The following is a 128,398-nucleotide window of genomic DNA, read 5'->3' on the forward strand; positions in this document are numbered from 1 at the left end:
TAATTACACGAAAGAAATATGAGACAATTAGGTCATTTTTCTGTATGGAAAGTACCAATACATACAAAAGTACTAACATACCTCTACTGTGAGATACTATCAATCTAAAGGCACAGTATAAAAAGCCAATCATGAATGCCTTCTTTTCTCCTTTAAGATCTGAGTTATGCTTGCTATCTTTAAAAGCTGTATAGGAATTTTCTGACCACTTTTGGTTTGTAAGACATTCTTCTTCATATATAGGTTCATCCACATTCACATGTGGTTGGTTTTCAGCTTACTTCTGTTACTATTCCCATTATCATGAGACTTCAGCATATAAATAATTTTTCTGAGCAAATGTTACAGCTAGGACAAATATGTTTTCAGCATCTGTAATTAATAATATTGTATAATTTATATATGACATTCATATTCATATCAAAAAAGGAAAACAGTAGTTAGTTTTTTAAGAATTTGAATGTCACTTTAAAAGACAAGATGTTCACTTAAAGACGGCCATTTATCACAAATAATTGTTGCAAAGGACTTGACACACTACATATACATGTAGCTACATGAAGACCAGCAGCACTAGCATAAAGCAATTCTTCTGGGTGCTTCCTATCACAGAGAACCCCACCATGAAAGACCATACAAATTCACCTTAGCAGCCACTTCTGCAACTCCTGTGTCAAGAACATTGAGTTTTTATGGTACAATGGCATTTTAATCAGGTGCTCACAGGTGCATAATAAACCCCTGATCATTTTGTTGAATATGATTGCAATATTAGATCAGAAACAAATATTACTCTACTGTTCAGGCAAGATTACAATCAGTTAATACAATCAAATATAAACTGAAAACCTGCCCACATTTTCCAAATTTCAAAAACAGCTCTGTGCAGTATATTACTGACAATTGTATGAAAACAACCCCTCAGGAGAAAGAACATCTACATTAAATATTATTTTATCAGTATGAGATGAGATTAGATATGTTCCTCAAGAGATTAAAGCAAATTCAGTACAGCCAGTACAAGTAACAGGCCAGAAACTCTGTGAGTTTCTGCAGTGAGTATGCAAGGACTGAGGTTTTTCAGGCTTCATCTGAATTTGCTTGACTTGCCCTGGAGATTCTACTTGCTTTATCTGTTACAACAGTTCTTTCAAGGACCAGGTGGCTATGTCTAATTTTTTCTCCTTAACTTTATATAGGATAAACATAAATTTACACAGGCAGTAGTAACAAGAATTTCTTCTAGGTAAAATTATACATTTATGTAGAGAAATACAGGCTTGGCATGACAGCAGATGTAAAGACATGGCAAAAGGAGTAGCAAAGGCATGGGATGTTAAGATACAGGGCACAGGCTAACACTGGAAGACCAAGACTAAAAACTCACTTATGGTCAGTTAAAGGCAGACACAGCAACTGGACAAAATTATTTTTATAGGTGACAGAGCAAAGAATAAATATCTGAAATATACATCTGCCATATATTGGAAATTAGGATGCAACGTGGGCTCAGAGACCTCAGAAGAAAGAGTAATATGTAAACTGGGTGGGAAAACATATTTAAATAACCCGAAGTAGATGCTAGAGAGAGAAGAAGGCATGAATATTATACTCCTTGTGAAGAAGTTGGTATAATGGAAACTCACTCTACCATGCTGGTGCTGAAGCTGTCTGCTTGAGGACTGAGAGGGACAGTGGATGATAGAGAGCAACTACAGAGAAAGGGATAGGTAGTAGGAGGTACATAACATAATTAACTGCATTGAGGCATTTTGCTGCATAGTATTTTTTTATCCTTTTCTTCAATTATTAAATATGTACAAAAAATAATTATTCTATTAGATTCCTAAGATTTTAATGTAAAGATAAATATTGGCTTTAAGTATCAGGTGGGGATCCTTTGTAGCCATATAAAGACTGTGAACATAACAGCTCTTTACAGGTAGGTTAGAAGAATAATCCAGAATAAGCCATTATTCTTTCATGCTATATTATATTGAACATTTAAAGAATTTTTCTTATATTAATATTGCATATTAATAATGCATATATATGAATGATAAATAAAAGGATTCCATTCTCAAGTGTAAAGTTTATTAAAATTAGTTCAACATGTGTGGACACCCTTATTATGAGCATTTTGCATACCTACAAATCAAGTCTACTTTCTCTGAAAGCTAAATTACTCTGGTGAGACCCTTCACTCCTCATGCAAATCAACTACTGGTATTATTCCTTCCTTGTGTTCTGCACAGCTTGAATACACTTGTTTCCAATTTTACATCTCAGAATATGTTGAGAATTACACTCCATAGCAGAAAATTCCCTGCTCTGTATGTTAAGTAGACATGTTAAGTATTATGAATGCGCCTTTAACTTTTATTCTACTTCACTTCCATTCCTGCCTTTGTGGCACTAGCCACAGACTTTGCTTATTCTGCAATATTTTGCTTAATTTAAAGTGCAAGAAAGTAATGCACGCAACAATGCATTCCAAATTAAAGGAACCAGTAGCTGACAAGGTTTGAAGACAATTTCCAGCAAAAAGAAAATTTTATAAATTAATATAAAAAACCCTTTTCATTTAGCAATATCAGACCTCTGAAATATAGAAATTAAGATGTCTCCTCTTGTCTCAATAGTTACCTATGTTTTACTTTAGACTTGGAATGCTTTTTAAAGTAGAATTTCCCAGTCCTTATCACTGACTGTACCATGGGGAGCATCACAGTGCTCACAGTATACAAACTGTATTTATTCCAGATGAAATGAAACTGAAGGATATGCTCCTGGCATGTACCCAAAGGACTCCTCCTTCTAGGGATCATTCAGTCAGTTGACCAGACTAGAATTCAGCCAAGTGACCCCCTCAATACAGATGTTGGGTCCCCATCATAAATTTCTTGCTCTACGGACCTGATCCCTGTGTGCTCTATTAATTGCTAATACACAGATGATTTTAGAACTCATATGTGATCAGTTATCACATTTAAAAACCCTAAGATCTAAGTATTGTACATTATTTTAATTAACATAAAATAAATATTTTAAAATTATTTTCAGTCTCAAAATTTAATTTTGATCTCTGTGGTAAAAAAGAGGGAACAATAAGAAACGTGTCTACAAATACAAAAATACTTATACTTCATCTGTTACAACAATCTAATGTAATATAGATTCTGTGTCACAAATATATGAAACTTCTGACAAATACCTGTGTCCAAAATATTTCTAATGGCTTTATTTTCATACATTCTTAATCCAAGTGTACAGATCAATTTAGGACAAAAGTCTTAGCTCTGTTTCCCTAAATAAAGTTCAACATCCATACTTATAAGCCAATCTCACCTTGCAAGAAATCTCACCACTATTACCTTGCAATATGCACACCTGTTCAACTAAATTTTTTTGAGACAGCTCTTCAACAGGGATTTCCTTATTAGAGGAGGAAAATGTAAAAGCAAGCAGTTTTAAGCTTCTTAATAAACAGTACAATAAATTACCTTCTGCACCTGTTAATATTTATTATTTAGTTATTATTTTTAAAATACTATTTATAAAATTTATATTAATCATTACATTATTTACACATTAATTTGTGAATAATCTTTATTAATAAAGTCACTGAAACAGTAATGGTGCTGAAGCTTTTATCTCCAGCTGCATTATAGAATCTAATAATTTCAATTAAATGAAACAACAAAAAGACTGATATCCATGAATAAGGATCAATTTGTTAATCTTACCTGGTGGCTTCAAATATGATTTTTTCAGATAACTTAGAGAAATGGAATTGAAAGCTCTCTTGAAGTCTTCAAAAGCCAAAAATCCTCTCTCTTTTAGATCAAGAAAAGGCAAGAAAAAAATAATGTAAGTTATGATGTTTTCTAAAACTACTTAATGCAATGTTTGCATGTAAGCTAATCAATTCCCAGTTCTGAAATGATGATACATTCGAAGTTACTGCATTAGCAAAATGTTTTAAAAAGGCTATAATATAAAGATGAACCATCTGAAACAGATTTTATACTGACTATTCCTTTCTCCCACTGTGAACTCTGTTCAAAAGTAATGTGCCTACATCTACAAATCTCTTGTTTTTATTTTAAAAGTAGACATTTTGAAAAATTGAACAAACAAATTGAAAAATTTTAAATTTGAAAACCTTTGAAAAATTAGACTATAAGATATTCAAAACTACATTTCAAATCTGTCCTTTTCATTAACAACTTAGGTATTTTGAACATTGCATTTCAAATATTTTGTTTTCTCACAAATGTTACAATCCACTTATTCAAATTATTAGTTCAATTTAATCCTGATGAATGCATTATATCAGAGCAATATCAGCTGATCAATCACTTAGGTTGCGAATTCACTTCCAGAGTCATCTGGAAAATCAAGCATTTCAAACAAGGCTACTGTAGACTGTGTGCAGCAGACAGCAAGGCAAACAAAAGCACAGTACTTGAAACAGTTAAGTCCTTTGAAATAACTCACTAAAAATAACACTTGAAAAGCTACTTTTAGTTCATGGCAAAAACCTGAATGCATGCTTATCTGATCATCCCAACATCTGATCTGCCATATGCTTCACTTTCCCTCTTTTCAAGGACCATAGTCCTGTCTGAGATCAAAAAGAAAAAGGCAGAGGATCTGAAAATCCATCAGCTCAGAGGTTCCTGATGAAGTTTACTCTTTTTCAGTTTGGTTATGGAGCATCCTCTGCTTTTTAACAGGAATAAGAATCTCCACGTCTACTTCCCAACGAGAATGAGAGAAAAAAAACCCTTGTTGCTTTGGTTTCCCTTCCTTAGTCTGTTATAAGAAGCAAAAATGATATACAGCCACAATCAAGGAAATTGGTAAAACCTGTGGCATAAACGAGTGGGAAAAGATGAGTCAGAGACATAATGGGAGGCAGAAACAGCAAATAGGTGGGGTGAATGGCTAGAGATTTCCTCTAACAGCTGGAGGAGCTCCTACTACCACAGACAGAGCTACAGCCTAGAACTATGGCTGTAGTAGCTGCAGTCCAATGACCCTGACTTTATTTTATAGTCACATCAACACCATCTTGATTGGTGTCATACTCCTTTATTTAACTTTTTGGCATCCAGGACATCTCATTTCCTTCAGGTATTTTGTTTTGCTTAATTGTTTCAGAATTAAATTACAGTTTCAAACATTAAGAAGAAAAAATCCTCACTTTGCATATCAAGAGCTGTAAATACTTACTTGTTTCATTACTGTATAACTGTGGAGCCTTCTTTGCGTTCAACAGACTTTTCAAATAATAGAACTAGAAAAATGTAAAATTAAATAAATCTCCCTGCCGAAAAAACCCAAACTACAATTCCATTTTTCTCCTTAAAAATGTGCACAACTAAGGTCTACTGATTATTAATAGTTTCAATTATATAAATAAAAATAAAATTAAATAATAACCTTCAAAATTAGAGCATAATCATGAAAACATTTCAATGTAGTTTAATTTTTCTCAAATATTTTCTACACTTGAGTATAATGATTCTGTTTACTTTTTTCTTGTTACCTGCCATCTCATGTTTCTTTGCACAGGAGAGAAACCTGGACTTTTCTAAGCCAATAGCATTTGCATGCCATGGATAAAGATCCATGCTGCATAAACAATCTATCTGGCATCATTCCCAGAAGTAAAGTCTGAAATAATGTATAAACCCAGCCACAGATTCCTGTGAAATTCATAATAAAATGGAGTGCAAAACTGAATTGATTATTCTTTCTGTGTGCTATATGAAAGTCTTTACTTGCATATTTTTCTTACCATTCTAATGAACAGAAAATTAAAGAAATTAAAACATAAATCTAGTTTGTATGCTCTTAATTGACCACTTTTACTAAAATCAAAGTAAAACATAAAAGTTAAGAAACAAAAATCTGACCCCCAAAAGTCAAGTCCTCTCCATAAAACATGCAAAAATCCTGATACAAAAATTCAGCAGATGAATGTTTTTTTGGCAAAGGTGTCCCACTTCAGTCCAATATGTAAACACAGATGAATACACTTTTCTCATAATTTCTGATATATTACTTGTGTTCATTTTAAACAAATTTGTTTTCTTGAGAAGGCAAGATGACTGTATCCTACTGGAATTTTTCCTTTATCTAATAACATAACAAAAGCTCTGAGCTTCTTTTTCTTTTGATTCATTCATATTCTCTTCTTTCTGCAGTGGTTCAAAAGCACAGCTCCTTCAGCTCCACCTGCTGTCTCAATTAAAATCTATCTACCAGTGTAGAGACCTCCAGTGCCTCTTTGCTTACTTCGTGGAAAATCATGTATTAAGAACTATTACCATCTCAGTTTCCAGGATTACACAGTCTTGCTGCTTTCAACTGCTAGGTTCTGTACATGCACCGTTTCTATAATAACAGAGGTTGCCCAAACATGCTGAACTTGCCTGCATGAGCAGCTTTCCATTCAATTGGATAACTGTGGAAGTGAAATGATAAAAAGCAGTATAAGCTTTCCATCCATTTATTCCTTCTCTTTCAGAGTAACATAAGAGCCCAGAAAATTATAGTATACAATTTTCCTTTTATAGAATGACTCCTATAATAGAGTCCTGCCTATTCATTGATTTGGAGAGCTGCCGATTCATGTGCTACTAGAACAGGCTGTAAAGCTATGACAACACACAAAAAGGACATCTCAAAAATTATAAAAGCCATTAGGTATTAACAAATCCATGGCCTATCTTTGTTCACTACCTCTGGTTCAGACATTCATGTGGTTTTTCTCTTGGAAAAAAACCAACCAAACAAACCAAACAATAGCTATTTTGCATTTATTGCCTAAATTAAAGATTTACAAGTAAGGGTGTGGCTTAATAAGCATGTGTTTTAGCATCAACTCTAGAATAAACAGAAGCAGCTTCCATAATGCCTTTCAAATATATTGATACAAGTACTTGTAGAGCCATGTGTCAAAAGGGAAGATGGAATTTATCAATAAAAGCAATCTCAGTTTTTTGCCACTTAATTTTTTACACGAATAATTTATCCAGTAAGACTTGCCACATGAGCCCACAAACAGAAGTTTGAGTGTAATTGGTAAAGTCAAGAAAAACAAAACCCAAACAGGACTATATAAATGAAAAGCTTATTTATTGAATTATGGTGTAGGACTCCAGTATTTTCCCAAATTAATAGCGTATCATTACCATAGAAATTTTCATCACTTACCAGCTTGAACACTAAAAATTACTAAATGCTTTTCTCTGTCATTAATCGATATGATGTTGCTATTAAGAAATGCCACTTTGAGTGACAAGAATAAGTTCATGCTAAAGGTACCACAGAAGCACTGAAAGTATTACAAAACTATATGAAATATTTTTAATAGCCATGGTCAGCTCATTTATAGAATCAAAGATTAGAATCGTAGCACTATTTAGGTTGGAAAAGACCCTTAAGATCTTTTAGGCCAACTGTTAACCCAGCACTGTGTCGATCACCACTAAACCATATCCCTAAGTACCACATCTACATGTATGTTAAACATCTCCAGAATCTCCACCCCTTCCCCAGCAGCCTGTCCCAGTGCTTCCTTCTTTTGGTGAAGGAACATTTCCTAATATCCAGTCTAAACCTTCTCTGGTGCAACTTGAGGCCATTTCCTCCTGGACTCCTGCTGGCTGTTGGGAGAAGAGACCCCCACCTGGCTAGGTGGTTGTAGAGAATGATAAGGTCTTCTCTGAGCTTCCTTTTCTCCAGGGTAAACAATCTCAGTTCCCTCAGATGTTCCTCCTATGACTTACTCTCCAGACCCTTCACCAGCTTTGTGATTCACACATATTATACAACAGTAGCAACTATAGCATTTAAGTAAGAAAATATTTTATTCTAATGAAAATAAAACCACCTTTTTATCTGAAAGTGAAGCATGTATGTCATCCTAATAGAGTTGTAATCAATATCAAAATCTCAAACTCAGTATGTTTAAACAAAGATGCTTAACTTTATAGAAATTTGAGTTCTTTATACACAAAGGAACCATAATATTGAAATCTAACTTCTGGAACATTAGCACCCACACATGTTATTTCCTCTAAACAATGAAAGAAAATTCTGTTTTAATATTCAGATCAGAAACCATATTTAATAAAGACTAGCTGGATCAAAATTAATTTGGTAAATCTGTCTGAAATAAAAACTTGAATAAAAATATAGAAAAATGAGAAGGAAATGCAAAAAATATTTGCACCATTTATGCTTCTGCAGCTTTTCTGAAACACACCTTATATTATGTACTATATATTTCCTTTAGTGTCTTTTGGCAGGTTCTTACCTCAGAACTTTATCTGACAGGAACACTGGAGTGACACTTACATGTTGATTAGCAAATTTCCAAGATTCACTAATACTCACTAATATGAGCGTGTAACCAGGATTCATTAATAGCACATAAGCAATAAGCTAAATTACATGACAAAAACAATTTTTCAAAAAGATGTTTCAGAACTGATTTAGGAGGTGACCAAGTGAGCCCTGCAAAACATCTTTGAACAACCTAAGGAACAGAAAGGGAGTATATAGCCAAGCAGAGGTCCACTTTGAGCTATATTTATATCACTTTTTGACACAACTGAGTGCTCACGAATCTTACATCTGTGTTGTCAGAGTACAAGACTGCACATAGCTGCAGCACTGAGACAGCCACCTGAAGGGAGACCACATGTGAGCAGATTCCAGAGCAACCTAAGCTTATTCCACTCTAGAGAAAGGACAAGCCAAACATGATGAGACCACCTTAGCTAAGGCTGTATGTTCCACCTGGCCTGCAACACTTCCCCCGAGACCCAGTCAGGTATAAAAATAGACCAGGGAGTCCTGTGTAGAAAGCTCTGATGTGCCAGGAGAGCAGCTGGAAGCAGCCTCGAGCTCAGACTGCCATTCTCTACTCTGGATGCCAGGGTATTCTGCTGCTGGCATCTTGTTCAGCAGCAGCTGTTGACCTGCTGGTGTCCTCCTGTGAAGGTATAGCGTTGGGTCAAGGAAAACACTGAACACTGGGGGGCTGGCCTCCCAGGAACAGTGAAGAGACTGCTTTTACATAGATCAAAATGTAACAGTACCAGGAAGGAAAATTCAGCTTGGGAAATGACATATTTTAATGACTACATTTCCTGCAGTTCCCTTTTCATTTGGAAGATTAAATGCTAGCAGCTAGTTTGCTGAATGGTTGCTGAAATATAAGAACATTTTAGATGACTAAATAATTTTGGGGAAAAGAAGATCACTGAACCAAACTGCTAGAGAAAGAAAGAAAGAAAAAAAAAAAAAAGTCACACAGATATGACTCCTATATTATAGCTAGCTCCCAGAAGGACAGTATTTGTATGCAAATATACATAGAGTATCAGTTCAACTATGAGTTTAATTTCTGTTTACATTTTTCCCAATTACTTGCCTCGGAAGGTTTAATTTTAAACATTAAAATTACATAAATTTCAAAATTTCTATTAATAACCACATTAAAACAACATTTTATGAACAATACAGCATTTTTATAACAAGTTATTTAGAAAAATCAGGTGGAGTAGGAATGTGATTCAAATTCTTAGAGCTCACCTTTTCCAATGAAGAGTTCATTCATGACATCTAGTGGGTAAAACTAGTATTACTTTTCACAGAATAAATGCAAATGTGACCAAAAAAATGCAGCAACAATTTAATAAAAATTCAGTTGCTTGATTGCAGTTGATAATGCTAAGAAATTGCCATTTCCACTGAAAAATTTGTTAGTATGTAGTGCAATTGAAAAACAGTTCCACCTTATGAAATAATGTGTGCACACTCCCCCATGTTTTGCAAAAACAATTGAAAGGACTCTCTTTGCAAAGGCTGTTCTTAATGGTTAAAAAAAAAATAGAAGGGCTGTTCCTATAGCCTAGGATTTCGTGAATTTTGCCAATAAAGCCATATGCACAATAACATGCTCAAGAACTGAACCCTAACAAACAACTTTTAGGATTGCAACATCTGCATTTGGCTCCTCTCTGGTACATAGAGAAAGTTTTGTTTCTTAGAACCAGATTAAAAACCACACACACGTTGAAAGGAACACACACAGGACCTAGTCATCAGCAAAAGAAGAACATGTGGCAGTGCTACAAACTTTATCTAATGCACCCTAGCAGAAGCCACAAAAAAAAAAAAAAAAATCTGCCTCCCCAGGGACCTTTTAGGGATCTTCACAATAAGCAGTAACTGAGTAAAGGGCAACAGTTGCTGGAATTGGGCCCACTTAAGGAGCTAGCAAAACCACTAGATGACAGAACAGCCCTAGAACAAAGGTTTCTTAATTTTTGTGCAGCTGCACAGACAAAATGGTCTAACAGGTGGTTACAGTAGTGCCTAAAGCCACAGCAGGTGTGACTTGGCATATTTTCAGGAAGAAATAACTAAACCTGCATCTTCTGCCTTCCCAGGAGTGCTCTACTTCTATTCTCTTTCCAAGGAGATGCCATCAGTGACTCACGAACAGAGCCTGCTCTTGTTTAAATGCCTTAAGCATGTTTTGAGTACTCCTGCTGGAAGAAACATCCAGGGAATTTGACAGAACACTTAATTTTTATATGGTAAAAATAGCTAGGAGAAGATAGCTAAGGAAGAAGTTGAGCATTTTTTGATTCATAATTCAGCAGTTAAGACTCATGTTAGAAGCCTTAAGCATTTTTAGATCTGGCCATAGTTCATTTAGAAAATGTTTACTCACAACTGAAACACACCAGAAATTACTACTTTCATAGCTTACTAAAACATTTTGGGGGTTTTGCTCTAAATTATTGTAGGCACAATTTTGTTTACAACCTCATCAAGACAGTTTTTGTCAAGTTTAAAAAACACTAATTATTAGTTGCAAGTGGTCATTGGGAAAGAAGATTGCTCAAGTTGGAGAAGAAAGATTGTTCATCCTTTCTTTATTTTATATATATAATACACTTTATAGTAGATTGGTCTCATTTATTGACATGTCATGAGAAAGACAAACAGACACACTGTGCATTCTGAAATCTTTGTGTTCTTCATATTCTTTTTAAATTCACTTGTACTTACTTGAGTAAAAATATGACTTCCAAAACTACATCAAACCATACAATTTATCCTGTATGTATGGAAACACTCTTTCTCTCAATTAATCTTTCTTAAGATTTCTGTAGAGCTGTAGATTTACATTTGAGAAATCACGTCTAAAAATGTCCAACTATTACTTGAAACTAAAACCAGACATATTTTTGAGAATACACGTTTATCACTGGGACATGCAGCAGTTTCACATTTACTGAAACCACTGAATAAAGAAATTGAATGTACCACTAATAAAAACCAATAACAAGCTCAGTAAGTTATTTACTTATATGAAATACAATACAGCCTTCTGCTCATCACAGCCTTCAGCAGAAAAGCCAGGGGTTTGACTATTTTCTTTTGAAATAAATAGCTGCAAATTAGAAAATTACTTTTAGGATTTGTAGGATTTTTCTGTTTACCACACCTACAGCAAGCCACTCCAATTAGTTTAAACCAGTCAGTACACTGTGCTCTCAATAGTGAGACATCTATAAACTGGATCTTCAGAACATAAATGAAAAAGTATATACCTTTGATGGTTTCCAGCAAAAAAAAACATTACTAGATTAACTGTAGAGTCATCTCTGCTTAAGTTGCCTTTGCTATCTTCATTGCATGCTTCAAAAACCTACAGAAAGAGATCTGCATTGCAAACCAATAAACCTAACCTAGGATCTTTTGCTTTGCATAACTGTTATAGGAAAAATAAAAGAGGCAGTTGGTGAATCACCTCTACTCATCTACTCTGTTTCATTAAAATTGAAAATGGGCTGAATCCATTCAGTTTGTGATTTTTAGGTTAAAATAAAATTTTTCAAGCTGCTACACTCTACATGCTTAGGAAGAAAAGCTTTTTGCAAACTTAGAATACATAGTACAGGAATTGTACAGGATTTGTTTCTAAGAAACAAATCACATGAAATTTGCTTGTACCAGACCATAATTTTTTTCTTGAAAAACACCAGATAGCTTTAATTCTCAGTTAAGTCACTACACAGACAGGAACTATGAGGAGAGAGTATGATGAAAGTGTAGTCAGAAGCCATCAAATTTTCTGAGGTACTTGTAGAAAACAAAAAAAAAGCATTTCCAGAGCCTATACTTAGAGAGGAGATTACACACATAACATACAAAACCATCCAAGAGCTTTTCCTACAGCACACCTGCAGCAAGGGTTGATAATACAGTACCGTATCTACAATACCATATCTAACAGCAGCAAAGGGTTTATCAACAAGCGTTTCAGGAAAAAGCCGTGTACACAACTCTAGGGACAAGCACTAAGAAAATAACACAAAGCAGCTGAATTTTCAGGAAAGCTTTTCCAAGACTAGCCTGCCAGTTTCACCCGTGCTGGCACTTCCAGAAATTGTTAAGCGCAGCCACAAGCTTACGAAAAACTAAGAATAACAAGAACCGAGCGCTCAGTTCAGCGCATCATCAAAGCGCGCTTTGATGTGGGCCGCGCTGCTCCCTCGATTAACTTTACACTGCTTTCCTCCCGCTCCTCACGCAGGTATCTCATTAGCGGGGCACTTCAGACACAGTAATTAGCACCGCGCCGAACGAACCGCAAATTCCGCCCGTGCCCATAACCAACGTCAAGGTCAAAGGAAGGCTCGTTAGAACGAACCAGCTCACTGAGACGGGCCGGCTTTGCCAGCGCAGCCCCCGGGAGCCGCCGGACACCTCACGGCGGGGCGGGGCCGGAGGGGGCGGGCCCGGGCCCGGGCCTGCTCTCGCTCCACATCGCGGGTGCTGCCGGGCGGCTGGCGGGCTGGTGAGTGGCGGTGCTGGTGCTGGCACCGCTGTCCCGGAGCGCGGGGGGCCCGCCGGGCTGCAGGGCCGGAGCGGCTGCCGGAGCTCTTTGGTGCCGAGGCCTGCGCCGCGCCTCCCCCGGCCGCGGGCGCTGCCTTCACTGTGGGGCGGCGGCGGGAGTCGCGGCCTGGGGCGGCGGCTGCCGGGTTCTGCCGCTGCGCTTTACGGGGGAGGCGCGGCGGAGGGGCTCGCCGGGGACACGGGGGTTACGGAGGGAGGCCGCGGTCCCGGAGTGTTCCCGCGGAGGCGGCCGGAAAGCGCCGCTCCGGGCTCCTGAATCCGCTCGGCAGAGCCCGCTGGATCGCTCGGCCAAGGGGGAAATGGCTGTATCGTGCAAATCACACCTCTGATGTTTTGAATGCTTTCCCATAGGTGCCTCTATCTTAGCCCGTTTTCCACGTTCAGGTTTTCACATTTCCTGCTTCCCGTTTGATGGTTGCCCTCGTTGCACGTGTTTCTTTGTTTCCCGGACATAGAAACAAGCCTTGTACACCATGAAGTTTCCCGGAGATTCTGCCAAATACCAAAGCACAGTTTCTTAGTAATAAACAAATGGAAACTAGGAAGGGAGACAGACTTGAGAATAACAAAAACGTATAGTTTTTGTTTGGTGTTTTTTCATCCATAGGAACATGCTTCAGGAAGGCGCGCACGGTAAATGGACAGTATCTAGCAGCGACGAAAGTGCCGAGGAAAATTCTGACAGTGAAAAACCATGTACATCTTCACTACTGGATGCTGCATGTGGTAGAACAAGTGGACCACAATATCCCTGCTCTGAAGCTAGGAAGGCTGCTCACAAGAGAAAAGCTTCTCCCCTTAAGCTCACTGATAAAAGTCTTTCTACGGAAACACCTCCAGCAGTAAAACAGAGACCAGGCCAAGAAGGCTTAGGCTGGTGTCTTTCTAGTAGTGATGAAGAGCCTGAAGATCAGCAAAAGCATGCCCAGGAAGAAACAGTGAAAGAAGAAAAATACGATGTGCCCAAAAAGCATCCTTTGAAATTTTGCCAAGATGATAAACTCTCAGAGAATCTGAAAGAAGAGGAGTATAGCGTAACATCCAGTGAAGCCCAAGATACCTGGGATTTGGTGACTGGAGGCAATCCTTTCAGGTTTTTTCTCACTAAAGTCAGTGGAATTGAACAGAGCTATAATTCTGGAGCCCTGCACATAAAAGGTGAACGTGTGTTTTCTACTAGAAGAGGGCTTTTGGGAGAAAGCAAGAGAATGCTTGTTTTTCCTTTGTGGGTATTTTTAAATGCATGTATTTCTTGGTGTCGTTGAGGTTTCATATTCTAAATGTGCAGGTTTGTAGAAATTGGTTCTCTTATATGGACCTTTCTCTTTTAGAAGTATAGTGCCTTTGCTGATACTTTGTTGTAACTCGAGTTAGACTGCAGAAAGCTAATGTGTATTTAGCCAAGGCAAGTCGTACTGCTTATTGCTATTTTCCCTGTGAGCTGATCTGGGGAAAACCACTTCCCTTTGGGGTACTTAAAGGGGTGCTTTTCTTCGGTACATAACTCCCTGAGTAGTTTGCACTTGCCTTCGTGCTGCTGAGTGGCTTGGAGCTAGTATACTTCTGAATTTCTGTGTCTGGGGTTCATGGATCCGTTTAAATTTGGCTGGGAGAGAGCTCTCCATCAGTCAAGATGGCGTGGAGTCTTTGGTGTTCAGTACTGATGCTTCAGGAATGCTCTGTTAGTTGTTGTTTGATGTAAGGGGGAAGAGCTTTGTGCATCTGTCAACATCCCTGTAGTTAGAAGACACAAGACAGAATCAGAAACTAGTATTAATAAGAGGGCTGTGTACAGAAGTACAATAAAATAAGGTAGGAAAAAAGGTAGCTCTCTGAGGGAGAAAAAATTGCTCAAGACCTATACAATTAGATTGTAACTTTTCCTCAGCCTCGTGCTTGTTAGCACAAGCAGGTGTCAGAGACTTCAGTTGCTTTACTGCAGGATGTTTTTATATGCTTTGTGAATTTGTGGCTTTTGGCTTGTCCTCTCTTGGGAGTCCTGCTAGGTGATTAGTTGAGTTGGTGGACAATCAGTATTCTTTGTTTAACTTGATTAACCAGATTTCTGTGGAGCTAGGGCATTAAATAATTTGTGCATCCTGAAAATTACTTTTAGGGTATGTTTTCAAGTTGGTGCTGTGCTTCAGTTGTTGAGGTTATAAATCCCCACTTGGATTTGTTTCCTGTGTTACTGTGATTGAACAATGGATACACATATCCCACAATCAGTCTGCAGCAGGTAAATAAGCATTAACTATGCCCTTATTGCTGCTACTCTACCACAGTGCCTCTGTTCTTCAAGCCTGCTCAAAGGGGAGAGAGTGGTTCAATGTCCTTTTCTTAATATGATATTGAGCTTTTTCCTAATGAGCTAATATTAAAACTTTTTTTCTGCTTTGAGAGGATTATTAATTTTTAAAATCATATGATCCTAAGTGATTCAAGCACAGTCAATGACTTGAGTACTTGGAACAGTAAACTTGTGAATGCCTCTGTTACACCAGATCTATGAACAATCTGGCCCTTGTGCTGGGGTAATTATTAAGCTGTTGAAGATGCAAGATGTTTGCTTGAAGTCTTATTTATTTATGCTTTAATATTTTTAATAGATATTTTGTCTCCTCTTTTTGGAACTCTCATATCTTCTGCCCAGGTGAGTTTCCTGTTTGCCAAACTGATTTCACTTGCTTGTTTCTCTTCATTAATCTTAAACTTGATAATCCATGCTTGTGCCATGTAACTGATATAAACAGGGAACCTAGTTAAAATACAGAGGGAATTCTAAATGTTTTCAACTGTTGAACAGTTTATTGAAATATAAACACCATCCTATGTTCTGCTGTGTATTTCAGGCAGTTATAAGACTGTATTCTCCTGGTTTTGAGGAATGTGCAACTGAGAAGTGTGTATTTATGTTCATATGAGTTTTTTTGAAAGAAAGAACACCTTGCAGTCTAGGGAGGATGTCTTTGTTATTGCCTAGAAATTCTTGCTATCATTCATTGTATAAACACACGGGAAAGAGATGATCCTTGAACCTGAGCTTTTACATTATGTGCATGTGATTCTTCTTTTCCCTGGATGGTACATTTTGTGAGCACTAATGCACACTTTTGAGAAACTTAAAATCATTCTTGAATTGTTAAAGAGAAATGGAAGAAAGGATGTGAAAGTCAAAAATCCACCTGTTTTTAGAATATGCTATATATGATGTAAGTAGTAATGTGTGATGATTGCGTAGAAAGCTTTTTTGCTGTAGTTTACTGATCTAGCTGGTTTTTTTCTTTTTAATGAATCTGTTTTCTTTTTCTTACATGCAAGTTTAACTACTGTATAGATGTGGGATGGCTTGTAAAACAGTACCCGCAGGAATTCAGGTATGTTTATTTTACAAAGGTGAAATGATGAGATTTCCAGATAATTTCGGTTCATACAGGGTCCTGTTAAAAGTGAACCATAAACACTTCTTTGCAGTGCAGATGATTGTTACAAACTGGATATGCATACTCTTAGTTTTCTTTCTACTCTTATTCCACAGTTACAGTTCTCTGACTTCTTGACTCTTTTCAAGACTACTAAATGGTCAGAGTTCAGGATAGCTGGTTTCTGATTATTATTGGTTAACACTAAGGAGTGGGCCACACTGACATGTGGCCACATTGACATTTGGGCCACAATGACATGGCAGTAGATGACCTGTAAAGATGGAACAAGAAGCTTTTTGCCGTACAGCTTACTGAGTCAAGAGCCAGATGGTGCAAGAGAAAGGAAAGAATGTAGGAAGGGCACAAGAAATCTGAAAAGGGTCAGGATGATTTAATGGATATGATAGGAAGTTAATGGGTATTGTCATAAAAGCAGTTCTTACATGGTTGAAATTCTTTTCTGATAATTGCAAACTTCTGCAGATGAAGTGATTGTATAATGTGCCTTTTGGGTTTGGGTTTTTTTTTTTTCATTTTGCTGGAAGTGCAGTAGAACCAGAGTTCACAGAATCAGAGTGGGTAAGGTTGGAAAGACCACATTGGGTTAAGCAGCACACCATTCCTTGTGGGATCCTTCACTACATGGGTCAGAAAGCTGCCATCAATGCTTTCGAGGAACTTCCTGTACTGTTTATGCTTTGCTGTGTTGACTTTCCAGCACATGTCAAGGTAGTTAGACCCCCTGCAGAACCAGGGTGTGAGGCTGCTTGTACTGTAGAAGGCCTCATCCACTTAATCCTGCTGATCAGATGGCAGCCAGCAAACACCCACAACAGTGTCACTCTTATTCATCTGCTCTTTTATTCTAACCCATAACATCTTGATTGATATGTTCCACGTGTTGCCTCATGTAGACAGCAACTCCACTACTGTACCTTCCTGTCTTTCCTAAACAGCATGTAGCCCTTCATGACAATATTCCAGTTGTGTGAGCTATCCCTCCATGTCTCTGTAATTGCAATGAGTTAAAGCCCTGTGAATGCACACAGATCTCCAGTTCCTCCTGTTTGTTCCCTGTACTGTGATATACAGGTGTTTTATAGAGGTATTTGAATGTGCCAGTATCCCAGTGGGGGTGCAAAGGGATGCCCCATAGTCCTGTCTTGTGGTTATGTATTTGGCTGCTTGTATTCTCTGCAGTTATCTCCATCCTGTCCCATCATTCCCTGTAACTGGCAGGAGAGAAAAGAACACAACTTGTGCTCCAAATGTCTTTACCAATTGTCACAAGGCCCTTATGTCCCTCTCACTTGTCTGCAGTCTTGTTGGGACATTGTTGATACTCATGTGAAAAACCCGTAATAATCAGTGGGCTGAGCCAGGCTGAAAATTTTCTTGGTGGTATCTCTTACCTGGACTCCAGGGAGGCAACACATCTCCCTACAGATTAGATCTGGTTGGCAGGACCAGAAGTTTAGTTTTAGGAAGTGAGCACCAAATTACTGCCAGAATAGACCCTCTTATTTTTCCTATGAATCTTCCATTTTCTCTGTAAGATAATAATTACTAAATTGTCTTAGATCCACATTGTGTATATTGGTGCCTTTTGGCAGCTTACATTTGTCTGTTTCCAGCTATGGGGACAAGACTTTATTTCATGATCTTGTATTAGAAATTTTAATTTTGATATCTGCTTTACTCCACACTTCCTGTTTCCCTTAGTTTTTTTCCGTTGCAATTTTCCAGTGTCTTTTCTTTAGAGGTTCTATTGTAGTAACTGCTATTTTGAATTAGTTAATAAGGCATATTGATTTCAGTGCTATCTTTCTGCTGGGCTGTTAGATATAGGGGCCATATGTCATAGCTACGTGAAGGAATGGTTTAGGCTAATTGCTGATTCACTTGGTGTTTTAATGGTAATCTCCTTTTGTTTAAGGAAGAAGCCATTGCTGATAGTTCATGGTGAGAAGAGAGAATCCAAAGCTGAACTAATTGCACAAGCACGGCCTTATGAGAATATTAGCTTTTGTCAGGTAATTAACATTTGTATCATTCTTTGGTTGAAGTTAAGCCATCTCTTACACTCAAAGTCTTACTACTGATGAAAAGGCACACCTTATATGCAAAGTTTTTTGTTACACTTTGAGGAATATCCATACCAGGACCATAGGAGCTTGGAAACAATGGTCCTGGACGGATGTGATTATGGTAGGCTTCACCCACAAATGTTTGTACAGGACAGCTGCCCACAGAAGTGTCACAGGGCTCACAGAAGAGCTGCTCACCTTCTCCACTAACATATTACACTCAAGTTCTTACAATGGCTCAAAAGGAAGCATTATTTTTGTGTAAAGCACAGAACTTAGTCCTAGTGTCACTATAATCTTAAATCTCCTCAGAGAGTTACTATTTTTCAAATATGTTTTACACAAAAAAATGCTGATACAAATAATCTATGTAATACTGTTAAAATTGCTGTGAACACGCTTCCTGCTGTGTGCCATTTTATCTCTGCTGTTATGTTCATTGTTTTGCTGTCCCTAAGTGGTGAAGCCATTGGCTTCATTCTGAGGAAGGGTGTGGCTATGGCAACTTGCCAGTGTTTCAAGATTTTTGCCAGGTGAAGTATATTAATGATCATGGGGACACTGCTCTCTGTTAGGAGAATGATCTTGGAATTTTGTTCTCTCTGAAACAGTTGGTAATCCTGAGTTTCCTGTTGCATGTGAACCCAGTACTGCAGGTGTGTCCTCACTGGTGTTCAGCAGTGGGGAAGCATCCCTTCCCTTGACCTGCTGGCAGCACTCCTTCTAATGCAGGCCAAGACCCTGCTAGCCATCTTTCATGCAAGGGCACATTGCTGGTTTCTGTTCAGCGTGGTGTCCAGCAGGAGCCTTGAGTTCTTTTCTGCTGACTGTATCTGAAAATGCTGCTAGTAGGAGAGGCACAAATACTGGAACAGTTCCAACAAGAATGTCATTACCATTTAAAATCTAGCTTGTAGAAAGTGGAGAGTGCATTAGAACTATTAAGGAAGATGATGTATTTTGTGATCTGTCCACTAGAGAGCAGTGAAATTAAACAAAATAAGAAGCAATGCACAATTTTGCATTTTGATTAATTAATTGCGTTAATTCTGCACAATTAAAAACTGCACAGCAATTTTCAACTTTTAGCAATTATCAACTTTTAATTTTGTAGGCTAAACTGGACATTGCGTTTGGAACTCACCATACGTAAGTAATACTATGAAGCAGAAAGGTCTGTAGCAAAACTGGGTTTAGAAATTGTTGAGTCTTAAAGCTTCCATAAACAGCTTCTATTTAGAGATGACAGGATTGTTCTAGTTTAATGAGACAAATTAGCTGTTGAGTAGATATGAGATGTGCAAGTTAAACAGTTGAAGTTGAACTGGTGTAAGACAGGTGGACTGCAGGTCCTGGCTCTTAACTCATGCCTTAATACCAAAACTGTGAAGCAAACTTAATCAGTCACAGACATAGGACTGACACAACACTGATTTACTGATTGTGTTTTTCAGTTCATATGTGGGATCTGGAAATTACTAGTAAATCTGGGGGTCTTCTCAAAGAAAAAAAACTTGAATTGGATGTAATAAATGTGTCACAAAATGAATTTTGTAGATAGAAATCTACAGACAAGAACAAACCTTATATTTTAGCAAAGATGTTTGGGGCTCAGTTTGGGTTTCAGATCTCACGCTTTGGGATCACATGGATATGCCATCTTTACCCAGCTAATGAAAATTTGGATATGAGAATTTGAGCCATTTTTAACAAAAAAAATACAGGTGTCTTTGTTTATCTCAGTTACTAGTTTTAAATTTCCTTTGTGCTGTAGCTTGAGTTAAGAAGAATAAATAAATAGCTTTTTTGCCATCACAATGGTTAGCTATATACATACCTTCTTTCAAAGTAAAAGTCAGTTGAAGGGGAAGTAACTAGGTTTTAATGAATTTGGCTATAAGTAAAGGCCTTTCAGTGTTCTGTAGCTGTTTTTCTGACTGTCAGCAAAGAGATAAGATTATCTGAAGAACTGTGCAGATACAGGAAGCGTTCTGCAAGTATTCACTTTGTTGTGGGTGATTAGTTGCATGAGATGTTAAGCTGTACTCCAGAACAAAATGTATGGGCATAGTCTAATGACTACCATGTGAGCTTGGCATATGCATGGATTGAAGTCTTAAGTGCTTGCATGATGCAGAACAAATTTTTGAAAATAATTACCTTGGAGCTTTTAAATAAATTGCTAATTTATCTCCAACTCTCAGTGTACTTGAAATAGATGAAGAGTTATATATATCTTTTTCTAAAGGAAGATGATGTTGTTGCTATATGAAGAAGGTCTTCGAGTTGTGATACATACGTCCAATCTTATTGCTGAAGATTGGCACCAGAAAACTCAGGGGTAAGCAGCAATCCCTAGCAGGTGAATGTTTAGTACTTGCCATAGGTATTTGCTACTGCTGGAGATGTGATACTATGTGATCTAGTGTTGCAAACCTGGCACTCTTAAGATAGAGCTATTCTAAAACAAGAATTTTAGAAATTGGACTTAGGATGCTGGTAGTTGTCTAAGTCTGAACTCTACTCGCTTTCTTCTGTAAACAAAACTATGTTCCCAGTTGGTTGATAGCTTAAGATCAGTCTGACTGATACAAAATTTTATTATGTTGTGCTGTCTCTTCATGAAAAACTTTCATACCTATAAAGTACACCATTTATATAGATCTGAAACAGCTTTTTAAAAATTACCCTAATACTGCAAGAGTAATGTGGATGTGCAAATGTTCTGGTTTTGTTTTGACTGTATCTAGAATGTGGTCTGATAAATGTTGGGCATTACTGGTTCTGTAATACAGTAGATGAGCTAGTATTTGCCCAGTATCATTTCCTGAGAAAGAATTTTTTTGCTGTTTTATTTTTTTGGTAGAAGTTCTTAAACTTAATGACCAGCTTAGGACATAGTTTTGTTGAGTGCACAAAAACTAGAATTAAGTGACGTGTTAATATAAGGGTCCTCAGCCTCTTCAGTTTTTTGGCTATTTCTATGGGAGCATTTTTTTAGTTAGCTGATCACAATAAATCAGGGTATAAAATTTCTTCAAACTAATGAAAAGTTGCTTTTCAGAAGTTACTGTCACTTTGACATCCATTTTGCTGCCATTAAATATGGCAGGGTTTTGAGACTACTTGTCTGAGACAAGCTCTTTGAGTGGCAAAAATAGCCATTGATTTTTTTGCCTTTAAATCTTAGGGGTAGCTTTAGTATGTTATGGCAGCTAGCTTTTCTGAAAGCTCAGAAGGCATGAAAATACCTATTGGAATACTTAACAAGTTCCCCTACTTGTCAAATATGAGAAATAGTTTACTTTTTTAGCTTTTGCGTACTGCGCTGTTATGCGGTATCACAGTATGGTGGTTCTGCATTTCAAAGGATAGTATCAACACATTGTAAAGTTGATAATGCAGAATCTTTGGTTCCCATGGATGCAATAATGTGTTACTGGAAAGAAATGCTAAATGTTTTCCCTGCGTGGTGCCCATCCTGTTTTACTCTGAGGGAGGTTCTTGAGAGGCAGCCTATTATTGTGGGCTACTCTTCAAACTGTATAAACCTTTCAGATGCTTTAATTGGTGGCTTTCTATGCAGTTGCACAAACCACTCGTTTAGCAGAACAGATTGCAGCATTCTATTCCTATAGAAAATGTTGAAAGTATGAGCTGGTTTTGTAGATGTAATGACAAGGCATTTATCGTTAGTATAACAGTGAATCTGTCAAGTATTTGTTTAAGACCTTCAGATGTGCTTTACTCATGTACTAAACCCATGTGTTTACATTTGTGGTGTGCTTGTTTATATGGCTGATTTTTTTTTTTCATTTTTTTTCTTTTAAGAATATGGCTAAGCCCTTTATATCCAAGGCTGCCTAAAGGAGAATCTGGTTCTACTGGTGAATCTGCAACTCATTTTAAATCTGACCTAATAAGTTACTTGACAGCTTACAGTTCTCCTGCACTCAAGGAATGGATAGATCTGATTCAAGAACATGATTTATCAGAAACAAGGTATAGATAATGTTAAGATTTTTGTAACTTGCAGAAATGGGCTCTTTTTTTTTTCTAAAAATTAAATATCGGTGTTAAGATCTGGTAGACTTTGTGCTTATTTTTTAAGGTAATCTTGTTTCAGGCTTGAGTGCTCAAACATGACTCTCTGCAATTTTAAAAAATTTGTCTTAATGTAAATTATGTCAAATTGACCAACTGCTAGTTTTATAAGCATGCATTTTAAAGGAAGAAAGAAAGGTGAGCTAGCAGCAACTTTACAGAAGGTAGCTATAAAATAATAAGGACTTGGTTTCATTCGAACTAGTCTGGCTCACGTGTTTACTCCAGTAATATTACCAGTGGGAAAAAACTGTGCTGTATAGGGTTTGTCATGCAAGAGTGATCATATAAGAAAAGGTTACTGGAATGGGGGTTTTATTCAAAATAGGCTTCTGTTTGTAAGGCAGAGTTTAATCCACATACATATCTGAAGAATTTTGCCTATAACGGGCATGGATTGGTTTTGGTGGGCAATGTTGTGTCTAACTGGTCTTGGAATAGTCTTCTCTATTATCACATTGCTGATAATACTTAAGAATTATTCAGGATGCTTAATTTATTTCTAATAAGTAGTTCTACTTAAATATGAGCATTTATTTCAGAAAGTGTAAATCTCCCTGGAGACTTAATTGCTGTTTTATAACCTGAACAAAAATTGTTGAAAAGAAAAGCTAAAAACAGTCATATACTATGGTGGAAATAGAGACTGAAACCTTGTCTAGTTTATACAATAAAAAGTGCTTTTATCTTTACATGCAATCTTAAAAGATTGGGGAGGGTAAAAAAAAGATAACCTACTTTATAATCAGGTGAGCTAACAGCTGCTCTGATTGCACTGATCATCAGCATGAGTTTAAACAGATGAGTTGGGTCCTAGCCAATAGGATTTTATGCATGAGCTAGGAAAGAGTCACTTGTTAGGATAAGGATTGCAATTTGATATGCTGTAGGGGGCATTCAGTCATGGGTAAAGTTAGGCATGACATGTATGCTGTAGGGAATAGCTTCTTAAAGCATCTGTTTGTTGTGACTTTAGGCAGGTCTCTTCCCTGTTTTCAGGGCAAAGTCAAATAGGTTACTAAACCCATTATTAGGAAGTGTTGAAAAAGCTGTACTTTGCTTCTGAGCTATTAGGTGCCCAAATGAAAACTCATACCTGAATCTGCTGATTTGGATGTAGCAGTAGATTGGCTTTATTCAAAATTACATGCCCAGTTATGTGCTACATGAGCTATTTGTGTGTTTTGCTAATATTATCTATCTTCTGCATTTTTGTACACTGAAGAATATGTAGTTCTTGTCTCTGCTGTAGAACAGCCTGGTGATGACAGCCATATATAGGATGCTGATAATAAATTTTACAGCTGAACATACACTTTTCTTTGTATTATAAATCACATTTATAATGGGAGAGACATTAAATATTTCTGATTGCATTTGAGTGCAATCTTGCTGGTAAGTTTGACTTAAATACCTTGCTGCTTTACAAGCCAAAGCACTTCAGATTTACAAATATGTGTTGTTTTTTTCTTTTTTTAGAGTGTATCTGCTTGGTTCTACCCCTGGACGATACCAAGGCAGTGATAAAGAAAAGTGGGGTCATCTTAGGCTCAGAAAGGTACCAAAACTGTAACCTTTTTTGTTAATACCCTTTAAAATGTAAATAGAATTTTGGAGAGAATTCTTCAGTTCCTTCCAATTTTTCCAGCTGTCATCATCAGTCTTTTACTACATTGTTACAGTTAAAGTTAGCAGTAACATATGTAAGCTTGCATCTTAGAACTTAACTTAATCTGTCTGCTGATGAAAAAGACAATAAAAATGTTTTTGTAAGTACATTAGCAATTAAAAGGAGACTAACAAGAATCTCCATCATTTATCAGATGCGGTGGGAGACCATAGGACCAAATGGGATCCACTGAGGGAGCTCGCAGAAGTGCTCATTAAGCACTTTCAATCATTTATCAGCTGTTCTGGCTAACTGGGGAGGTCCCAGTTGAGTGGATATCCAGGTCATTAGGCCCAATCAGCATGAGTATGAAAGGCAGGTCGTCCTGCTTGGCTAACCTGATCTCCTTCTGTCACAGCCTAGTGGGTGAGGGAAAGGCTGTGGATGTTGTCTTCCTGAACATTAGTAAAACCTTGAATACTGTTTCATACGGAATTCTCCTGGAGAAACTGGCTGCTCCTGGTCTAGATGAGTGTATTCATTGCTAGGTAGAAAATTGATTGGATGCTGATCTCAGAGAATGGTGAATGGAGTTACATCCAGCTGGCAGACAGTCACAGGTGGTGTTCTCCAGGGCTCTGGTTGAGCCCACCAAGTTGCAGGGGAATGCTGATCTGCTGGAGGGTAGGATGGTTCTACAGCGGGATCTGGACAGGCTGGATCAATGAGTGGAGACCAGGTGTGTGAGGTTCAACAAGACCATGTGCTGGGTGCTGCATTTGGGTCACAGCAACCCCACACATGGGCTGGGGGAGAGCAGCTGGAAAACTGCCTGGTGGAAGAGGACCTGGGGTGCTGGTTGACAACAGCTGGATATGAGCCAGTGTGTGACCAAGAAGGACAATGGCTTCCTGGCCAGTGTCAGCAGTAGTGTGGCCAGCAGGACCAGGACAGTGATTTTCCCCCTGTACTCAGCACTGGTGAGGCCACACTTTGAGTGTTATGTCCAGTTTTGGGCCCCTTATGACAAGAAAGACATTGAGGGGCTGGAGTGTCCAGAGAAGGGCAGCAGAGCTGGCAATGGGTCTGGAGCATGGTTCTGATGAGAAGCAGCTCAGGGATTTGGAAGTGTTCAGCCTGGAGAAAAATGGGCTCAAGAGGACCTTATTGCTCTCTGCAGCTACTTAAAAGGAGGTTGTAGCTAAGTGGGGGTTCATTTCCTCTCCCCAGTAACAAGTGATAGGACAAGAGGAAATGGCCTCAAGTTGTGCCGGGGGAGGTATGGTTTGGATATTAAGAAAAATTACCTTAAAATCTGTCAAGTATTGGAACAGGCTGCCCAGGGAAGTGGTAGAGTCACCATCCTTGAAGATATTTAACAGATGTGTAGGGTTTTAGGGGTATGGTTGGGGTGAATATGATAGTGTTACATTAATAGTTGAACTTTTTGTCTTTAGAGGTCTTATGTTTGTTTAGGTAAGCTGTAATAGTAAATCTTCAACATTGCATATATCAAGTTTGTATTTGTAGACTCTTCTTGTTTGGTTTGGACCCTTTTTTTTTTTTTTCTTTAGGATTTGATGATGTATTTCATGGCATCTATTAAATGCTTCTCATAGTTGGAGAATTTTTAACCTGCACCTCCCTGCTGAAGTGACATTTCAAATACTCATGATTTTTGTATGAAATTCTAATGCTGTCTATGGCAAAATTCTGTGTCATACAGAATATTTATATATCACATTGCTTTTCAACATGAGATTACTCTTATAGACATACCTTTGCTCATTAAGAGCTTGCCCTTTCTGCTCCATGTTGTCTGGTGTTTTTTGCCTAGTTAGACATAGAACGAAGAAAAAATAAAACAGGAAAAGCTTGTAAGGGAGAAAGATAATCTTGTGGCAAATGTTTCTGTGATTTAAAAGGAGTTTTTGTGACAATGCAGATAGACATGATGATACTATGTTGATGACTGAAGCCATTAGATTGTGTTTGCTCTAGAGCTTGGTAAAGGTAGCAACTACATACAGTTTAATATCTGTCTATATCCATCTGTTTTTAATATGACTTTAAATTCCATTCACAGATGAAGAACTCCTCTAAAAGGAACATTTCAGTTTTCTCTTTAATTGTTCTTTTTTCCCCTCTTATTGTATGCTTCTCTTGTAGCTGGGTATCATGGCTTTAGGATACAAGAGGAATTTTATGGCCAACAACCACCAAATAGATAAAATATTTAGTTGTTTTATTTATTGTAACTTCTGAAGCTAATGTTTCATGTTTTTAGAAAGAACTGCTAACATTCTTTTCACCCATTATTTAATGGTTGGCTTTGGTGCTTATGGGTAAAACATATGATGCTTAATCTTGAAGTGAGTTTATTTGGAAAGCCTGGTGATTTTTTTTTTTTTAATTGCAAAGTTAAATATGCAGTATATATGTTAATCTCCTGCATTATCAGAAGTGAGGATTTATTATATCAAAAGTGATATCAAGCTGATTAAGGTATTCTTTGCATATTGAAGTCTAACAGGGTTTTAATTCCCCTCACCAGCTTTTAAAGGAGCATGCTTTGTCAATACCAGCACAGGAATCCTGGCCTCTTGTTGGACAATTCTCAAGCATTGGTTCAATGGGAGCTGATGGGTCCAAATGGTTGTGCTCAGAGTTCCAGGAGAGCCTGGTGGCTGCAGGCAGCAGTGTGACAACTTTCCGTAAATGTGATGTCCCAATCCATTTGGTATGTTTTTTTAAGATGCTGGTGGCCTTTATTTAACACTTACTATTTTGTTTTGGAAATCTTAGTCATTGGTTTGCTTTTAACTTTTGGACGAGAGTAACAGTGTTTTCATCATGAAATTATATATAAGCCACTTAATGCCGTTTAGTTGTGTGTGGTTTGCTATAAAAATGTAACATAATTTCCATGTGCATGACACTAGATTATATATCTCATCAAAATTATCTTCTCATTCTATAGCTTGTCTTGCATTAGGTTTTATAGATGCAGCTGTTTTTCCCTAGTGATGTATAACTGAATCCTTAGTCATTAATACCTTTGGTCATTAGCACAATTAAGGGGAGGAGCAGAAAAGTTTGTGGCAGGAGGTTGTTAAATCAAGGAAAAATGACAGTCAAACTATGCCTTTACCATGTGCTAATTGCCCCTGCCTACTCATATCTCGTATTTGAAGTGTGAGACTAAAATCTCATAAAATGATGTTAAGAGCTAACTCTGGCAACTCTTAAAGTGGCTAAAGCAGTATTACTTGAGACTTGATAGCTAATTTTGGTTAGCTCTGTAAGAGTGGTAAAATATTAGACTTTCTGTGTTACTGGCACAATTATAGTTTTAAGTAGCAGTGTAAATTTATTAGTTCTGGAAAATGAAGCTTAATATTTTGCTCAAGTTTTCTTTAAGGTGTTTGCATGAAAATTGACAGCTTGTCTATTTAGAGCCGTGTTATTAAAGTTACTTTTTGTTTTACCTCCATGAAGGTTTATCCTACTGTGAACAATGTGAGGCAGAGTCTAGAAGGCTATCCTGGTAAGCAGATGAATCCCCATTTATTTGCTTTTTGTGGTCCTAGTGTCCTGCAAAATCACTTCAGTGATTATTGTTAAATTAACATGCAGTTCTCATCTTGCTGAGAATATGATAGAATAGGTGGCAGTAGAATCTTACTGCTTTTGCTGGAGCTCTGACTCCAGGTCTCCTGTTGTGACTGAATGGAAAAGGTTTTGTGAGCATTGATATGTAATGTTTGTCTGTCCTAGCTACGTTCATATGTCACTGTGTAGGAAAACAACAGCCCTTGCCCACTGCTCTTACTCCAGTCATAATTTAATTTGAGTGTGTCAAGTTCTCCTTCTGTTTTGATTGTAATGTCATTCTGCACAATAGGTACAATGGAGGCTAAGGTGTTATTGGTCTTTTTTTAAAATACTGTAATATACAACTGTTCTGTTCGCTATTCCCATGTTTATTTTCATTAAGTCATATTTGTAAAAGCATAGCCCCATATCTCCAGCCAACCTGAGACAGGAATGGGTACTGTAGTACCCTGATACAGGGAAGCTTCTGTTACTCAAAAACAAGTCTTCAAAAGGTTGAAGCAATTAGAAGAGATTAATGAGGACTGAAAGAAAATAATTCTTTTCTGTCTGGAAGCAGGGGAGGCTCTGAGGACCCATAGGCCTGCCAGCCTCACCTTGATCCCTAGGAAGGTGATGGAACGAGGAGTCCTGGAACTATTTCCAAATATATGATGGAAAAAGGTGGTGACTCGGAGTAGTCAGCATAGATTTGTAAAGGAAAAATAATGCCTAAGATTCAGTACAGGCTGGATAAGTGGAAAGTGCGGCAGGTTGGAAACTGGCTGAGCTGGCAGGCCTTAGAGGCTGTGAGTGTTGGCACAGAGACCAGCAGGAGGTCAGCCACTAGTGGTGGCATTGCCAAGCACTGGTCCTAGGGTCATGCTTTAATGTCTCCATCAGTGACCTGAATGGTGGGGCAGAGTACACCTGTAGGCAGTTCTTAAACATTGCAGCCTGGGGAGGAGTTGTTGATGTATTGGATGATCTTGCAGTCACTCAGAAGAACTGTGCAGAGCTGAAACTGGAGAAATGGGCAGACAGCAACCTCTTGTAATGCAACCTCGGGCAGTGCAAAGTGCTGAGCTGGGGCAAGAGTAACCCAGGCACGAGTGAAAACTGGGGGTTAACCAGAGATGAACAGCTTTGCAGAAAAACACCAGGAAGTGCTGGTGATGGCTAAGCTGAAGATGAAACAGCAATGCACCCTTGTAGCAAGAAGGCCAGCAGAATCCTGGGCTGTGTTAGAAAGTACATTGCCAGGAATGTCCTGTCCACTCTATTTGGCACTTCTGGAGTGCAGTGTCCAGCTGTTGACTTTGCAATACAATACAGATATGGGCATACTGAACCCAAGTACTGAAGAAAGCCACAAAGATGAATAAGGGACTGGAGCATCTATCATAGGAGAGGCTGAGAGAGCTGGATGATTCTTGGAGAAGAATGCTTTCCTGATAAATCTTATCAGAGTATATAAATTATGCGAAGATGCAAAGTAGAGGCAGATGCTTTATGTAGTGACTAGGGAAAGAACAAAAGGCAATTTATGTACATGGGAATCTCCTGTATCTCAATTTATCCTTACAGCAAGATGGTTTTCTGATGTTTACATGGACCAGGTTGCTCATAGAGGCTGTAGAGTCTGTTTTTGAACATACTCAAAACCTGACAGGATGCTGTACTGAACAGTGTGCTCTGTTCAACCCTGCTTTGAGCATGGAGTTGTTCTAGATGATCTCCAGAGGGTGCTTTCAACTTCAATGATTTAGTGCTTCTTTGGCTTTGCTCAGTCATTGTGTTCCTGTTCCAAGCTGGATACCTGTATTCATGCACGAGAGAAGCTTTTGAATTTTAGCAGCTGGTGGATTTTGTGCATGGAACTAGCATGAATGTTTTCAGTTTTTGTCTTTCCTCTGGTTAGTGCTTGGACATACAAAGAAATTGCAGCCAGAGAATTTATAGCTATCTGTGGTTCCCAGAATTAAGTTACAGTGTCTTCAAAGCATTCTGGTTATCTACAGCCCAGTGACTTCTTACTGTAATTTCTTTCTATTGTCAAATGACTTCATGAATTACACAACTGTGTGTGTGCAGATGAACAGTTCTGTGGGCTTCTGCAGTTTGTGCATTCCTGAGAGTAGTAAAGCTTTTGTGTCTTCTAGGACATGTTGAATATGGTAGGCTTTGCATCAAACTTTTACTACACAACACTAATATATTCAGTATGGCTGGCTGATTCTTTTTAAATCCATTTCAAGAAATCACAATGTGCATTAGCCAAAGGTCAAGTCAATACAAATATAATTTCATCATGGAAATTTGCTTTTTTAAATAACATTGCTTGGGGTTTGGAAGGCTTATTCTTTCTTCTGAGAGCTGCAGTTTGTAGGGTATAGGTTTATTTCCTCTAGTTTGCATGGGTGATTCCAGTGTGTTGATATCAAGTAGTATCATATAAAAAAACTACCCACAGTTCTCACTATATACAGTTTCTGTTTTTCCTAGTGTAAATGTGCTGTGTAGTGTTTAGGAACTCTAAATTATAAGAATGGAAAAATCCTCAGCAAGTATATACCGTTTTATACTACTGGAGCATTTAACAATTTCCTGAAAGTAACTCATGAATGTAGAACAGATAACTTATTCCCCAAGATGCTTGCTGTTTTTAGAATATCTTTCAAAAAATAAATGTACATGTTCTATTTTTTTTTTCCTTAAGCTGGTGGCTCACTTCCATACAGTATACAGACAGCACAGAAACAGCTGTGGTTGCATTCCTATTTTCAGTAAGTAGAACACAATTATTTTTTTTTTTTTAATTGGTTTTCTTTTATCCAGACTCCATGTTTAAAGTTACAGTGCTGTAATGTTTGAATGTTAAAAGCAAATAAGTGCAAGTGCTTACAAGGACAGTGTTCCTCAACTCCTTAAAATAAAGGTCTCTAGTTCCTTATCTGCTGGGTCTTCTATCCAAGAGTTAATAGAAAACATGCTGTTTACCTATAAAGATTATATGGGATAATGTTGCTACTAGATTTATGTTTCTGTAAACTTTTATATAATGTTTCCTTTTCTGAGCAGGAATAATGTTACTCCCTCTCTTTTTCACTTCCAGTTGTATTTCAGTTTCCCCACTTGTGCCTCTGTATTAATGGGATTTCAACTGAGCCACAACAAGACTAGGAAGGCTTTTTTTTGGTGGTTGCTTTATTTTTTTTCTTCTAAGTACAGCAGTCTTGCTGCAAAAATTCTCAGTCCCTTATGGCAATATCTTTTGTTAAAGATGCCTGACATTTTCTATTAAGAATTTCTATTTCCATGTGCTACTAGTTGTGCCAAATTCTAACAGTCTGACACATTCCATGCCAGATGTCTCCCACAGGCTGAATTGTTAAAAACTTACGCATGTTTAGAGAACAATGGGAAAAGTTGTTTTGCAAAGATCAAAAAACATTAATAGAACTTGTAACCTCTTACAAGACCACTTCCCGTTCCTTTCATCAGAAACATTTAACTCCTCTGGGCAGAAGTTGCTCTGGTAAGAAAATTCATTAAGTAAGATTGTGTTCAGTTGGGGTATATATTCAGGGGGCTGAAATAGAATTGCTAGTGGCAGAGAGCATCCTCCATTCTAGAAGGTGATTGTGAACCTTGCTGGTCAATGTCTAAGGAATGGAACTCAGGCAGAAAGCATGTGAGGCTTTTTTTCCTGCCTTTAAACTATGTCCTCTGAACACATTCAGCAAAGGAAGAAAGCTGCAATCAACGTGAAGCTTTCAAGATTGTTCAGTTGTGATACTAAAAGTAAAAAAAATCGTAAATCTGGGGGTGTTTGTGCAGTCTTAATTCAGTTTCTGTAGTCATACCTCATGAGAATCTCATTAGAAAAAAGATGTAATCTTTTTTTCAGTTAGTCTCTTATTTAGTACATGTTTGTGCTGTCCTACTAGGGAAAACATGGCCAAAATATATGTTCCCCTTTCTGATTTTAACTTTCTAAAATAGGACTTTCAGTCACTTTTGATGAAATTAAACTGCAGTTAGAGTCCTGTAGGTAATAGATAAAATAGAAGTGGTATAGCTCTTGCTAAGGCACACTACCTGTATCTGTCTTAAGATAAGGAGACAAAAAGGCAGTAGACTGAGATCGTATCTTGGAATAACTGCAGTTAGTGGTGAGGGGAGAAGTTTGTCCTGGTGTAAAGCAGTGAGGTAAATCTAAAGAAAATCAATTTTAAATTCCCAGTTCTACTATTCTTCCTGTTTTTCATTTTTACAATTTTATTGGAGTTACCTAATTATTTTTGTCTCATTAACTTAAAGATGCTTGCCTAAACTGTCAGTTGTGAGAGAGAGGCTGTTAACCAGGGTGTTTGAGTCATGATTCAGCCTTACAATCTTTATGTATGGAAAGTGTGGAGTTTGTAGGGGAAGACAAGTTTAGTCAGCTAATTCTGTATCATATATATCATAATCTGTCCTATAGAAACAGACTTAGATGTGGCTTGCATCAAAATATAACGAAATGTAGTTTGCATCAAACATGCAGAATTTTTCAGCTCTTTCCCTTTAAGAATACAGGACCAGTTCTCATTGTTTTTTCATTCATCACGGGAGATAGGGCTGTTAAAGTAACTAGGTCCTCACCCATTAAATACAAAGCCTCTTAATTTTAACTGTACTGTATGTGTTAGTCCTGAAAGTCAACATAGGTAAATAATTCCAGCACTTCCAAGTCAGTCTGCTCAGGCTTTTAGAGGAACACAGTGCAATTAAGTTTTTCAGAATTAATCGATTCTTTTTGATTTGCCTATTAAAGGAGAATGTTAGGTTAGGGAAACAGGATTATGACAACTGCAACCAGAGTCTTCCTTCAAATTTGGGGAAGAAAATGTCTCTGGGTGAAGGAAGGTGTGTTAAGAAGCTCTGCCTGAATTTGGGTGAGGACTAACAGCTGTGAACACGAAGTGCTTCTTAATGCTATGACTACATATCTTCAGTTATGTACATATATTTACTGCTTGCTTACCATTTAGTTCTGTAACATCAATGCTGAATTAATCCAGCAATGGCTTGTTATTTTAAACTAGTTTTTTTATATATGCATATTCTCTTAAACCCTCACATTTCTCAGTGGCTTAGAGGCACAGAAGGGGGAAGAGGAAGAGTAACAGCAGCAATCTACCAGTTGCTCCCTGCCTTTGTCATGGATAATAAGTTGTAATAAACTTGGAAAATTCTGTGAGGCTTAGTTTGGCACCAAACTCAGTTGCTTAAAGTCTCAATCATTGGTAGTCTTTGAAGAAGATACATTGGCCAGAAGTTTAGTTCCTTGAGTGTGATCTGGAATGGAAAAAACTTGTTAGGGGAACCTGACACACTGAAGAGAATATCTCCCTGGGTTGGTTGTAAGGACAAAAAGCCCTGCCCTTCTGACTACTAGCAGAATTTTTAGCAGTTCAGCTGAATGTAGTATTTTAAGATTTTCTCTAGGAGAAATAAGTATTGAGTATGACAAGTACAAGTAGTGTTCCTGAAATCATAGCGCTGTAGTATGGTGAGTATTTTTTAGACCTCCAAATAAAACCATATATGAAAATAATTCCCTTTGCTTTTCTAGCAAATGGTCAGCAGAAGTCACAGGTCGAACTCATGCTATACCTCACATTAAGACGTACATGAGACTCTCTCCTGACTTCCAGAAGATTGCATGGTTCTTGGTAACAAGGTAAACTTCTAACCAGTACAGCTCTCACTTAAGAACTTCATGTATGGGGGGTTTTTGTCAGCTGCAGGCCCGGGTGGGTCACTTCCATAACCCTCATAATATTTTAATTACTGATATGAATTTTTGTCCATATTTAATGTTTCTTCATTGCATTGCCCCATTTGAGGCTGCAGATTGAAATGATTGTCAGGAACTGATGGTAATCACGCTAAAATCTTGTCTTGAGTTGTGACTGGCAGTTTTGGACTTCAACACCAACTAAAAAATATTTTTAAATTGTGGGTTAAGTTTCTTTAAGATATGCTGTGGTGTGGTATGGTATGAATATGCTGGTTTCTACAAAACAGGTACAGTTTGGGTTAGCTGAGGCTGTCATTGGGCTGCCCTACTGATATAAAACGTACAGATATCTAGAATTTGGAATATGGTCTTTCATCAGGTTGAGTTGTTTAGCAGTCTGCCTTGATGTATAAGCTTTATATTTCTGTGGTTTAATTGTTAAAGAAGCCAAAAGAGGAAGCAAGAAATTTCTTGACTTGGAGGAAGAATGTCTCATTGTGAAGGAAAAATACAGATATGTTTCAGTTTTGCCAAAACTGATCTTTATGTAACCCTATATTCTACAGATTATGATCTGTCCTTACTCTTAAATGCTCAGCTACTTTAATATTTTTTCTCTTTGTTTTAATATTTTTTCTCTTTGTTTCATCACTCATTGATACTGTTGCCTGCAGTAGTGGTAGTGATTAATGTGCTTTTTAAAAGGTTCTAAGTAATTGAAATGTGATGCTCACTCCACCTAATACAGAAATTCATGGTTGCTTTATTTTCTTCTCATGTTTCTTCTGTTCCATTTACTGTTACCAAACAGTATCCACTATTTCCATCAGTTGAAACATAGTGTGTAAATTTTGTATTGTGATGTAGAAGTAGGTTTTGACAACAGAATTGCATATATTTTTGACTCCCAAATTGATCTACTATGTACTAGATACTGATGAAAGGTTAACTACAGCATGGTGCTGAATAGCAAATTGAAACAACCTCTTTGATAAGTGTTTGTTTTCATAAATATATCAGATAACAAAATGCCAAGAGCAAAAGATTCTGTAACGTTCTGTACTAAAATGCAAACCCACTCAGTACTAAATGTATTGTAACTAGTCATAATTGAGCTAGCCTTTAATCATCTTAAGTCATCAAATTTAAGCTATTTACCAGTACCCAATTCCTTTCTGAGATGTGCAGAGAAGATTCAAAAGGCTGAATTTGTCTTGTAGATCTGTATGACGGAAATAGGCTTGTATAATTATCCACATGTGTTGTATGAAAGCCTTTCTACATATTGTCTCTGTTGCTCCCACTGTGCTGTAAAAATAGCAATAAGGAATAACAACCAAGTCAATTTTTTTGAGAAGACTATTCTGATTGAATTTAAGTTCTTCTGCTAGAAGGACGTTGCTACACTGTTATTTAAACATTTTCTGCCCTGAAGGTTGTGCCTCACTAATACGCTTTCTTTCTCTTCACAGTGCCAATCTATCTAAAGCAGCTTGGGGAGCTCTGGAGAAAAATGGCAGCCAACTGATGATTCGTTCTTATGAACTTGGTGTTCTTTTCTTGCCTTCAGCATTTGTAAGTTCATAGTTCAAGCACAAATCTTGGGCTATGATGAAATGCTGCAAATATTTATGAATACAAGCATAGTTGAATAATCCGATCAGTAAATTCTGTATTTTCAGATTAGACAGTTAATAGGAAATGGAATTTGTGAGGTATACATAAAGTCTTGTTTTCTACACAGCAGGTATGGATTTAGTTCTGCTGTGACTTTTTTCCTCTTAGTGACAGGCAATAATATTTTAAAATTGCAACATATACTCTAAATGTTACTGGAAAGGATGACCAAATCTCTTCTTTTGTGCTTTTTAAAACTAGGCTGTGAGTGCATATTCTCATTGAGGTAAGGGGGGTGTGTGTGTGTGTGTGTGTTGTAACTTGAGAAACAATTCCTACTGTTGTACCAGTCACTGTTCTTGCTCATTCTCTGAAATGCATTTGCAGTCATGTGGCTGTCCCTTAATATCAAGTTCCTTATTGAATTACACTTGCTGGTTTTTAGCCCTCCAAAAAGTCCTGTGGTAGAATGTCATTAATTGTATGTTGTATTTAAGAAAAATGCTTCTCTTCATTGTTTAGTTGTTTTTTGTCTATTACCTGATGGGGGAAATGCAAGTTTTTTATTACATGGCTGATTGCTCCTTCCCTTTGGTGAGCTGATAGTATCAAAATGTTCTCAACAGTTAGTCTATGATCACAAACCATTCAAACTTCTTCCTGAGTGATTTTTTTTCTTTCCAGGGAAGAAACTGCAAGTTTCTCTGAAAAAGTATTTGTATGCTAAAAGTCTTTAGAAATATTTTGCTGATGAAGAGTATTTATTTCCTAGATAGTTCACAGATGATCACAAAATTTCTGTCATTTCTGCTGATTAGTAATGTAGTCCCAAGTGAATATTTACTAATATTATGACATTTGTAAAAATGTTTTCCTACCGTAACTGGATAGTTGTAGTCTCCTGAGAGTGCATATTAAGACTGATAGTTTCTGACTGCAGCTAAAGAACTCCTATATCTCACTCTTGACATTTATAATGAGTTTGCATAGTAGTAAGGTCTCTGATATCGTGAACCTTAGATTTTTCTCTCCAGCATGATTTATGTAGAAGTAAATGTGTTTACCAGGGAGTGAGAGAAGAAAAATGCTACAGCTTCTTGTATTAGGAAGCTTTTTTTTTTCCTATCAATGAGCTCTAAAACAAGAAAAAACTATTTGTATAAACAACTATTAATGAAGCATTGGGCAAACAAAGTTGTGCAAAAATTTGACTAGCTTTTCTGTGCGTACTTCAAGTGGGTAGAAAATCAGGAATATTTGAGTTAGTCTTTTTGCCAAGAATGACCATACCTGTTTTAGATCTTTCCAATCTGCAAACTTTTCACAGAAAAAAAACCCACTGAAACAACAAAAACCCTTCCCACTGCTACCCTGTCCTCCAAACCCCCATGAGAAACATTTGGCTTGCATTCTATCCTGAATCTTGCCTTTTACACAGGATTCTCTCTGTCTGCTTTTTAATAAACTTCTTTTAAGTACTGGAAGGATGAAGTGAGGAGCCTTCTCTTTTCTAGGCTGAACAATCCCAATTTTTTCAGTGTGTTTTTGTAGGAGAGGTGCTCCAGCCCCCTGATGATCTTTGTGGCCCTTCTGTGGGCTTGCTCTAACAGGTCCATGCTGGGGATCCCAGAGCTGGATGCTGCACTGCAGGTGAGGTCTTGGCAGAGCAGAGGGGTAGAATCCCCTCCCTTTCCCTGCTGGCCACACTGCTTTGGATGCAACCCAGGACACAATTGGCTTTCTGGGCTGTGAGTACACATTTCCAGGTCATGCATTGCCATTACCTGTACCCCAAGTCGTCCTCCACAGGGCTGCTGTCAGTGACTTCTCTCAGTCTATGCTCCTGTCTGGGATTGCCCTGACCCAGATACAGCACTTTGCTTTTGATTTTGTTGAAGCTAATGAGGTTCTTGTGGGTCCATTTCTTGAGCTTGTTCAGCTGCCTGTGGATGGCATTCCATCCTTCAGGTGTGTCAAATGCACCACTCAGCAGTGTGTGTCATAGACAAGCTTGCTGAGGGAGCACTCAGTCCTGCTGCCTGTGTTATTATTGAAGGTGTGAAGAGCACCGGTCCCAAGACAGCACTGAGGGACATCACTTGTTATCAGCCTCCATCTAGATATAGAACCACTGACTACGATTTTCTGCCTGTCTTCACTCCCTTAATTGTACTGGCATCAGTGCTCGGTGGATTCCTTTTCCCTTAAACCAGCTCACACTGGCCAAAACAAAACAGGACAGATTTCCAAAGGCATTCCATATAAAAGTATAATGGCCAGGCATTTATGTAGTTGTTTGTCCCTGCATATTTCATGACTTAGAGGCCTATTCTGTGAGTGTCTCTTGTCTTCTCTTAAATGTCTGTAGGCTTTTGGCAGTCACAGTCTTCTCTGGCTGAGTTCTACAACATAATAATGTCACATGAAACTGTGTTCTGAAAGTTGCTAATTTTAAGGATTTTCTTCTTGCATTGAAGGATGCAAGAAGCCTGTGATGCCTAATCATCCTTTTCATACCTCTTTCTAGACACCTTTATCTTTGTCTAGACTGAAGTTCTTATCCTGCTGAGTTGTTCCTAGAGGGGAGATTTTTTTGATCACTTTTACTTCTTCCCTCATTTTTTTTCCTCTGTATCATTTGGGCTGGGAGGGAGGTTTAAATTTGTACTTAAAATGCAGATATGATTATAGAGAAACAGATCCAGGTGTAAAACTGTTGCACAATGATGTTCTCAAGGTTCTCCTCGCTGGGTCTGTCTGTGTGGCCTGCTGTATTTTTACAAAGTGGTGTGTAACAGGTTAGCTGACCATGGTGTGAATACAATGCTTTCACTCTACAGCCCTCAATTCTCATCTTTGTGAATTATAGAAAGCTCCTATGCTTTCTCTAGGAATGCTTTCTATAAGAAATTATAGAAATACAATTTCTACAGCTTTTAGATGGCTGTAGTAAAACATGTCAGTGTGCACAAGATGGTGTTGTATTTGAGTTTCAGACCTCTCAGAGCACAACTTAATTGAAACTCATTTAAAACTTGCAAGAATGTGTAACAGTACTGTATTTTGGAAGAGAAGTTTCTCCCAGTTTCCTACATACTGATAATTAATTGTGAAGACTGGCAACTAGAAGAGAGCAAGTCACTAGATTAGTCAATATGGAGTATGTGGGAGCAAAGCAGGGAGAGACACTGAAGCTGCAGTAAGGGCCTGCAGAGACTCTTGGTAACAAGGAGGTAGTCAGACAAATACTGATATTTGGCTTATGTACATGCAGTCATCTGATATTCAAGTTGCACTGCTTAGCTTATGAATTTCTTATGCATATGCCCTGCAGTTAACGCTGCATAAAAAGTGCTTCTTTGATAACTTAAGTTTGCTTGTCAAAATGGTTTTAGAATGCTATGTGGCAGAGTAGTTTTAAGTGAAGATAACAGAACTGGGAATAAACTAAATTTTTTAGAAACAGAATTTTGTTTACAACTAAAGTTATGCAAAGTATAAACTACATGAAGTCCTTTGAAACATAACTGAGCTTTCCTAGGCCTTGAGGGACTCATCATGCTGTAGCTATTGGAATGCTGATTTAATACTGCCAGTTTCTGATAGTTCTGTTTCTTTAGTTTTTTTCATGCAGTTTTGTCACAAAGTTCATGACACGTATTCTGGTAGAAGTTAAGACTTATTATCATAGAATCATAGAATCATTTAGGCTGAAAAAAGACCTTTAAGATCATATAATCTACCTGTTAAAATATCCCTGGCAGTGGTGGAAGTTGAACCTGTGTGCCAGAGGAGATTGGAGCCTTAATCCAGCACCTGGGACTACTTGGCTATTCTGGTGTATTTGCATAGCACGCACTTAATGTCACTTATCTTAAGAACTCCTCTAGCTCTGCAGTTGGTGTCTTCTATTTTCTGCTGAATACTAATTTGGAAGTGTATCGTTCCTCACTTGCTATCAGCTGACTGTCAGTTTTTTGTTTTTAAAAAAGCACTTTGAGAATTATGCTTTGAGGTTGGGTTCTGGCCTGGTGTGCTAATACAGATTCTCAGAAATATGTTGAATGGTTATTCTTAATATAGCAGCAGCTGTTAACATTTACAGTTTTAGTGTTTAAGGAGAAAATCAGCTGATGCTGGCATTAGATCACAAGCTTCTATTGAGTAAAAAATAGTGTTTATAAGAAAGATTGTCCTGTGTTTGAACTACATTTCCCTTTCCATCTCTATTTCTCACCTCCTACATCTACACTCTCTTTTTCAACTTGCTCTTTCAGCTGCTGGGGATTCCTTTCCAGAGGCTGAGATAAAGTACATCTTTAACAGGTAAAACATGTAGTGAGAACAGAATGACCAAAAAGCATGGAGTTCTGGGAAGCATGTTCCAGTTATTAGTTTGTTTGAAAAGTCTTGAAAGTGACTATTGGAAGCCTTTGAAGTAAATGGTTTTTCCTCACAGCTTCTGTGTCTGATAAGATGCTAAAATAAATTGAGCTTGACCTGTAAAATAGTATAAAAATTCGTGAAGTACTTAAATCTTCTTAGAGATTTGTTGAGTATGGTATTGGCTCAGTCAACTTTTAGAAATACAAGCTCAGATAAATATAACAGATGCTGTTAAACTGAAAACTTAGTCATAATTGCCTACCTAGTGCTATCAAATCCTACAATTATATCTAGATAACCAAACTCAGACAACTAACAACAGTATTTCAAATTCTGAAGTGGTGTATTTGATGGTGAATACTCACTGGAGTGAAGTACTGTTTTATAGTTGACTCTGGGGCTCTGTGTATGAACTGAATCTGGATTTGGGAGCAGCCAGGCATTATGCATGTGATTTTCAGAACTGAACTGTTTAAATTTTTGCTGCATTCACATAACTGAGCCAGGCGCCTTCAGTCACAGCTCACCTTAGAGCAGAACCAAAATCAAGTCGGTTAAGCTCTTTGACTGTAGCATCAACCTCCAAGGCAATGTAGTACCACTTTCTTCTTTGGTTTCTCTAGTTTTAGATTAAGTCTTTCATCCCCTGTAAAATAGAGTGGGTGTGGGAAAACTAATGCAACGTAAGTAAACAAAGATTTTGTATCTACACTTCAGGATGTTAAGCCTTGCTTTAAGTGCTCACAGAACTGCCACAAAGTTTTCGAATTCCAGTGTTAAAGACACCCAGACACACGCTTTCCAAACCAAGAAACTTTGGGTTAAGATAACCTGAATTTGTCACTGTGGGCTTCTTAATATCTTCTGGTACAGTCGAATAAAGTTGTCTTTTGAATAATCGTGCCCATTGTTGAGGAAGGATTTTGCTGTGTATTCTGCTGGCCAGATGAGCATGGCCCCTGTAAAGTTTGTGTGCATCCTTAATTCTTTGCTGCCCAAAATAGTAAGTTTGTGTATAGTTTTGCCAAAGAGGACTGATTTTTCTGTTTAGTGGCATTGGAAACAATAGTCCTGTAATCATCCAGTGGGATAATCAGTTGTCTCCTGTTAAAAGTTAGTTTGGTAGGATCAAAATGCTGTAATAGTATCAGTCTTAATTCCTACTTCAGTAGGGCTAGCAATTCTTACCTTTATCTTGTATGATCTCTTTTTTTAGAACCTGCATTCTGCTTTGTGTATGGGGCAAAAAACCCTCAAAAACTGGAAGGCACTATTTTAAAAGCTGTTAAACTTCCTTTTCCCATTCTTCCCAATGATTGCTTTTTCAATGTATGATGCTAAGGTGCTAATAGAAGCCAGATCAGCACCTAAAGTTTTATAAGTACAAAAAAATTCTTTCCCAGTTGAGATACGTGTTTGTTAACATTTCAAAATGTATTGCTATAAGCGGCAGTCAAAGAGCAAAATAAAGCTGTGGAGGGGAAACATCTGAAAGAATAAAATATGGCTGAGGAAAATTTACAAGTCAGACAAAATTATTTTAGGCAAGATCCTGCTGGTTTGTTTTTTGGAAACAGCAATGAGAGCTGTCAACATTCAGGAAATGCTCAAAACAGACAAAGTGTGTGACTTACTTCAATTTCTATGTGAAAATAGACACATAAGTTATTTTTAAAGGCATGTGAATCTCCTCAGAAAGCCTTGTTAAAGAATGTATTCCACAAGCTAGATGCTTACTCCAGGGTGTTTTGAGGAAAACGAAATGTCTTTTCTTAGATTAGTATTTCCTGAATGGAACATATCTATAGGTTAAATTCTGACAGACAACAATTTTGGGATGAGCTGGTAGTCAAGTGGCATTGAAGGACAGAATTAGAGTCTTTCAGAGGGGATTGAGTACTGAGGAAGAACAAGGCAGAGGAAAGCAAAGTTATAGAATAAGAGAGGAAGCAAAATGCCTGAAAAGAAAGATGTAGAAGAAATTAAGCAGAAACAAAAAAGTTGCAAGATTGAGGAAAACTCTGAATAACAGGGGGGAAAAAAAACAGGTGAAAAATGTCCTTACTTTGGAGATAGAGGCTGAAGTAGGTTGTGTTTTACAGTGTGCTTTGTGATAGGAAGGGTTTCACAAATGTTCAACTCAGATGTTGCCATGCAGCAGCTTTGTAATTTTGGTGCTGTTGATCAGGCATATGAAGTTTGTTGTAGCATAAGAACCATCTCACAATACAGCAGAGAAACCTTCTCTGCTGTTCCACATTTCTTCCATAGGTGATGTAGAAGACAGAAAAGCTCACAGGGTGTCTGGGTATTCAAACCTCATATATGTCACATGCATGCTGACAGTTAAAATGTCATCTTGTGAGTAGTATCTAGGAATACACATGGCCCAGACCCTCCCACCAATTGCAACCCTCACCACCTGACTGCTGTGAGTTGTGAAAATAAATCTCTTGGCACCACCACCACTTACACAGTTTCTGTTGTTTGTGAGCTAGAATCCCTAGTGTATTTCATGTTTGTTCCACTACAGACTGAAATATGGTTATTTGCATTTTTACATTAAATTTCTACCAATCCCTGAGTGATTCAAATTCATTGGAAGTAAGGCTATACAACTTGATTGTTGCATTTTGTCTAAGTAATTATGATTTTTTTTCCAGTAATTTTCAAACCCTTAGATGTTTATGAGCTTTTAAAAATAATCTTGCATATTTACATTGGTTTGTTTTGAACATATTACTTGTTACCTCAAGGCTAAGCTCCACAAAATGCTGTAGGCTGGTTTTAATGAAGACTCATCAAAATATCTGACTTAAATAGTATAAGAAAAGGAAGTTCAAACTGAATTTTCTTTCACGCAATCCTTTAGCATGGACCTTGTTTGTTTGTTTCCTCTATTCTTTCATTTAAAAGGCAGTGGCTTTTTCCTAGTTATTGAAATCATGTATAGTGTTTCTTACATCATAACCTGTAGTTTGCTCTTTTGGTCATGAGACAAAAGATGCATCTATATTCTAAAGGAGATTCTTGAACTGACTTGTTAGAACAGCTGTCTGGCATTGTCAGCTCTCCTTTTCCTAGGTCACTATTCTTCTTGAACATTAAAGAAAAAGGCATAAGGCTGAATTGATTCCCATGCTTTGTATGGTCATGCAGATGTTGCTGTCTCCAACTTAAAATTATAATATTTGATGGTGTAAAATTTCAGTGAAGAGAGACTTGCAGTACTGTATATAGATGGGACTCTCTATTCAGTGTGTGTGTGTGTGTGTTTGAATGCCACAGGATTTTTTAGTGGTAATTAGGATGCTTGCTTGTGCTATCACAAAACAGTAATGCTGTAAAACTCAGACTGGTGGACCATAGAACTTGGATAAAGTGTAAGTTAATATTTGGCCATGAGCTGAAGATGTGCACTCACAGCCCAGAAGGCCAGTTGTGTCCTGGGCTGTATCCAAAGTAGTGTGGGCAGCAGGGAGAGGGAGGGGATTCTGGTCCTCTGCTCTGCTCTGATGAGACCCCACCTGCAGTGCTTATCCAGCTCTGGGGTCCTCAGCACAGGAAGGACCTGTTGGATTGAGTTCAGAGAAGAGACACAGAAATGGTCAGAGCTAGAGCAGTCTCCTAGGAGGAAAGACAGAGAGAGCTTGGGGTTGTTCAGCCTGGAAAAAGAGAATGCTCCAAGGAAACTTTATTGCAGCCTTTTAGTACCTAGTGGGGGCTTGTGAAAATGGTGGGGACAGACTTTTTTAATAGGAATTGTAGGAACAGGACAAAGGGCAGTAGTTCTAAACTAGAGGAGGATATATTTAGATTAGGTCTAAGGAAGAAATTATTCACTGTGAAGGTAATGAAACATTGGCACAGATTGCCCTAAGAGGTGGTAGATAGCCCATTCCTGGGAATCCCAGGATCAGATTGGATGGGGCTCTGAGCAACCTGCTACTAGTGGAAGGTGTCCCTCCCCAGTGTACAGCAGTGGAACTAGATGACCTTTGAAGATCCCTTCCAACCCAAACTATTCTATGATTTTTAGGAAGAAAAATAGTTGCCAGTAATATCTTATAAATAAATAAAAAACTTGATGGCCTTTAAATTTCTAGTCTGTTCTAATCAAACTGTACTTGACTGACAGGAAGCTAATTGAAATCTCAGAACTAATAGATTTTGCTTTTGTGTAACTCACTTCTGTTGGGATCCAGTTGCTCTGGAGAAGTAGCTAAGCAATACCATCTGCCCAAGTTACTTTATTCACTTTAAATCTCTCTACCTTTGTACTGTATTGCATTTTTTCTTTTTATAGTCCTTAACCTTGTTTGACAGTAATGCTGTCATTCTAATATGAGGGTAGTCTTTGAAGCTTTTGTGCGAGCAGTTCCAAATCGTCATTAATTTTTTTGTGTCCATGGTTGATGTTACTCAAGATGTCTGAAAAGCATGGATTTGAAGACTTGTTTCTATAATGCCAAGTGATTTCTAGTTTATTCCATGAAACATACTGAGCATCCAGTTAATGTGGTCAGAATGAAACTAAGCAGCAAAGAGAAATTTTTAGAAGCTTTTCACTTTAGTTAAATATTAAACACTGAAGGAGTTCACCTAGTGAACCTGGAAATAAATTGGTATATATGTAAGGGCCTGAGAAGGCAGAATATATCCAATATGGATCCACATGTGGGGCCAAGCCAATGGATGTAATAAAAGAGAAGAGCTGAAATAATAGAAGTAAGAGAAGCTGAGTTTTAAGATATGAAGGTGCTTCATGAAGTATCTAATCTCAGTAATGGAGGTAAAAGGTTTTGTTCATTAAAATAGCTCACTGAGAAAGTATCTATTGTAAATTTAATTTGTCTTTTCCCCAGAAGCTAATCAATCTTTTCTTCTGTATGTTTTGCTTCTTTCATAGGGATTGGACAAAGGTTACTTTCACGTAGGAAGGAAAAAGCTTCCAGAAAGGAAGGATTCAGCAACATATTTTCCTGTACCTTACGACCTGCCACCAGAACAATATGGAAGCAAAGGTAAGTTGTGACTTCAGAGGAAAAGTATGTTTGTATTCTACATGAAGCAAGTTAATTGAGAACTCTGAGTCAGTTGAATACTGCTGTGCTCCAAAGATTTATTTTAACTTTTTTGTGGTGTGATTGTAGGCGATTTGATATCAGTTCCATGTTTTACTTGCAACTTCAAAGAAAGCAATTAGAAGGTTGTTTATTCTAATATTTTTCTTTATTGTTTAAGTTTTGGATCAGTAACTTCAGTGCTAGTTTTTAGTCCTCTTTCGTGATTCTTACATGCATTATGGAATCAAAATGGGTTTTTTTGCAGAGCTAATAGGAGGAGGAATATTGAAAAGGGAATGTTTGGAAGAGCGCAGGCATGAGCTAAAAACAGTCCTCTGGAAGTGGAATGTGAAAGAAGTACTGTAGTGCAAATGTGAAAGCATTCCTATAAATCAGAAGAAAGAGGTGTTGCTTTTCCTCCATTCTATTTTTCATAGGTTATATTTCGTAACACTTGAAGAGATGTACAAAATCTCAACTGTTGCAGTTTGAGATCATCTCTAGAACATGCAAATCAGGAAAGTGATAAGTGAGTGTGGCTGTGGGGTGATGGCTGAAAAATATAAAACTATATTGAGGATAATATTGATGTGCAACCTGCAATATTTGGGAAGAGTAACTGTTTATATTTTTGTCCTTAAAACAAATGTCAAAAGGCTGTAACTTCCTTTTTAGGAAACCTTGATCTAAGAAAGACAGCATCTAGGACAGAGCTTGAAATAGGAGTAACATAGGTAGTTTATAGAAATTCACATGTTTCAGTAGGTGTTTGAAGTAATGAATGGTGTGGGGAGAAAGAGCATTTAAAAGCTAAGAAGTCAACAGACTTTAAAATAGTCTTGCAGAGTAAGTAACAGTGAAGGCACAGGGTGATTGAAGCTCTGCTGCAGGATGAAGCTTGGTGCTTGAAGTAAGATGGCTTCACCAGCATATTCTACATTAGGTGACCTGTAGTTAACACCAACCATGAGGCTTCCTCTGTTGGCTTGACCTCAGTTTTTTACCGGTACACTTTCACTAATTTTTGCTTTTCAAACACAGCTCTATGCAGTTGATCCACTTTTTTTTCTATCTGGTGGAAAGCCTTCCTTCCTTAGATAAGTTTGTAGCCATTGATTGAAGTGTTGTGTGATTCAGGCCACCAAGTCTTTGTACAGTGGCTCCAAGTTCTTGTTTGCTGTCCATGCATGCATTTGTGTATATCCATGTCAGCTGGGCTGTTGACCATGTCACTCTTTTTTTAGAGGAACAAGCCTTAAGTGCTTTGCAGCATTTCACAGGTATTTTCCTGTTGGTTCCTAATGCAGCAGCAGCCCCTGGCTCTTGTGTTGCTCAAAACTCCATCCTCTTTCACTACTACATCTAGATTAAATTCCTTGCTTGATGTTCTGGCCAGCTTGTTGGCAAAGAGGTTCATTCCCCACTTAGGTGAATCCCTTCAGCTTCCAGCAAGCCTGGCTTCTCACCAGTAGACCCATGGTCATACAATTCCAAACCTTAAATACAGTGACACAGCCAAGCATTCACCTCCTCAGCTCAGATGCACGTTCTGTAGCTTCTGGAAAGATGGGTTGTTCTGATCTAAGAACTTACTGCTTGCCTAAGAGACCTCTTAAGTCATTTCAGTTTTCCCAGAGAAAAAATATTGGTGCAGTGTAGAAATGATAATGCAAACTTATGCTGTTTGATTCAGTGTGAAACACAGTCTGAGTACTGTTACTGTTGTGTTGGGGAGCAGAGGCAGGGACTGTGCAGGGCTTATGAGCTAATGACAGGGTAAGAATGTACTACACCTACATCAGCTGGCTGCTGTGCTCTGGTGGGATATGTATGCACTGTCTGCTTGTTAACCAATGCTCAAACTGATGAGTTTAGGGAAATTTTTCTAAGAGGTCATACTTAAGATTTGGAGATTTTAAAGCAGATAACCAGAATCCATGTGTATTCTCAAATGTTTTATATACTATCTTACTTGTGCATAAATGTGCTTGTATAGTTGATATTGTCCTTGGTTTAATTCCAGCATTTAACCTATTGTGTCAGTGAATTTTATGCATATTTCAACTAAACGTAAAGATTTTTTTTTTTCCAAGTAACATTTTTTCACTTTCTGCATGGAAAACTTACTTCTCTAGTGAACTGATTTGACTGTAGTTCTGGCTTTGGGTCTTAGCTTTCTCTGGTGATAAGCACAGATGTCAGAATTCAGGTTGTCTATGCTTTGGCAGTGGAAATTAAGCCAGCTGCCTATGCTGGTTCACATCTCTTTCCTGAATATTCTGTTTCAGTCCATCAGCCTCCTGGTGGCAATGATGTTGAAAGAATTCTCATGTTGAGGGAGGGACTCATAAAATAATCTGTCCTCAACAATACAGTTGTCAACTCCTAAACTTTCTGGAGTGTGATATAAATAGATTTATTTTAATAAAGTCTTGAGAAGCAAAAATGCAAATAATTATCCTTTTCCCTAAGAAACCATATTGACTGATCCTTATAATTGAAGGAGAAAAGGCTCTGGGGGATTTTCCTTGAACTAAGATTCTCTAACCACAGCAAAACAGAGTACATGTCACTTTGATATAAGCAGAAAAATCCTACGAGTGGCAGGAGAAAGGACAAGTGGGCAGAATAGTGAAGAGATGGTCAGGAGCAGGGCCATGCATTTACCATGAAGTTCTACTTAGAAAATTCCAAAATTTTTAAAAAAGACACATTTTCCTGTACTTGTACAAATTCTAATAGTGGATCAGATGTACTTAGAGGATTATCTTGTTTTATAATGTAACAAAATAAAAGCCGTTTCCTAGTTTGTGGAAATAATTTAATTGCAGAGATTCTCTGTCATTCTGTCACAAAGGCTTTCTGTGATACTAATTGATTCATATTGGACAGGACTTCAGCATTAAAATGGTTGCATGTGAATAAATGCATCTTGGAAAGTAATAAAATATATCTCAGGACATGCAATTACAAACTTATCAGTCAGTTATGTAAATAATTTGTCTCAGACATAATAATTCACGAGGTTAAGCCACAACCTTTTGAAATCCATTGAGTTCAATATGAAATAGTGAAATGAAATAAATGAAATAATTTGGCCTTTATCCTACTTTTCTTGGACCAATATAACAGGGAAGAAAAAGATAAACAAGTCTTGTCCTGCTTTGCCTGGTTTGCCTTATTAGTCAATGGGTTTCATTCTAAAACTCGAGTTTTAGGCAAAACAGAAAAAAATAGGATCACTTGGATAAAGAGTCAAAGATTTTCTTCCTGGTTTTCTTCCAGAAATTTCCAATGAATGTAAGTTGATCATTGTTAGACAGATAACTTCTTGGATTTATATTGGTTTTCTCTCCTAGAGAGATGGATTGTCCCTTACTGAAACATAGTCATAGCCTAAGCTGTACTCATTGAAGGGTTCATTGATGTGTGTTAGGATGCCACCAGTAAGGAAATCATAATATTTGAAATTATATTATGACATATTTAAAATTTTGCCATTGCTTTCTTTTAGTTTCCAGCTGTATTTCAGACTTGCACAGAGACATGTTTTACACTATGTGAACAGGTAAACTACCTGCTTCAACCAGCCAGAGTAATTGGATCTCCCTGAATTGAACTAAGAATAAAATTTACCTGAGTCTCAAACTATTGCTGGGAGTAGCATAGGCACTTGAAGTTGCGATGGGAAGTTTGTAAAATTTCTTCTGTGAGAGAAATCATAACAGAAATATTATAAGTAGTTTATTTTGACTAGATAGGATGATTAAAAATAACGAAAAACAAAAATACCCCAAACCAACCATCCCATCAAAGGTACCAGCAAACACTATAATGCTTGGAAAAATAGGTTTGGACTTAAAAATAGCTAGAAAATTGTTATATAATCAATTAGCTCAATGAATAGCGAATCTATGGTTTATAGGTGTTGTAAAATATATTCTTGTATTATAGTATACTATTTTGGGCTACTTCATTTGGTGTTTTTCCTAGTGAGTTGCACTTAACTTTCTAGTTAGAGGTAAGTGTGATGAAATTTCTGTTTAATTGGCTTTGTTTTCTGCTTTTTAAAGGGAGACCTCAGCAGGTGAAACATTCCTCTGCATTATTATTCTGCCAGATTTTAGATTTATTAATCATGTGTACTTGCTGCCAAACTCTTAAGCACTTTTGAAAAGATCTAAAAATAGATCTATCAGCAGTTCTTTAAGTTATGACTAGGTTACTAGAAGGAATTTATAAAAGGTTTTTCTGAGCATTTAGTTTGAAATGCTCTGAAACCTCTTAAACCCTCTGGAAGAGAATCCTGTAAAATAGGGGTGTAAATGCATTCTAATAAACAAGCTGTTTTATTTAATTTTCTCTTAAGTGTATATATTGAGATCAAAGGAAGAAACCATTAGTTGAATAATAATATATAGAAGATAAATGTGTATGCAAGAAAATAAGACAGATGCCAACTCAGATGAGATGACCCTAGAGTGAAGCTACATATTAGTCTCTCTACATGCCAGTTACATGAATTACCTTTGTTGTTCTGCCCTTTGTTGCAGATTTCTTTCCTGAACAATTCTCACAACTTGTAAAAATATATTAAGAGGTATTTCACTATGTTCCAGTGGGAAAAACTATTACACCCTTGGGAAGTGGGGGCTAAAGCTGTCAAATCTCATGCTGGAAAAATGAGTTCAGGCATTGTGCAGAAATTGACAGTCCATTTAATTCATTAGTCCTCTAGCTGAAGTTTTCAACCTCTGACAGCAGTGATTTCATTAAGGATGCACAAAAGGATCTTTAACATATCTCACAAGAGCAGCTCTCTCCCTTGTGAAGGGCCCTGCTCACTGTTCAATGTTCCATTGCCACACTTACATGGAAAAGCAAATTGACCTTTTTCTTGCAACTTCAGATATTCAGTGCTTGATATTTTGTCTGATTTTCAATGAGTGGGAATTGGGAGTATGGTGAAGTTACATTTGGTAAATACTTATAGTGATTTCAGGAAACTATAGTAACACTGCATCTCATTTTTTTACATATAACGTGTTGTGCTGGATGAAAGGAAGAAAGACTTCATGGCGTATTTGCCTCTAACTCTGGTAGGCTTAGGTATTTATGTTTAACCTGTTACCTGAAGAGTTGAAGGAATGTTCATTTATCCTGCTTTGTGCTAGTGGCACAGTGCTTAAAAGAAGAGATTGGCATTTTGTCCAGCAAAGCTATAGGAATTCTTTGTTCCTCTGAACTCCCTCACAGGGACCTGCAGTATCCTCAGGAGGTCATATAAGTTCTGGAAAAATGTCACTATTTGTGGTTTCTACCTTTCTCTCACCTTTGTTTTTTGTTCTAAGTTCTAGAATGCTCTGCTACTTTCTCTGTCAAGTAGTTAAAATATTTTTTGGAAAAATTAAGATAGAAGACTTCTGGGAAAGTAACTAATATTTTTCAATAATCACCTTTTTTTTCCTAATTAATGTTGCATAGCTGCTTGAAACCTACTTTCTAGGGTTTGAAGGAACTAAATTAGCAACATCCCGTATGAATTTTTAGAGAACTCCAAGTACTTTCAGTGTGCCTAATATGGTACAAAGTCTAAGAGAATATCCTTTCTTCTTAGTAGATGACAACTAGAAGCTAGTCCAGTTTCTAGTGGTTCTAATACATTGAGCAGAAAATATTTCACTTATTTAACATTCAGAGCAATGGTAAATATACATCAGAGTATGTGTAGAAGTTTAGTTTTCAATTTTTTCAGGCAACAAGTGTATATTTTTCAGTGTAAATCATGGCCCAGGGTAAGAAAGCCAGGGTTGGAACCAATCTCATTTGTGTTGGTCTCAGTTCCTTTCTTGCAGAACCAAAAGCAGTATTATTGAGTGCTAAACCTGCCGTTTCAGATTGAAGCTCTCATAATGCATCTTGACATCAGACACTGCCTCAGAGGACCTCCCAGAGTCCAAGTGTAACATTTGAGTACACTTGTTCTCCCAGCTGTTTATGACTGTGAAGAAATTAACACTGCCTGAGAAGAAACTCCAGTTCCAGAGTCACTATTTAGTTTGGCCACTTCTATTTAATGTTATGATCAGGTTGCAGACCAGAAGGAGCCACTTGACTATCTGATTTGCCACACACTACTAGCCAACTTCTTTGAGCTCAAAGCTTATGCTTGGCTAAGGGAGATGTGCTTCAGATTATTAGGTGAGGGCACTCTTATGAGATGGCAAATTCACCAGATGGTCAGAATTTTGCTTCTATAGTTGATCAATTCAAGAATTTTAAAATGCAGTTTGGTTTGGGTATTCTTTTTTTATGGTAGATGTATGATGCCCAGTCTAGTTTTGGAACTTATGTGATTTGAGCCATCTTGTGCAGAATGCAAGATTTGTAGTTGAAGTCTGAGGAAATTAACAGTATGATATCCTGACAGATCAGAGTTAAGGTTGCACAGAGGACTTTTACCTGGGCATTTTTCCTTTAGACTATTTCTTCACAGATGCTTTAAATTGCCAGCAAAAGAGAGTTATATTATGCATGCTTGCATGTTTCCTTGCTGCAGGGAATAATATGTATATTTTACATCTAGTGGTTTTAAAATCAAGAATAAGATCATTCCTATTCTGATGTGACAAAGGACCTCGTTAATTTTTAGCAGATAACATTTGTTGTGTGTACATTAACATTATTAACTCTTTTCACATTGCTGTTTTGAGCAATTGCAATTGATCACCTCCAATAGTCAGCTGAACAGCAGAAGGCCATTTGTTGGCAGCAGTTGTGTCTTTAGGGCAAAAGAATTTTAAAAAAGATTCTGGTAGCTGACAGTACTACTCAATCTCTAGATAAATAAATCATATAGATACATCAATCTGCTGAAGGCCTCTGTAGGTAACCAACAGATGCAGGCTGTCATAATAAAAAAGACTATCACAAAGCTCAATGTATCAATGATACTAAGATAAATAAAACCTATAAACCAGCAGGATAATTTGAGAGTTCCTTGAAAGGGAAGCTGAAAATTATCCAGTCTGGAATTTGGGAATCATGCACACAATAGCCTATCTTACTTAGCAAGATATCATTATATAAATAAAATTTCTTTGTGTCTCAAAACCACAAAGTACTCAGATTTTTATTTTCATGTAGAATCTTCTAAATGAGTACTGCAATATTGTTGTGTAACATTTTTGTCGTGCAACAGCATCTCATTGAGTTCCTGTCATCACATCTCAGTTGCAGTATTGCTATTATCTCTCTTACCAATGCAAGTTGCTTGCTGTAGTCGAGGAATTTCACTTCATTTGTGATTTAGATATTACACAGTTTACTGACTGAGTAAATCATCTGTTGTGTGGAGGGAACTTGAAACTTCTAATTCATAAGTTTATCAAGGATTTTTTTATAACAGTTTGGGGGAGGTCTCAGAAAAGTGCAAAATACTTTTATTCCTCATCAAATCACCACTTTGAAACAAAGCAAATCCTGTGTGTAAAACTGCAGTACTGGGTTTTGCTTTTTTTCCTTTTTTTCCCCATACAAGTGATCTTTGTCCTGGCCCATAGAAATTGTCACTTGGTGAATATTCATATAGATCCCATATCTGTTCCCCATCTGCCTTTCCTCCTTCTTGAGATCTTTAAGTATAATTTTTGCATTGAGAGGAACAAGATTAATTCCTTTTCAAATGCTGTGCTCATCCAGAGGGCGGGGACAAGAGAGTCTGAGGTGTAGTGTGCACCTTTTGCAAATGCTTAAGGAAGAACTTCCCAGATTCACGCGACAGGGAGTGAGTTTGCCATGTATATGTAGAATGACTTGAAGTCTGGTTATTTGTAACCTTTCTGTATATGTGAATACTTGTTCCTTTGAAGCTACCCTTTTCAATTAATTAGAGGTAAGAATCCAGTCTCTGGGTTTAGAGATAAGCCAGGAATTCTCTCATCCAGATCTCTACTCACACTGCAAAAGATACCTGTAGGAAGAGGATCACAAAGATGCTTTCATTGTGTTTTATACTTTACTATTCAATTGCATGTTCCTGGTTTTGACTGTATCACCATATTGATGAGAACATCAAGGCTTGAGGTGGCCTGGCAGCATGGATTTTCTTGAGTGATAATCAGGTGTTAATCAAAAAAAACTTGTCTTGTTCTTCAGAGGCTCTCTACCTTTAAGTAAAATGTGGTAGTCTATTCAGTTGTGAGAGAATGCTCAAAAATCTGAGTGTTTCACCTGAGCTTTCAGATAATGTTTAAGTAGCAGTGGGACTGGAATGGCCCCATTTATTTTAGCAAGTGCTGCCTCTACTGCTGGAGTTCTGCTGCTTGTAAATGAGGCAAGAGCAAAGCTGTGGTACCAGCCTAGTAGATAACACTAACTCCAGTCAGGTGCAGTTGAGACAAAGTTGGAGTATCAGAAATGAAATACTGATCTTGAAATGTGTGGAAGGTAGGTATGTTAAGGACGCTTTAAAAATTATTTTATGGGACTTTTGTTTGCTCCCCCCAAAAAGATCAGAAGAATTAATTTTGAGAAACTTGGTAGTCATTTTCATGTGCTGCAGTAAGCAGCTACCATCATATAGTACTTGTACACAGTCATTGTCTCTCTTGTTGTTATAGATCCTATTAACAGTGATGAATAATTTTAAATTGAACCTGAAATTTTATAAATAACTGAGTTAAATTTGTATCAGCAATAGTTCTACATGTGACTGTTAAAATACTGTCAGCTGTTCTATAAAATCAACAGCCTCCTATTAAAGGAACAAAGTTCCAAGTACAATAATAGCTACCTCGAGCAAATTTTATTTAGACAGCTACAATTAGAAAGAATTAAATTAGGTATTGAGGCCTCTCAGCATGCGTTAAGGGGGTGACTGAAGTTATTTCTGTACATCTAAAGTTTTCCTTTGCCTGCATGTTTTGCTGAATTAAGCAGAGTAACTGCCAGATGGTAGGGAAGTAGGGAAGCTGGATAGGTCTAAGCTGCATAATGTACTCTTGAGTGACAGATTCCAGTGCTTGAGTGGGACTGGATTTATTCTGATGTCATAGACAGAGGTCAGTGTTCAAATCTGAATGTATGTTTGGAATCCTCAATGCTTTTCCCAACATTTGCTTTATTCTGTACCCATTTTTTTAACTGTTAATGTTTACTGTCTGGTAAGGTATTCACCTAAAATACAAAAGGTACACATGGCTGTCCAGCAGGAGACTGCTAAACAAGCTTGGGGAAATAATGGTGATACTACTTTTTTTTTTTTTTTCTTTTTAAGAGATGACTCAAAGTCTAGATATCCTGCAGTTGAGCCAGAAACCTAGAGAGCTTTCTTGGTAGTGCACTGTGAGTTAAGTGCTATAGTTTCTTCCAGTTTCTGATGCCTTTTATTTTTTTTATAAGCTTTGAAATCACCTGTCCACTATAACAAAAAAACAGCCAACTACCCTCCTGTTCCCTTCCTGCTGTAAACATTTTAAAGCATTTGCATAGCTGGGATATGTTTTACTGCAACATATGGAACTACAGTACAAGAATTAAGGACACTCTAGTAGTGAGTAAAAATGAGCACTTAGTAACAATGGTCCCTCTGTCCCATGTTTAATTGACATGGTACTTGTCACAGTGTGCTGTTGTGTAATTTATATAACCCTTCGTTACTGTTTTTGTCACTTTCTTCCTCTCCTTGCTACAGTAATTCTCACTTCCTATATTGGCAGAGTTGTCATTGGATCCTGTACATTTAAAATTGGATAAAAGTAATCTCAATCAATAGCTATTCCTGTCATCCTTGGTACAATTCAGTTTAATCTGTGCATATTACAGATTAATGCCATTGTATTCCTTCTGGGCTCATTTTATACATGAAGAGAAGAAGCAGGCTACATGTATATAAATTTCTTAATTGAGAAAACTCACTGAAAAAAGGGTTAAGGGATTTTTCTCTGTTTCAGTAGGAGTAGCCTGCAAGAAGTAGAATAATACCTTGGATTCACAGAACAGCTGCATTTCTGTCACATGTATGGTAGGAGGAACAGCACAGAGCAGGTTGCAGAGCTAGCAGTTAACTGCTGGTGTGTTGCATTTTCTCTTTTCCAAGAGTGGAAAGAGCTTCTGTATTCTGAGAAGTGGGAGAGAACTGTGTAGTGCAAAACTGTTGCTCATCTGAAGGTGTAATGTTTGAAGAAGTGAGGGGTAAATGTGAACTTTTCAGAGGTCATGCAGTGTCACTTTTAGGTACTGAATTCTTACTGTAAAATTATTAATAAGTTGTGAAAAATATTAATGTTACAGTGCTTATTTGTAATTCTATTGGGTTAAGAGAGATGCAGCACAAAATTTGCTGCCACTAGGCCAAACCAAATTTGGCTGCATTACTGTACTTGTATATTGTCTGAAATACAATTCTTATACAGCTGATGAGCATGTTGGGTTTAAAATAATATCTGGGGGGAAAGCAAAACCCTTTTGAAAACTCTGTATCTTACAGTTTAAAACAAAAAAATAACTGAACCAAAATTTCCACTAAACTAAAATTGCACGTGATGTTAATTGAAAATCAGTGGGAATTTTGACCTTCCTCTTCCTCCAAAGGGAAAAGAGGAAGGGAACCAAATTTTGCATTTGATAAATTATTTTGTCATGAGTGTTTTTGTTTTGGTTTACAGATCAACCGTGGATTTGGAATATTCCTTACACTGACGCCCCTGATACACATGGAAATATGTGGGTTCCATCATAAATGTTTCCAGTACTCTGTGATGTTCCACTTGCTGAAACTGAGCCTGCCGTGCTGCTTGCAAAAACTGCTTGTTTCTGTTCTGTAAGTTATAATGTCTGTTATAATGGTTAATTTGTCATTGAAACATCAAAATGTTAATAAGGGAGAGATTCTTGGAGAATCTATAACCGTATCATGACAAGGGAACCTGCTTTTTTGAATACCTTTTTATATGCTTTTTCTTTACTGTGGTTCCTAATGTAGTTTTCAAGATGAGAACTGTTCTCTGAGAGTCTCTCTAAATTTATATCTGTAATTAATTTTAAAATTACTGTTCTGCGAGACTGTCAGTTGACTCCAGTAGCTGGAATAAAAGTTGTATGTAAAATTCAAATAAAAAGGCAATCTTGTTAATATATCCTTTGTTCTTTCTTCTAAATGTGCACATTTCAGATTGGGTTGGATCTTGTATCTTGCAAGTGTATTACCAGGTGTTTTATAAAATCAACAGCATCCCATTAATGGAACACATTGCTTGTATGAAAAATAATGTGGCCAGCAGAACCAGGGCAGTGACTGTTCCCCCATACTCAGCACTTGTGAGGCCACACCTCGAGTGCTGTGTCCAGTTCTGAGCCCCTCGTGACAAGAAAGACATTGAGGGGCTGGAACATGTCCAGAGAAGGGCATTGGAGCTGGTGGAGGGTCTGGAGCACAAGTCTTCTGAGGAGTAACTGGAGGAACTAGGAATGTTTAGCATGAAGAAAAGGAATCTCAGCAGGGCTCTTACTGCTCTCTGCAATTACCTGCAAGGAGGTTGTAGCCAGGTGGGAGTCAACCTCTTCTCCCAGATAACAAGCAAGGAGACAAGATGAGTCTCAAGTTTGACCAGGGAAGGTTTAGATTGGATATTAGGGAACAATTCCTCACTGAGGGTTGTCAGGCATTGGAACAAACTCCCCAGGGAAGTGGTGGAGTCACCATCCCTGAAGGTATTAAAAGATGTGTGGATGTAACACTTAGTGATATGGGTTATGGTTTATGTTTGGACTAAACAGAATTGGTGGATATATTGATTTTTCTTTGCTATTATTTCACAATTCTGCTAATCCTTACCATCACCGATCTGTTGTCACTAAATGGCTACACACAGACACTAGGGCACTGTGTGCTTGGGGTGTTGAGGGGTAGGGAAAACAGCATGTTTCCTGATAGTGATGCACAAGTGACTGTACTGAGAGTAATGGTGTTGCACTCGGGGCTCAAGCTCACAAGATGTTCACTTTGATTTGGAGTTGATTTAAATGTCAGCAACATGTTTAACCACTTTTTTTTTTACCCAAAACTAAAAGTTACCTTTGGTTTTTTTGCTTATGCTAGTGAACACACTGCATTTCTTTATTCCACCATGCTGAAATGTTATGGGATGGCTGACTGATTACACTGTTGGTGCTTTCCACACACTCCAGTTTTTCTAGCTATTTCCCCAAGAGCAGTGAGAATGGTGACCTGTTTTACAGGAACGTATTCTTTAGAATAAGCCATATTCTCATTTTCTTTTTCAAGATTCTGGTCGATATCAACTTGCTCCTGTTCTATCCTTTAATAGAGGGAAAGCCATTTTCTCAAAAGATGATTAAGTCACTGCCAAGATCAAAGTTGACAAATGAAGGGAATTTACAATTTTTGATGATCAATGACAGTAGTACATTTGTCTTTCAAGACTGTGCCAGATGATCTTACACAAAAATGACTATTCCACACTAACAAAATAATATGTAAATAAGGAGGAACTCAGTAACCTTGAATAATTTGCCTTGGATATTCCTTTGAATAGTCTTACTGTTGTTCATATTCCTTTGTGTAATCACATTGATGTCATGGTTGCAAGCAGCTAAAGGTTCTTTTTCCCACTGCGCTAATCCAAGCCACCCTTGAGCAGGTTTGATGGATGGAGCCATTGGTGTGGACAGAGGGTGCTCACTCAATTCTGCTCCCTTTGCTGGTTAAGAGTGCATTGATTGAGTTCTGTCTTCCTTCTGACTGGCAAAGGGAAGTATAGGTTGGGTTTTGTTGTTGTTGTTGTTTTTTTTCCCCCTCGTAGGAACTGACAATTTTAAAGATACACCAGCATTTTTTTATGGAAGCACGTGGTTCCCTTTAACACTTGGCACAATCTGGTTAGCTTGGCAGGCATCTCATATTCCTATTTTTGGTTATTTAATGTCTTCCAGTATTGCTGCTAATTTTAATTTCCATGCTAAAGTCTATGCTAAAGACTAATCAAGAGGGAATAAAAACCTGCAGCATCATATATCACCTATGAGTAGTGACAAATAGGAAAAAAATTAGACATTACTCCCATTCATCCCTGCTGGTTTACTGTACAACATAAGAAAAGGACTTATTTTTTCCCTGTGCCTACTGCTCTAGCAGTTGCTGCCACACAGGTGCTGGTTCTCTCAAACACTGGCGTGGGAACTGCCCACAGTACACCCTTAGGAGTCTGACCAATACTGAAATATACCTCAGGCTATGAGACAATCAATGGTTCTTACATGGAGTGTACAATTACCTGCCATTAAGGGAGATTTCTAAGATCTTAGTGTTCATTCCCATTACATTTTGACTGCAACACAATTATTAGAAAATTATTATTCCCATAATAAAGGGGAGGGAAATGGATGTTATAGTTCATTAACTGGCTTCCTAAAAAAAATATACGTAGGTTGTCTGTCCGTGGAAAGAATGTGCTTGTATACTATTATGTTTAGCAAAGCTGAATTCCAGCACCCAACTATTTAAAAGTAGAATTTAGCACTGTAGCAACTACTAGATATTGCCGAGTTTAGGTTTTTCTTCTTTTAGTGAGAATGATATTTCCAAAAGTTTCAGATGGAGAGCTCTGTTTGAACCTGCAACTAACGCATTTTAAAACCACAGTGCGGCTGGAGAGACTGCTTCTGTCTTTCCTAAACAATTTCCCTTCGACTACCATGTGCTAGAGGACGGAGATGTAACGCTTCGTCGGGAAGGCAGGGGCTAACCAGAGCTGTGGAGAAGGAGGTGCCCACTTTTGGCAAAGGCGCTGATTTTTATGGCTTTGATGGGTTAGGGTATATCATCGACTGAGGGTTTCTTCCGTGGTCTCTCTACGAGGCTCCGTTGCCTCGGCCGCTCCTGGGCCCCGCAGCCCGGGCCGGGTGCCTGAGGGAGGGAAGGAGGACACCCCCGCCCCTCTGAGGGCTGGAGGCCGCGGGGCAGTCACCCTCTGCCATCCCGCCCTGCCCGCGGCCGGCACCGAGCCTCTGCCGAGGGGAGCCGGCCCCGGGAGCCCGGCCCGGCCCGGCCCGGCCCGCCGCTCCCCCGAGGCCATGGTGCGGGTGGCCCGGGGGACCGGGCGGCGGAGCCCCGCGGTGAAGGGGGAGGGCGGGGAGCGAGCTGCCGCCGGTCCCGCCTCGCCCCCCGGCAGGCAGGAGGCGCCTGGCGGTGCCTGTCCCTGCGCCCCGCTCCGACGTGCTCGGGGCGGGGGCAGCAAGGGGATATGAAACTGGCGGGGACGGGAGCCCCGCGCGGCGGGCGCTGAGGGTGAGGGGCTCTGCGAGACTAGACGGGACGGGACGGGAGGGGACGGGCTGTTCCCTCGCCCGCAGGATGCTCGGCAGCCCGAAGCGCGTCCGCCGCGGGGCAGCGCCGGGCCCGCGCCCTGCCCCCGGGGCCAAGGTGCCGGCCGGCTCCCGGGAGCGCCGCTCGCCGCCGCCGGGCTCCGCGGCGCCCTGAGCCCCGCGGGCCCCGCGCACGGCTGGCGGGCGGCGCCGTGATGCCCGGCGGCGGCGGCAGGGCCCCGACGTAGCGTGACGGAGCGGCAGCCCGGTCCCGCGGGCGGAGGATGGCGTGTCGCGGCGCCTGCTGCTGCTCCAGCGCGGGTCGCCTCAACGCGGACAACGCGCGGTTCCTCCTGCTGGCGGTGCTGATCGTGCTCTACATGCTGTGCGGCGCCGCCGTCTTCTCGGCCATCGAGCTGCCCACGGAGCGGGAGGCTAAGGAGCGCTGGGAGGAGCGCCTGGAGAACTTCACCCGGCGCCACAACCTCAGCCGTGCCGAGCTCCGGCACTTCCTCCGGGAATACGAGGAGGCGAGCGTGGCCGGCATCCGCGTCGATGATGTCCGGCCCCGATGGGATTTCACCGGCGCTTTCTACTTCGTGGGCACCGTCGTTTCTACCATCGGTGAGCGGCGGGACGGGCGGGCCGACCGGGGCGGCGGCGCGGCCAGGGCTGGGTGCCCGGGGATGTTCCTCTCCTCCTCGCGGGCTCAAGGCGGGCTCGCGTCGGTGCCCGTTCTCCGCTGCTCCTTTTTTTGCCTTCTTCCTGTCAGAGAGCCGCTGCCGCGGGCGCGCCTGTGGCGGGGAGCGCTCGGCTCGGGGAGCGCCCCAGAAGCACCGGGCAGCCCGGCCGGGGCTGGGGCCGAGCTCCGGGCTGGCAGGACAGCGGACACAAGGATGCTCTTCGCGGGTGCCGTTTGCCTGCGCGGATCAGCTTGTCCTCGGGATACGGTGGCAGACTTTTTGAGGGACCAGTCGCATTCAAATCCGAAAGCATTAAGCAATCCTGTATATCTTTAAATTCTGGGAAATGTTATAGGAAGTCTTACATCTGGCGGTTTCATAGGCTGCACGCTCAGAAGGGCCCTTTCTGAGAGTCATCTGGTCTTACCAAAACCGTTAGATAGATTTTGTGTAGTCCAGCTAATAAGTGTTCAACTTGGAAAGACTGGGTTTCAAACCACTCAGATTTTTGCTCCTTCAGGCTTTTCAAGGCAGAAGCATCAAGTCGGTGGGCACAGCATATTTCACTTGTGAATAAATGCAAGTTTATTCAGGCTGAAGGAGCCTTCAGGGGGAGATGATACTGAATAGAAATTCCAAGCAGTCTGACAGGTGTACATTAAGATGAAAAGGAATAGCACCAGGAACTGACATAAGCACCCCAAGGAACCCATAGGAGTAAACAGAAAGGCTTCATTTAGGCATCTGCAGACAGCTAAAAGCCTCGGAGGAAGGGAGCTTTCTTTAACTAAAGACAGGCAATCTGTATGCAGTTACCACTGTGACAAATGAGATCACTAAATCTTACTAATGGTATAGCCAATTCACATCAGTCTCTCTCCATGAATGAAATGTACATTGAGGTACGGTTGTTTAATTCTTCAGGAAATCTCCATTGACAGGTTTTGGGTTTTTTTTCTGAAATGGAGTGGGCTCTTCCAAAAGTTCACTTTGCTTTCAATCAACCCTTTTTCACATAATGTAGTGTCCCTTTTGCCTAGAAATCAAGTGGCATTAGTAATATCTCAGGATGTTAGAGATCAAAACAACTTCTTTCTCATTCAGGATTTGAAGCAATTCCTGTGTCTCACCCCAGTGCCCTACCCACCAGGGAATAATTTTAAGGTGGGACTCTCAGTGTTTTCTGTTGAAACTATTCCACATTGCATAGCCCCATAAAATATCTGCAGACCGGAAAATAAAATAAAATCTAAGTCCCAATATGCACTTCAGCAAATGTTACGTGTTTTATACAGAGACATACAGCGTTAGGTAGGCTCTGGGTGTTCAGCAGCATTAGACTGTAGAGTCACAGTCATCATCAGGTGTTCTGATGTCCTAAGACTTCTGTGGTACTTTGGCACAGTAGTGCCTCCAAGAAGTAGGAACCTGTAATAAAATGTATTTTGTTAAAAACACATAACATGATACAACTTCTCAAACTGACTTGTGATATTCCTGCCCTTTTCACAGGCCGCTGGAAATTGGAGGGAATCTCTGGAGATTGTCTGCTCCAACCCCCACACTCCAAGCAGGGTCACTGACAGCCAGCTGCTCAGGGCTGCATCCTGTTGGAGTTTGGGTATCTCTCTGGGTGGAGACTCCACAATCTCTCAGGACAATTTGTGCCAGTGTTTGACCAACATCACATTAAAAGCGAGTCTTTTTCTCCTATTCAAATAGAATTTTCTGTATTTCAATTTGCACATGTTGCTTCTTTTCTCCTCTGTGTGAACTGTGTGAACAGTGAGGTGAAGGAGGAAATTATAATCTTCACAAAATGAGATACATTTTCTGGAGAAACTGACAAAATTTGCATCCATTCTCTCTGCAAAAAGACACAGCAAATTGGTCTGGAGGTGTAAAGTCTTGGTACCAGGTGAGAAAAAAAAATGTCAACTGATACATGCATTACCTGAGGTCCGAAAGGTAAAATTGCCTGGAGTGAAGGCTGGGATTTTTACCACAGACAACAGTGAGCAACCACGTGGTGTATTTTACAGAAGGGATAGAAGGAGTCATAGTATCTCCTTTAAGCAGCCTTTTAGAAAGGCTTGCTCATGGAAGTGTTGTTTGCTAATGGGAAAGTCTGTATGGAGTGAAACAATCACAGTGTCCATGTTACAGCCATGTCATGGAATGAAGAAAGGAGTTCTGAAAAGTGTCAGAAAATGCCTATTTCCTCATTTTCACCTGTTAGTGCAGTTCCTGCTAAGTGGAGTTACAGCTGTGCAAAAGAAAAATGTGTATGATAATGCCCATGAAACCACCAAGGTCGTTAAACCCAGAGGGCTGGACTGCTGCTTGTAGCCTTGAGATCACCCTGTCTTTCCTGAGCAGAGTGGCAGCCGCACTAAATGCTCCACCTGGGGCCATGGCCAAGCTTACTCCTGGTGTCACAGAGACCAAACAATCTGCCCTTTCCTAACAGTACCATGCCTGAAGTATTTAGAATCATAGAACTGTAGAATGTTTTGTGTTGAAAGGGATCCACAAGGATCATCGAGTCCAGCTCGACACTGCACAGCACAGCCCCAAGAGTCACGCCATGTGCCTGAGAGCAGTGTCCACACACTTAATGAACTCCGTCAGGCTTGGTGCTGTGACCACTTCCCTGGGGAGCCTGCTCCAGTACCCCACCACCCTCTGGGTAAAGAACCTTTTTTCTAATATCCAACCTAAATCATCTCTGACACAACTTCAGGCCATTCCCTCAGTCCAGTCATTGGTCACGAGAGTGAAAAGATCAGTGCCTGACCCTCCCCTTTCCTTCACAAGGAAGTTGTAGACTGGAGTGGGGTGTCCCCTCAGTCTCCTCCTGGCTGAACATACCAAATGACCTCAGCTGCTCCTCATATAGTTCCTCTCAAGGCCCTTCATGATATTCATGGTCCTCCTTTAGATGCTCTCAAACAGCTTAATGTCTTTTTTTATACTGTGGTGCCCAACACTGCACGCATGCTGCAAACAGCTCTAATAATTCAAAATGCCATTGAGCCATAAGCAGAGCAAGAAAGACATGTCTGGAGCAAAAGGTTTTTTAGGGAAGCTGCAGGTAAACTGAGGCTATTTACTTGCCTTACAGAGACTACCATGTAGTTGTCAACTCACTGAAGTTGTAATTGCCACCAGCCTTGGATTGCATGTTAATAAACTGGAACATTGCCCACCTTTGAAAGTGAATGCTCAAGTGGATGGTTTACTCTAACTTTACCAAAAGCTTTCTATAATATATGGCAGATCTGTATAAAGCAAAGATATAGAGAAAATGCGAAAAGGAGGACATAGGTTATAATGATAGGATTCTCACCAGTCTCTGCTATATGCAGACCAATGTAGAAAACTCAAAGCAAATCATGTTAGAGAGAGGAAGTATAAAATTAAAGCTACCTGGAAATCTTGCTTTTATAAGCAAGATCTAAAACAGGTACATGTGTGATAACCTGTCATGTTCTCTCTTAGACACTGGTTAAAATCAAAGTTAAGACATATGGTTGTAATCCACAAGGTTAGGGGAAAGACCAGGTCTGATCTGACATCTGTTAGTGCCAGTCATCCAGTTTTGCAGAAGATATCGAAAATAAATCACAAGAATTTATGTGTCCTAATGTGCCTGTTCCCTGACTAGAATAAAATAGCTGATGTGTCAAGTGCAAAGGTTCATACTTCTACTTGTCAGTGTTGAAATTCTGGTGAAATAAATCCCACCCTGTCAATCTACAGATGGACACCCAAGCAGCAGCAGAACCAGATCAGCACGACACTGTTGGCGCTGTTGATTGTAACTTCTGTGCCACAGGTTCTCTCTCTCTCTCTCTCTCTCTCATTTAAATGAAATTAGTAAGTATTTAAAAGCACTCAAATTCTGTAAAGGAAATCATGTTATCACTTACAATCTCTTACAAAGATCAGGACTAGGTTTTGTGTAAGGAGTTGGCATTTTCCAGGGCATGACTTTATAATAATATGGGGATTTCTGTTTCCAGGTGAATATCCTGGGAGCTGAACACAAATTACCTAGTAAGATTTTGAAACATATGAGCAGCTTAAGAAGCAACCTTTCTAGATTTGACTTTTACCTAGTAAGTGTAGAAAGCAACTTCTGTGACAGTGGAGTGGCAGAGTTCATTATTCTTTAAGGGAAAGGAAGAAGTACAGGAAACCAGGGAATTTTGAGAGCAAAACTTTAAATACAGATCTGCAGTTTGGAATATCAGAGGAACCAAAACTAAAGAAAAATTATTTAAGGTCTATCAGAGTCCTGGACAAAAGATATGAATGATGCTGGCTCAAGGGATCCAAACATGAAATATAGAAGTAGGACAGGAACTATAGTAAAATATGAATGTATAAAATTTAAGTTAATATCTGTCACAAGAAGGAAACATACAGAAAATGGATAGAAAATTAGATCAGTGAAGACATGTAAAAGGAATAAAATGGAAATAGAGGAACAGATACTAAATTATGCTATTAGCAAGGGGTGTCATGGGTGGTGTGAACTGGTTCATCAGCACAATAATGATGAGAAAGGTTAAGAAAAACATTGGTCTGCTGTATGCAAAAGAGGAAGAGCTCTCAATACTTGATTCTAAGAAGGTGGAAATATGTAATGGCTTCTTGTGTATCAGTCTTCTGAAAAGGTCAACTCCAAACTGTTGTGTACAATTAACACTTGTAAGAAAGGGGAAAGTAAAAGAACAGGTTAGAATCCCTAAATATGTCAGATCTTTTAAAATCATTTAAGCTAACTCAACTGCATTCTAGAATATTTAAAGAAATTACTAAAGCAATAATGAGCACTTTGGCAACTCATAGAAGGTTTTGAAATTCCAGGCAAGTTAAAATTACAAATATTTTGCCAGTCTTTAAAAAGGAATGATGACAAGAAGAAATAAAAAAGAATGGGCTTAAATTGCAAACAAACAAACAAAAAAGATTTAAATTGTATTTGAGAGAAAAAGTTTTCTAAATGAAGTGAAGCTAGTGTGCAGTCTGCCTAGGAATGACATAGAGATTTTATCACCAGAGTCCTTTACACTCAGGTTAACCAGACACCCCACTAGAATTATGCAGATTCCTTAATTCCCTCATTGTGCAGTGAATGGATAATATGACCCTTTTCTGTCTCTGCCAGGGCTTTTTTCCCCAGGTTCTGTGATAGTATGTGTTTATTATTCCTGTTATCCTTAAAAAAGAACCCAAAAAACCACCAAGATGTTAATCACACTGCATATAGAGTCTTGTTCTTTGGTTGTTTTTTATTTGTATTTTTAGAGTGCAGATAAAAATAATTTTTTGACAGATTTACACTGAACTTCTTGTAAACCTTCAGGAAATAAAACAACATTTTAATATTAGGATCGAGCAGGCCTTGAGATATGCAATTATGCTACCCTTCTTGGTATATGCCTTAAATTAAATAAACTTTAAACCAGCCCAAAATAGAACTGATCATGGACTGAGAAGTACTTACTTAATTAAAGCAGTGAAATCAGATATATCAGTATCTTTATTGCTGCTGGAATGAAAAAAACACCAAAACAAAGCAAAAAACCCCTGGATGGAAGAATAGTCATCAAGAAAACCAGCTAAAAATAAATAGAACACTACTTTAAAGAACTTGGTCCTGCAAGGAGTTAAGTATTTTTCTGGAAGTCTCTGTTCTGGCAGCTGTACCTCCTGCTTGGTTTTGATACACTGGTATGACTTGGAGAAAAAGAGCATGAGGAAAGTATTGTTATTGTCCATTTTTTGCACGAAACACTGCTGGAAATGGAATGTAGTCCTTAAGGTGACATGCATCAGGGACCACGTAGCAGCCCTGTGTGTCTGAAGGAAATGTTGCCAGTTCTCTGGGTGAGCATGGGCAGGAGCCTCCATCCCCAGGCTATTGCCCTGCAGCCCTTGGCAGAAAGGAGAGGAGATCAGGCTCCTTGCAGCTCCCTGGCAGACTGGTCGTACAAACACCAGGCTGGAGCTTCCTCCAGATGGGCCAACTGGAGAATGCATCCATTCCCCAGCCAGGCCACTCTCCAGCCTACTCACCTCGTGAACTGATAGCCCTGCTATTATCCCACTACTTCTCCCTAATACTTACTTCTAAGTATCTCTCATTTTCCTGAGGAGCCTGCTGCAGGTGGAGCTGGAGATCAGGTCTATGGACTGTAGCACTCAGCATGTGAAGGTTTCCTGACTAGAGTGGTGGCACAATTTTCCTATTTCCTGGAGGAAAACTTGCTTTTTTAATTGAAAGCAGAAGCTTAATCAGGGCTGAGAAGATTAAACATGCCATGAAGTGGGATAAACCAGATGGAGAAAAGAAAAATGCTAATTTAACTAAATTACTTGCTGATCATAGGAGCAGTTCTAATTTGTCCCATGGATGAATTCTAGAAATAAAGAGGGTCTGGGTATGCTTAATAGTGAGGCTGGTAAAAAAGAAAAAGAGACTATACTGACTTATTGATTTAAGTGATTATTAACTAGTCTGTTTAAAAAAATATACATATTATAATTATTAATATAAAATAATTATTTTGACTTGGATTAATCCACATATGCAAAAAGGGATAAATTTGTTCTAAATTATATCACAAAATGCTGGTGGAAGTTGCAAACTTAAATCCCAGTATTAACTGACTGTCTTTGACTGTCTTAACTGAGTTTTAGAATAATTTGGTCAGAATATAAAATATTGAAGGTAAAGGCATTGTTGCTATTTATGCTCATGGATAGTACATTTGTCCAGTGGAATTATTTCTGCTGTTAAAGGTTCAGGTGACTGATATACCAGCAGTTCATATGTTAAAGCTTTTTCAGCAAATTAAGAATACTTAAAACCAGAAGTGTTTCAATATTAAAATGAAAAGAAAGAACTTTTGTAGATAAACAGTGAAATATTATTCGATAATTTAAATTGCAGGGAAATATTTAGTATTATAATATGGAGATTTTTATAGCATTCATGAGACTTCAGTGTTCCATTGATTTCACTCTGCCATCCCTGAAGGCAGAATATGATTTGTGGACGTGTTTCAGACTTCTTGACAAGTGAGAATTCAATATATCAATAGGTGCTGTTGATTGTAAATATAGCCCAGGCTTTTTGCAGCCTCAAACCAGCTTTGAGTGAGGTGGTTTTGTTCTCACAGTGAGAATATTAATACAACCCTGAATGTGGTTTTATTCACACAGAATTAATATGCCTATTTTGTGACTGTTTTAAATAGGAAGTAATTCTGCTGAAAATCTGATAGTTATTAGAAAACTAAAGAAGTGGAAAGTATACATTCCTTCAGTGTAAAAACATAACACTGTAAAAAGCTCCAAACTGAGTAGCAAAACATTGAATTCAAAAGTACTAAAGGCAGGTGCAGACTTAAAAAACCCTGTTTCCTATTTTAAGCATGTATTTCCAATAATTTTGCACTTTTCTGCAAGTCTCTTTGCAGTAATTGGTCAGAACTCCACAGCAACAGCTGTCCAGCCTTCTTGCTAAAATAGACTATTCCTCATGCACATCTGTCTTAGTGAGTCTCTCATTCATACCTGCCTGTAGGGGCAGCTGAGCTTTGTTGATTCTCTCTGGTAGAGGATAATGCCTACCTAACAGGCAGAATACTGAATTCCATATTCTTATTCACACACATAAATTTATATAGTCAAGCTCAAAAATTTTAAACTGCTTAGTTAGAGCAAAACCAGCATGTTCCATTAATGGCATGGAAAATAAATCTTATAGTCCAGTTAGAGGCAGAAATATTATTTTTTCTGAAGTTATTTCCATAAAGATATAAATAGGATTGTGCTGTTAGGGTAAAATCATCTCTATAGATGCAACTTTTCTTTCATATTGCAGAATAATTCCTTTATCTTCCTTTTGTAGTCTTCCTGCATCACATCTCTTTTCCATTCCCTGTATGCTATGCGCTGGCACTGTTTAGTTGTTTGTTCTAAGAAAAATATTTTGTAATGGCCAGTTTCTCTTATTTTTCTAACTAGGAGTTAATTTTGTTATACAGGCTGCTTCCCTTCCTTTCATATTTCATGTATAATGCTTTAAATAGAAATTTTCATCTGCTCAAAGAGCTAGAGTCTGCCTTGTCCTTCTCAGGCTGCAATATTACTAGTTTATCAAGTCAGCAGGTCCAAGTTTGGATTGTGGCTTAATGAGAAGGTTCTTAAGACTCTGCATGCTCCAGGGAGAAGTATTGGCCATTCCTTCCTCTTTCACAACAAATTTCAACATCCTTGTGCTGCAGGAGATGCTGCCTTTCAGACAAGCTGTAAACCAAAACCCTGAAACATTAGAAGAGTCCTGGCACCCTCTGTAAAACTTTAGCATTGCCCATAGTTTAATTTTCATCCTCCAGGTAAAGGTACATAAAAGGAATTTTTGCCATGTTTTCACTGGATACTGTATTCTGGCTGTTCTCTGACACCCCATGGGGTACAACTCTCAGAAGTTATAGTATTGAAGCATTGCAAAATAAACAACGTATTTAATCATGGGTGTCCTTAGTTACATCTGAGGGCCCTTAGTGACAGTTTCAATGTTCCTACATTTGTTCCTTCCAGTTTCTTTGCCTGGAATCCAAAAGAGCATAACCAATAGGAGGTAGCAGGTAATAGGTTTGTCATAACAAAATACTAAATATTTTGTAATTTATGCAGCTGAAGCTGCATAAAAAAAGCTTTGCAAATTGTCCTTTTATAAGGAGAAAGGTTCCTACTAGAGATGTTTTTTCTCTGTTGCTCCCCTGAAATGAGTTATCTCCTGCCTCAAGAGCTGATTCAGGAGAGTACTGGAAAAAGAAATTACCTGGATGAGGTTTTATTTTGAACCATTTCCTGATGTGTTTAAAATTGAGCATGTAATAACAAAGTGGCTGGGTTTTCAATCCCTTTAAAGGTCATCTATTGCACTCTACTTCTATATGGATTGTAAAGAGTTTCATTACTCAAATCAAGGACAAAATACTGAGTTTGGAAGTAAGATTTTATTTAGTCTTCAAGTTTACATCTTATCTTGGAACACTGTTGCACTGAGGTTAGTGCATATAATTTAAGATTTTTTAATCTTGCCAGCATTCAAAGGGATAAATACTGTTTCATACAACCTATCTGCAGAGCCTTCTCACCCTTAAGAAAACATTAGTATGACTCAAAATACACAGATCTGCTTTGTTTACTCAGTGATTTTACAGTCGTTTTATAACAAACTTGCACTTTTAATTCAGTTCCCATTAAATAAAATACATCCAATATAATCCATTAATACTAGTTCATGTATTTGCTCTTCCTAAAGTTCTTTCCCATTATCACTCAGGCTCATCAACCTAAATCTCCCATCATAAAAGAATATGTAAATCCTACTTTTACTCTTCTGTCCACATTAAAGGCAGACCTGCAGTCATCTGAATATCATCACCCTTTTTAAGCAGATGCCTGGGCATCAATCTGGCAGCAATTAGGTGGGAAGGACCAGTAGAGGTGATCAAGGCAACTGCAGACTAAAAGGACTTCCCTGAAATGGGCCAGTAGGCAGACAGGTGTTAAGGATGAAGATCACGAGCTTGGAGTCACCTGCTGAACTGCAGCAGATCACAGGTACTCATTGTGCCTTGCTCAAACTGGAGTGATCAGCTGCCTTTTAGTGCCACTGAGTATTATCCAGGTTAGTGTCTCTCCCTCATTCACAGGTGCTTCAGATATTTTCAAGACATAGGCTTGGATAAAGACCATGTTCAATGTGGACACTTGCCTTTGGACAATGAAGCTATGCTCCAAAACCTTCTGCCTTGTGTATTCCTGGACTACTTGCTTTAATGGTTTAGTGGTGCCCTTGGCAGGTTTGGTTAACATTTAGACAGGATGATCTTAAAGGTCTTTTTCAACCAAAATGATTCTATAATAAGTCCTAAGATAGATTTTGTCCCTTACACATGATAATTAGGGCATTGCACAGGTGCTTGCTCCTGCAACATTTAATTTCTTTATTAATGACCTTGGGCTTGAGGCTTTGTTGCTAACTTCCTAAGGAGGAAAAGACCTTTAACATAATGAAAGGATCCATTCATTAACAATGCCTGTCCATTTATTTCACACAGGAAATGCCTGTTTTTCTTCTCATCATTTCAGTGGGAAGCATTCTAATCCCTTAGAGCATTTGCAGAAAATATCATCACTTGGAGTAGGTGCAGTTCATGTTTTCTTTGGCAGTGGCAAAGGCTTAAAATTGGCTTAATCTCATTGTAAACAAGAACTCAACTTAAAACTTCATCTACACGTATGGATAAGGGAGAGACCCATCCTATGGCCATTGTAAGAATTTCTTGAACAAGGAACTAACATGATCCAGGAACATATATTTAAGATGAAAAGGATCTCTCTCTCTATATAATTTGCCTCTTGTCTCAGCTTCAGCTTGGAATTCCTGCTTAGAACCTTTTCCTATGGTGTCTCAAACATGCTGGGAACCTTCCTAAGTATGTAGAAAATTATGCAGATCTCTGCACAATGCTTGTTGCAGTGATACAGCTCACATTGCTACAGCTGCACCATGAGTGCCATTGGTAGGATCTATCTTGATGGCAGAAAGTTCTCCTCCAGGCTAAGATGTCACTTTACTCCAAGACAGCCAGATTGGTGTTTACGTAGTCACCAAAGCTGATGAAGAAAGGGCACAAGTGTTTTAACTATCACTGATTCTGCATACTTTTGGGGCATCCTTTGTCAGTCTCTTATGTAATCCTAGCTAGATTCAGCTAGGAATTGAATCCTTCAGAGTTTCTCTGATTCAGTGGGGTCCCTGGGGTGATCCTGCTGTCATTCACACATGCCCACACACACCCATACACACTCATACCCACGCCCCACTCAGCTGCTCAGGAGAAAATTCCCTTGCAGTAGAGCAAATCTGTCTGATCATCTGGGGTGTAACTGTCCCTACTAGAGTAAATCAAGTCCTGGTTGGAATAAATTATTTAAAGTAATTTTTTTCCTTTTTTTCTTTTCCTGGGCAGTATCAGCAACACTTTAATTGCAAACAGATAATTCCATGACAGAACATGTTTCACAACCAAGTAATAGGGAATAGTCCAAATCTAGCATCTCAAAAACATACAAAAATACCGGCTCATTTTTCTGTGTTTATTTGCTGCTGGAGCTGTGAGTTACAACAGTCTCATACCTAGAATTACCTCCCCAGCAGATTAAAAGGGGAGCATTGGCAAGTGTTTGCAATCCTGACAAAATCATGTCAACTCCTGACATAATGAATATTTTTTTTAAAGTGTGAAATACATGTAAGTATTAGTTTGATATATTTTTGAGTTGACAGATAATTAGCACCTTATCAACATAAAGAGAAATGAAAGCAAGAAATATGGGTGAGCAGAAGTGCTGCTCTGACTTCCATGGGCACTTCTCAGGACATGCTCCCAGTGCAAGCCAATGGTCTGAGGTACAGCCCTCTGCAGTGAGGAGGTTCTGAGGGTCAGAAGTCAGGTTTTGCCTTCTATGATAATTGACAAGTTGGTTGACTAAGATGTAAGTTAAAATACCTATGGAAGAAAGGAATAAATGTAAAGGGCTATGAATTTACAGGAAAATGATGAGTATCCACAGCAGGGGAGATTTCTCTGATTGGGCTGAAGCATTAAAATTGCATAATTTATTTACTTTTCATGTTATATAACATCTTGATTGGAAATGCAGTTGCTTTTCTCTTTCCTCACCCTCTGCTGTTTTGTCCTATCTACTAACTGAGCTGTGCCCAGACTATGTAACTGGAAATATGGAGCCCTTGTGCCTTGATTGATGCCTGAGATTTGTGAGAAGGAAGCTACTCTCAGCAAAGCAATATGTATAAGAATTTATCTAATCCTGTCTCAGTTAGAGTCTTCTGTAATCAGGGATATGGGATCTGTCTTACTGGCATTCAGTATCCAGCCCACTATTACTCCCCGCCTCAGGAGTATGTCTCTTATAGCAGAAGAAGAACTTGGTTTTGGCATAAATATTTTCTTCCTTCTTCTTCAGTTCTGTTCTGCAAGTCTTATTTTCCATGTAATACCTAGTGGGCCCTGGCCCTTTATTCCACTATAATGCCAAAATCATGGATGCAGGTAACCAGCTGCAAAGAGATGTGTATTATGGGGCAATCTCCTCCTGATACCAGCTGAATGTAGTCTGCTGACATGGAATAAAGAGTATGACTTTTTATCTCTTGTAAATCCAAAAATTTTGTCATCATTTTGTCTACCCTTCAATGGTAAATTATGCTGCAGAATATCTGTGACTGCATTTCTGAGGTGCTACTGCATAATACAGACCAAGGTATCAAATTGAAGTGTTTCTTAGCAGAACTGTTTATAAAGCAGGTACTCAGGCTACTGAGAAAGGAGCTGGCTGGTAATTGGTGACTAGCCCAATGAAGTCCTCAGCTCTGCAAGTGTTCCAGGGAACAGTGTTGGTGCTCAGAATGCCACGGGACAGTTTTCAATAGCACTGTCTCCAAGGGAGTTACGTGAAGCAGGTGACCTCATGGAGGTGGTTCAGGCTCAAAATACTATTCGCACAGAGACTCCAAAAGTTTCTACAGATCATACACAAAAAGTTATCTGCAGGAATATATTTTTTTTTCTCATTTTTCAAAGCAGCATGGAGCAGAGAGATATGTAATGCCAGGGATTCAGCATGCTGCTGCGTGCTCCAAAGACTCCACTCACTGAATCAAAAAAATAGAGTGGTTTCTGGAACCTTTCTGGCATCTGGAAAGTTGGGCACCATTTCCTGGAATAAGGATAGTTTCTTCCCCTGCCAAAGAGAGCCTGAGAAGTGCTGCGTGTCTGAGAACTGCCAGCACAGCTGGGCTGTCATGAGCCTTTGGCTCTGTGAAAAACTCATATTGGGGTTGAGTTACTTGTGACTGGACCAGCCACAGAGTGGGGCTGTCCCTGAACCACATGTGAGGAAATCAGGGCTCTTTAGCAGACCACTAAGGATGATGGCTGCTCAATTGTCAGAAGCCTTTTTCTATTTTGGGAAAAATATGTCAAAACTAAAATGTTTCTGTGAATTGCTTGGGTTTGAAACTTCGTTATATTCCATGAAAAAATGTTTTGTTAGAAAATTCCTAGTTTATTCTACTACACAGAAACAATTCTAATATAAGTAATTTTCTTTCTTTGCTCCCTTATTGTTTTTCACTTTTCAAAGATGCTCTATTTTTAGAATTAGAAATTAATCAAGACACTGGCAACACGGGCTTTTCTTCACATCAAATAACTATTATGGGACTTGGTAAAAAGTCAATTTGTTCTGCCTGTTGAAGTTCATCCATAGTGGCCAACAAAATCCTACTTAAATCCAGAGAAAGCAAAAACTTTTTTGTTTCATAGAGGATGTCAGAAACCTGCCTTAAATACAGAACCAAATTCAAATTCTCCTTGGCAAAAAACTCAACAGTGCTAATCAACATGAATATAAGAAAGTGAAGTCAGGCTTCCCCATTGTTTCCGAGGCTTGTGCTCTTGCAGAGCTCTAATTCAGACTAGATAATTCAAACCAGTGATAAAACATGGATGTAGACCTGCAGAGAGGTAACTCCCTTCTATAGCTTTAATGAGGCTTTGTCCAGAGCAAAACAATAGGATCCTGATGCATTTTAAGTATTTTGTAAACTTGGCTTGTAAGAAGCATCCTTCTTACAAGGGAGTCACGAGTTATGCAGACATTTCATCTCTTCATATGTAATTGCCAGTTAATAAAAAGGTTAAAATGGAAGAAATAACTTGGCTTGAAAGAAACATCATGAGAGTCATGAGTTATGTGGACATTTCATCTCTTCATGTATAATTGTCAGTTAATAAAAATGCTAAAGTGGAATAAATAGCTTTTCTGATTAATGCTCCCAGCAGCAACGAGGCAGAAAATGTTAAGGTTACAACATTGTGTTAGCATGCAAGAAAGGAAGGTGGTAATGACAAATTTTAACAATATGTTTTGTGTTAGATGTAAACGTAATTGGTTGTCATTACTTCATTAATTAGGAGATCATCAAAAGCCCTATAGATAGAGAGGAGTAAAAGCCTCAATTACATCAAAGACAGCTTTTAAGTACTTGGAATAGCAGTCATATCAAAATAATGACAAATACTTTTGAAGCATATGACTACTGGTGTACTGTCTTTAACACTTGCCCTTTCAGAGGAAATCCAAAAAAAGTTAATCTATGCAAGAAACCATAAAACTAAAAATGTAGATCAAAAAGATACTCATCAGTGTGGATGCATAATCAAACACTGGATCAGACTCAGAAATAAGATGAACAGGTTAAGTTTTCTAAAATTGTAAAATTCAGTTTTGTATCAAATAGCAGCAATACCAGTAGGGTTTTTAATTTCAGAAGTTTATTTCAAAAATGGAGAATGTTGTGTTTGCCATTAGATGGTTCAGAGAAACATATCCCTCTCAGAGCCTTCCTGGGTCTTGTTTTTTGGCTTCAGGACTCAGTAAAGCTATGGGATCTAAAGTCAGCAGAAGTTTAACAAACACTGCTATGAATGGCTTTTCCACTTAATATTAAATTGCTTTCAACAATCACAGACTTTGCACTCAGTCTTCCTTTATTCCCCCTCTCTGTTTACTTGTTAATTTTTTCCTGACCATTACCTTGCCCCTGATGACAATACAGGCATGACTGTGGGTTTTAGGCTGTTGAACTGGATTTTGGCTTCCCTGAAGAGTGTTTTTTTAGGACAGAGGTCTGAAGAAGCTCCCTCAGGCCTTTGCCTGAGCCAGCTGTCTTGTGGAACAAGCTAGGAGGCTGACAGAAATGGTTTTTCCAGAAGCATATTCACGTGAAGAACCTTATTTTGCTAGGGCAGGGATGAAAGATGACCCCTTAACAGCATTTGTAAGTGGTTACTGTCATTGTCAGAACTTTGCTATACTGGTAAAATGAGAGAGGAGGCAACACAATCATTACCTTCCCTGGCAGCTCTATGTCCATGCTCCATGTCTCCTCCTGTTAAGCTGGCACCATGGCACAGGTTCCCTAAGAAGGAACAGTACAGGCCCAGTCCCCACTTGTGTCCAAGTTGATTGGTTCAGGTACTGCTCTGGGGAATGAAAGCAATGCTTGAAGCCTTCCTGTGAGTTGAAGCTTCTGACTTCCCAGGTGTTCGGTTATTTCAGTCCATGCAATGCAATAAAATCAGGCAACATCACTAGTGGTTTTGAACAGAATCCATAATTGCCAGTGCCTAGTAAAGTCAACAAATATAAGTCAAGGATACAAAGAGAGTTTGGACATCTCTCTACATGACTCCTAGCATGCAAGAATTGGATAGTCTGGCTGAATTTCTGTAGCTTACTCACAGCAACTGATATTTAGGCGCTTTGGGTACTTTGTAGAGGAACAATGAAATACAGTCTGAAATGCAGTCCGAATTTATGCAAATGCTTCATCTTAGTAATGGCTCTGAAGTAACAGAACTTCTTGTTTTCTTACTTGGGGTAAATAAAACATAAAAACAGGTCTCTGCAGAAATGAGTTTTAATTTTTCCTTCTGCAATTACACACAAAACATAAATATAGTTAAAATTTCCTTTTTTCCTCTTTTTTTTCTCCATTAATTTTTTCACAGGACAATGAAGTATTGCTCATTTTCTTCATACCAGCATCTTTTATAGCAAGGTGAAACAGAAGAGGAAGTGATGTGTTCTGTAAAACTTCAGTCTCAGGAGAAAAAAATAGCTATTTTTAGATTAATTAGATTTCAAGTCTTTAGTGTCCATTTAATTTTCTATTTAAAATTTTCAAAATATTGAGACAAAAATATATAAGCTTATATAGGCTTTTATTTTCTAATAAAAAATATTAGAACTAAATATTTAGTTCTGATGTGTGAGGTAAAGGAAAAACCTCAGTATATGCTCTTGAGTAAATCCTCCTAGTGTTGATCTGAGGACTGCAGAATATGCCAAAATTTCTTATAGTAGCACCATGGGAACCTCTGGACCATCACAGGGTTCATTAGTGTCAAAACATGCACAAATTAGCAATTAAAACAACAACCCTGCAGCATTTGAGAGATTATTATCTCTTTTGAACCCTTGTGGATTGCAACTGATACCAGTTTAGTTTCATTAAATTAAGAGCATTTTGTTGGAAAAACCATCATTGTCCCCTTTGCCATAATATAATGACCCATGGCAATAGCAGTTTCATGGTCATTAGTCAAAGTCTGTGCTTGAAGTGTGAAGCCTAAACTGGGAGTCCTTCTGCCCTTATGTCACAAGGCAATGCACTGCCAAGGAAGCCTGCACGTGTCACCAGGACCCAAAGTGCCAAAGCCACCATGCCTGCAGACTGTGCTGATCTGCAGATGCAGATCTGCAGGGCTGTGATTGGCTTATTCTTGGGCAGAAACTACTTTTTTCAGCGCATCAGCACTTAAAAATGAAGGTTTCTAATCTTAGAGATTGCTTCCTTGCTGAAGCTGCTGAGAAGGGCTGCCCAGGCTGTTGTGACACCTTTGTGTGAATGTGTATTTGACACACGCCATGCTGTAGAAGACCTGCATTCATTTACACACCTACACAAAAAGGGAAATAATACATAAGGATGAACCAAACCTGCACATTTTCCCTCAAATTTATCAGTATTTGATATGAGAGTTTCCTGTTTTCAGATAGGATATTTTCATGTAGAAACTATATACATCATGTAGCTGACTTCTGTCAGCTTCTGTTTGTTGAGCAATCAAAATGCAGGAGTAATACCCTATACTGAACATCAAAATGTGTGTACTTAATCAAAGTCATACAGAGACCAGTGATGACTGTCAAGTCCATGTAGAGGAGCTGAGTTTAGGGATGATTTTAGTTCTGTCTGTACCTGATGCACTCACACATCTGGTAATAACCTGAGGAAAGAAAGCAGGGTTGTAACTTACATTTCAGCTGGACTGTGGATGTGTTAACATCACAAATGGCCTGGTGTTTGTGAGAGTATACTGAAACTTGATTAAGATTGTATCAGTTCTATCAGATTTCTTTTTATACTCAATTTTTTCTTGAACTGAGTTTCCTTTGATTTATTCCTTTCATTCCTTCAGCCAACCCACTCTACAGAAGCTGTTAAGTATCTTCTGTTCCCCTTCATTTCACAGAAGTCAGCACATGCTGTGTCTTATGAAGTTACATTGCTAAATGCTAGGCAATGTGAATATGCTGATCTCTGTCAAACATAATATATAGAAGTTTTATCAGACTGATCTTGTTTTAGAACTACATGAATTAACATCTCTGTCTGTCACCTAAACTCATATTGTCAGAAAATGTGTGGGATCATAATTATCTTGGAGATTTGACAGAGACTGATCAACAACTCCAAAAATTACTGAAGCAGAGTATGACTGACAGATAATCAGAGAGATGGGGGCAAGTGCATAAACTCCATTTTATTGCAAAGCCCAAGTAATATTACAGATACACCTTTTTCTTTTTTTAGATGCCATCAGTACTAGATTTCCCTATGCCAAGCTTTTCTTCAGATTTCGGAAAGGTTTGAGCTTCACAACATATTTGTAGACATAATTACTTTTTCTTATACAAAGTTAGGCGTGAATAATAGTTTTGCATTCACATGTAGCATGTAAATGTACACATAGATTCAACAGAATTATAGAGGACTTCTCACAACCGAATTAGGTAAGGAAACTATGATCTTTGTCTAAAAGTGTTTTTGCTGTGTAGATAACAGTTATCTAAATACACTAGAAGGATAAGAAGGAAGGATATAGACTGGATATTCACACATACTTGGATAAAATTCAAGCAACTTCTGAGCGGGAAGCAGGAATGGATAAGACAAAACTGAAATCCTTTATGAAAATGACTGAGATGAAACTACTTTCATTTTTAGAAACTAGTATACAGCATTCTTATTGTTACCTTCATCGTTTTTTCTGCTGAAATATTCAATTTCTCCTCATGGTTATGGGACTATGAAAAAACTTGCTTTGTAGAAATGGAACAGCTCTGTTTCTCTCCTCCATAAAATCCAGTGAATCAATTCAGTCTTACACATTGTTCATGATTATATTTAATGAAAATCAAGAGCACAGTGGATCTTCCTCAGCAGTTGTAAGAAGAGTTACTAGAGAAAGCAGCCGTTGAGTCAGTTGAGGGACATTTTGTGGGGGAGATTTTCACTCTTCCATCCTCCAGTATAAACCTCAGGATCAGAAATTATCAGAGTTATCAATACCCAGTAGGGAAAATCCAGGACAAATAAACCCTGAAATGTAAAGAATGGAAAAAAAACACTGATTCACCCAGGTATTTATAGTTTTAAAAATATGGAATCACCATTTAGAACCAACGTAACATACCAGCTAAAAAGAGCAGTATCACAGGCATAGGCAAGAAAGCCTGCTGTCCTTGGAATTTTGTCAGTTGCTAGGAAAAGAACACTGCTAATGCAGTGCTAATAATATGAGTGTATGAAGCTGAGTTTGCAGCTCTCAGGTTCTTGTTTCCATATTGAGATGCAAATCATCCTAAGGCTACCTTGCTTCAGGACCCATATTGCAATGAAATTAGTTGCTCTGCCATTAGAGAAAAAATGGTGATTGCACCTTTTACAATGGTAATGGTTTTGCTTAGCACATTGGGATATGAAATTTGCTGTTAATGGTAATTTTAGTTCCTCTCTTATAGAGGCAGTGCCACTGATTATTGCTGGAAACTGAGTGTGTTTTGAGTCACAAGTCTATTTTCTTAGATTAGAGCCTGATGGTAATTACCTAATCCTAGAAAGTTCTGAATTTGAGAACTCAGCAACATTTTCATTTCTTGCTAGTCAGTTTATAATAGGTAAGGAGAGAGGGAAATATCTCAGTTTCTCGCCTACATAAGTTTGGATTATGTGTTTTTTCTTTATGACAAACTGCATTGCTGGATATATTCCTTGAGAAGAGGTGCTTTGCTCTTAAAAATAAATATGTATCTGGAAGGAAAGAAATGTATTTAAGGAATATTTTCCTTTAAAAATCCCACAACTAACACAACTGGATGCATCAGCATGAAACTCAATATTTTCATGCTGATGCATCCAATTGTGTTAGCTGTAGTCTGTATTTAGTCCTGAAATATCTTAAGATTCACCCAGTGCTTTGGAATGGGATACATGCCAAAAAAATAGCAAGCTACACTTGCCAGATATTGCTCAAAGGGGGTGACTTGATTGAGGTCTTTACAATACAGCACACGGTGTCATCTTGGAAAGATGCCTCCCTTAATAAAGTATTTTAAGTAGGAAATTAGAATAAAATTTCCCTTTTGGAATATATGGACTTGATTATCTCAGTGCAAGAGATTAGACCCTAAAATTAATTCTCACACTTAAGCAGATGTGGCAGCCAAGATGTTGCTGTCAATTTGTTACAGATGGTCTTGAACATTAAAATTAAAGTGGACTATGCTGTAATCTGAGTTTCAGTCACCTTAGGGTTCCCGTTTATATAAGTCAGGAATGATCCACCAGCTACTGAAAATTAGTGTTTAGTTATCTCTGAAGTGATGTTTTCCTGTAAATCTTCCCGCATTTCCAGATTTGATCTCATACTACAGTGATATTTGGGACATACCCTTCCTATAGTGAAAGCAGTGAGTGCTTTGGCAGACAGGAAGGTGGGGATATGGGTAGGGCAGCAGGACTTCACACCTTTTAAATGCTATGGGATCTTTATATCCCACTTCCACAGAAATCATGCATGAATAGAAGAAGCTTAATGTCTTAGCATGAGGAGAAGAACTTATTGCCTTCTGACCTTACAGAAATATAGCAGGAGTAAAATTCTTGTTTGAGTTTAAGGTGTCATATATAGGAGATACATAAGATGGTATATGTATGTATGTGTATATAGTGTTTATGATGTATTTGTGAGGGGTGAACACGTAGCTGTTATACACAAAGAACGTTTTGCAACATGTATAAATGCTGTTGATTTGAGCCTTTACCACAGTACGATTAATGGTCTGCTGGTGTTTCTTTTCCCTGCTTTCCTAAGAAGCTCCCTAACAAATAGAAATCATTTGTGATATTCTGCTAAGGTGAAAAGAAATCAGGAGAAAAGTGCTCACCCTCATGAGGTTGTTGTCACACCTCTTTCCTTGCAAGGATGAAGCATTTTTTTTTTCACAATATGCCCTTAAACAACAGATAAGAAGACAAACTGCAGTATTAGGAGGTTTGCTCCTTACCAGTTGTGATGGTTTTGCTGCTTGCTATTTAGAGATTAACCACTTAATTACTTGAAAACTAAAGATAATAGAAAGACACAAAGAGTGTGAAGTCATCCACTGAAAATGAGCAAGTGTACCAGAAAATATGGGGGAAAGTATTTTGTGATTGTTCTCCTGGAAGACAAAGCATGGAGTTAGACTTAAATTCTCAGAGAATGGCTGGGCATAGTTTGCTGAAGAAATCATTCATTTGTTAAGAGGCATACATACAGTAATGTGTTAAAATAGTATTTTTATTATAGTTTATGCTGCTTCTTCCATGTATATTTTCCTTTCTTTCCCCCACAGTCTGATGATTTTTGTTTCTTCAGAGAGACTATTTACTGAATTATTCTCTTGGCAAAATTCAAGGTCCAATTATGGTGTCCCTGGCCAAGGATAAAATCAGGGACAGAGCCAGTTAATATATGCAGTTTTAGACAGAATCAGATCCAAATGTTGTGTTGAAACTGTCTTAAAAGCTGCAACCAATGAGGCTGTGGGCTGGCAAGGTTTTCCCACGAGGGTGAAGTCAAAGGTGGATAGTAGAAGTAATTCATACATGAACAAAGGGTTTAAGTATCTCTGAGATTAGGATTTATAGTGCTGTAAAATCCTGCCTTTAATAATGGGAATGCTTTCACACTTGCCATAGCAACAGCAAAATTGCTAGTGACAAAATTAACCCTGCTTCTCTATACTTTTTATTGTTGCCATATTAGAACTTGGTATGCCTTTTAATTTTGCCCATGGCCAGAATATATAATGAAATCACAAAGGCTACAGTCTAAGTAGCCCTAGATATTCATTGTAGCACATAAATATGAATGGTGTTTTGGAATAGATGCTTAGAAATAAAGTTTTAATTATAATTCTGTATTCATCAGAAAAAAAGACCCTGAAAAAATTCCATTAATATACAACACAGTCTATTTGGAGGGATAAATTTACTGCTAACTGTTTACCACTGAAACTCTGGGTTTTGGAGAGTTGGCACAAGCTTTAACAGGGACCTACATACAAACTTTTCTCCTAGGTGCTCATTAGAGCTGCCCTGAGCTAACTGTAGTAGATCATTGTTCAGAACATGAACATCGATGGAAATTGAGTTTTAGATCAAATAACAGTATTTATTAAGCATGAGTTTCCTAAGAAATATCTTCATGCGATTATTGTAGGTATGGATACATCACATATTCTGGTGTTTTTGAAAGAACTCTGAGGAATCAAAGTGACTTTTACAGACTTTTAAAAATAAGCCCACACTTTTCTAAGAAAGTATTTTCTTTAAAATAGAACCAAACAGTTCTCTCTCTGTGAGTCACAATCACTAGAAGCACTAATGGCATGTCCTCGTGATAAATGCTTTAGTGGCAAGGAAAATACAATTGTATTTTGGAAGTCAGGTTATGTATTTCCACTGTACTTCTAGAAACCAGAAAACTCAGTTATTGCACAGTCACTTCACTGAGTTTTGTGAAGGTGACAAGGAACTAGAGGAAAGATGTCCTTCTTGCTCTGCAGGTGTCTGCAATCAGAAGCTCTGCCTCTCTCATTTAGGTAGTGGGGTAGTGCCAGCTCTTGTACTGCCTCTCTAGCACAGATCCTCTCTAGAAAACCCTCAGGCTGATGCCTCGTGTTGGGATACCAGAGGGCTGCACAGGGTTTGGCAGTGGAGCAAACAGATCATCTGCCACCATCCCTGTCCAGAGCCAGGCAGAGGAGACACAAATGGTGCCAGAGGGGGGGCAATGAATCTCATTTGAGTCCCCACCTCAACCAGCCCCAACGAGTTCCTCACACACCTGGTCAAAGTGGAGGAGGCTTTTGGGGCTCTGAAGTGCTTTCTCAAAACTTCATCTAGGTAAACATACAGAGCTTTTTGAGTTTTTTTTTCTATCGTAAACAAAATTGATACCAAGAGAGCTTAAGGGAGAGCTACACTGATTTCCAGCAGGTCAAGGTGTGAATAGATGGCAGGATTTTAAAAAGGCAAATATTGATTGGATGGTAAGAATCTGTTACGTAAAAGCCTATAAATATTTGATAGTGCAAGATAAACTGGTGACAATCTATAGGTATTTGAAAACAACCTTATGGGAGGAGTGGATTTAGTTAACATGAAAAAACATGATTAATAACAATGGGCTAATATTAAGTAAGAAAAGTATAAGATAAATATCAGGAGAAAAATTGGAAATTTTGTTAATCATTAGATATCAGATTGTGGTTTTGAATCAGCAGTGGTTTAGAAGATGCTTAGTGTTAAGTATCCTTTAATAGGACACCCGAAGTATGTTAGAGGGACCAGGTTTCTCTCCCTTGGTCAAGTTTATGTTTTGTCCTTCTTGCTTCAGGCAACATACAAAGAGAGAGAAGACAAAATTTTCAGGAAAAAGCAATGGAAATTATAGAGTATAATGAGATTTTTTTCCTAACAAAAGTCTAGATGTCATTCTAATTTATGGAAAAGCAGAAGACTGTGATCCTTTTGTGCCTGCATGAGAAACAGGAAAGTGATTTTAGATACAGCCAGTCTAGCAGTTTGGTTTGTATCATTTGACTGGCTTAGACTTTCAGTGTTTCTTTCATTTCAGCTTTTGAAGTTATGGCAGAATTTATCCATCAGCATTGACAGAGATTCATTAATTTAGAATTTATGAAGAAGGGGGTTCTTTTACCTTCTGAAAATTTTATTACTTTCCCATGTCAAGAAGTATTGACAGCAAGAATACTGATATCATTCCAAGTAAATGACTACTGCTTTTCTTAATCTAAACTTGCTTTAAACATAATCTCCCATTTTACATAATGTGTTTCCTTTCAGACATGAACAGTTTTGCTTTTTTATTTGTCATGCTTTCTGAACTTCATGTGATACATAGGGGGAAACTGACTCCTGATATATGAAAGTATATCTCTGCATTCTAGGCATCAACCTACAAGAGGAGATGCTCTGTGGCAGGTATTTGTCTTCAGCTTCTAAAACAGAAGTCTAAATAATAGAAAGAATGTTAGTCTAATGTTACACTTCAGCCTTTAATTACCACTCCATCTGCTGATAAACACATTGTTGTAGCAGACATGGTGATTATTTAATGGAAATATCTTTAAACTGTCACTTTTTTGTAGTGTTTGCAGCCAAAACATTATGGCATTGTATATTGCTGCCCAGGAATCTGCCCAATTGTAAAAGCAGAACTCACTTGCTTTCACTAACTGCAAACTAACTAAAGACATCCTCTGCAGAGCCACAGAAGGCAATTATTGAAATGCTTTCTTGTTGTTGTTTTTCTCACTTTCAGTACTCTAAGACTGTGTCATTAACAATGAAAATGAAAAATAAATGCTTGAGTTGGTTTTGATTTGTATTGTAGAGAAAAAAGTTGTCCCTGAGAGAACAGTTGTAACTCTATCACGTTTGGTTTAAACCACTAAAAAACCAAGAGTACAGAAGATATCAGACTTCTGTATCACTGAAAGAAAATGTCAGATCCATCCATTTTAACTGAAGGTGCAGAGAAAAATCATCAGTGGGACTGAATGGCCATCCATCAGTTGATTCATTTCTTGGAGCACAGACCCATGCACTGCAATTTGTCATGGCTTCAAGCCTGCAACTTCTCATCATAGGATAAACTCAATTTCTCATCATAGGATAAGCAAATATGCAAGTTACTGAAAGTAGTGGCAATATTTTCAGTCATTCACATTTTGGAGAGAATCTCGAGGGGAGGTCTGTGTCCTTGAGACTCAGTGTCACTGGGCTCATTGCACACCCTCTTCTTATCTGCACATGCCATGAACCACTTTTCTCTCTAAAAGAGCTGAAGTTCATGCTTCCTGTCTTCACATCACTTTTTTTTCAAGGCATAAGCCACATACCATCTGTGCGCATTCACTGAAAGCTCTTAATTTCTATCTGTCAAGCTAAAATGAAGTATCCCTTCATAAGAGTACAATGTTGCTCATTGATACTCGGTGGATTCATCCTGGAAGGCAGGAGAAAGTTTTGTCAGAAAAGGAGAGATTTTAGAATGTGTGAAAAGAATTCCAAAGTATCCATTGCTCATTAAGAGATACTTAACTTCCATGAAGAGTAAATGTGGCAATTTCCTGCATCTTGTTACTTTAAAACTGCAGGACCTAGCTGGCATTGATGGAAATGTTCACTTGTTCTACAGCGGGAAATATAAGCAATTATTTCTTAATTATTGGTGCCAATATTGCATTTTATCCTGCATGCTAAACATAGCACTTCATCTGTGGATGTGCACGTGCTGTGCATCTGCTTTGAAGTGAAATCTTGGTCTGTTCTGTATCTTTGTGTACAAAGCTGTAATATTCCCTTGCAATGTTCCAGTTAGTTTACCTGTACATAAATAGTAGGGAGGAGAGTCTTAAAATACGGGGAATGTGGGATCATTGATTTCTAGCAAATTATGCCTGTTTCAAATGTGAGAAGAGAAAAAAACAGGAGCAGGGGAGCTGAATGTTGTCTTCAGGTAGAATCACACCTACTTAGAAGCTGTTTCAGGTTTCTGTGAGCTGCTAACAGACTTTTACTGTGTCTCTTTAATGATGATGGGAAATGTTTGGAGACCTGAAGATGTGACAGTGCCTGATGTGATTTAGTTCAATTTATTGAAGTTTGGCTTGGATACAATCATCCTTTATTGAAAAACTGGCAATTAAATATAAACTGTCAATGACTACTTAACTATAACTTTTTCAGAGAGCTTTAGTCTATCCTCTGGGAAATAGAAGAATAAAACATATGATATGGTTGATATGATATCAAAGACCTCCTTGCGAATTTCAGTATAAGTTCTTGTTAATCTTCCCAGTCAATTTCTTGTCTTAGAAATAAATAAAGCATGAAACTCAAAGCTGCCCATGAATAAGGTTTGACTGAATAAGATCCAAGGAGATTTTAGTCTTACTTGAGTTTGTGTTTAAAAGTGAGCAATCTGATATATTTGCAAAAAAGGCTGATCGAGCTGAACTGCCATCCTGTAAAGCAGAGATGGAGGGAGTCTAATCTGAACAAGTGTGTCCCAAAGGAGACTATTTGGGGAATGTCCACGTAATTACTATTTGTGTAATTTGTGTAGTTCCTCCTCCTGAAATGCCTGGAGTTCTGTCAGTGAAATGTCTAAGGAAAAATAAAACAGGCAAGCAAGCTAGTCTAAGGTTTATCTTGGATCTGGGAAAAGAAAGGAAACAGCAATGGGATGGAGTATTAAAATGAGAAAGATCAATTCCCTGATTGTCCAGGTGGCCTTTGAGATGGAAGCAGCAGTATTGCAGCCCTGGTTCCCCTGCACCAGTATCCACAGGAGAGGCCAGGACAGCAGGAAAAGGCAAACTGGAGGACACAGAGGAAAAGCACTGTCACAGGTTTCCAGCAGTAGCATTGACATGCATAGCTGTTACCTTGCTTTCACAGAGCTTTCTGGCTCACTGCTGTACTTGTGGAAAGGTTACAAAGCTGAGGTGGAGTGGCATGCATGGACTGGTCCATTTTACACTCCTAAATACAGCTGCAAAAGAACTGGAGATAAAAGTCTGCTTTTTAACTCAGATGTATAATAGCTGTTTCTGCTACTTTTTGTGGTAATGGAAGAAATGAAAATTTTCCTTCAATTAGCATTGCATGGAAGGGGAATCTGCTCTTTTCCTGGGCAGCTGAAATGTTAGGGTTAAACTGGCTTGTACAAATGCCTGTCAACTATTCTGCAAGAGAAACTAAGTTTCTCTAAAAGAACCTAAATTTTAATTTCCCTAATGGTTACAAAATAACAAAACAAGACAAACACACACACACACACACACACACACACACACACACAAGTGCCCTGTTAGATGTGAGGAAGGTAGTAAATTGACACATCCAGATGTCAGCTTCTCCTTATCTTTCACAAGAGGAGAGAAGACAGCAGTGGAAGGTGCAGAGCTGACTGCTTTGTTGTGCCTCTGCACCTCTCTGTCTGCTCCCCATCCTTTCTCATTTTAGAAAGGATGAAAACTCACATGTACTTCCAGAAGCAATGAAATAACTTTTGGACTGCTGGCACAATGGCTGTAGATTTTGGAATTGCTAAAGAGCTTGAGATAATGTTTTATCAGCATTTACAACCTTCTCTGAGAGCTGATCCTGCTGGGCTGTTGTTTCTACTCTGCTCCATCCCCCTGGGTTTCTCAGCCTCCGCCTATGTTCTCCTATACGCAGTTGCCCATAGCAACACCCATTTGAAAAGCCCCCGGTGCTGTCATCTCTCCCGGAGGACAGAACAGGAGCTCTGGCAGTGATCAGCTCTCTGGGCCTCCCCTGGTAAGCAGGACTGAAGGAAACATACCTCCAGAACTGTTTCCAAGAATGCGAGGGCAGCATATCCAACACCAAAAGCATTTGATGAATCACTTACCTACTAGGAACTGGTCTGGTGGAAACACCCTATCCCTGATGTTCTTCAGAGTCAGTGCTGCACCCCATTGTCCCAAACCCCTTCCACACCCAGAACCACCTCCTCTCTCACACCTGCCTGCTTCTTGAGGGATTCTGCAACTATCTGGATCAAGACTGAACTGGTTAAAAATACTCTGACTAAAGGTTCATTTTTAAACTGGAAGAGAGTAGGTTTGGATTAGGTATTAAAAAGAAATTCTTTATGTGAGGTGAGGGTGGTGAGGCACTGGAACAGGTTGCCCAGAGATTGTGGATGGCCCCTCCCAGGAAGTGTTCAAGGCCAGGTTGGATGAGGCTCTGAGTAACCCAGTCTAGTGAAAGGTGTTCCTGGCCATGGTAGGGGGTTTGGAAAGAGGTGGTCTTTAGAGTCCCTTCCAGCCCAAGTCATTCTATGATTTCTAACCTCTCCTTTGGATCAATGTGAGTCTACAGCTGCACTGGCACAAGAAAGCCAGTGCCAGGTTCAAGTGGGCAAGAGCTGCTTCTGTTGCTGTTGCCATCAAGATAAATTCTTATCAAATTTCAGTGTAAATTGAGAAAGCTAGGGTTTTTTATCAGTGTAGCTGGCAAATTCTGTATTTATGTGGTGATGCTGGCATAACTGCAGCAACAGGGCTCAAGCAGAACTTGGTAGGTGGGATCCACTTACAGTGAGATCCACTGGAGTTCTGAACTCAAGTGCTTTTACACTTTTATACTGAAAGTATAAAGGATTTGGTATAAGGTGCCCAATGCTGATACAGAGCCAGTATCTCTAAAGTCTGTTCCCAGAGATTCAAATCCCAGTCTCTTTCAACATTGCTGTTGGGATGTTTGGACTCAGATCTGCACTCTACATCAGGTCATTTATCCTCACTTCAAGCTCCTTCTGAATTCTCTTTCATTTCTTCCTTCATCCTCAACATATTTTTGTTCTTGTGAAACGACAGATCTGTAGCTTTTGACCCATCAGATTACACAAATTCCATTTAACCAAATATCAGAATTACAACAGCAGTTAACAAGGCTGGATATGGCAAGGCTTCTGATCAAGAAGAGTGAAGTTGGTATACAGTTACTCAGAATAGTGGTGCAGCTCAATACTTGGCAGTGAGGCTTCAGAATCCTCGTGCCTGCCCCCCATCAATGGTAATAATGCCTTCATTTTCTTATTTGGTGTGTATTACCCTTAATTTATCTTAGTAGGAGGAAGTTATAGTATTACTGTTCTTACACATATTGCTGTTCTCATGACTAGATGCAAATTAGAAAAATAGTGTTCTTGGCAGATCTCTAATAAATATGGTGAATTAGAAGTATATTATAGCTTCTCAAACTGAATGTGAATTCCTACTGGTCATGTAGAGCATTTAGAGACTTGGAAAATACACACCAGGTGTGTAAACCTTGGAAGAGAAGCTTTTGGAAAGAGTAGTGGGAACCTAGATTTTCCTTAGCCAGCACAGTAGAAAATCTTACTCACAAGATACCTTCTTACTTAAAGCAGTGAACGCAAGGTTTAAGGTTTTAAATTTGTTCAGCCTATCAAATTCTTTGTGTGCCTGACCCAGCTCTCTGAGATCAGTATAGGCAGCACTGTATTTTTTGTCTCACTCCAAAGAGAGCACTGCTGCAAAGGGTTGTGTAAAATGGGGAATGCAGAAGTTTTAAAATTATGTGTTTTCATTTTACAAGCCAAATCAGGAAAGCACATTTCATTTTCAAAGACATCTAGAGTCTATCAGTTGGTATCTTTGTGTGGAGGAAGACCTGGTCCTTGAGTAGACTGTGTTGGCATGTGCTTACTCGTACAAAATAAATCTGGAATAAATCTGTCATTTCCTCACATGTGCTCACATCACTAAGTTGTGACTATGCTGAATTACCTGCCCTCGCACTGCTGAGTTTAAAAACGGTCACTTCAGCCTATTTAAAATAAAATTAATTGGAGGATACCATAATAGAACCTCAGAATTTACTAGCTGAGTAGAACAATTAAAGCAGTATTAAATTTTATTAAAAGAAGCATAATGGCACAGTCTCCTTAAAAGAGTGCTTTTTATGGTGATATATAAAAGGTGGAAATCTGGGGGTTTTTTAAGTTGCGTTTTCTAATGTACCAGAAGTAATATACCATAAGCATTGATGTTTTCACTAAACCTGAGGTGAGCAACATCCCTGAAAAAATAATTCTGTGTGCTGAATAGGCTGCAAAGGAAATGGTGTCTTTGCCTGAATCATTAGAAATCTCCTCGGATGCAATGATTCCAAGGTAAAAATGGCAAAGTCTTAAACTGAAATTGTAAATGTTTTGTAGAAAGACAAGAGTGGAAGAACTGCACATCCTCTTCCCCACAAGCTCCAAGGCCTCAGCTGTGGCAAGACATGTAGGAGGTAATCTACAGAGCACTGTGTGTTTTCATAATTGAGTTGTAAATAAAAACTGAAATATATTATTATATTGTGTTGAAGAGAAATATGTACCCTAATAATGTATGGAGAAAATACAGTAATTTGCCATTCAAACTATGTATTTTTAGCCACAGAACCTTGTTTTGAATTTTAGATTGATATGCAGTAAAGTAAATCTGGTTTGCTAATATCCCTTCATAATTTTATGAGAACAGATTGGTTCTCACATTAAAACTTGTTTGGGAGGAGGTACCCAAAATTCAGTCATGTGCATGATGTCAGTTAGGCCAGCCTCCCTCATGTCTGTGGTTTTTATTGTGTCAGTAAATATGTCATGTTTAATTTCTATGAAATGCTGGAAGCTGATTAATGAGATGTTTCTAAGAACTTTCATAGTAGCTATTTTCTAATATACATGCTTTATTAAGTAATGAAGCAAGATAAAAAGGATTTTCTGAGCTTGAATTTTGCTTAGGAGCACAACAGAAATATGACTTCTAAATCTAAATGAAAGGAGAAGATGGGAGGGAGGAAGGATAGAATGTGCAGCAGAGCTGGAATAACATGTAAATCCTGACAGAGCAAGCAGGGAAGCAGGATTCCTATAAAATCTAAAAAAATTCCTACTAAAGCCAGATCAATGGTCCTCTTAGTTCCCTAGCCATTCCAACAGCAGCAGGAGGTGATGCCATTTGGGGATGCAAGCCTAGTCAAAGTCATCAATATGCCCCTTGTATACTCTTCACATCCATAATCACTGGATGTGGATGCTAGAAGGTACCTTCTCTGCTCGTGGACCCTTTGTCCAACAACAGTTCTTTTTCAAGACAAGTTTACTAGACGTGGAAATGGAAGTTAATATGACTTTCAATAACCTGGCCTGCTTAGTGATGATCTAACCAAACACGATAATCTACAGGCTACACCCATACCAGGTTTTGGGAAGGAGGTGAAGGTTTTGCTAGGCCTTCTGCACTGCCAAATACTGCATGGGGTATGTGGTAATGACTCACAGATGGTCAAGCAGCTGGACCAGTTACTGAGGTAGTTCCTGAATCCAGGTGTCAGGGGTTTTTTAAGTATGTCTTCAGTAGAAGGTCTACTAAGATATCTTCAACTTTAAACATTATGTTGTTGGTTATGAGTCCTGTAAATGGATGTTGAAAAGGTCCTGATAATGAAAACTGCAGATTAGAGGATAAAAGGAAGAGAACAAGAATTGGCTATTACATGCTTATGAAACAGCTGCCATTGCTAGCCAAAAGTTGTAAAAGTATACTCAGATCTTCTGTCTGGGGACAGCTTATGATTGGTGTTATATGGGCAATAACAGATCTTACACAAAACAAAAATGTTGGGGGTAGCAGGGCATGTTAATATCCTCATCTTTCAGTGCACATTCACGAGATGGATGGGGTTTAATTTGCTATTCCTCATCAAAACATCTTTATTCCTCTTTCCCTGAACTATGTATGCTCTACCAGAATAGTCATTAGATGTTCAAACCAGGATGGATTTTATGGGTTTTTTTATGTTTATGATTTTCCACTAGACACTTTAAATGCTTTTAAATCATGGCCAGCATTGGATGCTTTATTTGTTAACCAGAAGGATTTATCTTTTCATAGAATCACTGAATGATTTGTGTTGGAAATGATCTTAAAGATCACCAAGTTCCAATCCCCCTGCCATGGGCAGGGACAGTTTTCATTAGACCAGGTTGCTCAAAGCCCCATCCAGCCTGGCCCTAAATATTTCCAGGAATGGAGAGTCCACAGCTTCTCTGGGCAACCTGTCCAGGGTTTCACAACCTTCATAGAAAAGAATTTCTTCCTAATATCTAATATAAACCTGCTCTCCTTCAGTTTGAGGCCTTTCTTCCATGTTCTATCCCTATATTCCCTTTTGAAAAGTCCCTCTCCAGCTTTTTTGTAAGCCCCCTTTAGGCACTAGGATGTGCTGTAAAGTCTTCCCAGAACCTTCTCTTCTCCAGGCTGAACAACCCCAACTCTCTCATGGTGTCTTCACAGAAGAGGTGCTCCAGCCCTGTGATCAACTTAATGGCTCTCCTCTGTGCTCATTCCATCAAATCCATGTCCTTCTTGTGTGGGGACTATAGAGCTGGACACAGCACGCCAGGTGGTGTCTCACAAGAGCAGAGGCAAAAGCACCTTCCTCTGCGTGCTGGTTATGCATTTTTTTGATGCAGCCTGGGGTCTGGTTGCCTTTCCAGACTGCAAGCACACATGGCCAGGTCATGTTGAGCTTTTCATCCACAAACACCACCAGGTCTTTCACCCCAGGGTTAACCTCAATCCGTTCTCTGCCCAGGCTGTATTTGCTTGGGATCCCCTGACCTGTGTGCAGGACCTTGCACTGGGCCTTGTTGAATTTCATGAAGTTTGCACAGACCCACCACTCAAGTGCTCATTTGAATTATCTAAAGCTTCCAATTCCATTTCTTCTGTTAGGAGAACTATTAGCAATGCATGTTGGAGAATATAAATCATAAACCCATAAACATGTCAAGATTATACAAAAACACATTTTAGCAAGCCCAGACATATATCTGGTAAAGAACGTTATTGCCATGTTTGTCAGCAAAACATCACCCTTGGGACTGCAAAACAGCTGCTGGCTAGGTTTTTTGGGTTTTTGTTTTGTTTTTCTTTTTTTTGCTAGTTTTTATTTAACAATTTTTAGAAAACATTCATTGTGACACCTTAAAAGCAAAATTTTATTCAAACTTAAACTTTAAAATCACATCCTTAAATATATATATCTATATACAAATATATACACACACTTATAAATACACTGAGCAAAAAGTACTTTAGCCAATTTTCATTTTATAGGAGGCCAGAAAGGAAAGGAAGTGGTGGGTTTTGTCAAATCCAGTATGTGTGATACAGATTTTCATGTATTCCCAAAGATCCCAAAGGCATCAACACAACACACAGCAAAATATGGCATCACCAGGTCAACCATAGATTTCATTAAAGTATCAAGACCCCAGGAGCTCTAATAGCCTTGATGAAGCCAAGTATTTTGGAATAATTACTAGTCAATTTTTTCGTCCTTTTGTTATTTCACAAAATACTTTTGTACTGGATCAGTTAATGTGGCCATTCAACATTCTGATGTTAATATATGCTCTAAGGCATGTTATATTCCTGACAACAGTCTGGTGTATTTTTGTATTTAGGGTTTTTTCCTGTATTTTGCACTTGTGGGAGTTTGGCAGCTGTGGTCTGCCTATGCTATTGAAACAGGGTTTATTTTTCTCTGTCTATATCATTCTTCGTCATATGTGTTGAGAATTTTTTGAAAACTTTGCACATAAAAGCATAACCTTTTCCTCTTCATTTAAAACTCCTTTGGAGAACGTGACTTATTTATCTGCTTGTTAGAAATGTCTCTGTGACTTTGAAAGCATTAATTTCTTCAGCTCCTGGCTGGGTGATTTTTTTCTCTGTAGTTCAAAAACCCTTCTTTCACTAGTCTGATAGACTCTGTCTCTTCAAGTACTTCGCTAGCAGGCATTTTCTTTTAGAAGAGAATCCTTTGTGGCACAGGGTTTTGTACCTATTTTTCAGCATGTACATTATATGCTGTATCAAAGCACTATTCCCTTTTCATGTATGGCAAACTGTTTCAGACTTAGCTTCCAGGAAGCCATTATAGAGAGACAGAAGATGGCACAGAGTCCTTTTAGTGCAGAAAGAACTCAACAAATAGCCTCAAAACTTTCAGATTTTTTTTACACAGTTAACCATTGGATGCTTAGAGTCCTAAGAAATCCTATTATTTAATTATGTGATTCTTTTCCAAAGCAAAATGTGCTGTTCAGCTGGGGAATAAGTACTGTGAACTATGAGGTTAGAAGCCTTTAAACCTATTACTAGTACAGGTGCACCTTCAAAACTTCTAGAAAGAGCCAGGACTTTACTCTGTCATTTTTTAAAATTCACAAGTAGATTTCATTTGGAGTAAATTGGGCATTTTTTTTTTCCTCTCGAAAAATATTCAATGAATTAAACAGGAAATACTACTATGTTTTTTGATAAAAACATTTATCAAAAGCTTTCTCAGCTTCACTACTTTCATAAGCACAGTGTGAAAAACAATTTAAATTAAATTTAGTTATTTAACTGATCAGCATTGACAGTATCAAGTAAACCACACCACATCTGTGAAAAAGGTATTACAAGGCTGAGTGCTGTACATAAGCTGCCAACCACGGAACCACGCTGCTTCCAGGTTTAACTGCTTCCCAAATATTGGGAAGAGCTATCTTCCAAAATAATCTGAAATCTCTAGGATGATTCTTGTGATAAACTTCTCTTTGTGCATTTTAAAATATATTTCCTTCCACTGAGTTTTGAAAAGATGGGCCCTTCTGAAGTCCTTGTTCCTTAGCCTGAAGGCCAGGACACGGTCTTCAGGATTCAAGATGAGCAGAAGGCTGAGTTGCACCCCAGAGTGCATGTAACCTCTTCAAAGTTCAGTCAGGCATTTCACCCACAGAGATTTTACTCTTTTATTTTTCAGCCTAATCATTTCCATTCAGGGATTGTCACCAGAGAAGAGCTCACTTTCCCTGGAGGCTCTCAAATATTTTGTTGGCAATAATAGCTGCAGATTCCTCTCAGCAGAGAGGAGAGCTCCTCTAGAACAGCTCGCACTTCCAACAGCAGTGCACTAATTGCTCACAAAAAAAAGCTATTAATTCAGTTAACCCACTTGCAGAGAAAATTCTCATAAAGCAGAGAGAAAGTAAAGAAAGATTTGTTCAAATACATAAATAAATTGAATAAAGATCTTTAAATAAAGATGTCAAAAGCTATTATGGACCATTTAACCTTTAATCAAAAAATTAAATTCAAAAACAGTTTCACAATTTTACCTCTGAAAGGATTCACTGCATTTTTATATTTTCATATATGAACATTTCTGTTTCCAGACATCATTAAAGTATGATCTTTATTTCCACAAATCTATAAATATCTGTCTGGGAAGCCAGAGATCCCTGTTATCCTCTAGATGAATTCCTGTCCGTTTGGGCACATACCATGCAAGGGAGGCCCTGCTGAGCAAGGAGGCTGGGCTGGTCAGTCTCCAGAGGTCCCTTCCAACCTTAGCCACTGTCTGATTTTGGGGTGCCCATAGTACGTCACTTGTTCAGTTTTAGCAGCAAATGCCTAGCTCTGTAGCTTTTAACTACTCCTTAACATCTTGCCATAATCTCATTCAGTTCTCCCCACCTCTGCATGCCTGTCTTGTCCTTGTTTAACTGTGTGCGTGGGTAAGGCAAATGCTGAGACTTCAAATATTCCTGATGCAGAGAGAGCAGAACTGATCATCACCCAGAGAGGTGAGAAGAGATTCAGCCCTTGAAATAGGTATTGTGTTGTGGGTGTTTTTACATTTGCAGTGGCACAACACTTTGACAGCAAGCCAAAGTTACTGTGGAGGATTTGGAGTAGCAGAGCGTTGAACCTCCCTGTCGCATTTTACAAATGGGTCCTGTTATACATGAATGTTTGGACCTGTAAAAATCATGTGAGTAGACTTGATCACTGAATTTATGCTTGTCTTACAGAAATTTGCCACTAAAGCTGTCACTAAAGGAGCATCTCTGACCTCATAGGAAGGGACATATGCTTTAGATTTAGGACATCCATGGGCCAGGGACTTAGCAAGTCCTTTTACATTTTGAAAATGCCCTACATTTCAAAAACAAAGGTACATACCATGCTTTTGTGTGGATAAAAGCCAGCACAAGGTTTTCATCAATGACTTACTCTTTTCAGTGAGCCAAAATTCACTGTGCTTTCTACTGTTGTCACATCTCTTAGATTTTTTTTCCTTCGTTGTGGTATCTTAAGTTTGTCTTGCAATTTTGGCACCTGGTGCAAAATACCACTTGGTAGGTGGTATAGTCTTTGAAGAATCCCAGCATTACTCAGGTTGAGCAACATGGTCTAACAGGTCTCCCTGCCCATGAGAGGGGGATTGGATGAGATGATCTTAGAAGGTCCCTTCCAACCCAGACTATTCTGTAATTCTATGATTGCTTGACAAACTCAGATTTTTTTTCCCTAAGTGTCCACCTATCAGTGCTCCCCACCCTGGAATACATGTTTGCTTTCAAAATGTAAAAAAAAAAAAAGAGAAATAACCTTTACCCCCTTCATAACTCCAGGGTGTTGAGATACAGATTAACAGATAAGAAATTCAGAGTTAATAAAACCAAAGTTGAAGTTTATCATCATATGTTCCATCGCAGTCACTCTCAGGTTTCTCATTTCTCCATTACCAGTTGTCCAGTGATGACCATTCACTGAAATCTCTGATAATGTTGTCTGTCATCATTTGCCAGTTTTTTAAATTTTAATTATAATTACAATCTGCTTCTGCTTTTATATGGAATGTTTCAAAATCCTTATTACACACAATACCAACAGCCTTTTCTCTGTGGTGTAACCTCATGGGCTTTGTTTCATATTTATAGTCCCTGCAGCACCTGCTTGAGTACTGTGATTTTCTTCCTTTATTCTTAGCTTTTTGAGGCATTCTGTAAGTTTCCAAGAAACTAAAGCAGTATCTGTATTGTCTTTTATGCCATGGTCTTTTGATATGTCCTTTAGTTTGACATATCTGAGCACCAGGCCAACCAATTTTCTGGGTGAGGATTTTATTTCCTGGGGAGTAACAATGCTGAGGCCCTTGGCTACCAAACATCCTCTCTGACATCCAGATAAGGCTTGAAATTGGTTAGGAAAAGGTAATCACACAAAGACACATCTGCACATTTACTGTTTCTTCAGCTTACCAAAAATAAGTTCTTATCTGTGTCCAACTTCTTTGCAGTCTGTAATACTGCAAATTTTTTTCTTTACTTTTTTGAGCTTAACACAGCTGACATATTTTTGCTTTAGTTGAATTACAAGTGACATTGTTGCTTTAAATTGTTGGTATATAAAGCCAAGGGAGAACTTTAATTTTACAAAATCCCCTCCACTGAAATGCCCCTAACAGTACGTTCCCAAGCTCAGGTTACCAAGACGATGCAAGCAGGCACCACTTTTTTTTTTCCCCTGAAGGGGCCAAAAAGTCTGCCTTATTTCCCATAGTTTTACCCCTAAATGAGAGGAAATGCTAAAGCTTTATTCCAGAGAAAAGCTGTATATGCCAGCAATAAAATAACAATAAGCAGTTTTAAACTAACTTTTGAAAATTTTTAAAATGCAGGCATCTTTGTATGATTCAAAAGGGAAAATTTTATAACAGGTAAACTTACAGCTTAATGAGTACACAGTATTATGTTCCTATTCTATGATAGTTGGGGTTATTATGTTTACACAGACTGAATGACTGCAAACAAACCCTTGAAACAGTGTTAATTACATTCACTATTTAGATAAACTATTGTCTTGCCAAGATGAATTACGGTTTGAAGCTACTGCTATTTGTTAATAAGATAGAGTATTCAGCAGAAATATAATGTCTCTATTCAACAAAAAAATAAGTTTCTATATATGTATCTGACTCAGATGTAATTTTGTATATTTTTCAGTTTTGCATATATATATATATATATATATATGTACATATACATATATACAAATCTTTTCCCCAGAACTACCAGTCATCAGTATTACTGTACCCATACCAAGGCAGAAGCTGTTAAGCACATTTGAGCACAGGATTTCAGGTTGTCTTGGAGCCAGGCACATGCAGGCACAAGTGCCTTTTCATACAAAAAATTAAAATTAAAATGTGATTGAATATTAAATACAAACATTGTGTTTAATATACAATGTATATTATTTAACTAGATTAATTTTATATGTTTTAAGGGTAAATAAAAACCTTTAAATGACTTTCAACAAGTTATGAAGTTTGAAAAGAGTAATAAGGTACTTCAAAACTGAACTTTGTACTATCCTTATAGTAACACAAAAGCTGTACAGAGGTACAAATTTATCTAGCGGTAATGGAAAGGCACTAGACCCAGCACCTCCAGCATCAAAAAATACATAGAAATTATAAATAGAAACCTTAAGGTAGGCATAAAACATTTATACATTGAAATTATGGTCACACAGCAGTTGTAATAAGGGTGTGTACATTTCTTAGAGAAGACATGTTGTAAACATTAAATAAAATATAACCTCAATTATATAAAACAGAATGGCAAGGCTTCCATAAATTATCTTTTGTGAAAATCTTTCAATAATGAAAATTACAGTCATGTATTCTTTACACAGACATGATAGCAGAAGTGTCAACAAACTGTTCAAGATGTCTATTAAAACTGCTTTTATGATGACATGGTTTGTTTAATGTTGTCCCTTTAGCGTTCCTTCTTGTGTCTTTTAGATTCCTTAAGATTGGAAAATTTTCTTAAGGTAGGTTTCTGTTCAAGGCAGAACATGCAGTTTCCATATGTGAAATGAGAGCAGGGCAGTAACAGGCATCCATCTCCCGAGACAGGGTTTAACAACAACTCTCTGTGAGCTGAACTTTGCTGTGTTAAATAGAGACGTTTCCTCACAAACTAACACAAAACCAGTTTTTCTTATGCCCTCCAGAACAGATCAGTGAAAGCCCAAGGTTTTGCTGTTTCTGACCTTGAAGTCCCATTCACACACTTAGTGTGACGCTAACCTACATCTGTGTCACAGAGTTGGGTTTACAGAAGCCTTTACTCAGAGGGCAAGCAATGTTACGCCCAATCTCTTAGACAAGTCTTCTGTCCCAGTAATGGCGCAGACTGAGCACAGCATCCATGAAGCCCTCAAATCATTATCTCCAACCAGCCCTTCAGCCTCACTGAAACAGTGTCAAGGGTGCTGTCTGTCAGGTGTGTGAAGTCTCCAAACAAGTTAGAGAGGGAAAAAGATCTTGTATATGTATTGTTTCATCTAGACATCCTACACCATTAGTTCCAGCATCAGTGTTTGTCCTTTTGGAATGGACTGAACCCTACCAGGAGGTCTGCAGAACGTTACATCCCTCTCATCCTGCCTGTGCATGACGTAGCAGGTGCACTCTGGCACAGACGGAAGCAGCAGCAGAAGCAGCAGTCAGGGCAGGTCCCAGGTCACCAAGCAGCTAAGCACTCATCACAGCAGTCTGCAGTTATGACTCAGCTCAAATAGCCCTGGAGACATTTCAGGTATTACAGCTCTGGAGTGCTGCATATGGTGGGCAGGAGTCGCAGAGGTTGCTCAGGCAGAAAAATCCGGAAACAGAAGAGTGTAGAGCACAAAGGAATGCTGTTAGAGCCATGTATCCCTGCCTCTCTGGGCAGGCTGAGCCTTTCCCCACCACATAGCCATCTGCACAAGAAAACAGCATTGGCAATTAAATAAACGATACCACACCCCAGACTGCCCTGATAAAATATTCTTCATCAAATAATTGTTGCATTAAATGAAAGTTTCATGACTAGCTCATTCTCCATCATAAGAGACATGATTAAGATGGTGAAATTAATGTTTGAGACAGCATGGATGTATATCTCACCAGCCAGCCTCACAGTTCAGATGCTGATTTGCCTCTGATGAGAAATCAGAGGGATCTGCATGCATGTGTGTGCGTTTGTTTGTGTGTGTGCTTTTCTGCATAGACTTAGCAAAATCAACAACCCTAAAAATACTTTTTCATGTCAGAAATTGGACCTAAGTGCAGGCTTGTTGCCATCAGGTAGCTGTGACAGCACCATGCCTGCTTCCATCAGTGTGTCTTCTCATACAGTGAAAGTCTTCACAAAAATGAGTATTTTTCTTCTCCTTCTAGAAAGAAGGACTTAATGTCCTCCTTCCTTTCTGGAACAGGACACTTTTACAAGCTTGCTGACACAGCAGTGTCATGAGGGCAGCAAAGTGACAAGATGTGAGAGTCCTTTAGCTGTTCCTACAAGAGTCTCTACAGGTGAGAATTACTCCAGCAGAAGTAGTTTTGTTGGGAGTACTTATCCTGCTCAGAGAGCACCAGAGGAAGTTATCATAGAAGTGGATTTTGCCTAAATATTGGTGTCTGCACACTGTTGGAACATTTGGATGTTTTCTTAAAGAAGTCTTTGAAGTACAGCTTCTGTTAGAGTTGTTTCTTCTGTCTCTTTTAGAAGCACAAAACATACTTATGCAGATTATTCAGTACAGAATGTGTCTGAAAAAGGGAGAGTCTGCATCTTTACAGGTATCTAAGACTTCCTGTATTTCATTTTACTAATTACTATTTGCTTGATTTTTTTTCACTACAGTTGAAAGTCTTTGTTGTATTTAGTTTGGTACACACGTATCATGAATCTCAATTATTATCCATTGTCTATTTCACTGGAAATTCATCATTTCCCTAGTGAGTCTAAACCAAACTGACAGAGATAAAGAAATAAATATAAAATACATTAGGAATACAGACACAACATCTCAAAGAGCTCTCATTGTAGGCTAAACTGGAATGCTGTTTTGTGATGATATTTATATTTCTAATATCACAATGACTTGTTGCTATAGTGTTGCCCCCTCCTACCTACTTCCTCTTTGTGGGAAGGGCGGGAACAGTGAACTGCACACATTCAGAAAAGAAATAAGACCTCTCAGAAAAGAGAAGATTTTTTGGAAGCAAAAGAAAGACCCAATTGCATGATCTAAAATTAACTGTGAAATCTCTGTCTGTCCCAGTCTTCCATATGGGGTGCTCCAGGCTTCATTTGTGAGGGATTAGGACTGATGAACTATTTCTCATACTTTTTCATGGCACCAGGTGCACCAAGAAATGAAAACTGAAGTTTTAATTAATGGAACTTGTGAATGTCAGGATGTCTAGAATTAAAACACAAACACACCAAACCACGTATCACCAGACAGAAGGAGATGAGTGTGGGTTATAACCTACAAGAAACATTTAGAGCAGTTGGTAGCACTGGAGCAGTTTGCAACAGAAAAGATGAAATGACCTAATATTGGCCTGGAATAGGCAGTTGATGCCTATTTCTTCTTGTTAGATTTCAATATAATCTTTTTACTGTTAGATTGAGATTAATATTTGCTTGATGTTATTCACTGTTGGCTGTCAGAGGATTCTTCTTTAGAACTTCCTCAGTCCTTCTATTCAAACTGGCTACTGATAAGAATTGCAGCTACTCCCTTTTCTCCATTTATACCCAGTACTTACTTCAAGAAATAATGAAGTGTGATTGTATTATACTGTCAATGGGATTTCCCTTTCTAGTTGTGTTTTTTTAATATAAGTGTATACTTTTGGATACCAAGCAATATAACCTGAACACACAGATGAATTTTAGAGTGCTTTGCAGTACCAGACTTCATAATGAAATTTTGCTGCCAAAACAAAATCTAAAGAATTGTTTCCCACAGGAGATGTGCAGTGTTTAGAAAATTTTTGCTGACTTTTAAATTAATTTAAATGCTGACATTTAAATTTCCTCCAAGTTCTAAAAAAGTAGATCTGCTACAGAGAAATTCAGAATTAATATGAATATTCACCAAAAAATTCTGAATTCTTGCTTAAGCAATAGGTGAAAATAGCAAACCACAATATTTGAAGGAAAATTGAAGTATGAGGAATGTACTTATTCAGTTCAGATAAATATTAAGAAAAAATCATGCTAATTTATAGAACTCAGTGGATCATTGGACACAGGCAAATCAGTATTATACTGATTTCAAAATAGGATCCTGAAATTTTTACGAAGAATTCTGCCTTCATTGCTGGGTTGGTAAAGTTAGGATTTATCATGCATTTCTATCAGTGGTGATAATCCAAAGTCATATCTGCAGACATGTCTAACAAATTGATTGAAACACTTCTTAGTACCTTAAAAATATTCTATTTTCCCAACCCAGAATGTTCTGATTTGCACTTGATTGACTATAATCTCAGTTGCTATTTGAAACAGTGCTTTCAAGAAATGTCACCCAATTTGTAAAATAAAATTCACTAAACTTAATCAACATTCTCTCATACCATAAAATCACTGGCATTTTTTCCTGCAGTTGTGTCTTTTTATTTTCTTCATCACAAGAAGCAATTTTGTATTTTCAAATAGTCTCCAAGTGTCAGTCACAGCTTTATTTCCTCTTTTATATGACTTCATAATTTCATTCTGTATTTGCTTCCCAATCTGCAATGTAATTTCTTGCTCTTTCACTGTTGTGCTCTATGGGTCACATTGGTGCTCTAATTGCTCACTAAGTCATTTATTCATAGTTCACCATGATTCCCTGGAATGCCTGTTGAGTGCCTTTGTAAACCCCTTGCTAGTGGGTCACAGAACAAACCCAGCAACAAAATCCAGTCAGCCAAAGAAACAACCTGAGGAGTTCATGCTCTGGCCATGATGTCAGTGTCAGGATCCTGAGAGGGACCTGTGGGAAGTAGCCCAAAGGCATAGTGTGTGTGACTTAACTGCATTTCTCTTTCCAGGGCATTTGCTTTATGCTGTAGGAGATGCCTGCCAGTCCCTAAATGCTGTTCACCCTGTGCCAGGGGCTCCCCCACCTTTCTATCTCTGCCCAGCCTACAGCTGCTTCCCTTTTCAAGGGACAGGGTGGGGCAGGGACATGGCAGCCTCTCACTTCTCTCTCCATAGCTTCTTTGGGCAGCTGCTGAGAGATTCCTCTTGTCCACTGTTTGTTTTATTTTTGTTTTTTGTTTTTCATTTTTTTTGTTTTGTTTTTTTGTGTGTGTGTCTGTTCACATGGTGGAGGTCATGACTTGCATATAAGCCAGCCTGCACCAAAAATAATCATTAAAACTAGAATTATAGAGGGATCAAGTCATGGAATAGAAAGGGAGGGTAGAAAGCAAGAGGAAATATTTGTCTGCCAAAGGCAACAACAGGAGAAAGTTCTTGTTGCGAAGAATGTTTTGTCTGTGAACTGTCACTTGTCTTGTTTTTTTCCACACCACAGAGCTGCAGTCCAGCTCTCTCTAGCACAGAAATTTAATGAGGAGGCTGGAGCCTCCTGTAGGACCACTTGATGTTTGATTGTGGATGCAGGCAAAAGTGGAGAGCCCACTCTTGGAGCTGCTGTTAGTGGGGCTCAAGCTGGAGGGGTGAGAGTGAGGACTGACACTCACAGTGTGAGCCAGGACCGTGTTAGAAAGGAATTTGTTCTGGCAGCAGGTTACCAGTGAAGGGAAGAGAGGTGCTGTTTGGCACTGTTAGAAACATGGTCTTTTCACATTGCTCTTGTCTTTGAAGTACAAGTGTATCATACTGTGTTTTCCTTCATTGCTCAGAGCCTAATGTCTTTATTTCATAATTGGCATCGTATAGTTACAAAGAGAAAGAAAAAAAACCCCAGTGTCTCCTGTGATTTTTCTGTCCTGTCAACAATAATGTTTTCACTTGGTCAGTTATGTAGTCCTTTAATAATCCTAATAAAACACTAGTAAAGATTTGTCATGAGTGTTAATCCAATTCGCTTAATGATATTTTGGACATCTTTTTATTCTTTAGCAGTATCTTATTAAAGCAAGATTGTCCTATCAACAGTTTTAACCGAAACAAAATAACTATTTTCAGGCTTTAGGATGGGAAATATATGAGAGTAGACTAAAGCACCTCTGGCCTGAGAAATCCCATGACAGGGAATTAGACCAGAGGAGACTTTTGATAAGATCCACATGCAGACTTGAGCTGTGGAGCAGGACACATAGAAAAACTTCAGCAATGCTGATTTAAAAAGGGGTTGATTATGAAGGTCAGACAGCCGAGTCAGATGCAAGGCATCTTTAACTCCTGCTGGGACACTCACAAGGGGCTGATGATCCTTTCAGGGGCTATGTCATATGATGTGTGCTCCCAGTCTGGGCTTCCACAGACAGGCTACAGTGGGTGCTGAGTGCTGGGCGATGTGCCACCTGCACTAACACCAGGAGCCAAGTGAGCCTCAGAGAAATTTCACCTTGTGTTCCAAAGACTTGGTGCAGATGGATCTCTGGAAGGCAAGAGCCACCCCTGGGACAGAGCCATGGTGCAGAAAAGCATCAGATAGTAGAAAGCGGCTGCAATAACCCCAAAGCCTGGAAACGATCCAAAGCACAAAGAGAGAAAGAGTGAACCTAGCAACCAGACCAAAATTCAGACCTCCTCTTAACTGTCTTTTCCTGTCCATGTGTTTTGTTCTGCTTTTTGTTTCATCCTGTTTCTGGAGGAAATGCTGGCATGTGTGCCTTACCCTTACAGCTCAGACATAATCAAGCACAAGTGGGTAACATCTGGGGAGAATGTATTTTTTCTCAAAACTGAGCTGTACAGCAGGGAATTGCTACCAGTTCATCTGTCTTGCACATGATGAAAGTCCTAACATGGTACCTACAGGTTTCTTTTTTTCAACTGTTCTTTTTTGTTTTCCAGGGTTTGGTATGACCACCCCAGCCACCATTGGAGGCAAAATTTTTCTGATATTTTACGGCCTTATAGGATGTGCAGGGACCATTTTGTTCTTTAACCTGTTCCTGGAGCGTTTGATCACTGTCATAGCTTACATCATGAAGTCCTGCCACGAAAGACAGCTGAGGAGGAAAGGGGTTCTCCCTCACAATGGCCGGCGGGGCTCAGGAACCTCGGAGGTGGACAGCCTGGTGGGCTGGAAGCCCTCTGTGTACTATGTTATGCTGATTTTATGTGTAGCATCCCTCATCATTTCTTGCTGTGCCTCTGCAATGTACACACCAATTGAAGGGTGGAGTTACTTTGACTCACTTTACTTCTGCTTTGTGGCCTTCAGCACCATTGGCTTTGGTGATCTGGTCAGTAGCCAGAACATCAGGTATGAGAGCCAAGGCCTTTACCGCTTTGGAAATTTTGTCTTCATACTCATGGGAGTGTGCTGCATCTATTCCTTATTTAATGTGATCTCTATTGTCATCAAGCAGTCCATAAACTGGATATTAAAGAAGTTAGCCTGCAAGTGCTGCCACAGATGCCAAAGAAGATTATTTCGTTCTCGGAGGAATGTGGTAATGCCAGGAAATGTGCGCAGCAGGAGAAACATCTCCATCGAGACTGACGTTGTCAATGAGAGTGACACAGATGGACGCCGTCTGTCAGGAGAGATGATCTCCATGAAAGACTTCCTGGCCTCCAATAAAGTCTCGCTGGCCATCATGCAGAAACAGCTGTCAGAAACTGCTAATGGGTGTCCAAGGCAAATGAGCTCTAATTCCAAGCAAAATGGATTCTCTGGTGGGGTGGGAGCCCTAGCAATTATGAATAACAGACTGGCAGAGACAAGTGTGGATAGGTAAAATAGTAACAGTAATAACAGTGAAACAGTGTGAACCATTTCAGCAGGTATTGAAACGTGAATCAAGTGAAATAGCTAGGGAGAGAGCGCCACCAGAGGGTGGGATGATGTGAAGAGCATACCTCCTTATGGAAGACCTCTTGACTTTTTTGGGAGGCTGTCACTTAATGTTTTTGCATTGTACCAATCCTGGCCTTCCTTCTTCCCAATCATTCTGCTCCTCAAGCAGGTTACTGCAGGGGGATTTTACTTTAGCCTTCAGATAAAATGTCCATGTCCTGTTCATCTCCATTATGTGACATACAGATTTCAGGATAAGAAATCTGTGGGATGGGAAGAAACCAAGTGTGTCTACTGAACACGTTCTTAATTCAGAGATTGTTTGGAGCTTTCTGTCTTACTCTCATCATGCCTGTTTGCTGGAAGTGACTTATGTGAGACCAAAAGAAGGATCAGCCTTTGTGATATTGCAGGTGTAATTTAATGGAAAATAGTATGAAAGTTGGTAGGTATATTCTGGAGCTATTATAATGTGAATGGGGAGAGTATTTTGCCTTTAGAATTTATTTAGTCTTTCCTATAAGAGGATACTGTCAAAAGTGATGGAATAAAAATTTATCCTCTTTTTGTTTTCTTTTCTTCATTTGCAAAACATGATTATTTTTCAAGGATACTTTTTCTTCTAGAATTGAATCACCATGTCTCTTTCAGAATGTCAAATGAAATTGAAAATAGACATCTGATGAGTGATATGAATTATTCCACAATAGCAAAGACTTTCCAAATTTCTGTTCATATTTGCCTCAGTTGTGACTTAAGCATCAGCATTGTGTAATGCAACCAGTAGCTAAGTTTACACAACAGGTTTTAGTGTGCAATTAGATTGCCATGCCAACATCCATAGTGTTAGTATAAATGACTGTGATCACAGAATCACTTTGGCAGTGTCCTTTTTCTCTTTTGTGTAACTCTGTCATTCTTCATCTGTTTCTCTGGCTTTCAGTGATAATAATGACAGGGTCTTGATTAAGAAAATAGAAAATGCTTTAACTCCCTGTTTTCTCAATGAAATGCTCTGAGTATTCATTATGACTAGAAAGGAAATTTCAATGAGAAGAATAATAACAGTGAGAAAATCATGAAAGCAGGAAAAGAAGGGATCTTTAATGACAGTGAAATCATTCTTTGTATTAGGTAACAAGAGAAATAAGGGAATTACTTAACACAAAATCTAGCAAAAATTTAAGGAGGACTGGACTAAATTACTGATTCTCCTTTCAATATGCAACACATTAAATCTAAGCAATATATGAGAATGTAAATAAGCAGAATTGGTCACAAAGAACCCATCCCCTGGAAAGAATAGTGTATGCACCAGGACTAAATGTTTTTTCACAGCTGGAAAGCCTTTCAGAATAGTGCAATATTAGGAAATTTAGAACATCATTGTGTAGTTCTCTCATACAGGACAGTGCAGATAGCCTCTTCAGTTTAATTTGCATTAGGAATTACTACCACAGCCTTTATCTTCATTCTGACCTAAAGTTCTTTCACTTTGGTTTCTAATATTGTCAAATAACATTTTTATACTCATTTTATCAATATTTGAATTTGTAAACAAAAGCTTGGAATCCTTTCGTATAATAAGCTAACCCCAGATATCCAACAAATGTACTTAACTCGTGAAAAGATTGCAATCTCTTTTTACATTATTAGGGTAAAAGTCCTGATTCAAAGTCAAATCCTACTGCTCTTAGTTACTAGGAAAGCTTCAAGCTGAAGTCATCAATTCAAATTCTGGTATCTGTCAATTCATCTGTGCAGCAATGGAATTGCCTTAACAGTGTCCCTCCATATTTATATTCACACAAAATCGGAAACAGCTTCCAAACCCTAACTTCTATTTGGTTTTTTGGAGGTCGTGTATTACCAAAAATTGCCACTGAGCTACTTCAGATGAAATTATGATACCCAAGAGCCATTACACTGTTACACTTTTTATTTTAATCCCTTTGTCTCCATCTCACTGAATAAAAATACTTGGCTATGAAAACAGAGAAGTACTGCTCTGAAACCTTCTTTTCAAATTCATAGGGAAACCCCTCTGTTTGCTGCCTGTAACACTAAGATCTCATTGTTACCAATGTACTCCTCTGCCAACTAGCAGAAATAGTATAGAACTGAACCCATTGCTTCAGCAATCACTAAGAGGGTCTTCAGATGATTTTAAGACATGTGACTTTTGTGTTGCTCTGTTCCATTTTTTCTGGTAACCAGCCTTGGCTTCTCATCACCACAGAGGAATCTTTGTCATCTCTTTTCAATAGGTCTGAAAACATCTATGGTTATGAAAGCAAGGGACAAATAAATAGATTTATCAAAGACAATTGACAAGGCTGTGAGGGATCTTTGGTGTACACTAGCTCTGTTTTCATTGTTCAGCCCTGACCTTCTGCTCACTCAAGCACTGCCTTCCTCATGACCCAAGCCTGCCATATGCAAGATCTCTGCACTGGTTTTGTGGTTGAATTTCATGTCCATTGAAGATAACAAGGGAATAACTGCCCTAATTATCTCTATTCAGATGTCAATTGCCATAGATGAAGGAGCAGCATATTCTGTCCCTGTGCCATCTTGTACCAGGATGTCACCCTGTCCCTAAGAGACCTCTGACTTTGTCATTGAGGTCCCCTTAGGCAGCCATACACAACATTGAATGAAGTAACTTTGCCAAGGAGACTGTAGAATTCTTAGAGAATATCTGTGGATAAATAAGATTTTTAAGACCAGAGAGAGAAATTTCTGACTACAGTCCCATGGTACTTCTACAGTTGTTTTTCTAAAGGCATTGAAGAGAGAAATCCCCAAAAGCTCTGTTCATAATGTAGTATCAAGATATTAAATTTGCAAAACAAGTAGAGATACAAATGTACACATACCAAACAAAGAGCAGAATTTAGCATGGGAGAGACAAATACCCTTTTACTGTGTGAAAAGTAAATTACGATAAAAATACAGATAAAATCACATTTCCTGCATTACTTTTAAAGGTAGTAATGGGGAAATTAAGAGATAGTCAGGGATCTACTTTCAAAGCTTTTCAAAACTTTACAAAGTGTAAATTTTAATGTCATATTGCTTAACACTAAAATCTTGGTCAACAAGACAGAAACCTGTTTTCAAAAATACTGAGTTTTTCTATTGCCTGCCATGAATTTTCATAGTGGCTATTGAGATGTGGATGGGAGGTTTTTAAGGCAAAAACGTTTGGGGGAAAACCTTGGATGCCTTGAGGTTCTGAATCTGCACTTTAAAAGGTGAGGAGTAACCCACTACTATAATCTGTGGGTTAAACTGCAGGTTGCAGCCTGCCAGGCTTCAACTGAAAGTCCTTAATGGAATAATCTGATGAAATTTAACCTTATAGTTATGCCACAACTTAATAATATCATTATTGAACAGTATAATTAGTTTACATTGAAAGGAAATATCTAGTGCTAACCAAAATGCAATCAAATAAAAGTAGAGGTAGCTCTTAGGGTTTTCTTGCTAGTTTAGGTTTTGTAAAATGTGTGCATCAGGTACTTTGCTGGTAGGTATTTGTGAAAGCAGTTACGTTCATTTATCTCCATGAAGGACATGAATAGACTCTTCAAAGACATTTAATTCCTGCTGGAAGTCAATTTACTTCCCACCACATACCAGCTTTCAGTAGAAGTCAGGTAACTGATTCACTTAGGCAATTTCAGAATCCCAGCCATGTATTAGGTTTTGAATCTAAGATGACCTGACAGTGTCCCTGAAAAGTTCAAACAGTTAGAGCAAAGTTTCAGTGCTGCAGCACTCTTAATAGCTGAATTAATTTATCTAAAAGCATTTTGTGGTGAAAGCTTTGCATCAACCAAATAGCACAAATGATGTTTGCATTTTGTTTGATTTAATCTTGGCTTCTGACAGTTTTAATTATATTTGACACATTTACAAATTGAAGAACAAAGAGAAGGTTGGTCTAGGCATAAAAAAAAAAAAACCAGCTCCGTTTCTCCAACTGAATTGCTCAAGAGAAAGAAGTCAGATTGGGAAAAGAGATTCTTGATTAATATTATATTTGAATGAAGTTTCTCAGGAGGTGGAGGGTATTAAGTTGTTTGCATGACTTGCCTCCAACAGTTGTGGAAGTGGAACTATTTGTGTAACCCCCCCAAAGTCCCCATGCTGGGAACAGAAGTTCAGTGAGCCTTAGCTTAGAGAAGGGTCAGCATTTTCAAGCAATACAGTTGGACTCTTCTGCTGCTTTAATTTAAGCTACTAAAACTGGGTTAACATAGCACTTGCTTAGATTCATCAAGAAGTAGTAAAGTTATTTTATCTAAGTTCACATACAAGCTATGGAGAATCACCAAGTGTTTTTTTACCCCTAGGCAGAAAATACAGCCAAATATACAAGTACAATGTGTTTGTTTGGAAGTATACACAGTTCAGAGCTTTTTGCTTAATCCAGGAAATAAGAATACAATCCCTTCCCTACTCCTTATTTTCCAAACATCTATTGGCAACAATATCTGCACAATACTCTGCTTATTGCTTAAAGGCCACATTTCACTAGGAAAATTAAAGCCATTGTTCATCAAGGTGGACCAACATAGTCTTATCTTTTATTAGATTTAAGAGAAACTGTGAACACAAAGAATGACCTTTCACATCCAAGTTGTCAGAAGCTTTTTTTCTATAACCTGTGTTTATAGAGCTGTTTTATGACAAACCAGACGAACACCACATCACTACAGGCTTTTAAGAGCATAAGTAAATCTAAGAACCTTGTGGATTACATACACTAGGTTATATTTTGTTTTACTACCGTTTCACTCTAACGTGTGGCTTTCATTATTTGAAAATATTTGCGATAATAGAATAAATATAAATTTTCAAAGATTTTTGAGAGGCACAATATTAAGATATGTTTAGAATTAAATGTTATTTTCCACAGGCGGCCTAGCTTTCTATAAATGGGAAGTTTGATGAAAGGCAGAATCAACTCTTTCGAAGCAAGGGTGCAATTTCTGGACTCAAATGGATTGCCTATTAGGTACATGTATAAGATCCCAGAGGGGCAAGATGGCTTAGTTTTCACAAATGTTATCTTTTGAAATGCTTCTCAAAGTTCTTCCCCTTTTAAAGCCATAGAACACTGTCAGTGTTTTCTGTTTGTCTTATCTGAGAAAACCTCGCTTTTTGATATCTTTAGAAGAAAAAGATGCACATGAAGAAAAATGAAAACGACCTTACATAACCTTTGCATGTCTTGCTTGGAGCTGCAGAAATCCTCCTCTTTATCCTAACTCAAGTTTATATCAGAGTAATTTCTTCAGCTCACCAAAGAGGTTTGGTCTTATTAGTGAGTAGTCACAGCTCAAATGAAAGAACTTTAAAGTTGTATTTATTCATCTGTTTAAATGAGGTGATGAGCTGATGGTCTGTGCAGTGGGTACTGTTCTAAGTATGTTAGTATTAAAAAAGCTGGAATCACCATTGTTCTCATCTCTGCAATGGCCAGGGAGACACTGAGTGGTGTCCAGAAGAGTCCTTAGTGCTGCAGTAGCAGCAATTGCTGGCCATTAACCTCTGGGTGTCCTGTGGTCTGCACTTAGTGCCCAGGGCCAGACCTAGAAAGAGAGAATGCTGTCCAAAACCACCAGTTCAGAGATTCACAGAATAATTTACTATGGAAGATGCCTCTGGATGCCACCCTGCCACTTTTTTCCGAAGCAGGCCTACCTAGTTCCTGCCCATCTCAGTGAATATATCTGTAAGCTGCTGGGTAATGCTCCTTCAGCACTCTGTTCACAGTGTACTGACAGTGACCTTCTTGCATGAAGTAATGAACAACCCCCCCTACCAAGAGAAAGTGACAGCCCTTCCTCTGAGCTATTGCATTTGGGCAAATACTTAGCTCTAAGTTAAACACATTTCTTTGTAAATAGCATCCAGACAGCTGCTTTTTCTCAGCCTCATATATAGCAGATGGGTATTTTGATCCCTAGGTATCATTATTGTTGGCAGTCTTACTTGAGAGACTGAAAAGGTCTGTCTGTCCTAGGCTCCTAGGCAGGGGTGTTACTCTTTTGGCAAACAACCCATGGCACTTTGGCTCTACACATGGATTTGGCGGGATTCTTGCTCAGGAATGGATTCTACTTCACTGAAATCAGTGGAGACTTTGCTTCTGGATCCTTTATCTGACATTTTCCACAAGAATTAATTTCACTTTACGAAATAATCCAAAGAAATGTGACTAGCCTTTTGCTTTGCTTTTACCACCAGCTGTGCAAATGTTAATTCTACTCATGCAGTACTGTGTTCTGTAAAAAATTATTGGCCAGCAACCATTTTTTGGTCTCCAAAATAATAATCTAATTCTAAAAAAGGACCAATTTAAAATTGACAGTCCCCAGATTACTATCTCTAAGAATTGTTTGGTAGCCATTCATTTCCTCAGATGTAAAAACTCTAACAAAGAACATTTTCCATTAAAATTCCTGCAGTTTTGCAAAGGTAAATTTTACTCTGTGCTGACTGCTTGTTCCTTCCCTCAGCTTTCTGCTCTCAGTCCAGACTCGGAGGACCCTTCTTCCTCTTCTTTTTCCTTTCCATTTATAATTTTTCTTAGTTCATCAAATTCTTCTGTTAGCCAAATGGAATACCATGGAATATATACCACACAAAGCAAGTCAGGAGGAAAAGCAAGCAAGGCACAGAGAGCTCTGAATGCTCCATCAGCTGAGAAGGTGTCAAACAGAGCTTACACCTCCTCAGATTGCAGCATAGATGCAAAGGGTAAACAGCAAGTGTTGTGATATTTTAGCATCTCTAAAAAGAATCCCTTTAATCTGCCAAGATTTTAACTTCTTTATTCAGGGTTCTATCCCTGCCTTTCCCTCTTTTACTTTCTTTGGATGCCTAAGGCTTTAAGGCCCTGTGCATGAACAACCAAAACTACAGAAATGTCTCACCCTAATTGCAGAAGATTTCATCCTTGTTTGGCACCATGTAATCAGTCTGTGCAATAGCAAGAATTAGAATCCACAAGCCACAGTCCATTATGATAAAAAATGGAGAACTTTATCATGCTTCTAATGAGTTTCCAGTGTTAGAAATTTCACAGTTGTCCCAGGCAACATATTGCAAACCTATTGCAGAGCATCTTAATTTTAAACATTTTTCCAGATGCTTAATTTAACTCTCTCTTGCTACAGCTGAGGCACATTGTTTGCATTTGAGCCCTGCTGGATATGGAGGACAGAATATTCCCTTCCTTTTTAAAAGGAAGGGATTTTTTACAATATCTCATCTCAGCCTTTGCTATCTCAGGCTAGAAATATCCCCTTTCTTATGTGACATTTTCTACCATTGCTCTACCATGCTGCAGATTGTGCTTCATCTCTTGGTCACTTTTCCTTTCAAGTACAGCGGTCAAAACAAGATATAGTGACAGAGAAAATATACTGTTAATAGAGCATGGAGCAGCACAATTATTTTCCTCGTCTTACCTCCCTATCTTCTTCCTGTTTCTGGACTGGTAATTGATATTGTAAAACACTGTTAATTCATCTTCAGGTTTTCATATTATATCAATGTCATATATTTTTTTTTTCCAAAACTGTTACCTAAACTATAGAGCCTTCAGTTATGCAGGTGATTATTCCAATGTTCCATCTTTCATGGATTGCTATTGAATTGGTTCTGGTTTTTCAGATCTCTTTCCCACATCCATATTGGTATGAATCCTTATCCTTCAGCATCTTTGCCACCCTGACTGCCTGGAATCATCTTCAGATCTAAAACTGTGTCTTGCATTCCATCATCCAAGTTAGTAATAAAAGCTCTGTTTCAGTGTTTTTGCAAAACCCAGTCGATACTTTCTTCCTGTTTGAAACAAAACTGTTGGTCGGTACCTACTGTTGTTTGAACACTGTTCCCCAATCAATTTTACAGTAATTTCATATTAGTTTCATCAAATGTAAATGACAGTAAGCTGCAATTACAATATTTTTATTCCAGGCTGTCAGATGTGAGCTAAAAAATACTTAGATTTCAGATCGCAAGGGAATTTGCATAATTTTACAATTATACAAAAGTAAATCTTGATTTGCCAAGTCTCCAACATAAAACTCCACTCTGTCCTTTTACAGGTGCATATTATAAAATAGTTGTATTCCCAGAGCTACCAAAATAGATGAAATTAATAGAAAGATCACCTGGAAGAATTCAGCGTGAAAAATACAAAAGTACTTTGGCAATATATGGAAGGACTTGGGTTGACTTTTACACACTGTCTTGGTTTGAAAGACAGATATCTGCCAAGGCGGGCAGGAGCCCCCCTTGGAATGGAAAAAAATATGACCCTTTGAATTATTACGACTTTGAAATTAAGAGGGTCTCAGGCAAAGGTATTGGGAAAGGAATAACAGCTCTTCAGCAGAATGTATCTGTACATAGCAAGGCGAACAAACGACAGCAGACGGAGCAGGAACCCAGTGCCAGCCGCTCTCCGCGCCGGGCACCTGCCCTCGGTGCAGTTCCGCTCACGGCCAGCAGGGGCGCTGCTGGCTCCCGGCCCAGCAGGGCGGGTGCGGTGGCTCCCCGCGCCTGCAGGGGGCGCTGTGGCGCGGGCTCGGCCTCCCTCAGGCGGCGATGGCGGGCGGGCCGGGTGGTGGAACGGGCTGCAGCGGGAACCACGGAGCGGCGGCTGCGACGGCAGGGACGAGCAGACCCCAGAGTAGCCAAGGAAATGTATCAGAAACTCCACAGCTCCCGTGTCCTGGCAGGCAGGGACTGTGGGTCAGAGTGTAGTGAAAAAGCTCGGGACAGCAGCAGAAAGCAGCGGGGCTTGGCAGCGGCAGCCGGGTTCCTCCGTAGCTGCACGCGACCGGGGAGACGTATCCTCTGGGAAGAGGGAGCGGGTTGGGGTGCCGGGTTTTTCCCCTGAGGCACCTGAATAGATGGTGAGGGTTCCTTCCAGTCAAAATGGGTGTTAGAAAGGTCCCGGTTCAACAGGTGCTCTAATGAGCAAAAGCTCACCCATGGTAGGAGAAGCAAGGCAGGACAAAAGCTCCACAGTGGCAGCAGCCAAAGACTGTCTGTGCCTCCTCTGGTGTCCAGTGCGAGAGAGGGGAAGGAGCAGAGCCAGCCCGTCACCACTCAGCCAAAATCTCCAAAATCTCGTGGTATCTTTGCCCTTCCTAAGAGAAAACCCCCCAGGTAAGAAGGTAACCAGCTGCATCCTTCCCCTATTCTTCCTCCTCCCAGCCACATCTTTTATTTGCTTAAGGATTAGTAATTGTTTCTTAACAACAGATGGGACAAAATTCTATGAGAGAAAGGAACAAAACCAAAAATCCTATCCCCCAACATGTGTAAAACACAGCATGTATTTCCATTCTACTGATTAAAATCCATTTTAAAAGTTGAACATCAACATGGACTATTTCTCCACAAATATTATTTTAATTTAAGTTTATACATCAAATCCTGTTTGAAGTAGAATTGTGCTAGGCTAATCTTATCAGCTACAAGTACTGAAGCACAAAATAACTATTTATGTGTGTGTGACAAAATGGTTTTCCAAGAACATTCTTCCCTTCATGTGTCAGGCTGTTGATTATAATTTTTCAAGTACTGATCTCCTTAAGGACAGCAGGAATAGAGCCGTGTGACATGCAGATGATAAAAACTTCGTTACTTCAATTCCCAAACAAACCTTGTAGATGTGTAATGAATTTGCTGAATGTGAGGGAGTTCATTTTTCATTAGTTTGAGGCATCTTAGCTTATGGTCCAAGCAAATGCTCTTCTGACAGAAAAAAAGAAGGTGTTACTTTGTGTTCCCATCAGGTACCCATCATAAGCAAATACTTCTTGCTGGAAAGCTGGCCTGAGCTAAGGCTTGCTGGAGGGAAGTTACACTGCTCCCTCTCTGAATCCTGGAGAGTTACACATTAAATGTACAAAATCAGCTTTGCATGAAATAGCTCAGTACAGTAAAGCTGTCAATCTCTTGATTTTGATAAACTTTGAATGGGCTCATGAGAGAAGTGGTATCACAACTGTTTGGCAACAGCAATAACTGCAGTAAGCAATATCCAGCACAGTGCTAAATGGGGCCTCTGGAGGCAAATATAAGTTAATAGTAAAAACAAACAACAGAGTGAATGTAGAACAGGACCACAGAAAGGAAAATGATGAGATTTGACTAAACATACTCCTCATCTTCTTACTACCATTAAGAAGTGACACTGGACGTCAAAGACTGGATACACATTGGGACTATTAGAAGGGAAGCATTGGTCACCTTTCTGATGGTGTGCTAAAGTGGAAATTTTCAGGTCTGGTTTTTAGGAAATGTGTAAGTAAATGCATGGTAATCCTTTTGTTGTGGTAAACTGCAGCAGAAGAATGCATGATAATCAAAGTGTTTGAGTTATTAATATATAAACAGAGTAATTTTTTGAAGGGAAGAAAAGGACTTAAATATCTTAAACAGACTAAGTTACTTTCAAATACAGTTCCCAAAATATCTAGATAATTTAGGTGCTTGAACTTGAAAATAGACTTATTTTCAGTGAAGTTCCATTGGTCACCTTAAAACAGCAGCTATGTTTCCAGCACCAGACCTTCGACAGTCCCCTTACACCATAGCTCCACAGAAAGCTGGGAATGTTCCCATGCCACCCCAAATGCCTCCTTTGAAAGGAACACAGTCACCACATGCTTCCCTCTCTGCACAGAGAGCTGGGCCCCTTTCACATCTGGAGAGTTCCAAGGCATGCCCAGCCCATCCCATGAAGGCTGCAAGGGTTTTCCCCACTCTTGCAACTCTTTTAATGGTTATCCAGCCCTGATTTTCCCAAGGAGCAGGCTTTCCAGTCAGGCAACCACTTGTTCTGTGGGCTTCCCTGGCACCATACCCCAAAATACCCATGCAGCCACCCACCGTGGGAGCAGAAATGGTTGTGCCTTGGGCCATCAGTCCAGTCTCTGACAGAGATTGCACTGTCCCACTGGTAATTTGGGTGCTGAGACCCCTGCACGTTCCTGGGGCAGGGTCTCCATCCCCTTTCTTCCTATCACAACAACAGCCTAAGCAAATACCTCACTGGATATCCAATATCCAACATTCAGATTTTGCTTCTTTCTCTAGCGTCGCAAACCCACAATGATATCCTGTTTTCCCCTTTTTAATGCCCAACTCCTGAGTTGCTCTCTACCCCCTGGCCAGCACAACTTCAGCTGGTGGTGGCTGGGCAGGCTGATAGCAGGCCAGGTGACAGCTGGTCCTGCCCTTTCCTTGGGCACACTTCTGTTCTAGGCACTTGTCTTCACAATATTTGTAGAAATTTAGTATATTTCTGGTTTCTACTCCTGTATCTAATGTGTTTGGAAATAACCAAGAGGTTCAAATGCTTCCAAACACCCTAACAGTTGCATTCTGAATTCATGGCCACCAAAAATTTTAAGCAGGGCACTGCAACCATGACACACACCCTGATATCAAATAGGTATTGTGAAAGGAAATGAATCTGATATGACTCAATTCAGAGGCCAGGACAAATAGTCTAAAAACTAATTAGAATCAGAGTGTTTCTAGAGAGGATATCAGAATATTTCAGGGTCAGTAGAAAACCTGAACAAAGAACAGTATTTCACATTCATAGAAGAAGAGAAAACACTGAGACATTACAGAAACAGTGGTATTAGCAAATGCGATACCACAACCCCCCTGAATATATTCTGTTTTAAAGGGAAAACATTAAATGACATGACATGAATGCATTTATAGAGGCAAGTAAAGAAGCTATGCCTTGTATCTCCAAAGACAGCTGAATGATGACATCTTCACAAGCTGCAAAGCAACCGAAAAAGAAATAACAAGTTATATTGTAAAAGGAAAATGTGTTATTTTGTTGTATAGATCAAATATATATCTTCAGTTTGAAAAAAGGTTGGTTACAAAGGTAAAAAAAATAAGGTCCAAGGAAAAGCAATTAAAATATTCACATTTGAGATCTGTAAATGCTTCCAAGGCACATACATAGGAAAATAAAAAGTCAGGACTATTTCTAGATCTGAAAAAGGAAAATAAGTGTGAGTCTTGTTTTTACTGTGACTGGAAAGAAGAGGAAAAAGAAGGGGCAGAGGGCACGACTGAGAAAAGCCAGTCCTTCAGCATGAGCTCCACTGGGTGTCCAGGAGGGCAGCTACTCCTTCCTGTGCAAGTACCACAGAAGGGTGACATGTCTCACTCAGGTCCCAGGGTGTCCAACAGAATGACCAAATTACCTTGTGTAGAATGAAAGAAACAGAACAGATAAATATTGAAACCCCTTTACCTTCAAAGAAAGTATTAAAAAGGATTGAATTGGATGAAAAAATATTACAAATAAAGGCAAATAAAAGGAAAAAAATGCACTTTCAAGACTGTGTTTAGTTAGAGCAGTACAATATCATGTAAAAATGCAGTAGAATTTTTTAGTGTCTACAGAAGTAATAAGTGCGATATCTGATATAAAATAATGCTGCTGACTTTCATTCTTCCAGGCAGATAATGTTAACAAAATTGTTCTCTACTTCAAAACATAATTTTTAATAAAAAGTATGTGTGAAGGTTTTCTCTTTAGGACTTTGTATTAAGGATTCATAACCAAAGCCTCTGCAGTTATCCTGAACACTTTTCCCATGTTACTAAAGTGCTCAGGTACACAAGCTCAAACACATGAGCAAAGTAAACTTAGTTTAGCAATATATCTGTGCTAAAAACAGTATGGATCCAATAAAATAATATCTGTTGAAAAAGTAAAATATATGTTTATATATTGCAAGCATACAATACATGTAAAAGTTTTCTACTCTGCTTGTGAATGCTTAGAAAAGCAACAGGTTTGGTGCAATCAGATGCAAAGTGCCATGTTTCTTTCTTTCCAGCTTTGCTAAATGGTGTGAGCTGTTTAAGGGTGAAGCCGAGAGACTTCAGAGGTGTGAGTGAACTAGAAGATTTACACTGAAGAATTACTTGGCTTTTGCCACTGGAGGGCCCAAATATTAGGCCAGCCCTTTCCCATTAAAATAGTGTCCTGCTCTCTCCAAAGCTTTCTGGAGTACCCACATTTCTGATTCTTGCAGGAGTTAGAATAGTAGTAGGAGAATAATGTAGAACATTCACATTTAAAAGACCTGTGAGGAAATGAATACCAGTATGACTAATACATGCAGATGTATACGAACCTTTTAGATTGAATTTACATGTTGTATTTCATCATTTTACTCTGATTTAATGGCTATTTGTTTTATGCAGAGATTGTGAATTGGTACCTAAACTTAGCATCAGAGATTAGGCTAATGTTTCACAAAGATAGGCAACTATGTCAGTACATCACTCAAAACTCACATTTTGTGAGATTCAAATATTTCAAAGTGATTTTCCACTGTTTCTTGAATTACCTATTCCTTTGATAACATTTTTTTATTGAGAAATATTAAGTTATCAAACAGCTTTTAGAAAGATTGGTGCAGCATACTGAAAGCCATAAATCTAAAGTCTGACCCTATAAAAGCAGTATCATCACCAAATCTGTCTCCTGCAAGCAGACAAGCTATGAGAGTATTAATAGCATGCAATCCCTTTATTTTCTTGCCCAGAGATGGTTTGTAAGTGATTCAAATATTAGGATACTGACATTTTTCTATTCATTAAAAGGCAGTGATGATATCATGTGAGTGGAATAAGTATTTTTTCAGGTAACACTGACCAGATGACAACCTGCTTAACACTACAATCCAGCAGACTTTAGGAAACACATTGGGGTTTCTTCCAGACACCTTTATGGGGTGTGTAAGGAGCTGGTCTGAGCTCTCCCATGGTCTCAGCAAATGGCTGATTGGGACTTTGGTCCCTTCTGATGTGAGGCATCGCACCAACACGTAGGCTCCATGTGTGCTGTCTGCACACAGGCAGATGTTTCTGTTCAATGCAACTCCCTGGCTATAATTAAAATTTCTTTTTATGTCTCCAGTTCTATTTTTTACAAAGCTTTTCTTGTGTCAGGGTTTGTGCTCCTGACAAACACTATCAGTGGTGAGCGAGGGGATTGGAGCACAACCTGGGTGTTATGTTTTATAGATTCTTTTTAACTGGATTAGCTCTCCTTGTGCTTTGCTTAGTACAAGATAAATCCTACAGGAAAATGCTGGTATTGGCATTGTGTAAACAGGCAACAACTATTCAGATTGAAATTCTTGTTGGAAACAAAGTAACAGACCTAGTTTTTGTCCTTTTAAAGAGCAGTCTACTACACCCTGGGTTAGTGTCTCTGTCACAGGGTCATGATCTGCTTTCTTTAGGCTGTATCTTACAAAAATATAGTATAGAACATTTCTTCAATTAGTAATTGGAAAAAGAAGTCATATTATTTGAAAGGAAAATTAAGCAAACTGGTGGGGGAAAGGTCTGTTAAGGAGGCTTCCATGTACTTTTCTGGGATTTTTTTAACCACAAGAGAGTTTGTTCTCAAGCCTAAAATTCTATGTGATATATTTTAGTAAATAGCTGGGATTGTGAAGGACTTTGCTGTGTTAGGTGAAAAAAAAGCACCATTTTAATCCTGACTCTAGCACACTGTGGTATGATGGACTGATAATATAGCAGGTCTGGTTAGTACATACTAAGCTGAACAGGACAAATACATGTAAATGTCAGTGTGAATCTTCTTGTTCTTTGCTCTTTGACTGTCAGTACCCTTGAACGTAATATTATTTTCATTTTACTCTCTTTGTTCCTCATTTCCAGTGCAATCAATACCCACCACCAGGTGCTCTGCTAGCAGTGTGTTGTGCTTTACCCTGAGCATCAGGCTCGTTTGATGTTAAAAACTTTGAGTACATAAGGCTGGCTTGTCACTGCCTGATATTGCCCTTCCTTTATATCGGTGCCAAGGAGAATAGAGGATCTTCTGGGAAGCTACAGATTTTGAAGATTCATGCTCTACCCTTTTACTCTTTTTGATATGTTCAGGCCCCAGGTTTATTAACCAGCCTTTCAGATGCTGGGTCTTCATCCATTCCGATCAACTAAAGGGTCAGAATTGAAAGCCTGTCCAAACAATAGTTCTGCAGACAAGGCCTGTACACTGCCTTGAGAATGGAATAGAATAGAAGAAGATATGCTATGGATTTTGTACTCCTCATTTGTTTGCATTATAACCTATATTCTTTTAGTCAGCAACTTCTTTTGCTTGTTTTTTGGGTTTTTTATTTGGGTTTTTTTTCCAGTTTGTGAGTTCTAAGAATCTCAGTCTTCAGATGCAATAATCACAAGTTCTGCCATTTTTCAATTCATAGTGTTACTTCTGGCATTTATTGGGTGACTGATTTCTCTTAGTGCTTGTTATTAAAGTCCTGATGAAGTAATGAGGCAAATTTCGGATTATTTTTTTGTTTAGTTTATACGTTTTCTAGTTGGTATAGTTACTCTAATCATGCCTGAAAGCCTTATTCCTACTCCAAGGGGTAGTCAGGTATATTAACTTTAGATAAGATATTTTTATACCAACATCTGAGAGGAGAATTGTGCTTCATGTCACACACGTCCTTGCTAAAGTAGTCCTCTTTTTTGCTTTCTAAACTCACCCAATTTTGCTGAATACTTCCTGTTACTTCTGATTGTCTCAGAGGTTTTCATAGCATGTCTGTGACATAGATAATTTAAAACCACTTGTTGCTGATGAAAATAAATGCAAGCAGTCTCATTTAACTGTCTTGACCATTATTTTTGATCTGACGGTCAGAAGCTGTGCTCAGAGGAAGTCTACATATGTAGATTGATAGAAATATAAGGACTTTCATGGAAATTTGCTACTTATTACGCTGGCAGTTTTCTCTGCTTTTATGATGCTCCCACTTCCTCCTGCATATAGCAGATGTGGCACCCTTATGAGTTAGTTATCTAATATCCAGGAGCAGAATGGGTTTCCATATATTCCTGTATTTCAGTCATATGCTTCCAAATTAAAATGTTTGATTGAAAAGGAGATGATTGAAGGTTCCATTTCTCCCTGGTTCTTACACCAGAGTTCTTGTAGCCTGTTTAAATGGAATTTATGACGGGACATGACCTCAAAAAGAATAAAGGAACATGTTTCTCCTTTCCATTCTTTATTTACTGAAAATACACAATGCTTTGTTCTGTCTCCTCTGGGAACAGCTACAAGAAAAAGTTATTTTGTGTTATGGGATTTTACCTTAAGTATTTTGCCTTAGACAAAAGTTTAGTACTTCTCTTTGGAGTTGACAGTTTATGTCTATGCCATTTTGAAGTGCACATCTTTACAAGTCTATATGCATACAGTTCAAAAATGTGGATATTTTTGTTTGCCCTCAGGAAGAAAGTGACTGTAAAAGGAACAACACTGAGGAGATCTGGAGCATGTGCAGGTAAGAAGGTTCAGGAATGACCTGCAGTAGGGAAAACACCAGAATAAAGGTCTGGCAGTCTGGGTTTTATTGTGAGCCAAAAGCCAAAACACTAATTGCCTGGGGATTCTGTCTATGCAATTGTGCTATGCACAGGCAATGTGATAGTGTGTTTGTGGGTTGTGTTTTCATTGCTACTGTTGTTCAGAAAGCTAATTAACAACTAACTGTGGGTTTATTTGCAAGTGGTAGTCATACCTAATTGTAAAAATAATTTCTATATGTTAAAGTTGCCTGAATTAATGCAATTGTATTTTCTAAGATTCCTGCAGAAAATAGTTCCATTTAGCTTATTTGAATTAACTCTGCCTAAGTTTCACCTTTATTTTACAAATGTTTCCCTTATCTTTGTGTTTTTTCCTGGGATGGTAGCCAAATCTTAAGAGAATAATACTAAATAGATTAAACAGCAGCACTATATAAGGTTTCTCATATTCTAGGAAATGAGGCTGAACTGAAATCTCCAGTATAAGCTCATAGACCAGACTGTGCAAGCGGAATAATTGAGATATGTCTCAGAGACATATGCAGCTAACCTGCATTTGAAAATTTCATGATTATATGTCTTGCATGTATGTGTGTACTTTATATTAGCTCTAAACAAATTTTAATATGTTCGCTGTGCATAATCATCCAATGATTTTACTGCTGTGTACCTCTCTTCCCAAGTTTGAGAATTCTTTACCTTTTAATGATTTGATAGCAGACAAGTCTGATGGTAGAAGTACTTAAAATTACTTTGTAATTTCAAGTCCTGAAGATAGAAGTAACGGGACTGTCTGTAGTAAGAAAAGTGATGACAGTGTCACTTACCTGTAAGCCTTTTAACAAATCCATGTCCATTTTGTGCTCATCACCATGCATGTCACAGTCATCTGGCACTTACTTTTTGCTCAAGCAATAGGAGTTAATTTTACTTCAGCTCTAGCAATAGAGCACAAAGTTGAGCAATTCCACTTGTAGCAAGAATATAAGAGCAAGTTCAAATACAGTTTCCAATATAAAAAGAATATTAAAAGAATGACGTCTGGCCATTAAATGTACAATCAGACACTTATTGTACACAATTATCCCTAATGCAGCACTACTTTACTACTATACATTTTTTTTAAATAGCTTTGATCTATAATATTCTGAGAATATGTTACAAAGCTGCAAGATTATTTGTAGATATTCTGCTTGTTGCAAGAGTGTTTCGACTAGCACCTGCTTAGAAAAGCACCACAGTGCAGGTGATTCTCTGGTGCTTTTAATACATTTATCTTTTGCTGCCACTAGTTGTTATCTTGATGGATGAATCTCAGAATTTTGAGAATGTTGGCTCTTTATCGCTTTACCTCACTCTTCTCAAGGATTGAGGAATCAAATTTAACCACGGGCAGTAATGAGTTATATCTACACTGGGATAAAGCGTATTAAGTGTTTTTCATTTGCATCATAATAGCATTTCTCTGGAGCGATCTGTGGTCCTTTTTGGTAGGGGATCATTCAATCCAACAAAATGATCCATCTGAGGGAAATTAAATCCAACTCCACTTCCAGCAGACACACTGACTATTGGCTCTGGGTAGGAATGCTAGACAAGGTTGTGGGTGTAGGGTTGTGGAGAGAGAAGAGGAAAATGCTTCTAAGGCATTAAAATTAAAGGTCATGTCGGCAACATTTAGAACTTGAAACAGCCAAATGGCTCTGTGCTAATCATTGTTCTAGTGCAAATGTTGTGGCAAAGACTGGTTAACATCCCTAGGTCTTGTCAGGCCACCTCTTCTGAACATGAAACAAGGAAAATTCAAAGCTATGTTGGAGCCAATGAGCTACAGAAATTATTTTTCTCCCCAGCACCCTGGACTGCCTTTGCTTATCGATGTAAGACCCTGTAATTTCTGTTCACCAATTATATCAGCTACATCTCTTCCTAAAAAGACTCAGAATTCTCATCAATCTCAAGTGGCTCAACTGAATATTTTCATGGGGAAAATTATCAGTCTAGAGGAAAAGACACAGGCCTTCAGAGAGCAGCTTGGCTCTGATAAATACAAAATGGAACTCATAAGGGAAGGGTGGTAATTTCATCTCTTACTAAATCACCACTCCTCAGATAAACACTTCAGAAGGAAACTGCTCTTTCTCCCTGATGGATGTTCCATTAAGTAACTGGATCTTTAAATATGTGCTCATATAGAGACAGCTGAGCTATGGTGGTGAGTGCTAGACAGTCTATGGTTAACCCAGGCAACTTGGAACTACAAGTTCGAAGGTCTCATAAACTGATCAATAATATTTCTTCTGCGATGTCAGCTACAGATACTTTTTTCTGCTAACCTCAATGAAAGAGTAGCAGCTGACCCTTCAGTTCCAGTTTGTTCCAATCAATAGGTCTGGCATCTCCTCTTCTTCAACTCTTTAATAGTTGTGCCAACATTTCAAACTTTCTCTGCCCTTGTCTACTACAGACCATACCTGCAGCAGCCCTTTAGTCCAAATGTATTCTCAACATGTTCCCAATCTTTTTTATGTCACTCCCCTAGGGTATGGGCTAGGAGGTTGCTAAGCCAGAATTTAATGTCGTGTTCCCACATTTAATTTGTGTTGTGCTGGTGACATTTGTGATATGTAGCCTTCAGCCCCACCAGCTTCACTGTCCACCTGAGCATTTCTGCTGCTGTTTTTGTGCTCTGCCCACATACCTCCTTCTGGATGGGAATGCTCTTCCTGATCCTGTCTCTGATCAGAGCCATCTTCTGGTGTCACAGTGATCTAAGGCTTGATACTTACTTTTCTCCTTCATTATCTTCTCAGATAATGCAAGCTTAACAGAATAGTACATTGACAAGGAAAAAGAAAATCATTTTAATTGTCTTAGTTATAAAAATCAGATGTTGACCAAATGGTCACAGGTAAGTAACAAAAACCACCAAATTTCTTACTGCTAGCCTTTATAGTGGTTTATAGATCCTATGATTGTAATACATAGTTCTTGGAAGAGGTACAATTTCACATTTCACCTGTACCCCAAGTGTTCAAATTGATTCCTTCCTTTTCCCCATAAGTATATTGTTGATAACCCATTTTTCATATACAGACACTTTTCTGCCCATGAACGGGATATGAAAACCTGGTATTTCACCTGCTAGGTTGCCAGGGGCCAAGCTCTAGCTCTGTGACTGTTTAAATATACTATACAAATATTAAGATTTAATACAGTTAAAATAAAAGAAAGAGAGAAAAATGTTGACCCTAGGGTAGCCTGCCTTCTGGAAATCAAGTGATGCTCCAACAGATGGGATATCTTAGGCCTCTGCTATTCCAGAAACACCATTTCTTTGAGAATTGTTCTTCAGCTAGTTATTGAAAGGTGAAAAAAAGCTGATTTAAATTTTGTCTGTGCTCTGTCTTTTCTTTCTTTCTTTCACTGCTGGACATGATGGAATCATGCTTAAAGAGCCACAGTTCACTGATTCCGAGGTCTGCTATCAGTTCTGTGATTATAGTCACTGTAGCATTCAGTCAAGTGAGACTGAATGACAATTTCAGTGTAAACATTGTGACATGTCCTAGATGCAAGGGTTAATATTAAAGTTTTCTGGCAGGTTTGTGCTGTTAATGCTGGTGCCTGTCGTAGCTTTGCTTCTGTTGTTACTCAATTAAGCTGTATAAAGGCATCCCAGGCATGATGATCCCATCCAACTCCAACAGATGCGTGTCTGGCTTCAAAATCTGCTGTCATGTCAGTCTCTTTCTTAAAATAATGCCTTTCTGTATTTTAAAGAATGTCAAGACTTGCATAAGAAAATTTTACCACAATTTTCTTCTGCTCTACTTAAAATCCAGTTTCTGATGCCTTTAATGGTGGAAATTCATTGGATGTGGTGATACTTGTTTTTTTTTGTTTTTTTTAATTGCCCAAAGAGTAGTTAAACTATTTCTACTATAACTCTAATGTACTTGAAGTAAAGAGATGGTAGGGAGCATCTTGAAACAAAAAACTTAAAAAACATAATTTTCCAACTCCTTGTCTCATTTTTTATAGTCACCCCCCTAAAGAAATTCCAAAACAAACAACTAGGACTTTATTTTACCTTTATGGGAGTGAAGAGCACAATACTGGAATACAGACAAATGGTGTATCAAATCTGTGTTGGACAGTAACCAGTGCAAGGTGCCTCAGAGAAGAGTGACAGTATTCTATTAATCATTACATAATTTGCTTATCTGGGAGCCATCTCTTTAATGTCTTTGACTTAGAAAGTAGCTTATTTCCAGGAACAGTACAGTGTTTATTGCTTACAATATTGTCCCATCTAATATCAAGTTGCCATGTTCAGATGGATGTTACTGTTTTAGTGAACCTTGTATCAGAGTTTCATGGATTGAGTGGAACCTTTTAAACATTTACACACAGTAGATGGGAGAAAAACAGTGCAGAATAAGACCAGTGATCCTAAAACTGGTATGTGTCAAACATTTCTAATGAATATTTTTCTATTACACCTAGGTAAGTACCTATATCCCTTTCAGCTAAACACTTTCCCAAGTTGGTAACAAAGTAAGACAAGATGACAAATGGTTACTATTTAATAATTGATAGCAACAGTAGCAAAAAGAACAAATATATTTCATTGTCTCTTTCTAAGGCATCCTTCATATAAAAAAACTACCTAAGTTTTATGAACTTTGACTAAATTATTAATAATTTCATTTTAAGGTGTCTGACAGTATGGTGTATTTCACTTATTGCTTTCTGACTTCTCATCGTGTAAGAGATGCACACCCTTCTTCCAAAGGACAGATTTATTGCTTTGAAACAGTCTTTTCTTCATGTTTTCATTCTGTCCCACCTAAAATTAATGGCATGGTGGGCATGAAACCATTAGATTCATGTGTACATCCATCATCAATGTGTACATCAATCAGCAATACACAATGATCTAACCTTGCGAGTGATAATGATTGATCTAACCTTGCAAGTGACTAAGGAAAGCTGGAACCTGATTTTGATGTTTATACACTTCCCACTGGTCAGACTTCCTGATGACAAATGCCACCACAGTATCTGAGAAAAGAAAAAAAGATCCTCCTTTATGGCTGGGGCAGTACCCACAGTGCACTGATGAGCAGCCCAGGGTCACATGAAGTCTGAGGATAATGGGACTTGACCCCCCAAAATCTTCATCCTGAATGTTTTTTAAAAAATTTCATTGCAAAGCTGTACGGCATGGCCATACATGAAGTAACAGTAGAACATTGTTCCACATACAGAAAAAGTGTGCAGGTGACCCATTTAGAGGGATGTGAAGGTGTTTATTGCTCTTGGAGCAACCTGATGTAACCTGCTGCAAAACCTCTTTTGTCCTCTTTGGTGTTACCCTGGAGTAATAAAAAAACAAAATAGGTAGCTTTTGAGCACTGTCAAGAAGTACAGAAATGAGTGCACACATACACACTGTGTGAGTAATTTAGGGGCTGAAAGGCTGTCACTGTAGTGTGAGACACTCCAAGGTATCACAGCTTTGGAAATTGTGTCAGGCACAGACACTGACCACACTGGTGTGCTGGGTCAGTCTGCCATCAGTACTTGGTTTCAAGCAAGTTTTCTCAGCTTTGGCCCTCGGTCTAAAAAGTTGTTTGCAAAAATATTTGCAGTTTATCATTATTTGTTCTGTGCTATGAAGTCTCCTTTTCTTATTACTACTCCAACAAGACATGCTATTAAGCATTTTGTTCATGGGTAATGAAATCAGCAGATGACTAGTGCTAAGTTGAATGAGAAGAATTTAAGCTCCTGTGACAGTCCTTGGGAAAGACATATAGTAACATCTTTCCCCTGAGTCCTAGCAACTGTATAGTTATTGCTTATCACTTCAGCTTTCCAGTTTTAACATGAGGGAAGGGGGAGTTTTTGGCACTTGCTCATTAAAACTTAGTCCCATGTTTGCAGTATGCCATAGTTTACTGGAGGCAAAATCAGAAGTGAGGAGCATTGATGAGCATCATCAGTGTTGCAGGCTGTTACTCTGAACTTCTACTCCTTAATTTTACACTATGACTTCCCAAACTGTCTTTGCTGTGTGCCAGTCACAATCAGGAGATCTGCAGTGTAAGGCAAGTTCTGGGAGGAGTGCTACAGGTGTCACAGAATATTTCTGAGGAGTGTATGGCAGAAGCAGTGACCTGAGGGCAGAAGCATTGAGAGGGGTCAGGCTCTGTCTCCCTAATCCCAGGTTATCTGGAAAAAGCATCATGAGACTTTCTGCCTTGCAGAGAGTAAAGTAGCAGTTGCTCAAACAGAACAGACCTGCATTCCAGAAATAATTCTAAGACCACTATTTTATACTTCTCTTTCAATACAAGAAAATGTGTGTATCAGGTGTCAGGAATGATTACAGCAATTAGATGAACAATGAGGTTAAGTCATTGATTTCAAAGTCTCACAAGTAGTTTATTGATAAAATGGGAAAAAAAATTAACCTAACTTTTCTCCCTGTGGCTTCATATTCAGCTAATATTTTATGTAACTGGAGTCCCTAAACTTAGGGGTTTAGAACCTACTCAAATATCTTTAAATTAGAGATTATATAACAGTATCCTAGTATGATTTTGGATTGCCAAATTTATACTGCACAAGGACTGTGCATGTAGCATGTGCACCTGATTAACAAGTGAAAAAAATCATGACCAGAGAACCTAGAATTTCTAACAGTTCTATGCTTGGCTTAGCAGCTCCAGTAGATATTCAGTTATGTATTTTTAAATGAAACTTGCATTAGAAATTCTCCTTAAAAAGATACATCAAAGCACAAAAAGTGGGGATTTACAATGAAATGCTCCTTCTCTGATTTTTTTGTTATATATCTCAAGAAAATTAGAAGAATATCAGGACAAAGGTATGTTCTCTTGTCCAAGTTACTCACAGGTTGTGTAATAAAACTAATTGCAGGTTACACCAAGGATAAGCGTTATTTTCTCTGAACAGAGTATTATCCCAGATTTTCCTGCTCACATGTAAACAGGACAGCCTAGAAGAGATGCAGTTACATTAATAAAAGCATTAACAAATCCAGGCAAAATGGGACTGACTACTTGTGCATACCAAAGCAAGTCCATTTTATCAACTGAACTTACAGTGAAGACCTTGAAAGTCAAATCTTCTGCTGACATTCTTATCCAGACTTTTTGCCATAAGGTAGCTTAATACAGAGCTTAAAAAGACTGCCTTAAAGTGAGTAGTGTAAAAATTGCTAGAAAATAATTACTCAATTGTCTGTGTTTTGTGCAGTTCTGAGAAACTCTTTGGATTTTTTGAACTCCATTTTAGGGCCAGTGCTCTTTAATGACTACAGCACATTGACAGCTCTCCCCAGTCTCACTTCATGAACCAGTGTTTGATTAGTGAACACCTCCAAGATATGGAGAGGCCACCTCCAGCTCTGACAAGTAAGGCAGACCTGGTTTCAGGAAGCATCCTTTCTTATTCTGCTGTATCCAGCCACTGCTCACAGTGTCCCACCAGCTGGTAACCCATGGACAAGGTACAGCAAGAGGTACTTTGACCAGGGTCACACAGCGAGTGAATTGCAGCCTGACTCTCCTGGCTCAGGGAACCCTGCCCTGTCTGCTCTGACACTGCCAGACCCCTACCAGCTGCCTTGGGCATGTTGTGTGGCTCAGAAGGACAGAGACAGGAAAGACTTCCAGAGAGCCCTGGGGCACCCTTTCTCCAGGTCCAGATAGTGCTTACAGTGATTTC

At 38.6% G+C, this 128,398-nt stretch overlaps 2 protein-coding genes across 2 annotated transcripts; both read left to right on the forward strand.

Annotated features, from left to right (window-relative positions):
- The first annotated feature begins 12,888 nt into the window (after window positions 1–12,888).
- Window positions 12,889–55,458, forward strand: TDP1 (tyrosyl-DNA phosphodiesterase 1). Its single transcript, XM_062494475.1, has 16 exons — window positions 12,889–12,898; window positions 13,565–14,115; window positions 15,567–15,610; window positions 16,279–16,334; window positions 18,319–18,415; window positions 19,584–19,618; window positions 20,718–20,810; window positions 22,301–22,471; window positions 24,053–24,131; window positions 26,737–26,922; window positions 27,681–27,729; window positions 30,496–30,562; window positions 33,397–33,504; window positions 35,037–35,139; window positions 44,477–44,591; window positions 55,301–55,458. The coding sequence occupies exons 2-16, from the start codon at window positions 13,569–13,571 to the stop codon at window positions 55,372–55,374; spliced, it is 1,824 nt and encodes a 607-aa protein (XP_062350459.1). The 5' UTR covers window positions 12,889–12,898; window positions 13,565–13,568; the 3' UTR covers window positions 55,375–55,458.
- Window positions 55,459–59,242: 3,784 nt separating this feature from the next.
- On the forward strand, window positions 59,243–104,132 carry KCNK13 (potassium two pore domain channel subfamily K member 13). Its single transcript, XM_062495178.1, has 2 exons — window positions 59,243–59,582; window positions 103,240–104,132. The coding sequence occupies exons 1-2, from the start codon at window positions 59,243–59,245 to the stop codon at window positions 104,130–104,132; spliced, it is 1,233 nt and encodes a 410-aa protein (XP_062351162.1).
- Window positions 104,133–128,398: the final 24,266 nt, after the last annotated feature.

Source organism: Cinclus cinclus, chromosome 6, assembly GCF_963662255.1.
Source record: "Cinclus cinclus chromosome 6, bCinCin1.1, whole genome shotgun sequence".
Lineage (NCBI taxonomy): Eukaryota > Metazoa > Chordata > Aves > Passeriformes > Cinclidae > Cinclus > Cinclus cinclus.

What these genes read in the sequence shown, in the direction of transcription:
- TDP1 (XM_062494475.1), top strand. Translation starts at nt 13,569, where the DNA reads ATGCTTCAGGAAGGCGCGCACGGTAAATGGACAGTATCTAGCAGCGAC. An exon ending in TGGAGCCCTGCACATAAAAG is followed by an intron (nt 14,116 to 15,566) that starts GTGAACGTGTGT and finishes TATTTTTAATAG; the next exon opens with ATATTTTGTCTCCTCTTTTT. An exon ending in GAGTCTAGAAGGCTATCCTG is followed by an intron (nt 27,730 to 30,495) that starts GTAAGCAGATGA and finishes TTTTTCCTTAAG; the next exon opens with CTGGTGGCTCACTTCCATAC.
- KCNK13 (XM_062495178.1), top strand. Translation starts at nt 59,243, where the DNA reads ATGGCGTGTCGCGGCGCCTGCTGCTGCTCCAGCGCGGGTCGCCTCAAC. An exon ending in CACCGTCGTTTCTACCATCG is followed by an intron (nt 59,583 to 103,239) that starts GTGAGCGGCGGG and finishes TTTGTTTTCCAG; the next exon opens with GGTTTGGTATGACCACCCCA.